Below are 144,179 nucleotides of genomic sequence, written 5' to 3'. Positions count from 1 at the left end.
TAAAAGTTTCAAGTGTTTGGGAGTGGTTTCCAAAACAGTTCTCTACCAAAATTGTTTTGGCTGATTGCTTTCTAGAGCTTGTCTTGCCTAGTTCTCTATTAGTACCTTCATACTAACCTTAAGTATTAGGGGCAGTGTTGATAGCTCAATTGCAGGCAACTCCCTCAACTCACTGTTCATGCTGTGGAACGTATCATCTGGCCACAAAGAAATGAAGACAAAGAATTATTCAAAACAAGCATTTGCCAAAATAAATACAACATTTGTTTAGAAATTAGCCATGGTACCTAATTCTGCTTTATTTATTTAAGGTTTTATTCAGAAAAATGAAAAAATTATAAAACCGTACAAAAAAAAACTCACAAAAGGAGTCCCTACACTATTACTGACTACAAGAATGGACTCCAATCCCAACCTCCTCTCAAGATCACTCAATTCCTCTAAAAATCCTATGGAACCTCTCTAACCAAATACATCATCGTTTGTGCTATGAGCCAAAACAAGCATAAACAAACTCCAGCACAGGCTCCCTAGAGACTTAAGCATACTGGAAACCCCATGGGGATAAATGGTTGATATCCTCCTTGTGTCATCCATAAAGAATGCAACACAACAGACGGGTGTCTATAAATATGATCTAAGGTCTTCGTTCTCTCATGCAAAACCTGCCCAGCAATGATTATAACTTTCTTGGGGATTTTTACCTTCCGAATAGAGGAAAAAGTATATGCCCAGCTATGAGGGAGGTCGAGAACATAAGATGTGGAAAAAAATGAATTGCACTTGAATACCTCAAATGGATTGAGGGCCCAACTCCTTAAATCCCTCCTCCAGGACAAATGAACCGATCAACATAATAGCAAGGAGGGCACCTCCATCATCTCAAAAAGAGGATGATGGAAGCCCAAAAAAAGTGAAAGTGATCGAAAGAAGGAAATAGAGAGGCCACTTGGTGCTGCCTTTTATCTGACAAAGTATATGACCCCAGAAACAAAGAACAATCAACAACCCTCCTAAAACTAAAACTTTGAACCTTCCCCAACTGAGCATTTCACAAATTAACAACAAGAAACTCAAAGCGACAGCAATCCAAGATAAATTTACTAAAATCATTAAGGAACCCGAAATCCACTCAGAAAGGGGTGGATCGCGCCTACTCACGATGATCCAATGACACTAAGCATTTACGCTCTCTGAAGAAATGCTACAATCACTTTGCCAACAGGGCTTCATTACATAATCTTAGGTTAACAATGCAAAACATTTTGAGCTCCACTGACTAACAAACCACCAGAATTCTAACAGTTCCAATGGACCACAAAGCTCCCTCATCTCCTCATGCTAAGATTTCTCATGGTAATAGTTCTCCAAGATCTCCCACTTTCATCCATGCATCAACATCCACCGAGTCTATACTGTCTAAATCCTAATAAATCAATCATGTCCCGCACTCTGCTGACTTCTATGTGATTGTGAAAGATTTACAGGCTATTCTTCTAATTACACTGCACTAAGTTAAAACAGAAGCCAGCAAAGACAAAAATAAGTAAATAATAAAAATTAATTCTGTATTAGAACAACGTTTCCCATCATATATATGTGTGTGTGTGTGTGTGTGTTAAGCAGGTGATTTGGTTGGCCTTCATTCGTGTGTTCCTTTGGTGCTTATGGGGTGAAAGGAACGGAAGACTTTTTAATGATACATGTTCTTCTAGTGCTCGGTTTTTAGAACTTGTTAGACCAGGGAAGATTAGTTTCTGGTGGAAAACAAAGCTATTGATCCAGATAAAACCAGACATGGGATAGGAAAATCAGCCTCGAGGCTAACTGCTCCTTTTTTGTCTACCACTTTTTCTTGGTGTAAACTAAATCACCCTTTCACTCACTTCAATTTATCTTTTTTGGTCAGTAATTGGTGATCTTTATTGTAATATCTTTGCTTGGGGTTCTCCCCTTATACATATCAATAAATTGTTTCTTTCATCAAAAAAAGATATATATACCTTACAACCAATATTCAACTTTTAGATTCTATTTTGATGGGGAACACTGCTCAAATTCTATATTACAAACAATATTTAAATTAATGTCAAATATTTGGTTTAGAGGTAATGGAAAGAGAAAACTACTCAACTCTTTATCCTTAATATACTCAACTATTGACAGTCATAAATTATGCAACTGTAGATGAGATCAAACCATACGCTACTGAACAGATTAAGATTTTTCAATCTCTTTAATCCTACAAAGGCCAAAGGTGATCATATTTTGAAGCCCCAGTAACTACTGCCGTTTTTGGTATAACAGAGTTTTTTGTTTCAGTTTTGGTGTCAACACCAAAATAGCCCTTTCCTGTTTCAACCTCCAACTAGGTACTAAGTTCAAAGGAAGTTTCCCACTCAAAAGCTAGAACACCTCAATTCAGTAAATGTAACCTCCACTCCACACCATGATACCAGTAAATTTACAACAGTAAGTTCCCATCATGAAATATGTAGTGCAAAGAACAAAATCAGAAACATTCAATGGAAGACCTCAAATTACTGTGTACTTACTGTTGAGAGAATTAAAATGGAGATTCCTTTGCGCATTGCAGATGTGATCCCTAAATAAGATAAGCCAAGTTTCAGCTAGTCTATCGTGGGAAAAAAAACATTAAAGGGTGCTGGTAGATATTCAATAGTTACCATATGTATGAACATCCAGTTGTCTCTTGAAAGCTAAGAGCTAACTCTGTAGAATATTCTGGATCTCTCCAAGAGATTATAGTATCTGCATATTTAAGAAGCTAACTTTTGTTAGTACTTTCAAAAGTCAATATACGTCTCCATCCAAACCAACCAGGAATTCAAAATAGTGCAGGTACACCAAAGAAGACTCGTTTTGACAATATTGTTAAAGTACATAAGAAAAGAAAGAAAAACCTTCTTGCTTTCTGTAAATGTCATCTGAACTAATACGGTGTAGAAGTAGAGTCTCATTGTCCTCTTCATCAACGACACACAACCCCAATTCCTCTGATCTCTGAGTAGAGTTAAATTTATGTTCATATCAGTGAATATGATGTTAACTAAACTTCATTGAGAGATTGCACAACCTCTTTTCTATTATTCTCTTTCTGGATAGCTCAATGTTTTTCATCCAATCCAATACAAATAAAAGGGGGGAAGTCAGTCACAAACCTCCAAATAGTCAACAGTAACATGTCCAGTTCCTTGATCATCCCATTTTCCATCATCATTCAAACGATATACTTTGACACGCTGAAATTTGAGAGTATAAACAATAAGGATGAAGTACAACATCTTACAAGAAACAAAATTGATAACATAAAAATTAAGTGAGTTTGAACTTCTCCAAGATCATTGTAAACCCATTCAATGCGTAACAAGTCAATTAATGGACAAACCGAATGCATGCAACAGTCAACTGCTAGAAACATGACCAGGGCAGTTGTTGTAAGAAACATATTGACCAGCAGGAGATGAACAACACACGGCTAGAATAGCAGGCAATAGGGGGATGGATGTCATCCTATTTCATAATGACCAAATGAGGAAACCCAAATAAAGCTGAATTCTCGGATCCAGTGGTCGAAGAAACATGTAAAAAAAGTAGAGAAACATGCCTATCTAATGGAGACATATTGTGAGTTCAACAACATGAGGGGTGGGGATTCAAACCTCGGATTTTTAGGTCAAAGATAAGTTTCTTAACCAGTTAAGCTATCTTCATGTCGGCCTAAAGAAGCCAGGTTGACCTCAATCCAAGTCATTTTCATAGAACCCCACCAAATTTTCTCTGTCTTCTCAAAAGACAACCTGATATAGTTCCCCAGACATTAGAATAAAAAATTAGAGACTTTCATTGATCAGGGGAAGGTGTTAGATGAGGAAGTTGCCTTATGAGCTGGAATATTGCCTCCGTTTAACTTCATCTTAAAGTAGCAGACGTGATCTTAATACCTTCAGGAGGAATATGAATATTTCACTAATCCCAAAATGGGTGAGATTTATAGAACCAGGAAACCTGCAGCATTCTATTGTGATGAGAGTATCCCTTGAGTACATCAAGATGTTCACTAAAATATGTTGGCTGTTTCAAAAAGCTGAAATTTTGTTGCTAGGAATGTGGAACCATGAAATTTGTGGCCTGTTTGTTTTCTTGGCAGGAGTTGTAACTAAGAAGATTTAAACCTCACCAATAAATTTAATCACGAGTTAAGTGCTAGCTCGCTATTTTGGAAAACTGATGAACAATATATACTGTGTATTAGGAGTCTTTGTTGTGAATCTGTGATAGCTGAGCATTATATTTAAGCCGTTTGAGGCAACTCCAAGCATTTAATTAATATTCCTTCAAGAAGTGTTGACACTTACATTATAAATACTTTTACGTAAAAGCATTTCTTTTACAAAATTCCTCCCCAGTTCACACTGAGGACACCAATCTCTTGGTGTAAACTTTTGATAGATTAATGACGTATTGGGTGGGAGGATTCAATACTTTAACCCCTTAGCCGAAGGAGTATGTCTTAACCAGTTGAATGTTGAGTAGGTTACCCTCTTAGTGTAAACTTTTAAAGTTATAAAATACTCGATTAAAAAATTAGGACTACTTCCAGTGTTTCTCAGAAGCTATACAGTTTCTCAGTTCCCTGTCGTGTTTAATTTTTTGCAAACTCATAAAACTCGGCAGTTAAGCTTCAAGTAGGCACATAGACAAATTTACTGAAAACGTAGTGCAGGGTAAATAATTAGAAGATAGCGTTTGATTCTTGGTCCGTACTACTGCAAGAAATAAATTCTGGGTTGCAGAGCAAGTTAAATTTCCATAGATGTCAAATCGAGCAATGCCACCACTCGAACAAGCTCTTAAACGGACGCAAATTACAGCCAAAAAAAGTACAATACTTAATCTCAACTATATGACTAAATAGAAACATTCAGAAACCAATCTCAGCCACGAAATTACAAGGCTAAACTAAATGTCAACGCATGGTAGCTTTCAGTGACAAAGCAGCGAGCAAGCTTCCCAACATAATAAAGAACTTACCTGCATAGAATTGGAGGTCGCCGGAGATCTATCTGGCGCACCCATAACAACTGCGGCAAAACTGACTCGACTTCAAAGGCAATCTTGAAGTGGAGTGAAGAACAACAGTTGAAATTGATGCATGAAGAATTAGGGTTTTCAAAGACGATGAAACAGGGAGTAGAAGAAACTACGTATAGAGGAAAGATTTCAGTAAGACTTGAAAAGAGAAACCCTAGACGCCATAGACATGGCAGTGAAAGCTTTCAATTGCGAATCTTTCGTCTTTCTTCCACTTTCCTGTTCGCTCCTCCTTCTTCTCCGGTGTGTTTCTTTCTTTCCACTTTTCGTGCTGTAAGGAAAGAAGGAAAAAAATCTATCCCGCATAATGGAAATAGAAAACCTCGATTTTCAGTTATGCCATTCATTTTTCATAAAATAACAAACAGACCCCAATCATGATTGCGTAAATTTACGCGCTTTTTTTTTTTTTCGCCCTTTTCGCCAATTTTACGCGCCCTTTTTTGCCAAAAGAGGCCCGGCTCGAGGAGAGTCCTCGAAGGTATATTGCCTTATTGGTCCATTAGTTTGGTCTTTTTCCTTTTTTTTCCTGTTTTTTTTTTATTGTCATCTTGATCCCTTGGCTTAATTTTAGTTTTTAGCTTCCGTATTTTTAATAACTTTTAAATTTAGTCTTTTGTTAGATTTTATCCACATTAATTTAATAATTTTTTTTATAGTGCAACGATGGTAGGGAATTAAACTTCTAACCTACAAAACATATGTCAATCTATTAAACTAAATTCACTTTGACAAATTAATTTAGAGGTCTTTTTAAATATTCAAAAATATAAATACTTTATAGCAAAAAGTTCCAAAAATACAAGTATTTTTTAAACTTTTTACTATAAAGTGTAGATATTTTTATGATTTTTCTATTTATAAAAATCTCCAATCAACGATTAATCTAATAATTATAATGATTTTGAAGCGAAAATCTTTCTAAAAATTATGGTTAAAATGTTCAGTAATACTATTAATTTTTAGTAGAAAAAAAAATATCGGTGTATTATAATTAAATTTAAGATTTTATTGAAAATATGAAAACTAAAATTTTATATTTGAAAGTACAGGAGTTTAACCGGCTTCAAAGTACACTATTTTAGCCGAGCTTTAATCTTTCATTTTATTTGTGAACGAAATTTGTTGTATTGGCTTGGTTTATATAGTCATTGTATTCTGGGTTGTTTACTTTTGATTGTTTAAGTTAATTTATGTACTTTTAGTAAATTTTAAAAAATGCATACACAATATGAGTATTTTTTTAAAACTATATAGATAGAATACTAATAGATATTCGTTTATTTTCTGGAAAGTCAAACACATATCGGTGGTATTGATTCGTTTTTAAATTTATCGAAAGTACGAGAAATAAGTTCGACATTCGAAGTTACATGGACTAAAATGGAAAAAAAATCTGTAATACCTCAATCAAAATTATATTTAAACCCCTAAAAAAGAGTCATTCTAATTATGTTTGTTTAGTTCGATGAATGAGCTAGTAGAGTGTTAAAGGCTGAACAAGAAAGACAATTTGTGCATTAAGCATTTGACTAACATTTTGACCTTAAAACTAAATATTTATGTTCGACAACTTATTAATGAAATCCTTAAAAAAAAAATCAAAACAAACAATGTTTGTTAATCGAGTAAAACAACTCCAAAATACAATTGTTGAAGTTTGTCATGGATTATCTCAATGATACCCAATCCTAAGGAGATCCTAAGAGATCGCATGTCTCAAGATGGGAAGACGGAGTATTGGTATCCGAGTTGGTTGAGTTGAGCTTGTTGCACCTCACGTAAGGGGAAATAGGCGAGTTGAGCTCACTATCCGTAGACCTTGTAGTATCAACAGATTCACCCAACTTGATACCATTAGCATCGTTGTTGCACACGTCCCAAGCAAGTGTTGGATAATGGATCTTACAAATATCCTTACTCCACCATTTCGCGAGATATGTGATCTTAATGGGCATTTTGGGGAATCGAGTTGGTTTATTGTAGTTAATGGTTATTATAGTTGGTGGGTTATAATAGTTAAAGGGCATTTGGACCCCCTATTTATAGTTGGGCGGGTGGAATATAATAGCCCACCCAACGTTTGGGGCTTTAACTATTAAGCGCTCGATTATTTTGGTTTGTTTCCTTATTCTCCCTCGTTTTCCTTACTCCGATTAGCGCTCGTTCTTTCCGTGGGTTTTTTTGTACGTCATAAGCATGTGATTTTACCAATTCGCCTTTGAGATGCACCCCTCGTGCCTGCCAACGCGAATTTACTTGATCCTTGATGGCTCGTCATACGTTCTTCGATGCAAGGTCACTCAATACATGTCACACCCCACCGCGAGCCCGCACTCTTGAGCTCGAGGAGAGGCGTGATATTAACTTATGCTACTTCGGTTAACCTACTAGTTTCCTCTTAATAATCTTACTTATAACAGCAGTGGAAAAATATTACATGATTTAATTAGAAACTAGTTTACAAACTCTAAGTTACTTTTACATGAAAGATATTATCTCGACAACCAATCTCATTTATACTATGTCTAGACTTGTGGCAGACCTTATCCAACACCACAACCTAGACTCGTCAGCTACCTGCAAAGCTCGGTGAGTGGTAAAAAAAATATAAGTCTTTTACAAGCATTATCATGAGGTTCCCACGCGAACTTCCACCATACCATGAAGCTTTCACAAACCCACCTACACATAAGGTAGATGGTTAACATTTCATAACTAAAAATATCAACCTATGTGCACATAGTTTTCCTTTTCATGGACTCATAAGCTAGGTCCGTCGGCCCTCTAACCATCCCACTCGAGGTTTTTTCGTCCCACAGGCTCAGGAACTAGACTTCTCGGTCCCCTGACCATCCTATAAGGATTCATGTTGGGCTTAGGCTCTAGGTCCACGGACCCCCTAACCATCCCCACGTCATACACATCTCATAACATAAACTACAGCATATTCATTCACAATATACTTAAAATAGTAGAGGAAGAAACCATTCACAGTGATCGAGAACTTCCTTCCCAGTTCACCCAGTTTCCCTTGTTCTTCTGTTGGACCCTTAAAGTTTCGCCTTGAAATTCCTTGACGAAAGTTCCGAGTCGCAAGTTTATTCCTCCTGACCCGATTGTCTCCTTACTGGTGAGCACCTCTCGGTTTTCGCGATTTGCACGAGTAGTTTGGAAAAACTTTTTGTTTGAAGTTAGCCTATGCGTCTGCCCGCACAAGCCTGCTCCCTTTGGCACCTTTGCTTGTACCTCCGATCGAGCACTACTTTCCCTTCTTCGAGTATCTCTTATTCTTTCCTTTCTCTGTGGTTTTTAAGTACTTAACTGATGTGTGGGTTGAAGTGAGGCATTCTCCCCCTTTTATAAGCATTCAACCCTTCTTCTTTGCCCGACACCTCTTTCCTTGATCACATCCAAGTGTTTTCCTTAGCTTCTGCCAACTCCCAGCCTCCTCCACCTCCTGCTTGATGTGTCTTCACCTCACACTATCAACGCAACCCTTACATCAACGCAATCTTAAGTGTCCTCCTCCTCTATAGCCAACACTTGAGGCTTAACTTTGCATGTCTGCTCGTGCATTCACCTCGTTTTCTTAAGGCCTAAGACTCCTTCCTATCAAGCCACATGTCTAGATGATGTCCTTAGATGCGTCCATCCTTCATATGCATCCATCCAACTTCATATGCGTTCAACTAGGATGATGATCAACACCCTTTCAACGCATACTACTAGCCTTGTCCTATGCGCCCATATGCCCTCAGATATCCAACGCATAGCACTTCACCAATGCATAGCAACCTTTGGGTCAACTTGGTTCTCAACTCAACACCTCAAGGCATAGCTCACCATCACCTAGGTTCTTGCTAACGCATCTCTAATGACCAACGCAACCCACCTCATGAACCTTGTTATCACAAGCCTTAACACCGCAAGGCAAATCACTATGTGTCCACCTTAGCTTGTTCCATCCCTAATTCATACTTTAGCAAGGCTGCCGCATCCATCGTATCTATCGCATCCATCGTTGCATGTCATCGCATACTACCAATGCATTCCTTCGGCCGTATACATGCATACCATAGGCTGCATCACTACATGGCCTCGTCTACACACTCTCGTGTAGCAAGGTCGCCACATGCCACAACGCATAGCATCGTCGCATGATGCCAACGCATAGTGCTGCCGTATACCATCGATGCATACCTTCGACCGCACAACGCATATCACCGTCGCATGATACCAACGCATAGTGCTGTCGTATACCATTGACGCATACCCTCGTCATCGCATGCCATCCATCACCGCATGCTACCCTCGCAATCCTTCGCCCGCAACCCATCGACCGCATACTTTCGCATAGCAACACCGCATGTCCTCGGCCGCATCGTAGTACCACCGCAGCCATCGCAACCATCGCACCACATGCGTTGTTCTGACCTCTCAAGACAGTGGCTGCCACATGCGTTGTTCTTGGTCATACTTCAGCCTCTCTCCATACCCAAATAACCTCTTAATACTTCATGGCCAACGCATGGCACTACATTAACGCATAGTCCAACACTTAGTCATTTTCTCCTAAGCTTCCACCGCATGATTATACTTGGCCAAATCTTCACTAGTTATGGCTTATTTCCAAAGTTATTAACAAATCCTTTTTATCACTTAGAAAATTTCCTACTATTTGTCTTAGGATCTAACTCATTCTTAGTTAATCTCTTTTATTTCTTGCTATAAAATGGAAAATGGAATTTCGGGTTTCACAATACGGCTGCAATCGACATATATATACTCAATCATATCAACGTCGTACTTGATGCTCAATTACTTTATACTCGATTATTTTGAATTATCCATGTCACTCGATACATGGTGAATTTCAAATCAAGTTCTTGAAATGTGAAGTAATTTTATATTCGATGACATTGACTATATAAATGGTTGATTTACATGTACTATATACTTGGTGCATGTTACACGATACTCGACAATACTCGATAAACATTGACTATATAGATGGTTGTTTACATGTATTATATACTCAATGTAATGTATAGAGTTCTGATAAATACTTGATACACAGTCACTCGATACTCGATACTCATTACACAATACTCAGCAACACTCGAAAAATATTGACTATATAGATGGTTGATTACTATATACTCGGTGCATGTTACATGATACTCGACAATACTAAAAAAATTGGTGACTATATAAATGGTATAGATTTATAAATAGTGTAAAAATTCACATGGAAATCCCTAATAAAAATAATGTCAAAATTCACGTAGATGGTATAAAAATTCACATAAACAATGTCAAAGTAATGTGAAATTTTACATAGAAAAATTGATCCGCCCTAATAAAAAAAATTGATCTGCCCATAATTCAGGGGAAAATAAAACCTTCATCACCTACTATTTTAGTTGCTATAATTCAAGATACATAAATTTTTTAAAATATTTCAATTTAGCTATCTATTTTTAGCCACCGATAACAATTTTCAAAAAAAAAAAAAAAAAGTTCTTGCTTCTTTGAACTTGGGCCCTATAATTGATAATAGAGGCATGCGGCATTTTTCGAGACTTGTCATACTTTTAGTCTTAAAAATTTTAATTTGGAGAAAATGTTATTTGTAGTTCTCCAATAATTTTTCATATAAAGATTGGATCGATAATTAATAATATATGATTAAGGAATTGTTTGAACCCTAAATCAGATAAAATACTTGATCCAAGCTAATGACTTGTTATATGTTGGAGTATATGTTATATAATTCAATATTAAATGTAATAGATTTAGCTTGTGTTATATTTAAAATAATTTTTAGTTTAGTTTATTGTATATGTTTACTCATTGGATCTTAGGTTTTCTTGTATTTAAACTAGCTTTCATTTCACTCGTAAGAGAATAGTTGAGAAACCCTAATCTAATTCTCTAAAGTGGATGTTTATCGAGTATTGTCGAGTATCGTGTAACAAGTATATCTTAACGAGTATCGAGTATCGGGTGACCGTGTATCGAGTATTTATCAAAACGTCTCTACATTACACCGAGTATATAGTACATGTCAATCAACCTTCTATATAGTCAATGTTATTGAGTATGAAATTATTGCACATTTCAAGAAATCGACTTGAAATTAACCATGTTCGATTTGAAATTCACCATGTATCAATTGATATGGATAATTCAAAACGACCGAGTATAGAGTGATCGAGCATCAAGTATAATGTTGATATGATCGAATATACACGTGTCAATTGCAGCCATATCGAGTGACCATGAAGTTGGGTATCGAGTGACCTTCAAAACGGCTTTTGGATTCAAAATAACCGAGTATAAAGTAACCGAGCATCGAGTATGACGTCGATATGATTGAGTATACATGTGTCGATTGCATCCATATCGAGAGACCATAAAGCTGGGTATCGATTGACCTTCAAACGGGTTATAAGTTCAAAATAATTGAGTATAAAGTAATCGAGCATCGAGTATGACGTTGATATGATCGAGTATATACGTGTCAATTGCAGCTGTATCGAGTGACCATGAAGCTGGTTATCGAGTAACTGTACATCTAGGAACATGTGACGAGCCATCGAGGATCGAGTAAATTTGTATTGGCAGGCACGATGGGTGATTCTCAGGGTAAATTAGTAAAATCACATGCTTATGACGTAAGTAGAAGACCACTTTCCATTTTTTTTTCTCTACGGGAGGCCATTTTTCATTTGGGCCTCCCAAATGAGGCCATTCGTGCAAAAAAATCTTCCTTCCATCTCTTATAGGGTTTGGCCATTGTTCTCGATCAACATCATTCCTTGTGGGTTTTGGAGTTTCCCCTTCTCCATTCCTACCGATTGATTGCCGATGTGGTTCTCTTTAGTCGGATTTGAAGAAATCCTTCGAATATCTAGACTATGGTATGTTTGGTAGTTTAGATCTGCATTTTTATATCTTTACATTCATTAATGTGTTGGGCAATGATTAACATCATTTGAAGATAATGAAATTGTATTTATTGCATGCTCACGGAGTTTGATACGTCGAACAAGGTTAAAATTGGTAGAATGAGGACAATGCAATGTTCAACACATTTTATATAAATTAGTGGAACAAACAATTTTATTTAGGTTTGTGAAAATATGATATTTCATTTAAAATTTTTCCTTCTATGTATGAAAAAGTAGATACAGTTGTGACATATACTAAGATAACATGCATTTAATTTACATACTGTTATAACCGACTATTATAATAATTTACAACCTAAACAAAAATTATTGTAACCCAGACTATAATAACATGCACAACAAATACAGACTATTATACCACATACTATAATAACATGCATACCAAACACATACTACTATACCACAGGCTATAATAACCTGCACTACAAACACAGACTATTATAACAAGACTAAAATAATCTGCACCCCAAACACAGACTATTATAACCACTGACTATGGTAACCCATTCAGTACCCCAAATGCCCCCTTAGTGTTTGAGGTGCATATTGTTGTAGTATGGGTTATAATAGTTTGTGTTTCGGGTTTAAACTATTTTTGTCCATGTGGGAAAGGGTAAACATTGCAACAAATAAGAAAATAAAGAACGAATGACAAATAGTAAATACTATAGCAAAAAGAAATTTGAAATAGTATAGTATTTACTATACTTAATTGCAGATTATAAATAATTGTACACATCGCTATTATATTTGGTGCTCCATACATGAAGTGAACCATAATAACCCACTCCATCAACTTATAGTTAGTGTCCCAAATGGCCCCTAAATATTTAACCAAATTGAACACTTTGTCTACTGACTTAAGCATCAAACAACTTGACTCGACATCATATTTATGTGAGTTATTTTGTAGGTTAGCTTGACCGGTACATGAATGAGTTGAGTTTCCCAAGGAGACAACAAAGTTGGTTTTTATTTTTTTTGTTTTTATTTTTTTTAAGTATTATCTAACGATAAATATCAACGGTTAAAAGGTTACTTTTACAGTACAAAAAAAAAAAAAATTGGCGAGTTTGAACAAACATGTCGACCTTGATTTTTATTTTTATTATTGGGTCAACAATTATGGGGTGATATCAAACTATTTATTTTTGAGATTGTAATTAGTGCTTTATCTACAATTAATTATGTCTAGATTGGCAGTCAATCTCAAAAAAGGTGCATATTACATGCTAGTTAAGTTATGGTCAATATTTATAAACGAAGTATTTTATATCATTCGTTACATTTTGATCTGAATGTCTATGGGGTAACTTGACACAACTTCATCAAATTATTTTCTTTTTAGTGAGGAAAAAAAAACAACCACTCGCAAGTTGAGAAAGGTACGACTGTGTTCTCTAAGCACATCAAATTGTGTTGGGAGTGAAAAAAACAATCAATTTGTATCGTGGACTAAAATTGATGTGAATGTCTATTAGATCATCTTTATGTAACAAGTATCAAATTAAAAGAAATAAAATAAACAAGGGTAACAGGGAGGCATCCATCTCCATGCTTCCCCCATTTCATTGCTCACACTAAAAAATAATTAAAAAATATATATTTTTTAAAAAAACATAAACATAATTTGTCATATGTCACATTATGATAGGACAATTTGGTGAGATACACAAAGATAAATACTCCCTAATGAACTTAGGTATTTTTCAATAAACAATCACTTTCAAATTTAAAGTGTTCATGTTTTTATCAAGCATGTCAAAGTTTTTTTTTTTTTTTTTAGTGGGAATTGGAATATACAGACTTGTTGATACAAATCAAATAATTCAACCAGTGTAGTTACATTCACATTAACATTCACATCTTTTTATATATAATGACACTCAATTGGAGCAACAAGTAGCTGTGGAGAACTCAACTATTTGAACGCTAATACAAACCAACTCAATCCCAACCTGATGAATTTTTTTTGAAAAAAAATTGCATGTGCATTTGTGCGTGTTTTTAATAGAAATCATTATTTGAATTAGGCTTCTTTTATATATATATTGAGAAAATAATTCTTCTATATAATTTTTAACGTTGAAGCAATATAAATGTGTCTAAGTTGTAGGAGTAATTTCAACTATGTGACATGTTGAAATGTTTCATTTCAACATTTAGCAACTAATATGTTTTTAAAAAATGTTTGGAATTTGAATCACACCCACAAAGATAAAGATCATATGAGATATATCCAAGATGTTAATAAAACAATGGCAACCCACCTAAGACGATGCTAAGTATGAGATAACTATATACTTTTTAAAACAAATATTCATGTTAGTGACTTCGTGGACAAGTGAGTGCATGTGTGTTTTAAAACAAACCTTTAGTATAAATAGTTCGAATGAAGTGTTTGAATTAACACAGAGCAAAATTGAAAACAACACTAAAATTATATATCCCAAAATTCCACAAATGTAAAAGTATAAATAGTTCGAGCGTTTTTTCAATAAATATAAAAATTATAGTATGAAATTTATGAGAAAGCAAATAATTTCATTTGATAATCATTTGATTTTTTAAAATTAAGTTTATAAATCCTACTTATAGAGGTTTATTTGTTATGAAATATCTATATAATTGTTTGAGAAAATCAACAGAGTTTTAAAAATGGGCGTTTTTAAATATAAAAAATATTTAAAAATATTTAAATTTTATAGCAAAAAGTTCTAAAAGTGTTTTATACTTTTGAAACTTCTTGCAATAAAGTGTAAAGATTTTTTAGATTTTTCTAGTTATAAGAATTTTCCTTTTGAAAACTTGAGGCCCTGTTTGTTAACGATTTATTTATTCATTTATTGTTGAAAATCAAGTCCATAAACACTCATTTCACATTTAGATTTACCCTCTACCACTATTTTCAAAAAACCAAGTCAAGTTTTAAAACTAAAAAAAAAAGGTGGCTTTAAAAACTTATTGTTTGCATTTGAATTTTTGTCAAGAATTCTACTATTTTGGTTGTTGAAGGAGAAATTTCGAACCAACCACAAATTATCACGTCATTCACTAAATTAATGATGAAATTCCAAAATATTCAATTATGGACCAATTAGAAGTTGACATATATCCCAAATTGAAATTGAAGATAAATTCCGTTGTCGCCACGTGTTTTCATCATGACTGTTGAATCAAGATTAATTTGTCCCAATTTGATATAACTATTTGGGTTAAAGTCCAAGTGAGCCAAAAAAAGAGCTTAATTTGACCCAAAAGCCAAAGTAGGTCCAAGTCCAACCAATTGGGCCCAGAGGCCAGACCATGGACCAACCAAGCCCAAGCCCATGAAGCCCACTAGAGAATTCTATAAATAGAGGAGCTCTCTTCATTTGTGAAGGTGAGCAATTCTGCATTATAGGGAGCCTAGAGAGAATTCACCAACAAGTAGAAGACTCATGAGACTCCTGAAGCTCCTTGAAGACACAAAGACTCTTCAAAACTTCTACTTCAAGAACATTTGGTGTTTTTTTCTTCAAGTCAAGCACATTCATTCAACTGAAAGAGAATCAAATGATCAAGTGTTAGAGATCGAACCACGTCGCATCAAATCAACATCAGCTCAAGTTCAAATCCACGAATTAAGTTTCTCCAGAACCCTTGTGCGAACGAATTGGCACGCTCAGTGGGACATCTCTCCCTCTCATCATCCAAGTCAACAAATCAGCAAATGACACCAAAGAAAGTTGCATATAAAGCTACCATCGCAAGTGACGCTTACGCGGGACCTGTCACCCACAACCATTCAAAAAAGATCATGCAGGAACAAGAATACGGTTTTGTCCTCACAAATAAAATATGGGAACAACTGACGAAATCTCCTAAAGGCGAGATCTTCATCAAAGAAAATCTTATGTTTGACAATTGTGCTCTTACTTCTGATCAATCAAAGAAAGAATCATACTTTGATGTAGTGTCTGTCATGATGGCTGATGTAATGACTGAGTCAGCCATGACAGAGATGGAAAAGAAGATAAATCTCCTAATGAAAGCAGTGGAGGAGCGAGATCATGAAATAGTTGCTTTAAGAGATCAGATACAAGCACGAGAAATTGCTGAGCCGAGTCAATCTTCAGCTGCAAAAGCTAACGACAAGGGAAATACTGTCTTACAGGAAAACCAGCCGTAATAGTCCACCTTTATTGCCTCCCTATCAGTTCAACAACTGCAGGATATGATCACAGACTCCATAAGAGCCCAGTATAGAGGATCATCACAATCTTCCTTTATGTACTCCAAGCCATACACCAAGAAAATCAACAACCTGAGAATGCCAACTGGGTATCAATCTCCAAAGTTCCAAAAGTTTGAAGGAAAGGGCAATCCAAAATAACATGTTACTCACTTGATTAAAACTTGCGAAAATGCAAGAACCAAAGGAGACCAACTAGTCAAGCAGTTCGTTCGTACCTTGAAAGGAAATGATTTCGATTGGTATACTAATCTAGAGTCAGAAGCGATTGACAACTGGGAACAGTTGGAAAGAGAGTTCCTCAACCGCTTCTACAGCATAATGTACATCGTTAGCATGATGGAGCTGACGAACACCAAACAACGAAAGGGAGAGCCAGTCATTGACTACATCAATCGATGGAGAGTTAAGAGTTTTGATTGCAAAGATAGACTCATTGAATTATCCACAATGGAGATATGCACCCAAGGCATGTACTGGAAACTTCTCTACATTCTGCAAGGGATAAAGACTCATACATTTGAGGAGTTGACAACACGCGTTCATTATATGGAGCTCAACATTGCCAACAAGGGATCTAAACATTTTCTAGTCCCTAAAGAGAGAAAGGATAAAGAAGAAATCAAGGGAATTAAAGAGAACGCGAGTAGTGCTACAAAAGAATTTATGGTTGTTCTTATGACCCTGCTAAAATTTTCCTCCAAAGAAAAACAAACAAAATTTGAAAGAAGACACAATGACGACGAGAAGCGTCGTCTAACTCTTAAAGAAAGACGGGAGAAGGTTTATCCATTCCCTGACTGATGTGGCAGACATGCTGGAGCAACTGCTAGAGAAGCAACTTATTCAGCTACCGAAATGCAAGCGACAAGAACAAGCCGAAAAAGTAGATGATCATAAATACTGCAAGTATCATTGGGTCGTTAGTCATCTAATTGAAAGGTGCTTCGTGCTGAAAGAATTGATTCTAAAGTTAGCTTATGAAAAGAAGATTGAGCTGGATCTTAATGAAGTAGCTCAAACAGATCGCGCCACATTAGTGACGACTTTAAGTGTTCCAACACCGCCCGTGTCTTATGATAAAAAAAAAAAGCATGATCCAGTTTGGAACCTTCGAGCCTATAATTGTTCGATTCCAACAAGAGTTTCAAACGACATACTCCTAGAAGAAAGATGAGTTTGTTGAAGATAATGACAAATAGTGAATCCTCATGACTCGTCGAAAGAGAAGACAACTAAATTCCACCAAAAAAAGAGTGGTGCTCTTATCGAAGCTATAAAAAAAGGAACAAGACTCATAAAAAGAAAGGTAAAAAGATCGCATGGAAGCCTAAGCCTGCTAAAGAAGAAGACAATGACTTCCCTAAACTTCTACGACTAGTAACTTTGGCAGAATTTCTCCCAAGAGACTTCCTCGATGATCATCCAAATGAACTATAAGAAGTTATTGCATGTCACATTATCAGCATAGCAGAAGTCGACAATAATCATATAACCACTAAAGAAGTCGATGATTCAAAAGAAATTGAGCAAAGAATTTTTGTCTTTGATCGTATCAAACTTTCAACTACTCGATCTTCAGTCTTCCAAAGATCGAGTATGGCCACGATAAAAGAAGAACGCCAATGTCCAACGTCTACTACAACTCAAACTTCAGCTTTCAAGAGATTAAGAATCTTCACATCAAAGAGATCAATCTTCAACATTTGCTTTTGATCTTTTTAAGATGACAAACGATTAACATAAAAGAAAGATGAAAACCTTGAAGGTAAGACCATTTCATGAAAAAAACAACAACGAGAAGATTCACACTTATGTTCCTTCACGCATGAAAAGAAACTTGTATGTTGATAAAAATACAGAAGGTTCCTTGATGGTGAAGCCGAATCCTACAAATGAAGATGATGGTCAAAGCCATGATAAAATAAGAGCTTATGAAGTTTAAATGTAGAAGCTCCTTATCGCAAGAGCCTAAACTGCATGTTGCTCCTAGCCTCATAAGTTTAAAAGGTGAAAAGTAAAATAAATAAATAAAAAGTTGAACTACATCATGACTTGATCCCTTTCATTGTAAAGGGTACGTAGGCAGCTTAAAGAAAACTTCAAATTCAATCCAATAAAAAAAAAACACTCGAACTACGTCATGATTTGATCCCTTTCTTTAAGGGTACGTAGGCAACTTAAAGAAATTTAAGTTTAGTCCATAAAAAAGGGGTACCACATCCACCTAAGTGTGACACTACAAGATTGATGTTATTCATTTCCATTATAGAAAGACACTCCAAATTGAAGATGTACATCCATACTGGGGCAACACAATAAATTAGAGATGTCCATCCCTCGTGAGGTGGCAATACAGTAGATTAAAGACACACATATGAGATGGTGTTCCACTTCCTCTTTGAAGTCAGATTCAAAAGCTTCGTCACTGTTTCTCCATCTTCAAGCTCAGAGGTTTTATCGATGCCCCTCCATATTCAAGTTTAGAGGATTCATCGGTTTTCATCCATCTTCAAGTTTAGAGGCTCTATCAATACTTTTCCATCCTCAAGTTCAGAGGCTTCATCGGTGCTCCTCCATCTTCAAGTTCAGAGATTTCATTGATGTTCAATCTTCATGCTCAAGTTTGAAGGCTTTGTAATGCCATCTTCATGCTCAAAATCATGAAGTCGAGCTTAATGTTGAAGATTCATTGATGCTTCGTCAAATCCAAGTGCGGAGGATTCGTCGATGCTTTGTTAAACTCAAGTGTGGAGGATTCACCGATACTTCAAGCTCAAGTGCAGAGGATACACCAATGCTTTTTCAAGCTCAGATGCCGAAAATTCATCAATGTTTCACTGAACTCAAATGCGGAGCATTCACCGATACTTCATCAAACTCAAGCATGGAGGTCTTGTCGACGCTTCTCCATTTTTAAGTTTGGAGGCTTCACCACTTCCATCTTTAAGTTCAAGATCAGTGTGCATGGCTCCGTTTCCATCTTCAAGTTCAAGATCGGTGTGCATGGCTCCGCTCTCATCTTCAAGTTCAAGATCGGTGTGCATGGCTCCACTTCCATCTTCAAGTTCAAGAATGGTGTGCATGGCTCCGCTCCCATCTTCAAGTTTATGGTCGGTGTGCATGGCTAAGCTCCATCAATGCTTCTCCATCTTAAGTTCAAAGGCTTCATTGATGCTCCTCCATCTTCAAGTTTAGAGGCTTCATCGATGCTCCATCTTCATGCTTAAGTTTAGAGGCTTTATAATGCCATCTTCATGCTCAAGTTACAAAGTCAAGCTTAATGCCGAAGATTCATCGATGCTTTATCGAACTCAAATGTGGAGGATTCGTCGATGCTTTGTCAAGTTCAAGTGTGAAAGTTTCATCGATGCTTCTCCATCTTTAAGTTTAGAGGCTTTGTCGGTACTCTTCCATCTTCAATTTAAGAGGCTTCGTTGATGCTCTTCCATCTTCAAGTTTAGAGGTTTCACCTTTTCGAAGTCAGGTTTGGATGCTTCACTCCCTCTTTAAAATATTGGTACAACTTCCTTCCTTCTCCAAATTGTTGGTGTAGCTTTGCTTCCTCCTAAAAAATATTGGTGCGGTTTTGCTTCTTCTCGAAAATGTTGATGCAACTTCACTCCTTCCCCAAAATGTCAGTGCAACTTTGTTCATTCTCCAAAGATGTTAGTATAGCTCCACCTCATATGCGAAATCAAGTTTGGTTTGTCAAGCTCTGCCTCGTATGCTAGAACAACCCAAGTCCATATGGCTTCCCCTCATATACGAAATCGACTCCAGTCCACCCGACTTCGCTCAAAAGCTTAATAGCATATTCTCCCCATCTTCGAAGTTTGATGGCATATCCGCCTTATCTTCAAAACTCGATAGCATATTTGCCTTGTCTTCAAAGTCTAATCAAGAAGTAACATAATAGGGAAGGCCTTTATGGGATCATCCTTATATGGATCAAATGGGGATTGTTAGACATTTCCAAGGTCATCCCTATGTTGATCAAATGGGGATTGTTAGACCTTTCCGAGGTCATCCTCACTTTGATCAAAATGTGACGATATAATAGGATAGACCTTTTTGGGGTCATCCCTATGTGGATCAAATGAGCATTGTTAGACCTTTCTGGGATCATCCCCATGTCGAGACATAATGGGGTCAGACCTTTCCAGGGTCATCCCTATGTGGATTTGATTTGATTTGATTAGAAGGCACTTGCTGTTAAAGCAACTGACAAAGGGAAAACTGTGTTGCAAGAAATCAACTACAACAATTAGCTTCGGTGGCCTCTCTGTCGGTCCAACAGTTGCAAGACATGATCATGACCTCGATAAGGGCTCAGTATGGAGGCCCAACTCAGACCTCTTTCATGTATTCCAAGCCATACTCCTAGAGAATCGGTAACCTGAGAATGCCAGTTGGGTATCAACCTCCAAAGTTCTAGTAATTCGATAGAAAGGGCAACCCCAAACAGCACATTGCCCACTTCGGGGAAACGTGCGAGAACGCGACAACCAGGGGAGGTCTGCTGGTCAAGCAGTTCATTATAACCCTCAAAGGAAACACGTTTGATTGGTACATAGACCTAGAACCTGAGGTGATTGACAACTGGGAGCAACTTGAAAGGGAATTTTGAACTGCTTCTACAACACTAAATGCACCATCAACATGATGGAGCTGACGAATGCTAAGCAATGGAAAGGAGAGTCAGTCATCGACTACATCAACTGATGGAAATGCGTTGAGCACAAGTTTTCTCAGCAGAATCCAAGTATACATTCCGCTGAGTTTCCTGGTAAGTCTAGGGTCGAACTAAAGAAAATGGTATGCGATGATAATTTTTAAGAAGACTTTGCGGTAACCAATAAATCAATAGTTGTTTTTGGGTTGTTGTCTGCGGTAATAAAATAAATGTATGCAGCGGAGTTAGGACAAGAGTTGATAATACAGAAGATGTGATGAATATGCGGGGAACAGGTTGAGAAGGGGTTCAGCTAACACTTCTTAGGATGCGTTCATGTTATGCGATCATGCAACACACATACAATAGCAAATCATCTCTCAACAAAAATGTTATGGCCTCTAGTTCTAGAACGCATGCGTTATATGCGATAAGTCTATAGGACCTACACATAAACCTCTATTCTTATTTATGCGATGACAAATGGCACACACACAAACAAGGCGACTGCGTAATATCATAACCTATCTTTAGGGTGCATGCGATGCATGTTGGCAAACAGAGCTTATCTATAAGTCCCTATCTCTTGCTTATGCATATCTAATCTTGCTCTCTCGAGTCTAGATTCTAACCTAGCTCTTTCAAGTCTTAGGTTCTTTCTTTAGACTCTCTCTCGAGTAGCTCTAATGGGGTGTTGGGTGCAACATAAGTCAAGACAAGACAATCGCATGCGATGAAGATCCTAGGTCATGTTAGCTTAGTTCTTCTCAACCCATTCAATAGATTTAGCTACTCATGCATGCTTTTAAAAGAGTGAACAGATGTAGATAACCAAGTTCCATTATATATATATAGAGTTGAAATACAAAATAACAATGCGAAATGAGAATGAAGAGTCTGGTAGTAATCTCTTGCTTCCCAAGGCTTTTTAAACTGTTATTCTCTACTCTATTCCAAAGATATTCTCGCTCTCGCGAGAGTCGGCCTTCTCTCCATTTTTCCACCCCTCTAGATTCTCTCTTGAGCTAACCAGAGTGATATTTTGGTGTCTCTTCCCTTCTCTTGCTCCGCCTTTGAAGTAAAAGAAAAACTACTTCTATCTAAGGAAAAATTATCTAACTGTTTGAACTCCTTCACTGAAGGTTACCTTCGATATTATAGAGCTTCGGGGTGAAAGGTTGCTTCTCTTTTATGATTGCACTGATGGGATGACATTAATTCTCTGTCTGATGCGCCGAATATTTGTCACCGAAAAGTTAAATGTACTTGCTACAGTAGTTCGTTAGCGACTTGTCAAAATTTGGAATCGACTGTCATCAGCTTTCTGTCCCATCGTGATTTATTATGCTTTTCACCCAAATGCGCCTACCAAGTTGTGTTGGCTCTATGTGACAATCCTTCCTGAGCAGATAATTGTGAGTGCAACTCACCGCAAAGCCTTGCAATAACGCTGTGTTCGACCGTTGATTTCTTGTGATCGCATTTTCCACCTTGCGTTAACGCATCTACACAAAAATGCTTAAGTTAACTGTTTTCATGCGATGGACGCCTGCGACAACAATGTCATTAACTTAATGTTTTTTGGACGCAATCTTATATATTTTATCAATGCAAGCTTGATTGTTTAATAACTTAGTACTGTAATAACGTGCATTTTTGCCCGTTATCAACTCATCGAACTACCTACTATAGAAATATGCACTTAAGGTATGCACTGGGGACTCTTCTATATTCTGCAGGGAATAAAGCCTCGTATCTTCGAAGAATTGGCAACTCGCGCCCACGACATAGAGCTAAGCATTGAAAATAAGAGGACAAAGGATTTCCTAATACCTGTGATGAAGAAAGAAAATGAGCATAAATTTAAAGAAGGCTTCAAAGCATCAAAACGTTATAAAGAAAAGGAAAGGGAACAAAAAAAAGGCTTCCATATAAGAGTTTTTGGCACTACAATAGACAAATCTAGCAACCAAAAGAGAATTACAAAAAACAATCTTAGGCCACTAACTACTGGTGTATATGTAACTAAGTAAGACAAACAATGTCAAGTCAGGATACCCAGTCGTAGTTCCCCAGCTCCTGCTGCATGACTTTTAACATTTGACGTAACACATCGTCTCAATCTCGTTTATTATCCTTCGCATTTATGAGGCGTCAAACTTATGTCGAGTTAAAAGGTCTTCGCTCTCGGAAATCAACTTGGATATTTCGGCTCATTTACCCTAATGGTTTCCAACTCTGCTAACAGATCCTCCTCTTTTTGTAGGGTTCGATAGTCGTGTTCGAGTAGCGCTTTTCTTTTAGCAAAAGAAATACTCTCGTCATACAGTATCTTCTCCAGATTAAACTTAGCCTCCTCAGATGTTGTTCCTTACTTGTTCGAGTCAACTGAGAGGAAAATGATAGCTGGAACTGATTATACTTTTCTACATTTCTAAAATACTCATCTACAAGTTTTTCGAGATGAGGGATGTTGGCACCATATACGTCGGAAATAACTTAGAATATCTCGTGAGTTTATTTCTCTAAACAGAGGACCTTCTAAAAAGGGGTACGCATGATCTTCTTACACAAATCTCCCACATGGTAAGACCGCGTGACTTTGAACATTGGAAACTACGTCGGCATCACAGAACTCGGATACCTTAGGAACAACCAGGGGTGCCACTTTATTCACTCATCTCGGGAGCTCACGATCACATGGACTCGCCAAGACCCTTAACGCTTCACCAGGTTGGAGGACCTTCTCTACTAAAGGCACCGTGGGGCAACCGGTTTCCTTGGTTATGGGATATGAAGCTTTGACGTTCCCACCAACTGCCATCTTCTTAGGAATGTCACCGGGGATAGCATACACTTAATAGGACTGTTGCATGGGATTTACTAGCCACACTTTAAAGGTGCCAATTCTCTCAGTGGTTGAGTCAATGACAAAAGAGCCCACTAAAGATTCTTTACTTCGCGATGCTACAAGTATTTGAAAATAGTGGTTCAAGGGTGACTACAAAAAAAAAAAAAAAAAAAAAAAAAAAAAAAAAAAAAAAAAAAAAAAAAAAAAAAAAAAGAAAGACTAAGCATAAACTGTATAGTCAAAGAAATGAAATGAGAAGACTTTATAAAAAAATAGACATACCAGTAGGTTGAGAGCGTTAGGGACCACTGGATCATCTTAATCCCTTTCAGGAAAGTCGGTATCTGACACCTTGTGTTTTTTGGAGGGTCTTTTCCAATGAAGGTCATCGGTGCTACTATGACTATCCTCTTCGATTAGGTTTGAAACATCTTTCGGTGCGATCACTATTGTCTCCTCAATCAGGCGGATCTTCTTACCTCTATGGTTGACCTTTTTACCTTTGGGTAGTTTGGGTGGCGTCGGGGGAGGGATGACACTGGTCACTAAAAGATGACAGTTCTATTCAAAGTAGTTCCCATGCTTTGTCAGCCACCAATCCCTAAATTGTGGAATAACATGGGTGCGTGGATCCAACATATGAGCCGACTAGAATACTTAATACGAGGTCTTGCATCTCGTGTACACTCTCCAGCGATATAAAATGTTCTTTAATGTAGGGGTAGACGGTAACTCCCCATATCATTCGGAATGTCCTGGTAAAAGCCAAGCTATCGACCGAAGCAAAAGGGACTATATGACTCTATAGTCCAGATATTCCCACACTAGGAGGATAAATAACCTGATCGCATGTTGGAGAAGTAACTAGACTTTAGAAATGATAAGTCTCTACCATCAGTTAGACGTTCATGCCTATTTCTGTTCTGAATATTCACGTGTCATTGAATATTGGCGCCACCATGAATAAACTCCCCTACCTTATACTCGTCAAAGTAGATCGAGCTACCTTCGCTAGAAAAGATGGCCATCTTTGGACCTCGAACAGCTACAGGGACAGGGTAATGCTTATTGAAGTAGTAGGCCAACCAGCCATGGATGTAGTACATAGGGAAGTGAAAGTCCATACGTCCAATCGGGTTTGAATCCTCTGTTATCAGCCCTAGGCCATGGTAGATATTGGCTAAGACTAGAATAGCAAGACTATAGACAGTCCCGTTAGCCATCAAGCTAGCCATTCTAAATACTCCAGGACGAAGGTAACCTTCCTTTCTAGGGAAACACAAAGAGACATAACCAACAAGATAGAAAGGCGGCCAAATATTTTTTGTCCTTCAACTCCTCTCCTATTTCTAGCTCTGCAAATAACATGTTTTCCCTGCTCAACCAATCTCGAAACGCAGTCTACGTACTGTGAGGATTTTGCTAGACCAGGAACGAGAGGCTTTTTTTTTTTTGCTTCCGTGGGGTAGGCTTGTCCTGTCTTCGAACCCCTAGGAACTAAAAAGAAATCCAGAAGCTAATAGACATTGAGGAGTCATTCTTCGAGGGCTTCATGCGATTTTCTCTCCATGAGCACACTATCGAAAAATGTGCTTGAGCTCCCATAAAGAAATTGATACTTCACCTATCGTGGTATGTAGAGTGTTGGTTGAAGGGCACCAAGCTTTGCAAAAGGCTTGAACTATGTCACCGTTGCGATCATACGTGTACAGGGAGGCCATCACTGTGCCAAATAGACTAATGTTGCAAAGGAATCATTCATTTCAGACAACTACAAATTTGAGCCATGCCCAATAACAATCAACAAAAACGAATTCTCCAGGAACTTTCATTATGGTGTTCTAGCGGACTTGACCCTCAATTATACGACGACCGAGAGTTAGCACTCGGTCGAAATTAAAGGCCTTGTCGTTAATAAAAGATCGTAAAACCTATGTGCGTTCCCCCCAGGTCAAAGGCACTTCTATTGATAATTTAGGAAGGATCATGTTGTTGTCTAGATTTGGCCTGCAATCGGCGAAAGGGCCAGTTAATGAATTTGCCATAAGAAAGCTAACTCCATCATTTATGGGTTGACCTATGTCTTTAAGAATCATGAGGTGTTTCTCTTCAGATGAAATATGCTCAGCAAAGTGAACCATCATTCTACAAAAAAAATGTCATAATAGAACGAGTCTCGACCACATGGTTCAAAGATGATTAAGAAAAAAAAAAAAAGAAGAAAAAAACAACAAAGAAAGGAAAGGTCTGGTAAGAATGGTAGAGTAAACCTTTCCGAGGTCATCCCTAGGTTGATCAAATGGGGGGGTTGTAAACCTCTCTGGGCCCCCCATGTTGATTGAGATATACAAGGGTAGATCTTTTTAGAGCCATCCTTAGGTTGATAGAATGGGGGAGTTGTAAGCCTTTCCAGCGCTCCCCCATGTTGATCGGGATATACTAGGGTAAACCTTTCCAGGGTCATCCCTAGATTGATCGAATGGGGGAGTTGTAAGTCTTTCTGCCCCTCTCCCCCATGTTGATTGAGATATACAAGGGTAGATCTTTTTAGAGCCATCCTTAGGTTGATAGAATGGGGGAGTTGTAAGCCTTTCCAGCGCTCCCCCATGTTGATCGGGATATACTAGGGTAAACCTTTCCGGGGTCATCTCTAGGTTGATCGAATGGGGGAGATGTAAGCCTTTCCGCCCCCTCCCCCTTCTCTATGTTGATCGAAATATACAAGGGTAGACTGTAATACCCTAAATTTTTATTATTTATGTAATTTCAATAATTTTTATTAATTGAAGGCATTTTTGGAATTTTTGGACATAAGTGTGATTGCGAGAGACGTTGAAATTATTCAATTTGGAAATTAATGGCAGGAATTAATTTAATTTTGGGAAGCAAAGGAAGTTAATAAAATAAAGTTGAAAAGGAAAAAGAATAAAATAAAAGGTTTATTTTATTTTCATATAAGTTATTATTATTATTATATAAAACAAATTCTTTTCTTCTTCTTCTTCCTCACGCCACCCGAGACCCCGGATCCTCTGTTTTCGTTTTCTCCAGTCGCCATCGACGCAATCTCGTGACCACGCCACTTCCAACCACCAGCGTTCCACCCGACATCGGTCTAAGCCGTCGAAGATCGTCAGTCGGAGCTTCCTTCGTCAGCCGTTAAAGGCCGTAGACCGCATAAGCGTCCAACCCAACCGCTCGATCCCTTTGTCACCCACACATCTATCCACCAACTCTAGCTACTCAGCGCCCTGATACCGCCGACCCAGCCCACTCTTATCGCGCCGCTGCAGAAGCTTAGCCCCGCCCTCTGAATTCGCGCGTTTGTTGCCCCTCATCAGTTTGAAAGTCAACCGCCACTGTTTTGCTCTTCGTCGGAATCTTGGATTAAGGGTAATTTAAATTTCTTTTTATTGGGTTTCTTGAGGATTTTGAACTGTCACTAGAGTTTGGCCTTGATTTGTTGGTATTCATCATATTTTGGATGTTAGGGTGAAATTTTAGGTTGTTGAAGTTGCGTCCAGCTGATTATAGGTGTAGTCGAGAATCTCGATGAAGGGTAAGGCTCTAAACTTATATGGGTTGCTGAGTATGTTGTATGTTTATGAATTACTCGATTTAAGTTTGATTGAACCATGGACTGCGGCCTAAAATAATTTGCCATGATGTTTGGGTGTTAGGTTTGGATCTCGAGGTTTCCTGGTGTCTTTGTGTTTGGGTGATTTAAGTTTGATTCTGTGAGTTTTCAGTAAGTTGTTGAGAAGCTTGTGGTTTAGGATTGGTGATTTTGAAACTGTGCTTAGAGATTGAAATTGCGTATTTGCTTGTTTGTTACTTTGGTTTGATTCAAGGTTTCGTTGGGCAAGAAAGAGGTTAAGCTTGCTAGTTTCTAGAGTTTGCGATCAGGTAAGTAATCTTACTATTTGAACTGTCCATGGGCCATACACTAGATATATGCTAGCATGATAGATGAATATTATGACAGAACGATAGCATGATAGACGGATAGTATAGTATGATCGATGTATGTTCTTGTATGAGGATCTGAAAGATTTATTTGTGCACGTAGATACTTACATGTTAGCATGAGATGATACTTGATTCCATGGGGTTGTATTTGATTTGAGGATATTGAGGCATATATGTATGTTGTAGAGCCATAATGTTTAGATATATATGTATGTTATAGAACAATGTTTTGATACTTGTGATGTTGAGACTGTGATAATGTCCTTACTGATTAGTTAGATACCCACTAGATATATTGTTTCCTTCGGGATTCACCAGAGATTGTGTTTCCTTTGGAATTCACCAGATGTTGTGTTTCCTTCGGGATTCACCAGATGTTGTGTTTCCTTCGGGATTCACTAGGGATTGTGTTTCCTTCGGGATTCACTAGAGATTGTATTTCCTTCGGGATTCACCAGGGTTGTGGTTCATTTAGGATTCACCGGGGATTATGTTTCCTTCGGGATTCACTAAAGGTTGTGTTTCTTTTGAGATTCACCAGAGGTTGTGTTTCCTTCGGGATTCACCAGAGGTTGTGTTTCCTCCAGGATTCACCAGAGGTTGTGTTTCCTTCAGGATTCACCAGAGGTTGTGAGTCCTACAAGACTTACTAGAGATAGTGGGTATGCTTAACTACAGTAGGATAAAAATCAGTTTTTCATGTATGTATGTATCCCATGAGGACTAGAGCAGTTTATATGTTCTACCAGAGGTAGGCATCTCTAATATAGATGCCTAGCCTGACCCTAGTAGTGGAGTTACTTACTAAGTATTTTGTACTCATCCTTTCTCATGTTGTTGTTTCAGTTAAGGGTGACAAGTAGAATTCATGATCAAGCCACTGGGACCAGTTTTATGCTTCCGCTCATGATATTTAGATTTATTTTCATGTTTTTTTTTTCAACTTTTAGTTTTGATGTTTGAAACTTACTATTAATATTTATTTTCAGACTTATTTATTATCATTTATGATTTATGGGTACCCTATTGTTTATTTTTAATATTTGAATTTAATGAAGGACTTTTGAATTTATCTTACTTATTTAGCATTTATTTCATCATAAAAGGGTGTCGTTTTAAGTTCCATGCATGCATGTATTTAGTAACGGCCTAACTTGAGTCCTAGGTAACATGACCTTAATCCTGAGTGAGTTGAGAACTCTGCCATTGAGGGCGGTCCTTTGATTTGCATGGGTGCGAGTGGCCAGGTCGCCGATTCAAACCTACCACTTTAGGAATTCGTCTGATTTGGGAGCTGGGAACTCAGCTACACAAGATAGAATTCACTAATTCCCCAGAGAAGGGGTAAGTAGATAGATAACTCCCTTAAGGTTTGATTCTAGGGCTTGAACGATGTGGCACCACACACTTTCCCTTGGCTTGAGGTGTTCACAAATGGTTGGACTATGTTGTATTGTTCATTAGAAGGATCAGTGGTACTTAAGGAGTGAGATGTAACTACAGAGGCAAAATGGTAAGTTGGCCTAACTATACTTACGAGCATCTGTGAAAGGTCATCTTACTCATGATTGATTATCTCCGATGGACAGAAATATATCTGTGTTAAGAAGAGTTCAACTGTTGGTCTTTAGTGAAATGCCTGGCAGTTGACGAATGGTGGATCTTGTGACTAAAGAGTTTAGTTAGCTATTCACGTATCGTTGGAGCTTCGAGCCATAGGTCCATAAGGTCCTCTTGGTAGCTTGGATAAAGTTGAGAATCAGTTTTTGGATTAATTTGAAATGTTCACATTGACAAGAGGGAGTTCGATTATATATGATATAATTGAACTTGTTAATTATATATGATCTAATTGACTAAATGTATGGGATACATTATTTTGGAGGAAATTGAATATAAATATGATTTATATCAAGTAGAGGATAAAACACTATAGTATATATCAAACTATAGGTTATGAATATAATATGATTATATTCGTTATTTAATTAATTAGGCAGTTATGAGATAATTGGCCGAGCATTTCTTTGGAATCGTGCGAAAGTGGGAAGATCGAATACGGTTCTTGTAACTGAAGAATAAAATAAAAATTGTTTTCATTTTGTAAGATACGCAGAAAAAAATTGCTCACGGTGTGAATCCATACGATCACTTAGCGTTGAGAGCCTATATGATAGCGTCCATCGTCCTAAATGATCGCATATCTGCGCTCTAAACGATCGCCCATGATATCTAAACGATCGCTTAGATAAACCTACATGATTGTGTACCTTTTTTTGAACGACGAGCACCCGACTATACGATAGTCTTCTACTGTTTTCCACTTGCTTGCTCGTTCAACACGATCGTCTTTTCCTCCTTCCTCTACCAATTCCATCAAAGTCCACCCTTTAGATTCTCACTCCGAGAATATCGAGGGCTTCGAGTGGTGGTGTCGTCCCCGGTTGCTGTTGGTTCGTGCGTTGTCGATCGTATAGTTGACCATAGTGCTGTTAGGTGACTGTTTGCTGGGTGATAAAGAGCGTAGAGGAGTTCGCTTTCGCTGAACTGAGTTTGATTGAAGAAAGTCTTCAACTGGTACGTTTACTCGGTCTTTTGTATTTTATTTGTTAAAGCATGCCTATAATTAGTGTTACAATACATATCTATTTGTTAGAATGTACATGTGATAATTCTGTTATAATGAAATCGGAAAGATCCGCTTCCGCTCATGGATTCTTTTGTTCAAGAGTTCCTTCAATTTCCAGGGCCTCGCATGTTGATCGAGATATACTAGGGTAGGCCTTTTGAGGTTATCCCTAGGTTAATCGAATGGGGGAGTTGTAAGCCTTTTCGGGTCCCCCCATGTTGATTGAGATATACTATGTTGGGATCGGTGTCCTAATTCTCTAGGAGTCTCGTAGTTTTTAATCTATACACATTGTTATGAATAAAATAAAAGTTATTTTATTTGGCATTTACTTATATCGCATAAACAAAGCTCCATGGTTATTATATGTAAACTTAAGCATGTATATGAGATATACAAGTAGATCATGCCTTAAGTAATAACCTAAATAGGTCTGTAGCATAAGGATTAAGGAGGGACACCTGATCCTGGTGACGCTACGGATATGGTTCGCTTTGTAGAGGTTTGCTAGTGTTGTGAACTATTAAAGATGGTAGATCCTAACCATTCATGTGGAGACATGTAAGCAGGGGTGTCCTATACAAAGAGTTTGTATAAGACTGGACCACGAGATGACTAGTCTCTGTATATAACGCCGTTGATACTGGAGACTAACATCTCACCTAAACGACCATAGGTAACATTACCTCAATTCTGAGTGTTTTGGGAACTCCTGCCTTTGAGGGCGGTCCTTTGATTAGTATGGGTGAGAATGGTGAGAATGCCAACTCAACATGCCTACCATTTTTGGGACTTGTCTGATTTGAGAGCTGGGAACTCAGTTACACAAAATGAAATTCATTCATTCCCCGAAGTAGAGGTAAGTAGATAGATTGCTCCCTTAAGAGCTGGTTTCGGGTATTGAACATAGTGGCCACAACTTCTCTTTGAAAGAGAGGACTCAGTCATAGTAGGACTATGACTTATGTTTATTAGAGGGATCAGTGGTACTTAAGGAGTTAGATGTAACTACAGGGGTATAACGGTTATTGGCCCAGCTGTACTTACGAGCGATTTGTGAAGGGTTATTGCGTTGTTGATTGGTTGATATGGACACATGATATATCTGTAGTAAGAAGAGTTCAACTATCGATTTTTAGTGGTTCCTGATAGTTAACGAATGGTGGATCCCGTGACTAAAGAGTTTAGTCAGTTATTCACCTACCGTTGGAGATTCGAGCTACAGGTCCAAAAGATCCCCTTAGTAGCTCAATGGATTCAAGTTGAGAATCAGTTCTTGATGTTGATTTGAAATGTTCAAATTGACAATAGGAAATTCGATTATATATGATATGATTGGTTTGATGTATAATATACATCAAGTGGAGGATTAATGTAAATGAGATTTACATTAAGTACCACGAAATAGAAAAAAAAAACTATAGTTTATATGTTTCATGAGATGAAATATTAAAACTATAGGTTATAAATATAATATGGTAGGTTGGTTATCATATATATTTATAATAATATTAATTATTGGATAATTATATATATTTTTCTCTAATAACCAAATTGAGTGGGAGGTTATTGGTAGTTTCATGGTAACCGTGAGATAAAAGGAAAAATGTTTTCCTAAATTTAGTATGATTCGAGATTTTCCATTATGGGAAAGAGTTCTCACAGAAAGGCTATCAAGTGGATTAGATTTACTAAACGATAGCTGAAGAGAGACTAAACGATCGTGGAGTGACATTACACGATAGTTCACTCAGCTAGCCATTTAGCTAAACGATCGCAGAGCTTTTGCTAAACGATTACATAACATTTGTTAAATGATTGGGCATCATCAATACGATAGAAATTTGTCATATCCCACCTGCCCAATCGTTTACACGATTGTTCTTCCTCCGGTCTCATCCTCCAACCAAGTCCACACAGAGCTCACACTTCTGGATTCTCACACCGAGAATACCAAGGTAGCCATTGTGGTGGTGTCGTACTCAACTCAACATAGTTTGAGGTTTTTGGAGGCCGTTCGTTGTGTTCATGATCTTGGAGATTGATGTGTTCGAGTTCGCTGTGATCCTTTTGTGTTGCAGTCGCTGTGTTCGAGCATTCATGAGTTGCAGTCTTGGAGTTTGCACGAGCGTTCGTGATCGAGGGAGTTTGAAGATGTGTCTTCAGATGTATGTATAATTCTATCCCTTTATCTTATGTTAAACATGTTGTAATCTCATTTTGTGCATAGCCTGTATGTTTCTGTTTCTTTATTGTAATCGTTAATGTTCAAATACAAATGAAATTTGGAACGATCATTCCGCTGCTCATGGAAATCCTCATGTCCGATTTCCTTTAATTGGTATCAGAGTCAGGTTGTTATGATATTCCAAACTTCACTTTTGTTTTGAACTTCTTTTATAGTCATGGTGGGTTTTTTGCATTGCATTTAAGTGTTAAATGTGTCTGTGGATGGTGTTGATGAATGTTTACGAGTTAATTGCCTCTATATAAAGCTTTCTTTAAATTACACAGTGTTAATCTGTAAGGGCCCCTGTGTTTTTGGGCATAATTAATATGCAATCGAGTCTGTAATTCAAAGTGTTTAAGTTTATCAAGTCTTTGGTGATGAAGCTTTGAAGCATGGCATTGCGGTTCTCAGCAAAGAATAAGATCAAGAGTTGGTTGCATCGTGTAGCCTCAGATAAACGATCTTGGGTATTTAACTAAACGATCTTCTAGATTTTTTTATGTGATCGTGTAGTATTTACTAAACGATCGATTAGCTAATGCTAAATGATGGGGTAAAACGTTTACTCTATCGTGTAACGTTGGTTGCCCGATCGCGTAAATGTTGGAGATAAACGATCGAGTGGGAGCATATGATGCTCATCGTTTAATAAAATACACGAGCACTAAACGATCGTGTAGTTGCATGCTCATCGCATAGTCACTACCTACACGATCACGCGGTATACGATATGAAGGCGTTCGCTCAGCGATCGTTTAGACGATAATGCTTCACTACATCGTTTTCGTTTAGACGATCGTATAAGACTTGCATTGCGAAGCACGCTGCACGATCACGTACCTCATGCTTCATCGCATAGTAAAAGGTACACGATCGTTGCTAAATGATAGTTTAGTTCTAGAAGCATAGATAAACAATTGAGTAAAGTGTTTACTCTTTCGTATAGACGATCCTGAGGAAGTTTGGTACACGATCAGTGGAGACGCGGACTTTGACCGGACAGTTCAAGACCCGGTTCGCCTGTTTGAACTGGAGACTCCTTGTTTTTATAATAGTCAGCTTGTAGTTTTAAGGATTTGAGGCAATTTTTTCCCGGTTCATCAACTTTTGTTTAATATACATGAGATGTATGTGGTTTATATGGCATAGTGTATGACATATAGATTTGAAACCCACCTTAGGTCGTGCAATTATTCATGCGTCAGTTATTATAAGTGTTATAATATGGTATGATGAAATTACAAGATAGCATGTGCATGCATCATGAAATATAAAAGTTATATTTATGCATGCAGTAAGCATATTCATACATCATCTTTATATTATAAGCGTTATAGTATAAGGGTGAATGGAAGCATGTTTTGCTTGGTTCATTGTTGTTTTGTATAAGTGTTATATAAAAAGTAGCAATGAATGAACAATGCATGAAGCATGACACTTAGGTTGTTTATAAGAGTTATGAATGCCTTGTATGTGTTTGTTTTGCGTTGTGAATGGTTTTGGTTGTTTCTATTATAATCGTTATAATAGAAATTAGAACTAAAATCGATAAGAAAGAGATGCATGTGGACTTAGGGTGAACTCATGTTTTAAAAGGGTTTATTGTATATTATACATGTATTTATTTTGTATTGTACATTACTCTCTCGAGGCATTAGGACAAGTGGGAGATTGTTGGGATTAGTTTTCTAATTCTCCTTGAGTCTCATAGCTTGTAATCTATACACATTGTTATGAATAAAATAAGAGTTATTTTATTTGACATTTACTCATATTAAATAAATAAAACTCCATGGTTATTACATGTAAACTTAAGCATGTATATGAGATATACAAGTGGATCATGCCTTAAGTGATAACCTAAATAGGTCTGTAATATAAGAATTAAGGAGGGATACCTGATCCTGGTGACACTCTGGATACGACCCGCTTTGTAAAGGTCTGCAAGTGTTGTGAACTACTACAAATGGTAGATCTTGACCATTCATGTAGAGATAGACGAATGGGGGTGTCCTATACAAAGAGTTTTATATAATACCGTGTTAGGGTTGATGCCCTAAAGTCTCGTGTCCTGTAGTTTGTAAATAGTATGTACGAACGCTTGTGTTGTTAATATATGATATTTACTTAATATTTTGTATTTTGCTCAATTGCTTGTTTTATTTGTTTTATCACAAACCAATAAACATAAAATCCTTGGTTATCTGTATGTGACTCGAGTATGTATATGGTGACATACAAGTGGATCATGTCTTGAGTGATAACCAAAATGATCTGTAGTATATGAATGTAGGAGGAAAACCTTATCTTGGTAACGCTACGGATGCGACCCACTTTGTGGAATGGTCACAAGTGTTGTGACTTCTCACAGATGATCTGATCCTGATCATTCGTTTGGGGATATGAGAGCGGGGATGTCCTATACAAAGAGTTTGTATAAGACCTGATCACAAAGTGTTAACGTCTCGTTATATAACACCATTCATGACAGAGACTTCACTTCACTAGGATGACCATAAGTAACATGACCTCAATCCTGAGTAAGTTAGGAACTCCTACCATTGAGGATGGTTCTTTGATTTATATGGGTGCGAGTGGCCAGGTCGCCGATTCAAACCTACCATTTTGGGGATTCGTCTAATTTGGGAGCTTGAAACTCAGCTACACAAGATGGAATTCACTTCTTCTTCGAGGCAGAGGTAAGTAGATAAATCGCTCCCTTAAGGGCTGATTCTGGGGCTTGAATAATGTGGTGCCACACACCTTCTCTTGGCCCGAGAGGTATTCACATTTGGATATGGATAATTAACCCAAAAATCACATTTGGATGTGGGTTAGTGGGAATGAGTCAATTATTATAACCGATGAAATAAAAATGAAATTGTTTCATTTTAAATGGTCATCCAAAAAGAAATAGAGAGAACGTGTTGGTGATAAGTGAACGATTACTTAAAAGAATCGATAGCCTATACGATAGTTGCTCTGCTTCTAAACGATCGTCTGCCTCGCACCTAAACGATCGAACACTAGTTCTTACACAATCACATAGCTTCTCTAAATGATTGTAGTGTGTGTCGAGATTGCTAAACAATCATATACCATTTCTTAAACGATCGTTCGGTAAAACTTACACGATCGTGTAGTGTCTTCTAAACGATAAGCATCGTGCTATGCGGTAGCGCCTTTTTCCCTCCCACTTGCTTATCGCCTACACAATCTGTGCTTACTCCTTCCTCTACCAAATTCACCAAACACCACGCTTTTGGTTCTCACTTCGAGAATACCCGGGGCTCTTTTCTGGTGGTGTCGTCCCCGTGGCATTCATGTTCGTGCGGTTGTTCGTGCTTCTATAGTCGACGTTGCTGTTAGGCGTTGGTTGATCGGGTGGAGGGTTTCGCTGCGTTGAGTTTCGAAGTTTGAAGACCGTCTTCAACTGGTATGGCAACTTATTCCCCTGTTATTTTCTTGTTCATAGCATGCCGTTAATTAAGATTTATTTGCATAACTATGCATTTGAATGTATATTGTTGTCTTTCGGTCACTGTGAGATCGGAGCGATTCGAACGTGCTCATAGAACTCTTTGGTAAGAGATCCTTCAATTGGTATCAAAGCCAGGTTCTAATACTCTGATTTTATGTGTTGCAACGAAATGACATTTACATTCATGGTGGGTGCACTTCTTCACTGTTTAATGGTTAAATTTGTTGTGGATGTGTGGATTAATGGATATTTTCGGGATGATTAGCCTAGGTTTGATTTAAATCCTTTTACATTTGCAATTGTTTGTAAAGGCCCCTGCATTTTTGGGCACTAATAATTGTTATCGAGTTTATATTTAAAGTTTGTTTGAAGCTTTGAGTCGTTCGAAGAAGTTCTGGGCAAGCGTTACGGTTCTTCGACGAAGGAGGCGATCTAGGGTTGATCGTATCGTGCAGAAGATGAGGTACGCAATCGCTATTGATCGCATCGTGCAAAAGATGTGGTATACGATCGTTGTTGATCGCATCGTAAAGACGATGGAGTACGCGATCGTTGTTGAACGCATCGGTTAAACGATGGGGCATGTGATCAAATGTTGATTGTATCGTTTTGACGATCGAGTACGCGGTCGCTGAGTATCGCATCGTGTAGGCGATGAGATGCTCGCGTATCATTTAAAACCCGCTAACTGGACGATCGTTTAGTTCAACAAGCTTCATCGTTTAGTAACTGACTAAACGATCGCTTAGTAATGTAAGGTAAATAGTTTACTGTCGTCGCGCTACGCGATTGCTAGATGATCAGTCTTCGCAGCCTTGTCGTCATCTACGCGATCATTTAATTATGCTCCTATCGTCTAGTGCGCGCTGAATGATCGTCTACCTGCGGCGTTTGTTACACGATGAAGACCTCCTGGCGGTTCAAAACCCGGTTCGCCTGTGAACCGGTTTGCTCGATGAAAAATGTACTAGATAGGATTTTTTTTATTCCAGTTTTTGTAAAGGCTCATCCCGGTCCATTAATCTTTTATTTATTACATGTGATGTATGTTTCTTATATGTCATATGCTATGCACATATAGTAAATCCCACCTTAGATTATGCAATGGTCATGCATCATCTCTTTATTGTAATTGTTATAATTTAGAGAAGCATGATTTAATTATGTAAGAGCATGCTCATGCATCATATAATATAGGAGTTATATTTATGCATGCATAAAAAGTATTGACATGCATAATCTTTATATTATAATTGTTATAGTATAAGGGTGAATGGTAGCATGCTTGCTTGGTTGTTACGCATTATATAAAAGTTATGTATGGTAGTGATTGGACATTGTATGAAGCATGACACATAGGTTATTTTATAAATTTTATAAACGCTTCGTTGTGTGCAATGTTTTTAGTTGTTTCTTTTTAAAAGTTAAAGATAAATTAGAACTAAAAGAAATAAGAAAGACATGCATGCTCACTTAGGTTTAATTCATGGTTTTAAATTGTTTAAAACTTGCATTACATATACCTAAAATCATAGTTCTAATACGATAGTAACCCTAAGGCTTTAATCTTTTAATCAGTTTAATAGGATTAAATTGGCTAATAAAAGGTTAAAATGTAGCAAATCTATCTATAAGGGACCTTTTGTCTAAGGCGGGTCCTGTCTAGGCTGGAGTATTTATGTTGATGGAAACGTAACACCCCTACTTGGGAACTTACCTGGAAAGGTGAATAAGATAGATATGATGCATGCATGCTAGTTAAGGACAGTCCATTAAAGTGTATAAATGTGACTACTTGAACTTGTTCATATTTCATAGACAAACGTTGTTTATGAGTAGAGTTTAAAAATACGAATTAGACTAAAATCAGTAGCCGGATTGTCTAGGTTAATGAACCCTAAGTAGAACATTCAATGAGAGGTACTTGAGGCATAAGATGCTTCACTTAAACCTTTCACATTTCTTCTAAATAGTCCACACCCTGAGATCTACTCTCGGCCTCACGACACTTTGGTGTGTCCCCCTAACGGATGGTGTTTGGATAGGTTAATATCAAAGTGGTTGGAGAGAGTGTTCATAGTAAGTGGGAGCGGGAAGTGCGACAGCATATCCCTCGGTCTCCCTCGTTAGATGGAATAAAGTTACTGCGCATCGCCTCGAGGCACCCTGGGAGTGTCCACCCTAAAGGATGGTAGTTTTGCACGTTTCTTTATTTGATCTCCTGTAAGAGGATAAGGTAACTTTGTCTCTTGTCCTAATCTGCTTATTCCCTACGGTGGGCTCATTAGGGCGGGACTCTGGCACCAAAAGCGAGGGGTTACACTTATGTGGAATAGTTAAATGTTAACGATTCTGGACCGAAAAATGGTGGCTGTTAAGTTCAGTTCCAAGAGTTGGTTCTACCTAATGGTTGAGATTATCTCATCCCAGCGAAGGGGCAACTGATCACTCCATCGGTGACGTTTGTCCTGCCTCACTAAGTCATCATTGCAAAATAGAAGCCTATAACTTAGGGTACTTGAAACTATTTTGCAAAATTGATTGGTTTGAAAGTGGTTTAGCAAAATCTAATAAAATTTTGTTCGTATTTTTCAGCAACATTTTCAAAATGGCAATAGCCACGTTGGCATTATTAAGCGTCGAAAAACTTACTGGCGATAATTTCGCAACATGAAAACACATGATCACGACGATCCTGATCATCAAGGATCTCATGTTCGCTCTCACAGTGGCTTGTCCTCCTATTCCAGCTTCGAATGCCGCTCGAAATGTTTGGGAGGCATACGAACGATGGATAAGAGCAAATGAGAAGGCCCGAGCCTACATCTTGGCAAGTCTTTCTGAAGTCTTGGCCAAGAAATATGAGCCTATGGTCTCGACGCGTGAGATCATAGAGTCCCTGTGGGGGATATTTGGACAACCGTCTGAACAGCTTATGCATGAGACTCTTAAATACATATTCAACTCCAAAATGGAAGAAGGCATCTCTGTTCGTGAACATGTACTAAACATGATAGTCCACTTTAATGTGACAGAGTTGAATGGGTCTACCATCGATGGGGGCAACTAGATTAGCATAATCCTGCATTCTTTATTAGTAATGTGATTCTTAACAAAGTGAAATATAACCTTACAACTCTCCTCAACACGTTGCAGATATACCAATCTTTACTGAAAAGTAAGGAGAGGCAGAAGGGTGAGCAAAATGTTACTTCATCATCTAGGACGTTCCATAGAGATTCGACCTCAGGAACGAAGTCTGCACCTTCTATTTCTAACTCTGCAAAGGGGAAGAAGAAGAAGGGTGGTAAGGGAAAAAGGAAGGCACCTGCTAACCCACCGTCTGTCGCCTCAAAGAGGAGTCTATAGGTTGCTAAGGAAAGTGTTTCCACTGCAACCAAGATGGACAATGGAAGAGAAACTATCCTTAGAATCTGAAAAAGAAGAAAGCAGCCAAGGCTAAGGCCAAGGATATAAAGGTAAATGTGATTTACTTGTACTTGAAACTTGTTTAGTGGAGAATGATGATTCTGCCTGGATAATTGATTCAGATGCCACTAACCATATTTGTTCTTCTTTTCAGGGGATTAGATCTTGGCATCAACTGGAGGCTGGTGAGATGACGGTGTGAATAGGCACCGGGTACGTCGTCTCAGCTGTGACAGTGGGAAGACTCTAGTTAGCTTTAAGAATAGGTTTCTTTACATGATGTAAATATTGTTCCCAAACTAAAAATGAACCTTATTTCTGTAAAGTGTTTATTGCAATGTAAATATACTATCTCGTTTAATGTAGATAAAGCGTTTATTCATAAAGATGGTGTTTTTATTTGCACAACAAATTTGGAATCGAATTTATATGTGCTAAGGCCGTAGCCATTAATTCCCTCCATAATACTTAATTGTTCAGAACTGTCGTAACTCAATCAAAACGTCGACGAATTTCTCCAAAATAAAATGCCAATCTTTGGCATCTTCGCTTAGGGCACATCAATTTCATTAGGATTGAGAGATTGATGAAGAATGGACTTCTAAGTGAGTTAGAAGAAAATTCTTTACCAGTGTGCAAATCTTGCCTTGAAGGTAGGATGATTAAACGACCATTTACTGGAAAAGGTTATAGAGCTAAGGAGCCTATTGAGTTAGTACGTTCTGACCTTTGTGATCCTATGAATGTGCGAGCCCGAGGTGGCTATGAGTATTTTATCAGTTTTACTAATGATTACTCCAGGTACGGTTATGTTTATCTTATGCAACAGAAGTCCGAATCCTTTGAAAAGTTCAAAGAGTTCAAGGCTGAAGTTAAAAACGCATTGGATAGGCGGATTAAAACACTTCGATCGGATTGAGGTGGAGAGTTTTTGGACTCAGCATTCCAGGACTATTTGATAGAACATGGAATCGTTTCCTAACTCTCAGCGTCGGGTACACCTCAGCAGAATGGTGTAAGGAAGAAGAGAAATAGGACCTTGTTAGACATGGTTCGCTCGATGATGAGTTACGTTTCCTTACCAGAGTTGTTTTGAGGTTTCGCAGTGGAGACTGCAGTATACATACTCAACTGTGTTCCCTTCAAGAGTGTTGCAAGAACAACTCTGGAGTTGTGGAATGGGCGTAAAGCAAGTTTATGTCACTTCCGCATTTGGGGTTGCCCTGCATATATGCTTGAGGCTAATCCCAAGAAGTTAGAACCACGGTCGAGGTTACGCCTCTTTGTAGGCTACCCCAAAGGTACACGATGGGGTTATTTTTTATGATCCGACGGAAAATAGGGTGTTTGTTTCAACAAGCGTTACTTTTCTTGAGGAAAATCATATAAGGGAGCACAGTCCATGAACTAAAGTCGTGTTGCGTGAGCTTTCCAATGAAACTACTGAAACTTTAACAAGAGTTGTTGAAGAGCCTGCTACATCAGTAAGAGTTGTTGATGGGAGTTCATTCAGTAGGTCGGTTCCACCTCAAGAGTTGAGGGAACCTTGACATAATGGGAGGGTTGCAACCCCACCCGTTCACTATCTGGGTTTCACAGAGATCCTTGATATGGTAGCAGATGGCGACGTTGAGGATCCATTGTCTTATAAAAAAGCAAAGAAGGATGTTGACCGGGATGAATGGGTCAAGGCCATGGATCTCGAGACGGATTCGATGTACTTCAACTCAGTATGGGATCTTGTAGATCAGCCTGATGGGGTTCGCCCTATAGGTTGTGAATGGATCTATAAGCGCAAACGGGGTACTGATGGGAAGGTACAGACCTTCAAGGCTCGACTTGTGGCAAAAGGTTATACCCAGGTAGAGGGAGTCGACTATGAGGAGACTTTCTCGCCTGTTGCCATGTTAAACACGATCCATATCCTTCTGTCCATTACAACTTATTATAATTATGAGATTTGGCGAATGGACGTCAAGACAACCTTTATGAATGGCAATCTTAAGGAGTCCATTTACATGGTGCAACCCGAGGGATTCATAGCCCAAGGTCAAGAGAAAAAGATTTGCAAACGAAATCTGTCCATTTATGGATTGAAACAGGCGTTTCGATCTTGGAACATACGGTTTGATACTGCAATCAAGTCGTATGGCTTTAACCAAAATTTTGATGAACCTTGTGTCACAAGAAGATCATCAATGCTTCAGTAGTCTTCTTAGTGTTGTATGTAGACGGCATCCTACTCATTAGGAATGATGTAGGTCTACTAGTTGCAGTTAAGAACTGGCTAGCGACCCAATTTCAAATGCAAGATTTGGAAGAGACTCAGTTTGTTCTAGGTATACAGATCTTTCAGGATCATAAGAACAAAGTGCTATCACTATCTCAAGCATCGTATATTTACAAGATGTTGCTCAAGTACTCGATGCAGGACTCCAAGAGGAGCCTACTACCGTTCAGGCATGGAGTCACTCTGTCTAAGGACATGTATCCTAAGACACTTCAAGAGGTTGAGAAAATGAGACGAATCAGTCTAACCCAGGCCATTTTTATGTTGCTGACCCATTTATGAAGACTCTCACGGCTACAGTGTTTGAGGATCACCTACGGAGCATGGGTCTACAGGATCACCCGCAGCTGGGCTAGGGCAGATGAGAGATTTTATTGTACTAGGCTTTTATTCCCTAGTTTATTGTTTTGTACTAGTTTTTTATACATCCCACTTCGCTTTAGGAAAAATGGGAGATTGTTGAGGTTGATGCCCTAAAGTCTTCTGTCATGTAGTTTGTAAACAGTATGTACGAACGTTTGTGTTGTTAATATATGATATTTACTTCACATTTTGTATTTTGCTCAGTTGCTTGTTTTATTTGCTTTACCACAAACCAATAAACATAAAATCTTTGGTTATCTGTATGTGACTCAAGCATGTATGTGGTGACATACAAGTGGATCATGTTTTGAGTGATAACCAAAATGGTCTGTAGTATATGGATATAGGAGGGAAACCTTATCCTGATAATGCTATGGATGCGACCCGCTTGACTTTTCACAGATGATCTAATCCTGATCATTCGTGTTGGGGACATGCAAGCGGAGGCGTCCTATACAAAGAGTTTGTATAAGACCTGACCACGAAGTGTTAACGCCTCGTTATATAACACCATAGGTAACATGACTTCAATCCTGAGTCAGTTGAGAACTCTTGCTTTTGAGGGCGGTCATTTGATTTGTATGGGTGCGAGTGGTCAGGTCGTCGTACTTATGATTGGTTATATTCTATGGACACAGAAATATATCTGTGGTAAGAAGAGTTCAGCTGTTGGTCTTTAATGGAATGCCTGATACTTAACGGATGGTGGATCTCGTGGCTAAAGAGTTTAATTAGTTATTCACAGACCGTTGGAGCTTCGAGCCACAGGTTCATTATGTCATCTAGGTAGCTTGGATAAAGTTGAGAACCAATGTTTGGGTTAATTTGAAATGTTCAAATTGACAAGAGGAAGTTCGATTATATATGATATAATTGGACTGGTTAATTATATATGATATAATTCACTAAATGTATGAGATACATTATTTTGGAGGAAATTAGATATAAATATGATTTATATCAAGTAGAGCAGAAAATACTATAGTAGATATGTGATATCAAACTATAGGTTAAAAATATAATATGATTATATTTATTAATATTTTAGTTGGTTAATTATATAATAATTAACCCAAAAATCATGTTTGGACGTGGGTTAGTGGGAATGAGTCGGTTATTGTAACCGATCAAATAAAAATGAAAGTGTTTCATTTTGCATGATCGTCCAAAAAGAAACAGAGAGAGCATGTTGGTGATAAGTGAACGATTGTTTAAAAGAATCGAGAGCCTATATGATAGTCGCTCTGCTTCTAAACGAACGTTTACTTCGCGTCTAAATGATTGCACACTAATTCCTACACGATCGCATAGCTTCTCTAAACGATCGTAGTGTGTACCAAGTTTACTAAATGATTGTATACTATTTCCTAAACGATCGTTCAGTAAAACCTACACGATTGTGTAGTGTCTCTTAAACCATAAGCATCACGCTATACGATAACGCCTTTTCCCTTCCCACTTGCTTATCGCCTACACGATCCGTGCTTCCTCCTTCCTCTACCAAATTCACCAAAGACCATGTTTTGGGTTCTCACTCCGAGAATACCCAAGGCTCTTTTCTGGTGGTGTTGTCCCCGCGACGTTCGTGTTTGTACGATTGTTCGTGCTGCTGTAGTCGACGCTGCTGCTAGGCGTTGGTTGATCGGGTTGAGGGTTCCACTGCGTTGAGTTCCAAAGTTTGAAGACCATATTCAACTAGTATGGCAACTCATTCCCTTGTTATTTTCTTGTTCATAGCATGCCGTTAATTAAGATTTGTTTGCATAACTGTACGTTTGAATGTATATCGTTGTATTTTAGTCACTGTGAGATCGAAGCGATCCGAACGTGCTCATGGAACTCTTCGGTAAGAGATACTTCAGACTGGACCACGAGATGACTAGTCTCTATATATAACGTCGTTGATACTGGAGACTTACATCTCACTAAACAACTATAGGTGACATGACCTCAATCCTCAGAGTTTTAGGAACTCTTGCCTTTGAGGGTGGTTGATTAGTATAGGTGAGAGTGGCCAGATTGCCAACTCAACATGCTTACCTTTTTTCGGACTTGTCTGATTTGAGAGCTGAGAACTCAGTCATACAAGATGGAATTCACTCATTCCCCGAAGTAAGGGTAACTAGATAGATTGCTCCCTTAAAGGTTGGTTCTGGGTCATGAACATAGTGGCCACAACTTCTATTTGGAAGAGAGGACTTAGTCATAGTAGGACTATGACTTATGTTCATTAGAGGGATAAGTGGTACTTAAGGAGTTAGATGTAACAACATGGGCATAAAGACTATTGGCCCAGCTGTACTTACGAGCGATCTGTGAAGGGTTATCGTACTGTTGAATATAGACACATAATATATCGATAGTAAGTAGAGTTCAACTCTTGGTCTTTAGTGGAGTGCCAGGCAGTTAACGGATGGTGGATCTCTTGACTAAAGAGTTTAGTTAGTTATTCACGTACCGTTGGAGCTTCAAGCTGCAGGTTCATAAGGTCCCCTTGGTAGCTCATGAATTCAAGTTGAGAATCAGTTTTTGGTGTTGATTTGAAATGTTCAAATTGACAAGAGGAAATTTGATTATATATGATATGATCGGTGTGATGTATAAGATACGTCAAGTGGAGGATTAATGAGATAAAATTTACATTAAATACCATGAAATATAAAAAGAACTATGGTTTACATGTTTCATGAGATGAAATATTAAAACTATAGGTTATAAATATAATATGGTAAGTTGGTTATCATATATATTTATAATAATATTAATTATTGGATAATTATATTTTTTTTCCTCTAATAACCAATTGAGTGAGAGGTTATTGGTAGTTTCATGATAACCATGAGATAAAAAAAAATGTTTCCTAAATTTAGTATGAATTGAAATTTTCCATTTTGGGAAAGAGTTCTCACGGAAAGGTTGTCAAGTGGATTAGATTCACTAAACTATAGTTGAAGAGAGACTAAATGATCGTGGAGTGACACTACACGATAGTTCACTCAGCTGGTCATTTAGCTAAACGATGGTAGAGCTTTTGCTAAACGATCGTATAACATTTGTTAAACGATTGAGCATCGTCTATATGATAAGCCTTTGTCATCTCCCACTTGCTCAATTGTTTACACGATTGTTCTTCCTCCAGTCTCATCTTCTAACCAAGTCCACACAGAGCCCATAATTCTGGATTCTTACATCGAGAATACCAAGTTAGCCATTGTGGTGGTGTCATACTCAACTGACATAATTCGAGGTTTTTGGAGGTTGTTCGCTGTGTTCGTGATCTTGGAGATTGCTATGTTTGAGTTCGTTGTGATCGTGTTGTGTTGCGGTCACTGTGTGTCAAGCGTTCGTGAGTTGCACTCTTAGAGTTTACACAAGCATTCCTGATCGAGGGAGTTTGAAGATGAGTCTTCAAAGGTATGTATAATTCTATCCCTTGATCTTATGTTAAGCATGTTGTAATTTCGCTTTATGCATAGCTTGTATGTTTCTGTTTCTTGATTGTAATTGTTAATGTTCAAATACGAATGGAATTTGGAACGATTATTCCGCTGCTCATGGAGTTCCTCATGTTCGATTTCCTTCATATTAGGGTAGACCTTTCCAGGGTCATCCATAGGTTGATCGAATGGGGGAGTCGTAAGCCTTTCCAGGGCCCCCCATGTTGATTGAGATATATAAGGATGGCCTTTCCGGGGTTATATCTAGGTTGATCGAATGGGGGAGTTGTAAGCATTTCCGAGGGCCCCATGTTGATCGAGGTATACTAGGGTAGATATTTCTAGGGTCATCCCTAGGTTGATCAAATAAGGTAGTTGTAAGCCTTTTCGGGTCCCCCCATGTTGATCGAGATATACAAGGGTAGACCTTTCTGGGGTCATCCTTATGTTAATCGAATGGGATCAAATAGGGGAGTTGTAAGCCTTTCTGAGCCCCCCATGTTGATTGAGATATACTAGAGTATACCTTTCTGAGGAAGAGAGAAAACTTAACTTTGATTTGAAGACTGCAGGGAAGGAGAGAAACTTCAGTTACTCGAGCTAAACAAATGGAGAATTCAAGCGTATAAAAATGCCAAGATCTACAAAGAACGTACAAAGGATTGGCATGACAAGCGACTGTGTGAAAAGAATCTCCAGGTTGGTCATAAGGTCTTGCTATTCAACTCTAGGCTACGACTCTTTCCAGGCAAATTAAAATCACGCTGGTCTGGACCATTCATAATTAAAGAGGTATTCTCGCACGGTGCGGTCGAATTAACAAATGAAGAAGGGACCAACACATTTAAGGTCAATAGACAAAGAGTCGAGATGTATCACGGAGGAGACTTTCATCACGAGAAAACCTCCGTGGGCCTGAGGAATCCAAAATAAAGAAGAAACGAGTAGTCCCTACGTTGATATGCGACACAAACTCATCAGGGACGATTTTTTTTTTCCGTATCCTTTTGACATTTTTCTTTCATGAATTTATCTTACTTTTTGCATAACCACTACTCTTTAGAATTTTCAACTATGTCTTTCATACTTTTTACCCTCTCGATATTTACTAATGATCGTAGTGAACGATTGCGATGGAGCTATGTGATAACCTAAAAACACGCGACCGGTTCGATCAGCCCATCGCAAGTGAAATCATCCCATCGCATGACAGGATGCGATCAAAGATGATGAGGGCAACAGAGCAAATTTGGGGGTCGTGTCTTTCCTTAACTCATTTTATTTCAATTTTGCGCTTCTCGTATCTCATTTTAATATTACTAAATTTTATTATCGCATCTTCTTTAGTTTGACTCAATCATTGAATCTTTGTTACTTTATTTAGTCACCACATTATTCCTCGTACCAATTGTGACTTCAATGATGAAATCCATGCCTTTATTTATTACTGCATGTACTAGAGTCAAATTAATTTCAGGACAGTCAATTCATGAAACATTTCTAAAATTTAGCGGGCTACCAGTTTTCCTTCAAAACGATTTTTACGAAATTTCCTATGTTCATCGCATGAGTTGTTTCATCTATCAGCAATGAGGACATTGTTGTGTATAAATTTGGGGATGATAGTATTTATTTTCAACCTTGCTACTTTTAGAAATTTCACTCTTAAAAAAAAATTATAACGTTGAGATGGGATCCTACTCGTAGTTGGATATCCGCATGACACCCATGGGGGAAAACCAAAATGAAGGTGGAAATCGTGATCAACGCATAAATCAAGTGATCACAACTCCACTGCCAAATAAAGAAATGGGCATGAGTTTAGACTGAGAAAGAGTGCCTTGCTCGTAGTTGGATGCTCGCATGACACCCGTGGGGGCAAGCCAAAACGAAGGCCAGGCACTTGGATCAGTGCAAGATCACAAAAAGAACATCTAAATCACGCAAGGGTAAAAATCACTTGGAAACACACCAGTTGGAGAAAGTTTGGAATAAATCATGCGATGTCCTGGAAATGAGTAAAGTTTTTTTTTTTAAGGTTAAACTTGCGGTCCCTAAATATTAGAAATATTTTAGGAAGAGACCATGATAGAAATTAAGAAGGCATTGGTTCATGAAATTTAATAAGGCACCTCGAGAAGTCTAGGTAGGGTAAAAGTGGTTGACTTTTTAAAGAAAATCTTTAGTTTATGCTTGAGGACAAACATTGTTTTAAATTTGAAGGTGTGATAACTGGTAGAAATACAAGTTATTACAGCTCAAATAAGTAAAACACTGAGAGAATGTGACGGTAAAATAAGCAATATCATGTCTAAAAGCGCCAAACTGAAAGGAATTGTGATCGCATGCGCCCATCGCATAAAAGTAGTTAATTTACTTATTATGTGCAGGAAAAATGCGACGACACAAGTAAAATTGTGATCCAACGGAACAAGGTGTCAGTGCGCTTGAAGATTGTGATTGCAAGTCATGCAATCGTATGCGATCGTGAAAAGCATCTTAAAAAGGTAGCCGCATAAAGACTGCGCATCGATGTGACAACATAATAAATCACGATGAGACGGAAATCTGATAACGGTTGAATCCGAATTTAGTTAACAAGCTGCTAAAGCCACACTGTAGCAAGTACACTCAACTTTCGGTGACCATTAATTGGCGCATCAGAGTAGGAGAATTAATATCGCCCATCATTGCAATCATTAGAAAGGAAGGTTGCTTCACCTTGAGCTTTATAAATACTGAAGGCCACTAGTGTTAACAAGTAACTAGTTAGAGAGTCGTTAGTCTATTCACGTACATACTCATACGTATACTTAGAGGACGAAGACGAGCAAGGAGACGAGGAAGTCGAGAGATCATTCCTGGACAGATCGAGAAACTGCCAGAAAGCGTTACAAAGGAGAGAAGGCCAACACTTGCGAGAGCAAGAATATACATCTGGAACAGAGTGGAGTGAAAAAGAACAATGTAAAAGGCCACGGGAAGCAAAACATTGCTTACCGGGCTTCTTATCTCTCAATTCCATTGTTATGTTGTATTCCGTACTTTATTTATAGAAAATGGAAATCTCATTTCAATCTATGTTCAATCTCTCCATACTTCGCATGAGTAGCTAAATTTATGAATGGGTTGAAAAGTACTTAGCTAGCATGACTTAAGATTTATATTTTATGCGACCATCTTGTCTTATGTATGCGTCCTTCACCCTTTAGAGATACTTGAGAGAGTAGTCTAAGATAGAATCTAGACTTAAGAGAGTCAGATTAGAACCGCATAAGCAAGAAATAGAAACTTAGACATAAGTTCTATTGCTATCTACACATCGCATGCACCCTAGAAATAGGTATGATTGTATGCGGTCACCTTGTTTTATGTGTGCATTATTCATCATCGCATAGACAAGAATAGAGACTTAGACATAAGTCCTATCGACTGTATCGTATACTCATCGCATGCGTCCTAGAAATAGGAGTTATGACATTATGCATTGAGAGATGACGTGCTGTTATTTGTGTGTAGCATGATCGCATAACTTGTGCATAATCTTAGGAAGTATAAGCTAAACCCTTTCTCAATCCCTTCGTCACATACTCATTGTAACTCTACGCTTTTATCAACTCTGTGTTCAACTCCGTCGCATAGGAAAAATCCTTAATCAAAACACCATCCACTTCGTTTGTTTATACTACCACAAAAGAATCAAAGTGACTGTCGCATATTTACTTAGTAGTCCCTGTATTCGACCCTGGACTTACCAGGAAACCTAATAAGGCTTATACTTGGGTTTTATTAGGGAAACTTGCATGTTCATCGCATAACACACATCACCGCAAACTCACACCATAATCACATCACAATTACACGCATCAAAAAACAAGTGGATTAGGAAAAACAAATCAAAAGGATACAATCAAGTAGCAAAGTTATGTTCTAATCAAAATTCAAAATGAGAAAAAAAATTACTTTGCTTGTTGTACTTGGAATTAACCGAGAAGATGGTTCGATCCCATTTATAGTGGGAGGATAACTCCTAATATTTAGATTTACCAAATAAAATCTTTTCAAATTAGGAAATCCAAGATTTGATTGGATTTCATTAGATTTTGTAATGGGGTTTTCATATTAAATTCCAACGGCTTTGTTTGGGCCGAGCCCCAAATTTTATTTTTAATCAAATTCAACCATATTCCAAATTTCGTTTTAAATCCAAATTTTTTTTTTTTTAAATATCCAAATCAAACTAAAATGGAGGACCAAACTAAAGTTTTTCGTAAATTAAAAATTTGGCTATATTCCAAAATTAATTTTAAATCCAAATTTTAGGTTTTTTTTTTCATAAATTAAAAATTTGGCCATATTCCAAATTTCATTTTAAATTTCAATTTTTAAGTTTTTATCTCAAAATCAAATTAAATTAGGGATAAAACTTAAAGTTTTTGGTAAATTAAAAAATTGGCAATATTCCAAATTTCATTTTAAATCCAAATTTTCAAATTTTTATCTTCAAATTAAATTAAATTGAGATAAAACTCAAAATTTTTCATAAATTAAAAATTTAGTCATTTTCCAAATTTCATGTTAGATTCAAATTTTTAAGTTTTTATTTCCAAATCAAATTAAATTGGGGACAAAGCTTGAAATCTTCTTGAATTGAAAGCTTGGCTATGAAGGAACTCTTATACAAGAGTACCTCTGAGCGAAAACGGATCTTTCCAAATACATTGTGACAGAATTACCACAATTACATTCAAACATACAGATATACATCATACTGCAAAATTACCAACATGCTTAAAACAATAAACAACAATGAGAAGAGATACATACCAGTTGAAAAACTGTTATCCATAAAAAGTCTCGTCCTCTCCAAGCGAACTGGTGCTCTTGCTCTCGTTGGAATGACCAAGCTATCGTTCACCAACACCATCAGTCGTCTACTCACGAACGGTCTCCAAATGAACAGAACAAAGATGAGGACTACACCACCACTTGGAACCCTCGGTATTCTCAATGTGAGAATCCAAAGAGTGGACTTTGTTGGAATTTGGTGGAGGGGAGGAGAATATGAAGATTATATACAATGACCAAGCAAGTGGGAGAATGGTAGAGTCTATCATATAGACAAAATGCTTGATCGTTTAGAAGGGAGTACACGATCGTATAGGAAATAGGCTGCGATCGTCTATAAAATCTTTTAATAAACACTGACGCTAGACGATCGTTTAGTAAAACGTAGGCGATCGTTTAGAAAGATGCACATGCATGTATGCGATCGTGTAGTAAATTCGAGCTATCGTATAGTCTCTCGGTTTACTACGCGATAGGCAATATACACTTTACTTGAGCGAATTACTTGATCATTTGCAAAATGAAAACGATTTTCATTTTATTCTTCAGTTAAGAAAACTGATTGGAATTTCCCACTAACACACGGTTACGGAGAAACTGAATTGTCAAATTAAAATAATAAATATAGTCATATTATATTCATTAACCTATAGTTTAATATCACATATACACCATAGTGTTTTCTCCTCCACTGGATATAAATCATATTTATATCAAATTTCCTCCAATTAATGTATCTCATACATAAAGTCAATCATATCATATATAATTAACCTGTTCAATCATATCATATATAATCGAACTCCCTCTTGTCAATTTGAACATTACAAACTGACCCAAAAACTAATTCCCAACTTGAATCCATTGAGCTATCGACAACTGACTAAACTCTTTAGTCACGAGATCCACCATCTGTTAACTGTCAGACATTCCACTAAAGACCGACAGCTAAACTCTCCTTACCATAGATATATTTCTATGTCCATCAGATATAACCAATCAACAGTACGATAACCCTTCATAGATGCTTGTAAGTACAACTGGGCCAATTTAACGTTTTGCCTCTGTAGTTACATCTAACTCCTTAAGTACCACTATTCCCTTTAATGAATAATACAACATAGTCCTATTATGTGTGGACGCCTCCCAGGCCATGAGAAGGTGTGTGGCGCCACATCGTTCAAGTCCCGAGATCAGCTCTTAAGGGAGCAATCTATCTACTTACCCCTGCTTCGGGTAAGGAGTGAATTCCATCTTGTGTAGCTGAGTTCCCAGCTCTAAAATCAAACAACCCAAAGTGATAGGTTTAAGTCAGCGACTTGGCCACTCGCACCCATGTAAATCAAAGGACCGCCCTCAAAGACAGAAGTTCTCAACTCATTCAGGATCGAGGTCATGTTACCTATGGTTATCCTAGTTCAGTGAAGTCTCTGTCATGAACGACGTTATATAACGAGAGGTTAACACTTCGTGGTCAGGTCTTATACAAACTCTTTGTATAGGACACTCCTACTCGCACGTCTCCACATGAATGATCAGGATCATACCATCTGTAGCAAGTTACAACACTTGTAACTATTTTACAAAGCGGGCCACATCCGTAGCGTTACCAAGATAAGGTTTCCCTCCTATATCCATATACTACAGACCATTTTTGTTATCACTGACATGATCAACTTGTATGTCACCACATACATGCTTAAGTTACATAATGACAACCAGAGATTTTAGTTTATTGGTTTGTGGTAAAGCAAATAAAACATCCAATGTTCAAAGACAAGTAGTGAAAAAAATATCATATATTATACATCACAAGCATTCGTATAAAACTGGGTTTACAAACTACAGTGGTTTATAAACTATGGGACACGAGAGTTTGAGGCATCATCCCCAACAGGCTATACTTGTCATAAATTCTAATTAAACTTATGTACTAAATTTATGGTTTGATTAAATTGGGAGCATCAAAGTCAAGAACAAATTGCTTGTATCTTGATTCCAGCTTTATCTTTTTCGAGATTCATCCACTCACATCTGTGTACAAATCTCGAAAAGGGGCATTTGTTGAAGAAGAAATTTTGAACCAATAAAAATTTGTCATGTCATTCATCAAATCAATGACGAAATTCCAAAATATTCAATTTATAACCAATTAGGAGTTGACATGTGTCTTGAATTGGAGTTGAAGACGAATTTTGATGACGCCACGTGTTTTCATCACGATCGTTGAATCAAGATTAATCTGACCAGTTTGATATAATTATTTGGTTAAAGTCCAGGTGAGCCCAAAAATGAGTTTAATTTGGCCCAAAAGCCAAAGTAGGTCAAAGTCCAACTAATTGGGTCCAGAGGCCAGACCATGGACCAACCAAGCTCAGACCCGTGAAGTCCATTAGAGAGCTTTATAAATAGAGAAACTCTTTCCATAGCAATTATACCTTCCAGAGAGCCCAAAGATAATTCACCAACAAGCAGAAGACATAATCGAGGGTTAGAGATCGAACCACCAACAAATCCACAAATTAAGTTTCTCCGGAAATCTCGTGCGGACATTGATTAAGAAATACGAAACCATGGAATTTGGGAATTTTGTTAATAATTTAGTTGTCAAAAGAAACAAAAATCAAATGATTACTTAAAGGATCTAAAAAAGTTATTTTAAAAATAATTGTTATGGAATTCAACTAATAATTCACATATTTGTCATGAAAACCATTACACAGGTTTAGCAAGAAGACAAACACGCATTTTAAAGTACACAACTATAAACAAAATAGTTATCAAACATGTTCAAAATCATTATAAAATAAAATCAAAAAATTATTAAACGGGATCCAAATATTATGTCTATTGCATATTTGAGTATTATTTTGGAATTTAAATCACTTATGTCTGATTCAAAATCACTAAAAAAAATATGACTTTAGTCACTCAAATTTTGATTTAATTTTTAATTGTATACTTTTAAAAGCATCAAAATTAATTTTGAATGATAACAACTAAAGGTTTGTTTGATAGAGATTTCAAAAACATAAAGTTGAAAACAAGGGATTCAATTTGTATTTCACGTTTTGAAATATCTGCATATTCAAAAACCAATTTTTGATTTAAACAAATGTTTAAAATGAGTTTAATATTATATATTTATAAATCATAAAACTTGTTGTAGTTACCTATTAATATTTAGTTGATAGTAAACTTTAAATTTATTTATGAATACGATTTATATTAAAGAGAATTATATAATTATTATTTTATAATAACATACAATTTATAGTACTTTATATAATACATTATTTTTTTTTAAATGAATCGAGTTTATAATATGACATAACGTATTTGTAAATGTTTTTTAATCCTTATTTAATATAATTATGAAATCTAGATAAAATAAAAATATACCGATATTATTTTCAAGATTTATACCGTTTAAATCACGTAAATTAAAAATAATTTGAAAAAATAGAATTCGAATGATCTATCAAACATATATTTATAAAATTTAGTTAATCTAAAAGCTTAAAATGAAATCCGCTTCCTCTACCAAACAGATAGTAAGTAATTTTAAAAACGAAAAAAAAGGTAATTATGTTGTTACGCTCCAAATTTTCACAAGCTATGGGTTCAGAAGGCGCATAGTAGTAAAAATGGTCAGGTAGGACAGCAAAATGGCTACATGTCTATCCGCCGCCCTTAGTTATATCCGCCCGCTCTCAACGGATTCTTCGAGGCTTACTTTCTCCAACTGTTCTTCCAAAACCATTTCCCACTCCCTTCTTCAGATCTCTGTTCTTCACATCATCTTCCTCAAATTCCTTCATTCCCCTTTCGATTCTTCCGCCATATCAATCTCGAAATGCAGTCCTCAATCTCCCTTTCAATCTCCTCCTCTTCATTCGCCCCTCTCAGATCAAATTCCCCCACTGATTTCGCTCCCATCAATCTCCGTTTCTGCGGCCTCCGGCGTGAGGCCCTCGGATTTTCATCCTTCAAGCGCTCTCATTCCAACAGACTTCACATCTCCGCTGGCTCTAGCTCCAGGGGGAAAGTCTCTGCTGCTCTCTCCGGCAATGGAAGTCCCTCCAAATTCGACTACGATTTGCTCATTATTGGAGCTGGTGTTGGTGGTCATGGAGCAGCGCTTCATGCTGTTGAGAAGGTCAGTAAAGTAGCTTTGGTTGCTCGTTTCTTTCATTTCTTAAGGAAGCTCTAGTTTAGTTGGTTGTATCAATTCTCGTGCGTATGTTACGTTAACCCAGATCGTTGTTATTCAATTACATTTATCCCTCGTTTGATTGAAAAGGGTTTCCAACCGTAGCTCGACTCTGTTTTTTGTTGCCAGCTCAAACCGTTTCTGCTTGTATCTTCTACTTATGTTTTTGTCGCTTTAATACAGCCCTTGTCATTTTATCACTGTTTAATGACAATATGGTAAATGAATTTTGCCGAAAATTTAAATATTTTGGTAATATTCGTGATATATGACTTCAATCCAGTCTGTCCATTTGATTGGCACTAGTAATGATCGTACATACGAAATGGGTGTAATTCTGTAGAATACTATTCTTGCAGGGTCTGAAAACTGCCATTGTGGAGGGAGATGTGGTGGGTGGAACTTGCGTAAACAGAGGATGTGTTCCTTCTAAAGCTCTTCTGGCTGTAAGTGGTAGGATGCGTGAACTTCAGAATGAACATCACTTGAAGGCTTTGGGTTTGCAGGTACTGAGTTTACCGAATCAGAGATCTTGAACTTGAAGAAGTACATATTAGTTATCTTTTTGAAGGATCATTGCTATTCATATGTGCCTATTTAACAACTGCATTTTCTATCCTTACCGTTGGTCGATTGGAGTCGTTTAACTACTATTAATCTTCTGACTTCTTCCCATTCTTTTTAACTTGTCTATAGGTATCAGCTGCTGGATATGATAGACAAGGAGTGGCTGATCATGCCAATAACCTTGCCTCAAAAATTCGTAATAACTTGACCAACTCAATGAAAGCCCTTGGAGTGGATATATTGACAGGCGTTGGTACAATTTTGGTAAGTTTACTTGTGTGTTCAAGAAGAGAGTTTATTTCCTGGATACCTTTAGATGAATTTGTGGCAATTATTGTTTCTCATGTCATCAGTCAAATTGTAATGTATTGAGACATTAACCCCCTGATCTATTTGATAAAATTGTTGGTTCTTGTCTTCTTGATTCTTGAACTTGATCACTTGATCCATTCCTTGGAATTTTTCATCTTGAATTTTAAACATACTTCCTGAAAATTTTTAGCCATCAAGATTACACCTTCCAATTGATTCCCCCATATAATATAAAGCGATTGATTTTTCCACGGATGTCCATTTCACTAATTTATCTCATGGCATTGGTTGAATTTTTTAGGGCCCTCAAAAGGTGCAGATTGGTTCTTCTGACAAAATAGTTACTGCAAAAGACATAATCATTGCCACTGGTTCTGTCCCTTTTGTTCCCAAGGGCATTGAAGTCGATGGTAAACATTAATCTTCCTCCTTTTCTCGTCCATGATTAGTTTGAAGTGTATCAGTTATTTGAGTTCTTGAAATCTTGGGTACAAAGTCATGGGAAAGACTCAAATTTGAATGAAGTTGTTGACTCTTAACTTTTCAGTCATTGGATCATAATCACACGACTACTTAAAATTACACCAGATAAGGTCAGAGATTTCCAAAAACATTTATGGAAGTGGTAAATATTAATTTCATATCATCATTGGATCTATAATATAAATGTCCATGAAACAAAGTTTTAAATTCAGGGGTATGAAACTGTAGCAAAATGCTAGATTTGTTTTTAAAATTAATAGCGTTGAACTATATTGCAGTCTGACTCAAGTGAGATGATGGAATGTACTCCTTTCTTTCTTTTGTTGAGAAAATAATTTTCTTAATAGTTCTTCTCAGAATTTGGTGGAGTTAGGTAACCCACTTTGCTTTTGAGTTGGCACTCTACCCAGAATTTGGAGAAAGTAGGTGCATTTAGATATAACTTAGAATTGTTGACTTTAACTAATTGTATGAGCACTTTTAAAGATGATTGAAGTATTATATATGTTTGACTTGGATATCAATGCTGTTTGCTGACAGTATTATCCTGCAAGTTAAGATGTTAGAATTTACTACTCATTGAACATAATTCCTCTACAACAAAAGTGAGTAGTGATTAGTGAATAACTCATAAAAAGAAAAAAGAATACCGTAATTAGTGAATGAAAAACCGTAGATGCAGTGGGGATGCATACAACTTTATTCTCATGAGTGAAGTGGATAGTTGTACTTGAAAAATTCATTTTATATTCACCATTACAGCACATGACAAACTTCACATTCTTTGAGTGCCGAGTCATCTCTTTGGACACATGCTTGTAGTGATTAATTTTCAGATAGTCTTCAAATGGGTTTTTATTTTATTTTATTATTTTATTTATTTATTTTTTAAAAAATGTGCAGCTAACTTCCTCTTGTTGAAGTAATATTCACTTAACTACAACCTTTAAACAACTAGAAAGCTTTCTTTTAGGTTTTTTTTTTGGGGTGGGGGTTCTCTCTACTTAGGCTATCCTCTTTCTCTTTTGATTAAATATCTTGTCGTTTCTAAGAAAAGGGATTAATCATTTTTTTTTTAAAAAAAAAAAAAATATTTTGGTTTAATTTTATTTTTCTTAAAGTTTAATTATTTGTAGGGATTGATGCTCAATTAATTGATGGTTTTATACAGGGAAGACTGTTATTACCAGCGACCATGCACTAAAACTGGAATTTGTTCCTGAGTGGATCGCCATTGTTGGAAGTGGCTATATTGGTCTTGAGTTCAGCGATGTGTACACTGCCCTTGGAAGTGAGGTTGGTCTTCCTCTCTACAGATTAAAATGCCTACCCTTAATGTTGTCCAGTATCTTAACTTATTTGTATTTGTTTCTTGATTACATGAGACATGCACAAATCAATAAGAAATGTGAAAACATTGGTTGAAGCCCTTCTAAATCTGTCAGGCTGTTACTATAAGTTTTTGGTTGAATATTTGTTGCTCTATCTTAATTCCCCTACTGTGCTGCGGAAAATATGTCAGTTGAGTTCTTGGATATAAACAATTAATTGGCAACTTAAAATAGTTTCAGGACATTTCTTAAATATTCTAGACGGCAATACACTCCTATTTCAGGTTTGATATATATATATTCTTTGGGGGCGGGGGGGAGGGAGAGGGATCACAAGTATGTTTGGAACTTTTTGATTAGCATTCTGATGAGGCTGTCCTTTTTGTGGTTTATAACTCTATAACATGAGTTTGGACCAAACAATGTTGGATTAAATTTGCTGCATGCATCTTTACCCAACGCTTGTAGAGAAAATGAAGTTTAGAAGTACCCAACGCTTGTAGGGAAAATGAAGTTTAGAAGATAGGAATACGGTTTCTTCAATAAAGATGCTTTAACAAGGCCTAGTGGGCACAGTGGAATTGTTATCTGTAATCTCCATGGCTTCCTCAGCCCTTCTGTAGTTCCATACCAATAATGAAATGCTATTTCATTGATTCTCATTATATTTTAAAGAAAGGCGTAGTGGGCATGAAGAAAGGATCTTTTGGATGTCAAACAAAAATAGAAGGGACTAAAAATTAACAAACTTTTTCTATCAAAGGACAGCCAGGTATTTAAACAAACTTTTTCTGTCAAAGGACAGCCAGGTATTTAAAACAAACTTTTTCTGTCAATGGACAGCCAGGTATTCAAAACAAAACTGATGCAGGGATTTTCTTCAATCTATTATAACCGATAGTGAACCATGTAGGCACGTAACTCTTCATTTATTTTTAAAAGGAATAAGCAGTGACTAGTATGTCTTGTACTACGTAGTTCATCATAATGTTCCTCTTTGCAGGTTACCTTTATTGAAGCACTTGATCAGCTTATGCCTGGATTTGATCCCGAGATTGGAAAATTGGCCCAGAGGGTTCTAATAAATCCACGAAAAATTGATTACCATACTGGAGTATTTGCATCTAAGGTTATGCATAGTTTTGTACTTCAGCAGCTAAAACCTTTTCCCCTCATCTTTTGCATTTTTTTAAATTGGCTTGTGTTTTCTTTGGTATTCTTATATAGATTACTCCAGCAAAGGATGGGAAGCCTGTCACCATAGAGCTTATAGATGCAAAGACTAAGGAACTTAAAGATACTCTAGAGGTAACTCATATTTTTGGTAACTGTCTTTACCGGAAAACTGATGATGCTCAAGTGGGAAAACTGCTTTATATAGTTTTCCCAAATACTCATAGGATCTGGGGATAATCAAGGGTAGATGAGAAAACTAACGTCAACTCTTCAATGCCATCTACATTGCAAGAATAAATGCTGTTATCTGTTGTAAAGGCATTGGTTGCATTGCTGATACTATCTTCAAATATTGAGCCTTTCTTTTGCTTGCAACAGGTAGATGCAGCATTGATTGCAACTGGAAGGGCCCCATTCACCAACGGTCTTGGATTAGAGAATGTATGCCTCCTCAAGCACTAATTTAACATAGACCTTCTTTAGTTGTTCATATATATTTAACAATTTCAAAATCTTTTTTTAAATTTATTTGTAGATCAATGTGGTCACACAACGTGGTTTCGTTCCTGTTGATGAGCGCATGAGAGTGGTAGATGCAAATGGAAAACTGGTATGTAGTACATAGAATTTATTTTGGCTAGCCTTTTATTTTTACCATCATAATCATAGTTTCCATATCCAGATATGCAAACTATAATTATCCTTAGATATTTCATTTATTCAATTTTTTTTAAAAAATCATAGTTTGTACGTAATTTACATGGTAGGTTCCTCACGTGTACTGCATTGGTGATGCGAATGGGAAGATGATGCTTGCTCATGCAGCCAGTGCACAAGGCATTTCGGGTAAGTAGTTGCCAGTCAATTATTATCTGTGCCATAAACCCCAACTAAACAATTAACCATTGAAGCACCAACCTTTTGACAGTGGTTGAACAAGTTACTGGAAGGGATCATGTGCTCAATCATTTAAGCGTCCCTGCAGCTTGTTTCACTCATCCCGAAATTAGTATGGTTGGACTAACTGAGGTAAAAACACATTCAGCATGGGAACTTTTTTTTGTCGATCCGCATTATTGATCGATATTGATTACATTATATTATGTTTGTTCACATCATTAGGTTAACAGTGAGCACTGCATTCTTGCATTTACATCTTATCAAGGCTTTTCCCTATTTGATCATGTGTACTTTCAAGTTTCAATGTCTAATGATCAACTAAATGCATAATTTAATTATTTCAGCCTCAAGCCAGGGAGAAAGCTCAGAAGGAGGGATTTGAAGTAAGTGTTGCCAAGACGAGTTTTAAGGCAAACACAAAGGCCCTTGCAGAAAATGAAGGAGAGGGTCTAGCCAAGGTTATATTTCTGAATCCTACAGACCTTTCTTCAGTAGTATATTGACGATGGTTTCAGTTGGTGATAATTTCATTATTTTCGCCTCATCCAGCTAATATATAGACCCGATAATGGAGAGATACTTGGAGTTCATATTTTTGGATTGCACGCTGCAGATCTTATCCATGAAGCATCGAATGCAATAGCACTAGGAACGCGTATTCAGGTAAATTGCCCCCCTCCCCCACAGCAGAAGAATATATAATCATGGCGGAAGTGGAATGCCTGATGAGGTTAACAGATGCGATTCAATCATATTGATTAAAAAAATGTCATTGCAAAAGTAACCCCTAGAGTATGATGATAGTTGCAATTACACCTCAACTTTCAACTTTAAATTGAGCCATCGAACGTATAAAAATGTTAAAACTGGACTTTCAAAACTTTTACATAATTGTAGCAATTGTATAAGTTTGAGGGTTCAATTTTTATCATATGGGGGTTTAATTTCAACACTTGTAGAAGTTTGAAGCCAAATTTTTATAATGGAAAGTTTGAGGGTGTAATTGCAACTTCCATCAAACTTCAGCAATTCCCCCTGCAATCCCCCACAAAAAAAAAAAAAAGACTAGAGCGACCATTTGAGTTGCATAATCTTCTCCAATCCTGTCTCATATTTGACATCTAATATATTGGTGCAGGACATTAAATTAGCGGTTCACGCACATCCAACCCTGTCTGAGGTGCTTGATGAACTATTTAAATCAGCTAAGGTCAGTTTAATATTTTTGTAGATCAGGCTTGACCTCCAAGACTAGTTGCCATGTCAATGGAATCCAACTCAAAAATACAACAATTTTGTTCATTTCTTGTGTTGGTGCGCTGAAAGTCCATGAATTATACAAGCCCCCTTCACTGAATGAGATTTAATTTCAAACATCAACTAGCTTCTCCTCCCCTAGTTTTTTGGCTAAACATTATTTTATACAAAAAGACATTTTCAACAGGTCGAAGCTCATGTTCCGAGCGCAGTAAGTGAACCGATCGCAGTATAAGCTTCTCCACGCTCAAAGCCTTCTTTTTTGAAGATTTTTGCTTTTGTTAGGGAGTTCCGAGAAACGACATGATTTCTAGATGGAGTGATCAGCAGGAACATCACAATACTGGAAGAAACAACACAGTCTTGAGAGAATTAGCAGATATCGTGCGGTTGGTTTGGTCCAAAATATTTTAGTATTTTTGTCATTCTTATATTATTGATTTAATCCATGCCTTGCAAATGGAACATAAATCTGCAGTTGCTTCCTCTTTTAGATGCTTTTTTGCCTTTAGTTTTGGACAAGTAATTTAAAAATACAAAGCCATATAAGTTATAATTGTAGCTGACAGACATATTTTAGACTTCTGTTTGCCTTTTTTTTTTTTTTTTTTTTTGGGGGGGGGGGGGGGGGGGGGGGGGGGGGTTGTGGGATGGAAAATTAAATCTTATAATAGGCAATGAATATCTTGTTAACTAAACTATGCTTGTTGTGGTGTAATTTTCCATTTTATCCAATCTTCTCTAGGCAAGTTCATGGCTAGAGAAAAATATCTGTTGGATGAGTGTTCAAATTACCTTCCCTTATCATGTAATGCTATCTTCATATCATCCATCGCTAAAAAAATCCATATCATCAAAATTAGTATTTGAAGGATTGAAAACATAATTTATAGTTATTTTAAAAATGACAAAAGTAATTTTAATGATTTAAATCTCACACCAAAAAGCTCGAACTACCAAGTATCAACCATGTAAATTATCATAGGGTTTGAATCACATACCGAAATCCATCACTGGAAATGCCCACAACATTGCTATATGCACCAATAATAAATGTATATGTACTTGAGCACAAAAGCCTCAAGACATATTTCTGGTTAAATTACGACACTGAGTTTAGTCCAACTTTTTTTAAAAAAAATAATTAATAATAAACTTTCAATCTCGTTGATCAATGAATTTTGGAAAAAAATGAAACTAGTATAAATAACTATTTATAATACGTGTATTTGAGGATGTTAGAATCAGCGTGGGAACCAAAATATATAATTTTTAACAAATGTGGATCTAATATTATGACAAGTGTGTGAGCTCATCAAACAAAAAAAAAAGTTGATTCTTATTTATTAATTTAAATATACTTTTATTGTTGTTTAAAATCTATCAATCTAGCTCCATAGTTTATCAATATTTCGACCTACATTTAGAAGCGCAGTTCAGACCAACATGTGATGACATACAGATCACGTTCAACAAGAAAACCAGGCAAGCAGTTGATCCTATAATATGGACTTCTAAAAAATATTATTTGTTTAGCTAACCAACTTTATAAGTTGATATTAAATAACTCAACTTAGTAAACAATACACACTATTTAAATTTACACATTCATGAAAAACTCCATCTCCTCTTTCTCTATTTTGCATATTTAGAAAGAAACTTCATTTTATCAATTTACATCCTAAACACATCCTCCTCACTCAAACATACTAATTTCATACTTCATAACTCAACCATAACCATCTTCAAACACAGAGCATGATCAGATAAAATTTGAAACCAAAAAATTCAAACTTTATTTGATAATCTTTTTTTTACACTACTTCTATCTCCAAATTTTGTTTAAAAATTTGAGCCAAATTTTGATAACTAAAAAAAATAATTTTAAAAAAGATGATTTTATTTCTGAAATTTGACTAAAAATTCAACTATTGTACTTAAGAAAGATGTAGATCATTTGTAAGAAATGTAGATGAAATAGACTTAATTTTCAAAAGCAAAAACAAAAAATCAAATGATTACCAAACGAAAACTTAACAATTAAGCTCTTGAGCACATTATCTCAAAGCTTCTTTCCCTCTTTTCGGGTACAAAAGGCATAAAGAAAAAACTTGATAGCGCAGCCTAACATTGTAATCAAAGAAGCCCAGAAACATTCAATCAAAGTAAATGAATGATACCCCCCAAAAAAAAAAAACAGAAAAAAAAACTTTTGGAGCAAACTTACTATGGAAAAAACATTCCATTACCAAAGTCAGCAAGAATGGTCCTAAAAACCCATTAGAAAGGGGATTCCAAGGAAATTATATAATTCTCTAATAGCCAAAATCCGGGCTACACATCTCTGAAAATATCTTAACAGACAGCTCTAATAGTTCCGTCCAAATGGCAAAATCGAGTCTAACTTAATTGACATAGGAGTGTGCTAGAAACAACTAGCAAGGCTGTGATTCGAATCCTAGCCTAATAATACTTCAAAAAAAGTTCCTTCCAAAACATCTACAAATCAAATTTGCAAAGCTTGTTGCCCAGTAAATCAAGCTCTCATCCCATCATACCATAGAAATCTAATCTAAAGCTACAAGTCAAACGCTTTGCAGCAAAGATGGGCACCATTGCAACCATTGGATCAAATTTTGAGTGTAGTCCGATAACTTGTGTCTATCCGATCCTAAACTTATGTAAAAGATATATTAGACAAAATTAAAAGTTCAATCAACCCAAATAAGCACAAACAACAAACATCAATAACGTGAAGGACTAAAAATTGTAATTAAACCCACCATTTAAACATGCATTTACTGAGTGAAGAGAGCATCAACAGCACAAATTGATTGTGTGTAAAGATGTAACCAATAATTCAAGCCTTAAAAATGCAAATCAGACAATGTATTGTCGTAAAACAGGCCTCAGAAGCAACAGATTCCACATTGAGTCAAAATAGCAATACTACTGAACAAAAATTAGGGCGATAACAAAAGATTCAACATAAGAAAAACTTATAATATAAAAACCCTAGACTTGGCGACTACATAGCGTTCTAGTTTACTCTTCCTCAGAAGCATTTTCCCCACTTTTGTTATTGTGTTTCTTGGCGTACCTCTGGTTCCTAAGGAACTTCGGATCCATCTATACACAAATCGAAAAGTCGAATTAAAACTATTTCAAAAACAAAAACAATGAATTGAACAAGAGCAGAAGTGATTGTAGGAGTAAATCACATACCCCTTTAGTGGAAGTGTGGCGGTGCTTCCTTGGTTTCTTGATACCGTTCTTATGTGCTTTGCGTGACTGATTGTGCGCTGTGTGATTCTTCGACTTCGCCATCTCTGAACGTGAAAGCACAAAAGATAGAGTGAAATCCGATCTCTGTCGTAGAAGAAATCGATAGGAAGACGAAGAGAGGGATTTGAAGGAAGCTAGGGTTTCTGATGACCTAATTTAATGTAATGGGCAGCTCAATTTGGGCTTTCATTTTGATTTTAATGGGCTTTGTTTTTTGGGCCCATAATTCATTCCAGAGAATTTTAATGGGGAATATGGAATAATTAACCATAATTACACTATCATTTGGAAAAACAACAAAATGCAAGATCCTTTTAGAAAAATACATGAATATCATATGGATCCAATTTTCTGAAATTCTAAAACGTCCTTATCGTCCTTTTTAATTGTCGTGTAATTAATTCAACATCTTTATTAATGAGAATATAATTAATTGCTCAATTATATATTCCGATAGACTTTCAAGTCAACTAAGATCATTATTTAAATTGGATAATTTGTCATAAACCTCGTGATTTAGTATTTTTTTAAAAAATTTTTAAATAAGATTTAATAGTTGTTTTAAATTTTTGAATCTTGTAAATCAACTCATTTTCAAATCTTGTTTTGAAATTTAAAATATTATATTATATTAATTATTCTAACCGAGATTTGTTATTTTTATATACTCTCTATTAATCTTAATCAAGATTCATGGGGTTTTAAATTATTTTGAATGTTATATTTATCATCCATTTGTTTCAATCATCAAATATTAAAATACAACACGTAACCCTAGCTTTCTTCATTGCTTTCTTGGTATGGCTGTTCAACGACTAAGAGTTTTGTTCAATGGTAAATGGGATAAAAATAACCATTCATGACTTCCGATTCATTGAAGTTTCGGTTGTTTCAAACACCTTTTTCAATTTTCATCCTTTTTTTTACTGATTTTATTTTTTGTTCTCAATAAAGGACAAATCTATTTTGGAGGCTTGACTTAATCGACCAAATCCACTGGTGCATATGAAAGACTCGAGTTAATCAACCATCGTCCAATAGTTCAAGTAGCAAAGTCTTCTTTCTAAGGTGATTCCTATTGAACCACTATGAAAAGGTAGGTCAAGCATATAGACGGTGTCGGTATTAACCAGTTTGAAATATTGTTAGTTTCTCGTTCATGACATCAACATCACATCATAATTGGTTAGTAATTTCAGTCGACAATTTCTAATTGGGATTTTCATACTCCAACGTAACTCAATTTCTTTCTTCATGAATACAATTATTTAGATAAAGTTTTTATTAGTCCAACTCTCACTTTCTCAAAGGATATTTTGGGTCTGGAATATTGTTACACAATTTTGGGTAAGTTCAAAAGCGACTTAGATTGTCTGGTTAATCGATTTTCAATTGTAGTGTTATTTGTTTTTAAGTTTAGTATATTTGTTGAGCGTATTTTGGAGACTAATTACAGGGTATTTGTATTTGTAGCTCATGTAAATATCTCATCGAAGTATCCCAAAAAACTTTCAAAAGACCTTTTATAATTATAAAACCCTCATATGTATTAGTGTAACTAATTTTTTTCTTCTTTTATCACACATCTTTATTTTTTTCTAAAATATTTCTCCTGTTTTAAATCATCAAATCATTTTTTTTTTTCAAATATCAAACCTGAACCAATTTGTTTTCAAGTATCATTTTATTTATTTGTTTTGATTTTTTAAAATATTTTTTCAACTTATTTTATGTTTTTGCATTTTGATTGTTTAATTAATTTGAATATTTTATACAATCAAATATCAAATTTTTGAATTGGTTTGAAAAATTTAGAGCGAAGAGTGAAGACAAACTTATCGCATTTGAAGTAGTAGGCGGAGGAAATTTGGTTGCGATGATATATTCAAAGAAAATTATTCTATTCACGACACCATTACTATGAATTGAGGTTGGCGATGGAGCTTGTGTTGGAGGAGTTGAGATAAAAGAAGATGGAACTGAAGTGATCACTAGTGGCTCCAAAGGAGCAATATATAAAATTGGTGGAGAAGGAGCACAAGTCGAAGTTGATGGTGAAGTATTGGTGGAAGGAGAGGGAGCCACACTTGACGGAGTAAGAGATGAAGACAAAATTCAAGTCGGAGGTGTTGCCATTATTGTTGGAGAAGTCGATTTCGAAGAGAAAAATGACGACAACTTGATTGGAGAAGAGGTCAGTGTGGTGTTCAGAACATGACAAACTGATAATCTCTAGATATTTGGTTTAATTATAGTGTAATTATGAATATTTCTTAATAAGTCAATTGCAATCTCGCTTGTATGGCTCGAGTAGTTTAGACTTTTATAAATTTGTTTATTTCTTATTTTTTATTCATTTTGTCATTTTTACAAATGAAATGTTGATTTGTTGTTTTTATAAATGAAAAGTTAAAATCTGTCATTCATCCCTTATCCTAAGGGATGACTATCTTATCCACACCCTATTTCTCAAAAATAGTCAAATGAAAACAACAACAATAATATATAATAATTTTGATTCACCATCCTTCGACCCCGCCCATTTTCTTCATTATTATTTTCTTTACAAAATTATAAACACATATACACGCACGACATATGTAAATGTTCCGATCATTTTTAAACTCTTATGAGTGAATAATTAAATAACCTAAAACGAAATTTGATTTAATTTGAGAGTTTTAATTACGCTTTATATTAAGGGTGAGGCTCGAAGAAGCCAAAATCCCTCCGAGAATCCTCCAAGATCCTTCTTTATGAGATCCTTTCAAGTAGCGACTATTATCTTGCTCCTCTTGTATAATCTCTTCCAGAAAAATGGAATCAGATGACTTAATAAAAGATTGGAAGAAACTAAAACTCACAGAAATCGAAGAAAATTGAATGAAGTACATTCCGATTATCTATCACAAAATATAATGAACAAGTCGGACTTCTGCCTAATTGGAAAAATTCTATCTAAAAGACAAACTATGTGCTAAGAAATGCCACGGCAAGCGCCTGAAAGACAAAAATAACCTTCCCAATTCAAAGAAAGTGGCTGAATTTTAGTCCTGCCTTTCAATAAGAAGTTACTTTGTTGGAATGCTCAAGGATTGGGCAATCCTAAAACATTCCGACGATCGAGAGAATTCACTCGCTCTCATGCCCCTAACATTCTATTCTTATATGAGACTAAATGTGGTAAAGATATTACCAATAAAATTCGAATTCAAAATGAATTTCCTTGCTTCACAGTAAACAGTGAATGATTCAAAGGAGGACTATGTTTATTATGGAAACAAGAAGTAGTTTCCAACATCATATCATATTCGCTACACCATATTGACTCTAATCTATGTTGGAAAGGAAAAAAATTGGAGATTCATTGGATTATGTGGATTCTCAGAAACAAAAAAAAAAAAGAAAAAAAGAAAAAAGAAAAAATTCACATGGGAATTAATTAGAAGACTACATGACAACGATGAATCACCCTGGTTAGTTGGAGATGACCTAAATGAAATTTTATAGAATTACAAAAAAGAGGGTGGACCTCATAGGCTTGAAAATTTTGGGACTTGTATTGATGATTGTAGCCTTAGAGATATGAATTTCTCAGGAAATATATTTACTTGGACTAGTGTAAGAAGAACAACGAGAATTTGGGAGAGATTAGACAGATATCTACTTAATGAATCTTTTGATGAATTATTCCCAAATTCAAAGATTTATAACTTGGATGGGGCAGACTCTGATCATAAGCCCATATTATGTGATACACTGGATAGTCAATCTAAAAGAAAATGTTTCCACCAAAGACCTTTCACATTTGAAGAGTATTGGAACTCACATGAGAAATGCAAGAAGATCATAGAATCCTCTTGTATTGGAACTCCTCGAAATAACCAACTCACTCAAAATTTAAACATCTGCTCAAAATCTCTATCTCACTAGGGAAAGAAATTACTCAATCAAAGGGGAAATAAAGATAATATTTGCAAAAATAATCTGAGAATTGAATATGGAAAATATCCTCAATTGATTTTAAAAAAATCATGGCATTGAATTTGAATTAGATCACCTATTAGAGCAAGAAGAAATATACCGAAAACAGAGATCAAGAGAGGAATGACTAAAATAGAGAGACCAAAATAAATCCTCCATAGAAAAGCCTTCATAAAGGGGGAAAAAAAGAACGAGATTTTGAGTGTCAAAGACAGAAATGGGAATTGGATTGAAGACCAAACAAAAATTGAAGAAACATTTATTTTATATTTTCATGATATTTTCACTTTAATAAATCCTTATGATGAAGTTATGAATGTTGTTTTGGATTTAATTCCTACCAAAACTATTAATGAAATTAACTCATCTCTTCTTACTCCTTTTACGCAATCTGAAATCAAGGAATAAAATAAACAGATGTTCCCTACAAAAGCTTCCTGATGGCTATACTACTATTTTCTTTCAAAACTATTGGGGCATAATTGGCAAAAGCACAATACTTAAATGTCTTGAATGTTGGGGTTGATACCTTAAATCTCGTAAGTCATGTAGTTTGTAATTGTAATATACAAATAATTTTATTTATTTAATAAAATATGAGATATTTTATTCGATATTTAGTAGCATTAGCCCAAAAACCAATAAACTAACATAAAAGGTTATCATATGTAGCTTTAACATGTATGAAGAAAAGTTTTTCAAGGGTACGCTTTCTTGAAACCTAACCCTATTTTTTTCCTTCTCAAGCATGTTGTAAATTTTATGAATTAATGCATCATTATATTTTGGTTCTATAAAATTCTTGATTACGTGAAACATAAAAAATTGGCCCGATCCCCGCTTCCGCTTCGAAACTTCATAATTTCTTTATTGAAGTCTTGAATGATGGTACGAGAGTTTACTCAATTAATTCTACTCATATTATTTTAGTTCCTAAAATTTCTAACCCTTATACTGTTGGAAACTATAGACCAATCAGTTTTTGTAATGTCATCTATAAAATAATCACAAAAACAATTTCTAATAGATTCAAACCTCTACTAAACTCTCTTAATCTTTTTTACACAGGTTGCATCTGTACCAGGAAGAGAAATAACCGACAACATTATTCTTGGCCCCGAATGTTTACGCTTCTTAAATAAAAGGGAGAAAAGAGTAAATGGTCTTGTTGCAATCAAACTGGACCTAAGTAAAGTATATGACAGGGTTGAATGAAATTTTTTTCCAAGGAGACCCACTATCTCCCTACTTATTCTTATTTATTACTGAAGGTCTCTCACATCTCATCCACAATGCGATTTCAAGAAATATTCTTTTTGGAATTCAACTCTCACAATCTTGCCCCACCATCTCACATATTCTTTTCACGGACGACGACATTATTTTTTGTAGAGCAGCTGAGGAATATCTACTAATCAAACAAATCCTAATCACTTTTGAATTAGCTTATGGAGAAAAAAGTTAACTATGATAAATCAATATATTATTCTCAACAAACATAAAAAAGGACAGAGCTAAAATCCTATAAGATATCATTGGGATCTCCAATGTAGATGACTTGGGTCCTTACCTAGGCATTCCTTCATCACTCTCAAGAAGCAGATCTAGAGACTTCATTTATATTCAAGAGAAAGTGTGGAAAACAGTACAGGGTTGGAAAAGTTCTTTTTTCTCAGGGGCGGGAAAGAAAATCTTAATGAAAAGCATAGACCAAGCCATGAGCTTATTTAGACTCCCAAAGGAATTTTGTAAAAATATCACAAGACCTTTTTTGAGATTCTGGTGGAATTCTCAAGTTAACAAAAAGAAAATACATTGGATGAGCTGGAAAATAATGTGTCTACCAAAAATTCTAGGTTGTCTGAATTTCAAAGATCTAGAAGGTCTTAATCAAGCCCTACTTGCTAAACAAGTATGGAAAAATTTGATGAATCTAGATAATCAAGTTTCAATAACCCTGGAGAGTCTCTATTTTCCAAACTCTTTAATTACCAAGGCTCTTCCTAGTAAAGAATCCTCATAAATTTTGGAAAAGCCTTTGTTGGGGAGAAAACTTATTATTAAAAGGTCTACGATACAGAGTTAATAATGGATCAACTATCAATATTTTTGTTGATTATTGGATTCCATGTCCAAGCACTTTCAAACCTATTTGCTTTAACCACATACTTACAAACTACAGAGTTTCTGATTTTATCCATCCAAATGGAACATGAAATGTTGACCTATTAGATGAGTTCTTATGCGAAAATATCAAATGCATAAAAAATATTCTGATAAACAACAAAATCCAAGACAGAATTGTTGGGGTTGATGCCCTAAAGTCTCGTGTCCTGTAGTTTGTAAACAGTATATACAAACACCTGTGATTGTTAATATATGATATTTACTTCACTTCTTGTTGTTTTGCTCGGTTATTTGTTTTATTTGCTTTACCACAAACTAATAAACATAAAATCCCTGATTATCTGTATGTGACTCAAGCATGTATGTGGTGACATACAAGTAGATCATGTCTTGAGTGATAACCAAAATGGTCTGTAGTATATGGATATAGGAGGGAAACCTTATCCTGGTAATGCTATGATGCGACCTGCTCTGTGGAATGGTCACAAGTGTTGTGACTTGCCACATATGGTCTGATCCTGATCATTTGTGTTGGGGACATGCAAGCGGGGGCGTTCTATACAAGAGTTTGTATAAGACCTGACCACGAAGTGTAAATATCTCGTTATATAATACCGTTCATGACAAAGGCTTCACTTCACTAGGATGACCATAGGTAACATGACCTAAATCCTGAGTGAGTTGGAAACTCTGCCATTGAGGGCAGTCTTTTAATTTGTATGAGTGCGAGTAGCCAGGTCACCGATTCAAACATATGATTTTGGGGATTCGTCTGATTTGGGAGTGGGAACTCAGCTACACAAGATGGAATTCACTCTTTCCGCGAGGCAGAGATAAGTAGATAGATGACTCCCTTAAGGGCTGATTCCGGGGCCTGAACGATGTGGCGCCAACACATTCTCTCTGGCCCGAAGATGTTCACACATAGTTGGACTATGTTGTATTGTTCATTAGAGGAATCAGTGGTACTTAAGAAGCAAGATGTTACTACAGGGGTAAAACGGTAAATTGGCCAAGCTGTACTTACGAGCATCTGTGAAGGGTCATCGTACTCATGATTGGTTATATCCGATGAACACAGAAATATATCTATGGTAAGAAGAGTTCAGCTGTTAGTCTTTAATGGAATCACTGTCAGTTAACGGATGGTGGATCTCGTGGCTAAAGAGTTTAGTCAACTATTCACGTACCATTGGAGCTTCGAGCCACAGGTCCATTAGGTCACCTGGGTAGCTTGGATAAAGTCGAGAACTAGTGTTTGGGTTAATTTGAAATGTTCAAATTGACAAGATGAAGTTTAATTATATATGATATAATTAGACTAGTTAATTATATATGATATAATTGGCTAAATGTATGAGATACATTTTTTTGGAGAATTAGATATAAATATGATTATATATCAAGAAGAGGAGAAAATACTATAGTAGATATATGTATTATTAGGATTAAATATAATATGATTATATTTATTAATTAAATTAATTGATTAATTATTTGATAATTAACCGATTGATCCACGTTCGGACGTGGGAAGTGGGGTTGCAAAGGTTATGGTAACCAGTGGGTTAAAGTAATGAAAATCATTTTTATTATTATTCAATCGTGCATTCATCGCCCACGCCCAAAAAGAATATGTGAAAGAGAGATCGCGAAAGCCTATACGATAGAAGCTCGTTCGTCTAAACGATCATCTAATTCACGCGTTCTCTAAACGATCGTATGCATCTTTCTTAAACGATCATTTAGTTTTTCCTAAATGATCGTGTAACTCTACTATATGATAAGCATTTCCGCTATACGATAGTAGAGTTCATCTGCCACTTGCTTATCGTCTACATGACGTATTCTCCTCCATCCTCTACCAAACTCACCAGAGTCCACTCTTTGGGTTTTTTATGTCGAGGATACTCGAGTTTCTCTTATGTTGGTGTTGTCCTCGTGACATTGTTCGTGTACGCTCGGATTGTGTTGTTGCAGTCGACTTACTTGTCGAGTGCTGGTAGATCGGTGGGAGGTTTTCCGCTGCTTTGGTTCAGTCGTTCGAAGAGTATCTTCATCTGGTATGAACCCTTTCCTTGTGTTTTATTGTATTCAGAGCATGCCGATAATAAGTTTTATATGTATAAGTGTTTGTAAGGAATGTATATCGTTTATGTTTTGGTCACTTTGAAATCGGACCGATCTAAGCCCACTCATGGAACTCTTGGTATGAGATCCTTCAATTGGTATTAGAGCTAGGTTACTGATACTCCGATTTCATTTGTTGTAACGAAATAACGAAATAACGTATACATTTATGGTGGGTGCATTTCTACGCTGTTTTAAGTATTAATACTGTTGTGGATGTTCCGGATTAATGGATGTTATATTTGGTTAAAAGCATGAAGTAAATTGAAAAAAAAAAAAAAAGAAGTCGTAGCTCGGGATAAGATGCCTCGGTTTGTTTAATTCCTTTTACATTTGTGGTTGTTTATAAAGGCCCCTGCATTTTTGGGCATAAATAATCGTAATCGAGTCTGTATTCAAAGTGTTTGGAGTCTTGAGTCATTCATCGAAGTTCTGGGCAAAGGTTGCGGCTCTTCGAGGAAGGAGATGATCTAGGGTTGATCGCATCGTGCAGAAAAGGTTCTATGCGATCGCTGTCCATCGCATCGTGAAGATGAAGGACTATACGATCGTGGTTGAACGCATTGGTTGAACGATGGAGTATGGGATCAAGAGTTGGTCGTATCGGGTTGACAATAAGGCATGCGATCGCTGAGTATCGTTTAATGTGCTCGCGAGCTAGATGATCGTTTAGGTCAGCAAGCTTCATCGCTTAGTAACTGACTAAACGATCGCTTAGCATCGCAAGGTAAATCGTTTACCAAGTTGCATGCATCAGTTAAACGATTAGACGCTCGCGTATCGTTTAAAGTGCACTAGATAATCGTTTAGGTCAGCAAGCTTCATCGCTTAATACTTGATTAAACGATCGCTTAGTAACTAAAGGTAAATCGTTTACCTGTCGTCACGCTACACGATCAGTCATCGTCTACGCGATCGTTTGCTAAAGTTCCTATCGTCTAGTGTGCGATGAACGATCATCTACCTACAGAAGTTTCCTACACGATGAAGACCTCCTAGCTGTTCAAGACCTGGTTCTCCTGTGAACCGGTTTGCTCGATGAAAAATGTAATAGATAGGGTTTTTCATTCCGATTTTTTGGTTTAAAGGCTCATCCCGGTCCATTAATCTATTTGTTTAATACATGTGATGTATGTTTTATATGTCATATGGTATACACATATAGTAAATCCCACCTTAGGTTATGCATTGATCATGCTTCATCTCTTTATTGTAATTGTTATAATTTAGAGAAGCATGATTTTAATTATATAAGAGCATGCTCATGCATCATATAATATAAAAGTTATATTAATGCATACATAAAAAGCATTGACATGCATCATCTTTATATTATAATTGTTATAGTATAAGGGTGAATGATAGCATGTTTGCTTGGTTATTACGCGTTATATAAAAGTTATATAGTAATGACCGGACTTTGCATGAAGCATGACACATAGGTTATTCTATAATTGTTATAAACACCTCGTTATGCGCAATATTTTTTAGTTGTTTCTTTTTAAGAGTTAAAGAGAAATTAAAACTAAAAGAAATAAGAAAGGCATGCATGCTAACTTAGGTTTAATTCATGTTTTAAAATGTTTAAAACTTGGATCACATAGATCTAAGATCACGGTTCTAAGATGATTAGCAACCCTAAGGCTTTAATCTTTTAATCAGTTTAATAGGATTAAATTGGCTAATAAAAGGTTAAAGTGTAGCAAATTTATCTATAAGGGACCTTTTGTCTAAGGCGGGTTCTGTCTAGGCTGGGATATTTAAGTTGACGGAAACGTAACACCCCTACCTGGGAACTTACCTGGAAAGGTGAATTAGATAGATTTGATGCATGCATGCAAGTTAAGGACAGTCCATTAAAGTGTTTAAATGTGACTACTTGAACTTGTTTATATTTCATAAACAAACGTTGTTTATGAGTAGGCTTTAAAAAGACCACTTAGACTAAAATCAGTAGCCGGATTGTCTAGGTTAATGAATCCCTAGGTAGAACATTCAGTGGGAGGTACTTGGGGCATAAGATGTTTCACTTAAACCTTTCATTTTTCTCCTAAAGTCCACACCATGATATCTATCCTCGGCCTCGCGGCACCTTTGGCGTGTCCCCCCAACGGATGGTGTTTAGGTAGGTCAATATCAAGGTGGATAGAGAGAATGTTCATATTAAGTGGGAGCGGGAAGTTCGACATCATATCCATCGATCTCCCTCATTAGGTTGAATAAAGTTACTGCGCATCGCCTCGAGGCACCCTGGGAGTGTCCCCCTAAAGGATGGTAGTTTTGCACATTTCTTTATTTGATCTCCTGTAAGAGGATAAGGTAATTTAGTCTCTTGTCTTAATCTGTCTTTTCCCTACGGTAAGCGCATTAGGGCGGGATTCTGGCACCGAAAACGAGGGGTTACACTTACACGGAATAGTTAAAGGTTAACGATTCTGGACCAAAAAATGGTGGTTGTTAGGTTCAATTCCAAGAGTTGGTTCTACCTAATGGTTGAAAATGTCTCATCCCAGTGAAGAGGCAACTGATCACAACACTGGTGGTGTTTGTCCTGACTCACTGGGCATCATTGCAAAATTGAAGTCAATAACTTAGGGTACTTGAAACTGTTTTGTAAAACTAATTGGTTTAAAAGTGGTTTAGCAAAAACTAATCAAGATTTGTTTGTATTTTTAGCAACTTCTCAAATGTCTACAGCCACCTTACCGTTGTTAAGCGCCGAAATATTAACTGGCGACAATTTTTCAACATGGAAACATATTATCACGACGATCCTAATCATCGAGGATCTCATGTTCACTCTCACGGAGGCTTGTCCTCCTATTCCAGCTTTAAATGCCGCTCGAAATGTTCAGGAGGCATACGAGTGATGGACAAGGGTGAATGAGAAGGTCCGAGCCTATATCGTGGCAAGTCTTTTTGACGTCTTGGTCAAGAAGAATAAGCTTATGGTCTCAGCCCGTGAGATTATGGAGTCCCTGCGGGGGATGTTTAGACAACCATATTAACAGCTTATGCATGAGGCTCTTAAATACATTTTCACCTCCAAAATGCAAGAAGGCACCTCTGTTCGTGAACATGTGCTAAACATGATGGTCCACTTCAATGGGCGGAGTTGAATGGGTCTACCATCGATGATTGCAGCCAGGTTAACATAATCCTGCATTCTTTGCCGGAGAGCTTCCTGCACTTTGTTAGCAATGTGATTCTTAATAAAGTGAAATATAACTTTACAACTCCCCTCAACGAGTTGCAGACATACTAATATTTACTGAAAAGTAAGAAGAGGCAGAAGGGTAAGGCAAATGTTGCTTCATCCTCAACTATGTTCCATATAGATTTGACCTCAGGTCTTCATCTTATACTTCTAACTCTGTAAAGGGGAAGAAGAAGAAGGGTGGTAAGGAAAAAGGGAAGGCACCTGCTAACCCACTGCCTGTTGCCCCGAGGAGGCATCCACCAATTACTAAGGGAAAGTGTTTCCATTGCAACCAAGATGGACATTGGAAGAGGAACTGTCCTCGGTATCTGAAGGAGAAGAAAGCATCCAAGGCGGATAAAGGTAAATGTGCTTTACTTGTGCTCGAAACTTGTTTAGTGGAGAATGATGATTCAGCCTGAATAATTGATTTAGGCGCCATTAATCATGTTTGTTCTTCTTTTCAGGGGATTAGATCTTGGCAACAGCTGGAGGCTGGTGAGATGACAATGCGAGTAGGCACCAGGCATGTCGTCTCAGCTATGGTAGTGGAGGACTCCAGTTGACTTTACAGAATAGGTTTCTAATTTTAAATGATGTTTATATTATTCCTGAACTAAAAAAGAACCTTATTTCTGTAAAGTGCTTATTGCAATGAAAATACACTGTTTCTTTTAATTTGAGTAAAGTGTTTATTCATAAAGATGGTGTTTTTATTTGCACAAAAAATCTAGAATCGAATTTATATATGCTAAGGTCGTTAGCCATTAATTCCCTCCATAATACTGAACTGTTCAGAACTGTCGTAACTCAATCAAAACGTCAACGAATTTCTCCAAAAGAAAATATCCAACTTTGGCATCTACGTTTAGGGCACATCAATCTCAACAGGATCGAGAGATTGGTGAAGAATGGACTTCTAAGTGAGTTAGAAGAAAATTCTTTACCTGTGTGCGAATCTTGCCTTGAGGATAAGATGACGACCTTTTATTGGAAAAGGTTTTAGAGCCAAGGAGCCTCTTGAGTTAGTACATTTTGACCTTTGTGGTCCTATGAATGTGCGAGTCCGAGGTGGCTATGAGTATTTTATCAGTTTTACTGATGATTACTCTAGGTACGGATATGTTTATCTTTTGCAAAGGAAGTCTGAATCCTTTGAAAAGTTCAAAGAGTTCAAGGCTGAAATTGAAAATGCATTGGATTGACGGATTAAAACACTTCGATCAGATCGAGGTGGAGAGTTTTGGGACTCCGCATTCCAAGACTATTTGACAGAACATGGAATTGTTTCCCAACTCTCAACGCTAGGTACACTTCAGCATAATGGTGTAGCGGAGAGGAGAAATAGGACCTTGTTAGACATAGTTCGTTCAATGATGAGTTACGTTTCTTTACCGGACTCGTTTTGGGGTTTCGCAGTGGAGACTGCGGTGTACATACTCAACTGTGTTCCCTCCAAAAGTGTTGCAAGAACACCTCTGGAGTTGTGGAACGGGCATAAAGCTAGTTTACGTCATTTTCGCATTTGGGGTTACCCTGCACATGTGCTTGAGGCTAATCCCAAGAAGTTGGAACTACGGTCGAGGTTATGCTTCTTTGTAGGCTACCCCAAAGGCACCCGAAGGGGTTATTTTTATGATCCAAAGAAAAATAGGGTCTTTGTTTCAACAAACGCTACTTTCTTAGAGGAGGATCATATAAGAGAGCACAGTCCATGGAGCAAAGTCGTGTTGCGTGAGCTTTCCAATGAAACTACTGAAACTTCAACAAGAGTTGTTGAAGAGCCTGCTACATCAACAAGAGTTGTTGATGGGAGTTCATCCAGTAGGTCGGTTCCACCTCAAGCGTTGAGGGAACCTCGACGTACTGGGAGGGTTGCGAACCCACCCGTTCACATCTGGGTTTCACGGAAATCCTTGATATGGTAGCAGGTGGGACATTGAGGATCCATTGTCTTATAAGAAGGCAATGGAGGATGTTGACCAGGATGAATGGGTTAAGGCCATGGATCTCGCGATGGGGAGTCGATGTACTTCAACTCAGTATGGGATCTTGTAGATCAACCTGATGGGGTTCACCCTATAGCTTGTAAATGGATCTACAAGCGCAAACGGGGTGCTGATGGGAAGGTACAGATATTCAAGGCTCGACTTGTGGCAATGGGTTATACCAAGTAGAGGGAGTCGACTATGAGGAGATTTTCTCACCTGTTGCCATGTTAAAGTCGATCTGCATCTTCTTATCCATTGCAGCTTATTATAATTATGAGATCTGGTAAATGGACGTCAAGACGGCCTTTTTAAATGGCAATCGTGAGGAGACCATTTATATAGTGCAGCTCGAGGGATTCATAGCCCAAGATCAAGAGCAAAAGGTTTGCAAACTGAATCGGTCCATTTATGGACTGAAACAGGCGTCTCGATCTTGGAACATACGATTTGATGCTGCGATCAAGTCATATGGCTTTGACCAAAATGTTGATGAACCTTATGTCTACAAGAAGATCATCAACGTTTCAGTAGTCTTCTTAGTGTTGTATGTAGACGATATCTTACTCATTGGGAATAATGTAGGTCTATTGACTGCAGTTACGAACTGGCTAGCGACCCACTCCAAATAAAAGATTTGGGAGAGGCTCAGTTTATTCTAGGTATCCAGATCTTTCGGGATCGTAAGAACAAAGTGCTAGCACTGTCTCAGGCATCGTACATTGACAAGATGTTGCTCAAGTACTCGATGCAAGACTCCAAGATGGGCCTATTACCATTCAAGCATGGAGTCATTTTGTCTAAGGAAATGTGTACTAAGACACCTCAAGAGGTTGAGGAGATGAGACAAGTCCCATGTGTCTGCCGTTGGCAGTTTGATGTACGTGATGCTCTGTACTCATCCAGACATCTGCTAAGCTGTGGGCGTAGTCAGTAGGTATCAGTCTAACCCAGGCCAAGGTCACTAGATCGCAGTGAAGAATATCCTCAAGTATCTTCGGAGAACGAGGAGTACATACTCGTGTCGGGATTTGATCCTTACAGGATACACGGATTCTGACTTTCAGACTGATAAGAACTCTCGCAAGTCCACATCAGAATCAGTCTTTACTCTTAACGAAAGAGCTATAGTGTGGTGAAGCACTAAGCAGGGGTGTATCGCTGACTCCACTATGGAGGCGGATGACTCCACTCAGGAAGTTCTGGACAAATCTAAAAGTTGTTCCAGATATGTCTAGGCCCATTACTCTCTATTGTGATAATAGTGGGGCAGTGGCAAACTCCAAGGATCCAAGGAGTCACTGGCGCAGAAAACACATAGAGCGGAAGTATCATCTGATCTGCGAGATAGTGCATCGAGGGGACGTGATCATCAAGCAGATCACTTCGAAGCACAATGTAGCTGACCTATTTACAAAGGCTCTCACGGCTACAGTGTTTGAGGGTCACCTACGAAGCATGGGTCTATAGGATCGTCCATGGCTGAACAAGGACAAATGGGAGATTTTATTGTACTACGCTTTTATGCCCTAGTTTATTGTTTTGTACTAAGTTTTTTGTACACCCCACTTCACTTTAGGAAAAGTGGGAGATTGTTGGGGTTGATGCCCTAAAGTCTCGTGTCCTGTAGTTTGTAACAGTATATACAAATATCTGTGATTGTTAATATATGATATTTACTTCACATCTTGTTGTTTTGCTCGGTTATTTGTTTTATTTGCTTTACCACAAACCAATAAACATAAAATCCCTGGTTATCTGTATATGACTCAAGCATATGGTGAATTACAAGTGGATCATGTCTTGAGTGATAACCAAAATGGTCTGTAGTATATGGATATAGGAGGGAAACCTTATCCTGGTAAAGCTACAGACACGGCCCGCTTTGTAGAATGGTCACAAGTGTTGTGACTTGCCACATATGGTCTAGACCTGATCATTCGTGTTGGGGACATGCGAGCGGGGGCGTCCTATACAAAGAGTTTGTATAAGACCTGACCACGAAGTGTAAATGTTTCGTTATATAACACCGTTCATTACAGAGACTTCACTTCACTAGGATGACCATTGGTAACATGACTTCAATCCTGAGTGAGTTGGGAACTCTTGCCATTGAGGGCGGTCCTTTGATTTGTATGGGTGCGAGTAGCCAGGTCGTCGATTCAAACTTGCCATTTTGGGGATTCGTCTGATTTAGGAGTTGGGAACTCAGCTACACAAGATGGAATTCACTCCTTCCCCGAGGCAGGGGTAAGTAGATAGATGACTCCCTTAAGGGTTGATTCCGGGGCCTAAACGATGTAGCGCCACACACCTTCTCTTGGCCCAAGAGGTGTTCACACATAGTTGGACTTTGTTGTATTGTTCATTAGAGGAATCAGTGGTACTTAAGAAACAAGATGTTACTACAGGGACAAAATGGTAAATTGACCCAGTTGTACTTACGAGCATCTGTGAAGGGTCATCGTACTCATGATTGGTTATATCCGATGGACACAGAAATATATTTGTGGTAAGAAGAGTTCAGCTGTTAGTCTTTAGTGGAATCACTGACAGTTAACGGATGGTGGATCTGATGGCTAAAGAGTTTAGTCAGCTATTCACGTATCGTTAGAGCTTCGAGCCACAGGTCCATTAGGTCACCTGGGTAGCTTGGATAAAGTCGAGAGCCAGTGTCTGGATTTGAAATATTTTAATTGACAAGAGGCAGTTCAATTATATATGATATAATTGAACTGGTTAATTATATATGATATAATTAGCTAAATGTATGAGATATATTATTTTGGAGGAAATTAGATATAAATATGATTTATATCAAGAAGAGGAGAAAATACTATAGTAGATATATGATATCAAACTATAGGATATAAATATAATATGATTATATTTATTAATTAAATTAATTGATTAATTATTTGATAATTAACCGATTGATCCACGTTCGGACGTGGGAAGTGGGGCTGCGAAGGTTATGATAATCGGTGGGTTAAAGTAATGAAAATCGTTTTCATTATTATTCAATCGTACATTCATTGCTCGCACCCAAAAAGAATCCGTGAAAGAGCGATCGCAAGAGTCTATACGATAGAAGCTCGTTCGTCTAAACGATCGTCTAGTTCACGCGTTCTCTAAATGATCGTATACATCTTTCCTAAACGATCATTCAGTTTTTCCTAAACAATAAACATTTCCGCTATACGATAGCAGAGTTCACCTCCCACTTACTTATCATCTACACGACGTCTTCTCCTCCGTCCTCTACTAAACTCACAAAAGCCCACTCTTTGGGTTATTGACGTCGAGGATACCCGGGTTTCTCTTGTAGTGGTTGTGTCCCTACGACATTGTTCGTGTACGCTCGGATCGTGTTGTTATAGTTGACTTACTTGTCGGGTGCTAGTAGATCGGTGGGAGGTTTACCGCTGCTTTGGGTTCAGTCGTTTGAAGAGTGTCTTCATCTGGTATGAACCCTTTCCTTGTGTTTTATTGTTTTCAGAGCATGCTGATAATGAGTTTTATATGTATAACTGTTTGTAAGGAATGTATATCGTTTATATTTCGGTCACTGCGAAATCAGAGCGATCTAAGCCTACCCATGGAACTCTCAGTATGAGATCCTTCAAGAATTATATGACACAATGATAAATCGGGAAAATAAATGGTTATAGACTTTATATGAAGATCATCATCGATGAAGAATCTTCTAGTGAAAACAGAATGGCTGGTATTCAAAACAACTTATGGAAATTAAAAATTCATAAAAAAATCAAACACCTTTTATGAAGAGCTTTACACAACATATTGCCAACAAGGACAAAAATTAGAAAGAAAATCCTTGATGTCTCACCTCTTTGTCCAATTTGCAACGCAAAATAAGGAAATGTTGATCATATCCTGTTTAAATGCCCAAAAGCCAACACCATATGGAGAAGATTCTTAGATTGCCCTTCCTTATTTGAATACTTTAACTCTAGCCATATACAGTCTTCTTCATCCAACCAAGTTTTATCCCAAACAATTATTGCATGTTGGGCTATCTGGTCAGATCAAAATAGTTCTATTCACAGAAACGCCACAACAAATATTGATAATCGTGTTCGATGGATTCAAAAATATACCGATGAAACAACAAGAAGAGGAATATTACCCAACATGAATCGAAATCAACCAAAATCTGACTTGAAATGGATGAAGCCCTACCCTGGTATCATCAAAATAAATGTAGACGCTGCATGGAATGAAAATCTGTTGGGAATGTCCTAGAACTCGCAGTTCATGTTAAACATTCTATTTATCAATAAAATATTATTGGGTAATTTATTCAATAAAGTTGTTGATTTTACATTCTATTATGAAAATCCAATAAACATATCCATGGCTGTAGTATGAACACTTTAACTTTAGGTGGTGACATAAATAGGATCAAGTTAATAGTATATAGCCTAAATGATCTTATAAGTATACAGATGAAATTGGCATACGAATGAAATTGGGTATCTCATCCTGGTAACACAATAGGATGCAACCCATTTTGTAGGTAATACAAATGATGTGATCCACAGATCATTCATGTAGAGACATGTGAGTGGTGGCATCCTATGCAATGAGTTTGCATATAGACTGGACCATGAGATAGTCACTTTTCTTTATAACGATGGTTTACTGCTAAAACTGACTATTTCATTTTAAGTGACCTAGGATAACTCGATCTTAATCCTGGGCTAGCTATGAACTCCTGTTTATTCAGGATTATCCTTTGATCTGCATGGATGAGAGTAGTCCAACAACACTGCTCAATAAGCCTTCCATTTTAGGGATAAGACCGGATGAATAGCTGGGGACATAGCCCTACAAGATGGACTTCACTTCTACCCAATTTAGGGTTAGCAGATAGGTTGTTCTCTTAAATATCGATTCCAGGTCTTGAACAATCGAAGCTCTGCCTTCTCATGATAGAGAAATGACTTGATTTATAAGTATTATGAATCAAATTGTTCATTAGAGGGTCAGTGGGAACTTAAGGAACGAGATGTATTCATAGGAGTAAAACAATGATCTCAACCCAACTGTGATTACGAACGACCTGTGAAGGATTGACTTACTGATCATGGTTATATCGAGTGGACATAATATATCTACAGTGAGGGGAGTTCAACTATGGGCTTTAGTGGAGTGGCCTATTAGTTAACAAATGGGAGTTGATTCGATGTAATGAGTTTAGCCAATTAATCTCGGATCGTTGGAGCCCATGATCTGTAGGTCCGCGAGGTCCCTCTACTAGCTCGTTAATGGATTAGCTTTAGTGTAGTGTGATAAGTTAATTTGAAACTTTCAAATTAGAATTAAAGGAATTAGTAATTATATAAGATATAATTACATGTTTAATTTTAAAAAATTAAATGGAATATAATAATTAATATTTAAATATGATTTAAATATATGAAGGTGAATTTGTGTAAAATTAATTTAATATTTGATATTAAATTAATTATAATTAATTAAATTATTTAAATAATTAATTTTGCAAAATTCATATTATTTTCAATTTTTTAAATCATTTGGTAAAAATTGAAAAGTTGGAAAAACAACACAAAATGAAAATATGGTTTTTTCCATTTACACCTTCAACTAGCTTGCACCAAACCCACTTATATTTGGTTTCAATAACTCCAAGCAACCATCTTCTTTGCATGAAAGGCCTGCAATAAATAAAGAAGTTTGGAGTGGAATTGAGGCATGCATCTATAGAGTTTTCGGGTTGAAGAAGTATTTCTTCAAGTGGGTTGTAGCAGTGAGTTTTTATCCTAGTTCCCTTCATTCAAGCTGATTTTGAGCCCCACAACTCAATCTAAAGCTACAAGAGAATAGTGGGGAATATCTTGAGGTGGTTCACAGTAAGATTCAGAGAAGTATAAAGTTGAGAATCAAGATTTCAAGAAGTTCTACAAAGGTATGACTTCAAATCCTCTTGCGATTGATGAGCATGCTTTAGTTATTGCCAAAATTAATGAATTAAAGTGTTTATTGATCCTTGTTGCTTCCGCTGCTTGCTGATATACTCTAACAAAATCAACCAACGATGGGTATTGAAAATGGAATTCTGATAGTTGTTGGCTCAAATTAACTTGGATTACATCTTCGAACCTTGATCTTTTGAATTAAAAGCCATTTTGGAAAGAGTGCTCTTAGAATAAAAACCAAATTTCTAGAAAATCATGGTTGAATCAGATTGCTTACCTGACATAAATCTAGTGAACAAGAAGACTTTTACTTCAAATGAAGCTCAATTTATTCTTGAAGAAATTTTGGAGTACTCCAATAATTTCCAAGATTTCTTTTTAAAAAAATTGTTTTAATTTAAAAAGAGACGTAAATAAAATAGCAAATGAATTTTCTATTAGATCAAAATCATCTTTAGCCTAAAAAACATGGTATAATTGTTGGGATGACCAGATAAATAGCAAAATTTAAGTTTCCATTTGGACAAATAGCAAAACTTTTTAAAATTGTAAAAATAGCAAACTGAATATAAAATTTTTAAAAAATAAAGATTAACAATTTTCAAAACTACCCCCAATGGAATTCTAAAGGTTTGAGTATTTCAAAATCATTTGAAAATAACAAATACAGTCTACCTACTCCTATCATACACTACACACTCCATTCTGACAAGAGGTCTAATCCACCATCACACCTCACACGATAATCAATGAAGTTTAACCAAAACCCTAACCAAACATTTATTATGTAAAAATCGTTCAGCGGTAAGAATACCCTAACCAAACATTTGCAGACGCTTGACTTTCTTTGTCGACAGCTTTCTCTTTCTTTCTCGAGAGCTTCTTACCGGGCAGACACTTGACCTCCTTTCTCGGCTTTCTCTTTCTTTCTCGACAGCTTCACTGCAGACGCTTGACCGTCTACATTAAAGCTCTTTCAAAACAGCTTCAAGCGGCAGGTACAACGAACATTGTTGCACGACATCGAGTATTTTTCCACGACTTCATTACAGACGCTTGACCTTCGACATTGTTGCACGGCATCGAGAATTTTTTCACAGTTTTCTCCACGGTATTGTAGTTTCTTGGCCATTTTTTCGTCCTTTTAAGCACCTACTGATTGCAAAGTGCTTAAATTTTATTGGATACAATCTACTTAGGTCTAGCATTTGCTTAAATTTCCTAATTTCAGACAACATTTTGATTCCCAAATTTCTTCTAATCCATGCATTGCAATCTACTCTACCTCTTGTTTCCGCATTGAAGAGATGAAACCAGTGTTGGTCATAATTCTTTATATTCCATTATTTTCCAAAAATAAAAAAATATTTAATATTGGTTTTATGTTAAACTCCAATGACTATGACTTTACAATGGGTTAAACTCCAATCATATGTGATTGAGGTAGTTCAAGTCACAGAGTCTCTTCTTTCCAGAGTGATTCCTATCTATCGAGCCATTGTGAAAAGGTAGGCCAAGCATATAGATATTGGCATATACACCTAATTTCTTACTAATATGATAAAAATAATATAGAGATTTGAATAAAATATATGGATAAAAGAAGTTTTTAATAATATATAGATATTTCAAATATAAATTTGGTAGAAAAATATGGATATTTTATTAAAGTGAGATAAATTCGAAAAGTGGTTAAACATAATTTAAAATAACAATAAATATAGAGATAATGTTGAAAGGAAGGCCGTCCTTGACAAATATCAACAATTACTCTATATATATACCTCAACCATGTTTTCTATTTTTGAATTACGTGATATTTGTAGTTTCATCAACAACATCTACAAACAAGGCAAGGACAAATCGAAAATTTAGAAATTTGTTTTATGTGCATGTCACATGAGTTGCTATAATCCCAAGCGGTTTTGCCATTTTTTAGAATTAAACCTGAAATTCTATCATACAATCTAATTTCCCTCTGAAAAATAAATTTTATTTTTCATATTAAATTAGAGGAGGATTCGTAAATAATTAACTACTTAAATGAAGATTCGCGGTGGAAAACCAACCGTTTAATTGAAAAAATTTCTTTAAAAAACAATTTTCTTGATTTTATCTAAAAATATTAGATACGGAATGATCATTGCATGGAATCAGACCCTGCGAGTGCGAATTCCCCATCTTGGCCCTTGCAAAAATTGTCGTAACTTTTAAGGATTTTCATAATTTTGTATGCTTCTTATTTCTTACTTGTTTTCCCTTATTTGTTTCATCATATATAACACAAACGATTGTATTACTTTTTAAAGATGATGGAGGTGTGAGAAATTAGTATCATGACTTCAAAATCACTGGAAGTAATTGTCATAGTGAGTTTAACCCTACAATATTTTGCCCGCTTAAACTTGACACAATTGTCCATATTTTTCCACCCGTTTTTTAAATATGACCTTTCTTTGTGATTTGTGTATATTCAACCCGATATTTCGTTGTGCAATTGTTCTCTCTAGTCTCCTAATTTTAACTTCATGCCCTTCTTAAGTTTCATCGTTTTCTTTAGTTTCGAATTTTCTTTTTCCAATCTATTTATCCCATATTTCCACCTCGCAAATTTTTTAAATGTGACCACGTCACGCTTGCATACAGATAATATTTATACACTTGATAAGTTCTTGTTCAAATCATACTATCAAACTATAAATTATATTGTGTATATTTGATCCCTAAAGCTCCAATTATCACATCAACTAGCAGATAACATAAAGATCACATAGAACAAGAAAACAAGACATGGGCTTGACAATCAAGCTTTTGAGCACATTATCTCAAAGCTTCTTAACATCTTTTCAGATACAAAGCCTTAAACGAATTGATAACGTATAGTTCCGAATGATAATCAAAGAAGACAAGAAGTATAAGACCTAAGTAATGAAGCGTGCAATAGTGAGCGAAAAAGCCCATTTCGCGTGTGCAAAGTTTTTTTAAAAATAATTTCACTCAAATTTGAAGTCAAATCACATGACCAATCCCCCAAATCTGGGAAGTTCCATCAAATATCTCAAAAGACAGCTCAATTAGTTACATCCAAACACCTACAAGCCAAATTTGTGAAGCTACAGTCCGGTAAATCAGGCCCTCGTTCCATTATACCGTAGAAATCTAATCTAAATCTACAAGTCAAATGCTTTGCAGAAAGATTGACACCATTAACTTAAATATTAAGCATAGTCTCTGAAACTTGGAAGTTTGTACCTATTCGATCCATGAATTTATATCTATCAGTAACTTGTCCAGTACTTATTAGACACAACAGAAAATGAATGACCAAATAGACCCAAACTAATTGAGGAAACTAAGATAAAAACGAAGATAATGTCTTCACTGAGTGAATAGAATATCAATAGCACAAATTGATTATGTATGAAGATGTAACCGATAGTTCAAGCCTTAGAAATGCAAATCAGATAATGTATCGTCATAAACCAGGCCTCAGAAGAAGCGGTTTCCACATTGAGTCAAAATAGAAACTACTGAACAAAAAGAAGAGCGATAGCAAAAGATTCAATATATGAAAAACTTATAAAAACCCTAAACTTGCCAGCGGAGTTCTAGTTTACTCTTCCTCAGAAGCAGTTTCCCCACTCTTGTTATTGTGCTTCTTGGCGTACCTCTGGTTCCTAAGGAACTTCGGATCCATCTATACACAAATCGACAAATCGAATTAAAACGATTTAGAAAGAAAACAATGGATTGAACAAGAACAGAAGTATAACATACCCCTTTGGTGGAAGTGTGGCGGTGCTTCCTCGGTTTCTTGATGCCGTTCTTATGTGCTTTGCGTGACTGATTGTGCGCTGTGTGATTCTTCGACTTCGCCATTTCTGAACGGAAAAGCACAAAAGAGAGAGTGAATACAGAGGGATTTGAAGAAATTGATAGGAAGAGAGGGATTTGAAGAAAATTTAGGGTTTGCTACCTTATTTTGTGTTGTGGGCATTTTGGACTTCCCTACAAATCCTATTGGGCTAGCTCATTTTGGGCTTGTTTTTGAATCTAATGGGCCTAGTCTTTGGGCCCATAACTCTAAAGAGATTGGATGGAAAATTGTAGGTGACAATAATAATAATATGGCTGAAAATCAAATAATTTAGTCCCTATAATTTAATCTCTATATCTTTAATATTATAACAATTTAGTCATTACTATATAACAATTTGGTCTTTGTACTTTCAAATTTATAACAATTTAATCCCTAACGTAAAAAAAAAAATATCAAAATCAAATGTCAAACTTTATTATTTTATGATGTAGTCTTTATATTATATAAAAATTTTGAGTCTCTAATTTGTTTATTAGCTTATTTACGAAAAAAAATCATTAAATCTTAACACTAATTTCTAGATAGGACTAAATCATTACAATTTTTAAAGTACGTAGACTAAATTGTTACATACTAAAGTTCAATGACTAATTATTACAAAATTGAAAGTATATAGACTAAATCATTACAAACCAAAGTCTAGAGACTAAATTGTTACTTGTACGAAAGTTTAGGGTCTAAAAATAATTTTTAACCATTCATTTGGATTTAGATTCTAGGTCTAGAAACACTTATTTCTAAACTTTCACAATTTAATCTTCAAACTTTAGTTTGTAATTATCTAGTCTCTATATTTTAAAACCTGTAATGATATGGTCATTGTACTTTACAATTTTGTCATGATTCAATCTCCATCGTAAAAAAAATATTAGTATGAACCAATGAAATTTCTTATACGTATAGGATAAAATATCAAAAATTAAATTTAGTTATAAACTATAAAGACCGAATCATAACATAATAAAGATCTATACTTAATTTTGATTAACATAGTTTAAAATATTTTTAAATTTTGGTATTTAAAAAAATAATTACATATAAAGAAATTCAATTATATTTCCCTTTTTAATTTACATTTATCTACATGTAGTTTTTTTTTTTTTTTTTTTTTTTGTCTTGATATTAAAGATATCACACCTACTAGTTTATTATAACTTTAGAATTAATAATGATTTGAATATGACACCTCTGAAATTACATTTATATGACATCTCAGTGGTGGATCTTCTAGTGTCTAGGTATGTAGCCTAATCAACGTCTAAAAAATCTTTACTGAAGAAAATATTGCAAGAAAAATTCCTTTGACATAGTGATTTTTTCAAGTAGCACAAGATGATATGCGAGTGATATGTCATCGATTGAGCCAAAAACTTAATTTGATAAGTGAAAATAAATTTAATATTGAAAATCTAACACTCCACACTTGTGGACTAAAAATACATAGAAGACTAATAAGTGAAAATTAAATTACATAGATTTGAACACATGATCTTCCAAATCATGTGCAACAGTATTAAATAAATAGTAAGTTATTTCCTTCTACGACATTATTACAAAAAAATAGGATAATTGTTTTAAATAATAAAATTTCTAAAAATATTTTTAAATATAGTAACATGTCACCGTCTATAAGCAATAAATACTGATAGTTCAATAGAGGTGACATTTTAGAATGTCGGAAAATAAGTTGACTCCTTTTTATATATTTAACACAATCTAAATTCACTATTATTATTATTATTTGAATATAACTGAAAGTATACTTTTTTAAGAACAAAAATTGAAACTAATTTATTGTGAGGTTTTTCAAGATACATATTATATATAATTTAGATCATACTATCACAGAATAGAAATGATAAAAAAAAATGGAAAAAGGAAATAGACGAAACATGCAAGCAACGAGAAAACCCGAACACAACAGTTGTAACGCCAAATCCTTTTTATTTTTATTTTCACTATTAAAAAAAAAACAATTTGTGAAATGACGTCTTCAGATCTCCATCTTTCTTCCTTTGAATCTCCATTCGTTTTCATAGTTCATTCCACTCTCCGGTGATTTTTCCGGCTTCATTCTCACAGATTAGCAGCAATCGGCGATTATGTTTCTCGTCGATTGGTTCTACGGCGTCTTAGCATCGCTCGGCCTCTGGCAAAAAGAGGCCAAAATTCTCTTCCTTGGCCTCGACAATGCCGGCAAAACCACTCTCCTTCACATGTTGAAGGACGAGGTGAGTTCCATTTCTTTATCTCTTCCTCTCTACTTCAATTTATTACGCTTCACTTTTTTGGAATTTCTAAAGGAATTTGTTAATTGCATGTAGAGATTAGTGCAGCACCAGCCGACTCAACACCCGACCTCAGAGGAGTTGAGTATTGGGAAAATCAAATTCAAGGCGTTTGATCTTGGAGGCCACCAGATCGCTCGAAGAGTCTGGAAAGATTATTATGCTAAGGTGATTTTATTATTATTACTTTCTGTTGGGCGATCTTTTATTGCATTTCATCGATATTTTGATCTTTTCAATTATGCGGTCCTCTTTGATTTGTCTCAAATCAATAAGATTTTCCTCAAGATGGCTGTTATTGTTAATCTGTTGTTTCTTATGGTATGGATTCTGTTTGTCATTGATTTGAATTTGATGGTTGTTGGAGTTTTCTTCTTTTCAAGCCCACCGGATGTTTTTGCTGTGATTCATTTTAGGACTTAGGCTTTGGTTTCGATCTCATCGAGCAGTTGTTGACTTTTTAAGCTGAAACTTTTTTGAAGAAGGAAAACGTCCCTTCATTTTCTGAATCTGGATGGAATGATTCTTACAACCTGAAGTTACAATGAATTTAGAAGCTGTTAGGATCTATGGAAATTTCCTTTTTCATGCTTCAATAACTAACCCCCACGCTGGCAACCTTCTCTGATTAAGAAAGAAAAACCTAAGTTGCAAATGTATCCTATCCTCTACCATCAAATGAAGTTGTGGGTATACTTGCCACTGAAGATGTATATGAGACTTGGAAAACCTAAGTTGCAAATGCATCCTATCTTCTACCATCCATAGCTTTCGTCAAATTAAACATGTGTTTTCTTCTTTTCCTGATATGGCACTTTTGAAGGGTGCTCCTAGTTTTAGAGTGAATTTGGAATGCATTTTCAAGTGTTTAAAAAAGTGAACCGAGAAAGGGAAGACACCGACAGCTACACAATCTAAATCTTTTAGTCTAAAGAAAAAAAGTGTTTGTAAGTCACAGAAATTGTTTTTAAGCAGTTTGTCATTCCAAACAAATCGATAAAATTACACTACTGGAACATTATCTGTACATACTAGGATCAGGAAACTGTCTGAGATACAAATTCATTGACATAGATGTAAATCGTGCATTTGGAACCGTGCTGTCATGATCGATTAAATCCTTCAAGTATTTGACCATCGAAAGTTGAAGTCCATTCAGATTCTCCTGGCGTGATGAAAACCTGAAATCATTTCCGAATCTTATCTTGTTGAATCTCGTGATCTTCCTCTTACTTGGTTCTTATAATATTCTCCTGTAACTATTGGAATTTGAATAATCTTCTAATCCTGCGTTATCATAGTTTATTATAGCTTTTGAATTCCCTGTTTGCTAGATGTCCCTCCTCTACTTGTTATAATATGAGGATGTCTACACGAAATAACATGTCACGTATTTCCATGATTAGGTGGATGCAGTAGTTTACCTGGTTGATGCCTATGACAAAGAGCGGTTTATCGAATCGAAAAAGGAGCTCGATGCTCTCCTTTCAGACGAAGCGCTGGCTGATGTTCCATTCCTTGTGCTCGGAAACAAGATTGACATCCCATATGCCGCTTCCGAGGATGAACTAAGATATCACTTGGGTTTGACCAATTTCACAACTGGCAAGGGAAAAGTTAATCTTACACAGACAAATGTTCGACCGCTCGAAGTTTATATGTGTAGCATCGTCCGTAAGATGGGTTATGGGGATGGGTTCAAATGGCTCTCACAATATATCAAATAGTATCAACAATTGGGTAATTAGCATCCATTGTTCCAATATAGGTAATCGTTTGTGCCTGACTGAACTTAGTTTGAGGGAGAAAATTTGTTTACAAGTTTGGCAACTTGAGATTTGTTCTGTTGGATTGGAACTAGGATTTGTTGTCATTATTTTCTCCGATTATTCTTTTGACTCGTTTTGTGACATTATTATTGCTTTTAAACACTCAATAAAGTCCACAGATCAACGACCTCTACAGAATTAAATTGAAGTCTGAATCTCTTTATTATGGGAAGATATGTCTTCTGACGTAATAATTGCATTTTGTAATGCAAATTCAGTTTTAGGACGACAATAACTTTTTTTTTTGGCGGGCTGTATTTTTTTTTTTTTTTTGGTGGTTAAGTCAGAAAGCTCAAAACTTATGGGTTGTGTTTCTCCCGTTCTTGGAACTTTTAAAGTTACAAATTTAGTTTCTAAGAGGCCTTTTAGTCTTACAACTTTAAATTTGAATATTTATTGAACTTCATCTTTCCTTCCCTCTATTTTTCACATTTATCAAGTAATTTCATCTTCTTTTTCTCTACTCTTTATAGTTATCGAGAAACTCCATCTTACAACTCTACATTCCAAACACAGACTTATTAACTTCAAATGTCTAAATTTGATAAGTTTTACAAGTTTAAAAGTTTAAGATTTTGTTAGACATAAATGAATCTATGTATAATAGATCAATTAATTTTTAAAAATTTTAAATTTGTTAAGTATCAATTAGATACAAATTGCAATATTGAAAATTCGAACTTAGATTTAAAGATGAAAGTCTATGAACACCAATAAACACTTTGAAAAGTGCAAGGACTGAATAGACAAACTTAAGGTACTAAATTTGAATATATCTATTATTTTTTAATGTCAAACTGCTGAGAAATAATGGAATCCTTCCAGTCTAATTTTTCGATAGGACCAAAAACATGAAAAATTACTTGTTCAACAAATCATGTGGGCAATAGAATGTCCACCAAATTCTTTAAAACAGATCGAGGTGGTAAAAAGTAGAAAATAAACTGACTTATTTGTAACCATACAACACAAAGGCAGCAAGATAATCATCTCCTACCAAAAACACTTGAATTGATTCAAAGGGCATTAATTCTTACCAATTCATCAGTCTTTAAACTCATTGCCACAGAATAAGCAGCCAATCTCAAAAGCTCCCATCTTCAACTTACAAGTATCAATATCAGTCATTTGATGTCGGTTTGAGCTCGAAGAAACTCGTGTCTCATGTCTTTTAAACCATTCATAATATAGACCATTGATCACTACCTCAATCATAGGAATCTCTAAAATTCATATAAAGCTCGTCTAACTCCAGCTGCAATATCCCCCAAAACATGACCAAATCAGATCTTCACAATAGAATTTACACAATAACTTCAATGGGAGGCCCTTTTAACTCACCATTGCTGCATCAAAGGTCTTGTTTGTTGTTAATGTCTAACTACTGAAAAATAAAAGGTTCCTCCGAATCTTTTTTTTTTAAATATCTCTGAGTGTTCAGGCTAGCTAGCCTATACGTACCTCGAGTAATCTTACGAGACAACTCATCTGTCCTATAACATTTGAGTGTCAAGAAAACTCGTAAGATATTAAATCCTAGGCAGGTGGCTACAATGGATTGAGCTCATAACCTTTTAGCCCTTTATTAAGTGGATGTTCCCTTATTTACCACAAGGCCAATCTATGATGATTCCTCCAAATCAAGTTTGTAGTAAAACAAAATCATAAAAATTACATATTCTACTAATTCTGTGGACAATAGAATGTTTACCAAATTCCATGAAACAGTTCTAGGGTAGTAAAAACTAAAAAGTACAAATCAGACTGAACTATTCATCATATATAATTACAACATGTACAGGCTACAAGCATCTCCTACCAAAAACAATTTCTATGACACAAAGGGCAATAGTTCTTCCCCTACCTCAAACGTTCATTGGTCTCTAAACTCATTGCCACGATAAAGAGCCAACCTCGAAAGCTCCCAGCTTTGACTACCAAGTATTGGTACCAGTCATTCGTCATGTTAGCCCGAACTAAGGGAACTTGTGTTTTAACCATTCATAGTGTAGTGTAGACCATTAATCACTACCAGTTTCTCTGGACAGACAGGTGCTTTCAGAGATGCAATTCATATCAGTATGTGAAAGTTCTTCATATTCCAACTGCAATATCTCAAAAAGATAACACAATCAAAATTTTGAACTGTTTTTAACTTACACAGGAAACTTTGATAAGAGGCTTTAACTCACCGCTGCTTCATCATAGGCTAATCTCATCCTACGATACTCCTCTTGTGCTTTTTTTGATCGAAACATAGCCTGAACCCGAACAACAGCTCTCTCAACTCGCTCTTCTGCTTGTTTTTGAGATACACGGTAGAAGTCCTCTTCAATGCCAGTTTCCTGCTTTACCTCTTCAGCAGGTGCAACTTGAAGCCCACGAAAACCTTTTCTCTTAAGACGCCAGCGCAGTATAGCTTTCTCGAGTACTCCTACCGACCAAACAATCTTGTGATACTGCTTCCGCACTTGGAAGCCTCTAAATGCAGCCTAAGAGGAAAGAAACAAATTGGAAGTCATCTTCCTGAGCTGCTCATTCTTAACATAACAACGCTAGTACGCATGTCAGTTCAAAATAGTTGCATGAAATTTTTTTAACACAACTATTACATGAAATTTCACTCCAGTAAACGCAGCAAACCGAAAATTCAAATGCAGGATAATGTTTTTATGTTTTGACATATACTTCAGTTCCATCAAAATTTCTGTATGTCCAAAAACACATGAAATTAAAACCAAAATGGGTGCTTCAGTTAATGTGCAGTAATTAAAAGTTCATATCCTGTGTTTATAATCTGGCAGGGACCTTCAGTTCTATCAAAGATTTTCTACGTCCAAATGTAAATGAAATTAAAACCAAACTGGGTGCTTCCTTAAATGTAAGACACTCTTTTAGGCAATGATCTAGAACATTGAATTAGTATGAAACGAATAGCGTAAGACACTTGTTTAGGCAATGATCTAAAACATTGAATTAGTATGAAAAGAATAATGTAAGAAACTCTTTTAGGCAATGATCGCAAAAATAGCACTCCAATTAGCATTAAGAAAATTTGAGAGGGGGAGCAGAGTTATAAAAGAAACTTTAGTAAAAACTTTATCTGGAACAGTGAACTAAACAAACCAAATGTACATAAAGGCTCTTCAATATTTTCTTTAAAATGGTTTGTTTCAAGTCAAATCATACAACAGAGGGCCAGTAAGAAAGAAATAATGTAAGAAACTCTTTTAGGCAATGATCGCAAAAATAGCACTCCAATTAGCATTAAGAAAATTTGAGAGGGGAGCAGAGTTATAAAAACTTTTAGTAAAAACTTTATCTGGAACAGTGAACTAAACAAACCAAATGTACATAAAGGCTCTTCAATATTTTCTTTTAAAATGGTTTGTTTCAAGTCAAATCATACAACAGAGGGCCATAACCCATTAGAATGGTCTGAATACATCAATACTTAGTCTCCTTAAGTATTCATAATTATTAAAAATGATATACATGTACATTTGACATGCCTTTTTAAAGTGCTTATGGATGACCAAAAACGCTTTTATTAAAACTGTAGTGTTAGACTAAAATTTTAGGGATTTATTTTGGCAATTGAAAGTGCTTGGTAATATTGTTAGCAAGGTTTGTTGGATTTACTTGTGCAAACAATGCCAGTATAAAGAGGCGACTTTCAAGACTTAAAGACTTAAAGACGGCTTAGGCCTATCTCTTTCCCCTCCGTGGTTAATATTCAGTTCTCAAATTAATTGAAGGTAATGGCAATAACTAAGAGTATAGACTTACTTGAATTCTAATAGTTTGACGACGCATATTAAGGAAGTCTTTGCGGATCTTCCAAGTACGGAATCTGTATTGGATACGAGCAGCAGCTGCCATTTTTTTTCGTGTCTCAAAATTGCGATAGGCATGTTGAATTTTCATGGCTGCAATAATACCGCGTGCTTCATCTTCAGGAGTGGAGAATTCAATCGCTTCAGTTTTTTGCTTTAAAGAATGCTCACGAAATGCAGCTTGTATGCGTGCAGCTGCATCAGCTGCTGTTCGGTAAGCTGCTAATGTTTCTTTCATATACATCTGCTCCTCATTGATGCAATCAGAGGCATCAGTTATAGTACTACTAGTATCCAACGAGCCACTAACATTTCCAGCCAAGCTCATATCTTCAAAGTGTGATACCAAAGCCTTTTCAGAAAGATACGCAGCTAATCCATCATAACCGTTCATAGATGCAAGATCTGCAGCTGTACATCCACTAGGGTTCTTTGATGAGGGATCGGTAACCATGTTTGGCTTCGCCCCCACTGATAAAAGAACAGCAACCATCCTCTCCCTATACCAAAAAACTTTTTGTGGTCAAATAGGTGAGAAGTGTCGTCCAGTAGAAGTAAACTTTTTATATCTATTTTTTATGAAATACCAATATACTGGAAATTCCCAATCAACAATACAGAATCAACCTCTATTTGGTTCAACGTATTGTAAAATAACTATAATTAAGATAGGTGATGATTGAAGATAGATGAATATGTTGATATGCATAAAAAGATTGACCACGCTGAAATTTTGAATCAATGGGAGGCATGTAAATCAGGCAATACAATAGGCAAGTGTCTATAAAAACTAAAAAGTTCCAAAAGCAATAAAAAAAATATACACAAATAAACCATACTCATATTATAAACTAAGGTATGAAGAAGTTGAAAAATAAAAGGAATAAGTCTGAAAAGGTATGCAAAAATCCCATGGAGATCGACTATAATTAAGCTAGAAATTGAAAATAAATATGTTTTCATTTTGAGAAAGGGGGAAAAAGAAGCAAACATTGTTTTGGGAATCTAGAACCCCAATACGGGTGTGTTTGTGGATAACTATAAAGTATTTGATGTTATCCCATGACCGTGAACAATCAAGCATATTAAACGAATAGTTATTTGCATGATGGGAACTCCAATTAAAAGGTCCTCAATTGTTCAGGGGGATTGGATGAAACTGAAAGACTTAACCACTTTTTCCATCAATTTGACAAATAATATTGTACCTTCCATAATAAGCTGCCCAGTGAAGAGCTGTCCATCCAAATTTATCTCGGAAGTTTATTGATAAACCAGACCAGACAAATGGATGTACAGCCCAGGTATATCCCAATATGGCACACAAATGGATTACTCCTTGACCATTTATATCAAACTCAGTGCTTTTCTTTGAGCCTTCAGCAACTCTTTCTATCAGCCATTCCCTTAACCTGCTTCTCAATATGATCTCAAGAACACCTTCCCTTGCTTGTTGAAATGGAGTTCTATTTTCTGTAATTGACTTTAACAAATAAATCCAACTATCAGAAATGTCAGAAGTTTTGACAGCAAGTTTCTTGGCCTCGTGCACGGCAGCAGGCGACAATCTAGTTGACATGATGCTCAGGATCTTGGATGTATTGAACAACAGATGAGCAAGCCGCATCTGAATTTGAAACTCCTCCCACTTTTGGATCTGTTCTGAAGCAACTACAGGTACTTGTAAATTTGGTGCACGATACTCAAAATTCAGAACTTGACTAATAGGTTTATGGCCATCTAAGCTCACATATAAATGTACTAGTCCCGGTGAATGTGGTGGTACCAGACAGCGATAAACTCCAGGTTGAACAAAATCAACATTAACACTAGTATCACCACATACAACCGATATATTGGACTTTGCTAGATGTACGTAGTCATTGTGAAAATATCCAATAATTAGAATCTGCAATAAGTACAAAAGATGCCATTAGAATATTTGCAATTTGTCAGCAGATTAGCAGCAAAATGGTGTATTCCACAATTTTGACTGTAATACACTGAAAAAAAACTTGTCAAATCAAAAAGAGGAAAAAATAAGCAAGCCAAGCTATTCTTGGAATTCCATTTCAATCATAAAATGAAAAGATTGTATTGTGAATCTTTGAAAGCTCATACAACAAATAGATGGGTTGACCATATTTATTAAAATAAATTCACATAAAGAAAACATTTGCACTTCGCGTTTATAATGAGTTTGATCAGCCATGTTCACAATACTGATCGCGGGAGGAATAGATACCCGACAAACCAGAGGACAATAGTTAAGATTTTAATGTTAACATTCCAATAAAATTCAAAAACCCATTGTACCAAGTTAGAAATGAATATTGTCCAAGTATTCAACAGGATAAATGGGAAATGGTCGAACCAACCTAGCCTACATTCAGGGAAGAGCAATATCGCATGTACCAAATTAATTACTCAGAGGATGTCTTTTTTATTTAGAAAAGAGGAAACAAATTCAAAAACCTGTTCTCAAAACAGTAAATTGCTTGACAAAATCAACCTTACAGATAAAAAATAAATAAAAAAAACCAAGGACGTCTCCATTAATAAATTCACTGTCTACTTCAATGATTTTAAGAAAAAATTAATGGGACTTATTAGGAGTAGCTCCGCAAAACAGATCAATCATAGACTTTCTGTTTACAAGAGATTATAGACTAAAGAAAAAAGTGTGCTTTTAGAAATTGCAATAGCTAGCAAAAAGTAGTATTGACAAGACCAGTAAAAAAGTGGCTAATGGCAGTAACATGTTATATAATTAGATAACAGAACTAGTTTGGCACTCCAATAAACTCATCAATAATAACATTTTTTCCTTGTTGCAGCAAATACTAGGCCCATCCATCCATTATCTACGTAGATTTCTGGAAATAAACTTATAACTTCACAGTTCAAAGCTTTTTGATTTTTCACCTCTCATAAAAGGGAACGTGTTAGGGAGATGTCAAATAGTTTATTAGAATTAATGGCAAAGATTGAAACAGACTCTATACAAAGTCTATTTAAATATTAAAGCAGAATGCTTAAAAGTTTACCAAACAAAATAAAGCAAGGACCAAATAGGATTTAAACCTAACAACAATGATAATAAAGTAACATAAAAGGGAATGTGTTCCTTGCCTGCACAAGAAGATATAGAAAAAAGCCTAATAAACACTCAAAATATGACGAAGATATAATGTCAGATAAGTATAGGAATTGTGAAGAGTCGGTACTAGTAGACGAGAAGACCTTTGTTTTTTCTGTTGAAAAGGCCCAAGCAGGTGAGACATCAGTTATGTTGAAAATTTGCTCCATAGCCGAAGTTTGATGGTGATCTAATGTTGAGCCACAATAGGAATTTTGAACAGATGAAATGGACGGCTCTATAGCAGGATCAATGATTGAATCAGAAGAGTCTCCGATAACTTCATTTATCCATCGTCCAAAGCTGTCCTGACTTTGCAATCCCACATTTAACAAATTGTCCAAAGAATTAACTGGAACGGATTCACTCTTCTCTACATTCAAATTTGATTGACCACCTAACAACAGATTGGCACTTCCTGTGAAACTGACATTGCCATTGGCCCTCCCAGTTGACACAACTGGATTACTAAATGAAGACATCTCCCCCAATAAATTGTTGGTCACCTGCAAAGATGGACCATAAGAGTCCATGTATAAGGCAATAACTACTAGAGAAGAAGAAAATTTAAACATTTGTATCGAATTGTGTAGAAATAAAGATGTTCAACATAAGTGGCTAATTGTCTGATAAAAGATATTGTCAGAATAATGAAGCAAAACAAACTTAACCATTATCCGCTATCAACCATCACTTACAGGAAGAGAAAAGTGAAGCAAGTTCTAATCCCCACCTACTTGATCTTGGAATCAAACCCAGCCGTGAAGAGTAACATGCTTCAATAAATAGAATAAAAAAAGGTGGAAGGCAAACAAACAGAAATCGAAATTTCAAATAGTAAATTGTTCTACTCACATTTATTGGGACTTGGTACTGTTGGTCAAAGCATGAAAGTTTGTCTGGTGAATGAGATGAAAAGAGTTAATAAAATTAGTAATATAGCCATGCAGTTGTTTCTGCCTCATTTAGAACTTTTTCTTTGTTACCTCCATTAGGGATGGCAGGTTTGAAAGGCTCGTCCCTCACAAGAAGGTCATCCCACTCAAGTGTGTTGATCTCATGAAGCCGCTGTTCATGAGTCATGACTGTTGTAGTGTCACTAGGCTCTGTTCATTATCAATGCAATAAAACAAAATAAAACTTTTAGCTTCGTCTGGAAGGACAAGCAAACCAAAAGTTTCTTAAAGTAACTTCACCAAAGTTAGTTCTATTACAGGTACTTTGAAGCATATACTTGATAATCAATCACTTTCTTGTTTGGTTCTAATATTTCAAAGATGATTTTATCTCGTTAGAAGTGCTCTTTTGAATAAGTATTTGTTAAAACTTATCAATACAGAAAAAAAAAATACAAATAAGCAAGGGAGACTGTGTGCATAGAGAGATTAGCCTGAGAGGGCATATGAGTAGAAAGAGAGTACTAAGAGCAACTGCATGTGAAGTGAGACATTACATAGAAAGTCTGTGTGTAGGAAACAAGCAAATGAGAAAACCACATGGAAATCAGTGAGAGAGAATGGGCAATGAGAAGTTAATGGGAGAGTGGATTTGGGAAATCAGTGAGATAAAGCGTGTAAAGGAAAGCTAGTTAGAGCAATGGCGTAGAGAGGAATTAGTAAAAGAAAGTGGGTCCGGAGTAATTAGTGAAATAGAGTGCTTGTGAGAAATTGAAATGAAGCTTCAAGCCAACAGCATTTGATAAAACACCAATCAAATGCTTCTATGGAAAGCAATTCCATTTGAAAATTATTTCTCATTTGTAATTCAAACAATTAGAAAATGCTTTTGGTCATCAATCAGATAGGGTCAATCTGGATTCTATTTCTTGTTTTCAGCTTTCACTAAAATATATGTTTGGTGAATTAGATTTTAAACCAAGTTTTGGATTTCATGATCTAAACTAAACAATAGAAATTCTAAAAACACCAATGATGTTTTCAGTAATTTAAACCTTAGATTTGAAATTTGATGATGCAAAAGCAACACTACAATAAACAGGAAAAACTACAAGAAATATACTACATACTATGAACTCATTTTAGTCTTTCAAAGATTAAAACATGTATAATAGAATACATTACAATTGTGTAATATTGTACAACAACAAATGTAAAAAAAATAAATAAATAATGCAACATAAATATTTAAATAAATTAATTAATAATAATTTAGATTGAATTAAATATTTAGTTGGTAACTACTACTACTACTATAATATTGTTTATGAATATATTGCTATACAGACTTTGAACCATATACTAAAGTTGACATTCAATTTCTAAATCTACTATCAAATACGTACTTTTTCTTTGAATCCCTTGTTTTCAAATTACTAACTAAATGCACCCTTTCAAATTTAAAGCACAGTTAAAAGGACTACCAAATATACTATAAATGAAGCAGAAACACAAATAAAGTATGAGGAAGAAACATTAGAAAGGGAATGATCAAACAAACTACTACCCATTTATCTTTGACAGTTTCAGCCAGTATACCTGACAATTCATTTTCACCAACAGAACAAACATGAGTAGCCCTGGAGTCAAGTTCTTCCGGTAAAAGCCAAGGAGTTGCTGGGTTAAAGACAGAACCAGAATTTGAATTCATTGATGTGGATGGAGAACTCTGCAACTAGCAGCAATAGGAAGGCAAGACAGTGTTGAAAGAGTAAATTATTTTCAATACAGAAAGACGAATTGGAAGAAGTTGTTCATGAAGTGTTCAAATGCATGCTAGTGATAACGAGGGCACAATGTTCGGAAGTTTTATCCATATCCTATGAAGCGCCATAGAGTTGAAACATATGAAACCAGAGTTTATCTGACACAAATAGTGTCGTGATCATTGCCTTTTCCATTCCATAAATTTATGCATAACAGAAGAAAGAAAACCCTAATCACTTGAATCACCATATAGTACTCTACATCCAGGTGGTGCCTTGATTTTTGAGAATATAGTTAGAGGAGTAATAAAATTGGTACAGAAATTACAATGCATTTCTAGATATTCAATGGCATTAAGAGAAACTTAAAAGGCAATAATCATCAAGAAATTTGGTATCTTAAAAAGTAGAAAGGGTAGTGGTAAACATATGTATTCTATGGTTGACTTTATCCTTAATAAATGTTGGATTAATTCATCGAAATAAAACACAAACATGTACTCCAGTTTCTTAATGGAGGATAGAGAGAAAGACGTGCATGCGCGACTGCTAGTGCTTATATGGTGCCAGACTACCTAAAAATACAAATACACATATGACAACATTATTTTGAATGAAAATGATAATCGCTCAACCATGGAGGAAAAAGCAGCAGGTCTTAAATAGATGTAGCAGTCCAAATGATAAAAGCTTATCTCAAGATAATATTTCAGTAACTGCAGATGCATTGTGCTGAAACTAACCTCTTGTGTTTCACGGTAATGAACGAGGACAATGTGTTCGAGAGTCCTGACCAAAAAGCATCAGCAAGTCATAAATTATACAAATATGACATAATATACTGCCACTTCTAATTTTATTTTTCTTTCCTCGTGGCATGATGAGGATAGACCCCACTGAAACAACTGGTAGCGACCAATATAACAATGTAAGTTCAACCATAACATACTTATCAAGGAGCCAATAACATCGACGAACAAAGGTTGGGTTATCTAGGCCATGGGCGTAGTATACATGTATCCTTTCTACATTACCAACCTGCCAAAGAAAAAGAAGAGATTATCAAAGCGATGTTTTTTCTTGGTGATTAATGCTATAACAGAATGACAGTCACCATATATCTAAACACAGTTAATACTAGAGCAATTGAACAACCAATATACTCAAAAGAATATACTGGTGAATCATTTAAAATGAGCTCCAATAACTTGCTTCACGTTTGGACTTGTATGGTAATTTGATAATGGGACACAGTTAGTAGACAAGATATATGAAATGAAGATGGTATCGGAGAAAATTGAAAGGATCGACATAATAAAATTACAGGGATTTGAATTTATATCTCTTTTATCTAGTGTAAACACTAGACTCAAATGCTTAAGCTGATTAACTGTGTTCGATCTAACTCTTTAATATATTCTGGATCTGAACAGACATTATATAACTACATTTTGAATAAGCTTTGAAGAATATCGACAGAAACAATAGAAATTACTTCAAATTTGTAGAGAAAAAGAACATATAAATTATATTCTAGAAAAAGAGCATCTGAATTATATTCTACAGAAATACATGAACCCATAGCACGTCTATTAAGTAGTAATGAGAATGTTAAAGGGAATGGTAAGTAACCAAACAAATAAACTCCTTCCTCGCATCTAACCAAATTATTTCACAATATGCAAAAGCATCAAGATATTAAGACAAATTCCAATAGTGCATTTAGAACTAATTGATTGACTTCGACGTTAAAGGGTCAGCTAATATTTAGGGCACAACTTACTTTCTCACCTGACACCACTAAGCCTAGAGCAACATATTTTTATCGGATATTCACCTAATATTGAGGGTGTTATGTTCCTTATTTAAACATTTCAAAGGGGAGAGATTGAATTAACCAGATGCCTTAAATGCAACCATCTGAGTCAGAAAAATGTATGTGTAAAGAATGAAAACAAATCTGAGGTCTCCACCAGCTTTTTTTAACTATGAAGCAGTGCTCGATAAAACAAGACACTCACTTTTAGGTGTTCATGAGCTTCTTTTACTGTCTTTCCATCCTTCTTTTTCTTCCAATTATGTCCATCTTTGCGAAAATTTCTAAGCATCTTGCGGTCAAATAATACAATGGTTCCACCTGTTGTGCATTTCCGACGTTAGAATGTCTGAGTCACTGCCTACACTCGTTTCCTATATTACTCGATGTGGAAAGATAAATGTGATAGTCATGCAAAATGCAAGGAAGACTTAAAATTGTATTTGATATCAGTTGCAGCAGACATTAAACCATAAAATTCTTCGAGTACAATTTATAACTAGTAAACTAGAGTTGGGAAGAGTCGCAGAGCACAATCTTGCAACAATTACTTTTGGGCAAGTTCACTGGCTTGACATGGATGGTGAAATACTTGTAGTTACACAGTATTGCATGTATTTCATTTGGGCGAAGCCATCTTGCACTTGCTTCCTCCCTGATGTTTTTAACATCCAAATCTGCCCACAGAAGAGCAAACAACTGGTGAAATTGTAAACTAGCGTTTTAAAAAGCAGATAACATATATTAAATGAGAACCATTAAAGATAATTAGAATAATCGTTCAAACTAGTTCATTGATTGGTCTATAAAACTTCAAGAACCACCGAATAATGGTTATTAGGACCCCCCCTAGTTGTTGGGAGGTGATGATTCTACCAACATCCGGCATTAACTAGGCCATTATGTTCTTTACTTCTCTAGTCACAAGGCATGGTTAACCTAAAACTCTAGTTTTTACTAACCCTGATATAGTTTAACAGTTATTCCTATGATTTCTCTCAGGTCCTCCGCCAAAATATGTCAGCACTCAGAAATCAGAACTCAAATGTTTTTCAGAGTTGACTTCAGAAATTTCAAGTGCTTTCTTCTTATCAATGCTTCGCCCTCTTTCCTATTCTTCTCGTTGGTGATTATTATGCTATGTTTGCACGTATTTTCCTTCGAAATCATACAATTAAGCTCTAAGACGCTGCAAACAAATACACACTCGCCCATTTCTACTGAACTCCTATATGACTAAAATTTTAAACCAAATTGAAACAATTGTTCAAAATCTACCAATTCCATAAACTCCGGCATGAGGCCATTGAGCACAGCAGTTAGCAGAACTTTGATTTTGCTTTTGTCAATCAACCTACTAAAAACTACGAAACTAGAAAAAGTCTTCCTAAGTACAGCCTAGCTAACAAACATAAGTTCTCGAAAACACCATTGCAGTTCAAGAGCAGAAAACCTCAACAGCCATCCAAAATAACAGACTATGATCATTGACAGACGACGGTACCTTGCAATGTATGGAAGCCATGAATCTCCGAGCCAACAAGGCTTCCTTGAACGTCAGCTTTCATGGGGAGAGACATCGATGATTCCTAAAAGAAGCTGAACCTAACTAAAAATGCATCGAATTTTTTGAAACCGAACCTGCGAGCAAACAGGAGTGAAGAAAAGGATAGAAAATAGCAAAATCAAAGGAAGACGATGATGGAAAATTACCTGATTACGGACAAAATTTGATTTGGTAACGAAATAGAGGGAGGAAATAATTCGCAGCTCAAGAATTATAATCTTCTTTTTGACTCCTTTTTTTTGTTCTATCTCTGTCTCTCTCTCTCTCCCTATTTTTCTCCGTACTGAAACTTTGCGATGGACGGTGGCTGCCGTCAGCCTGGGTCGGGCTGGCGGGGCCTTCATCTTGTTTCGTTTTTGTTTAATTTTCTTTAAACGTCTTTTTTAAAATAAATAAATAAATAATTTTAAAGGGCTTAAAGTATGTTTATTTTTATTTAATTTTTTATTATTATTTTCTCTTTATTAACTTTAATTTCGATTTTATCGAGATCTCTTTTGCACACTTTTGATTTTTAATTTTTGAAATTAAGGTTAGAAATACTACACTCTTTTTGTAAGAAAGAATACTACTTTTTAACTTTTAAGTTTCTTAATATGTATATATATGTATATATGTGTGCACGTGTGTATATATAGTATTAAATTTTTTTATTTTTTTTTAGAATTTGACGGATAACATAAATGTGTCTTCGAGAGATGTAAAATATTTATATAAAATTTATGACAAAACAAACATAAATGTCCAAACACATAGAAATTGACTAAACAAAACTTGAAGAATTAAAAATTGTCTTCTTCTATATAATGAAGTATCAGTTATCATTTTTATTTTATTTTATATATTGGGATGGATTAAAGTTATGATTGGATAAGTAACATTTTAAAAGTTGAGGATCAATTTTCATTTTTGTGATGGTTGGATTGAAATATATATATACAGTAAAAATTCTAGTCAACCACAATTTTTGTTCATTTTAATTCATTTTTTATCTAAAAGTGTAGTTATTTTTTTCGATGGATGTGTTTAATTTTAAATTCTATATTTAAAATATTGAGATCCCATATTTATTTATGGATTAGAGGTTATCAATTTAACATAATTGAGTGAATAATGGTTAATAATTTGAAAATATACAATATCCTTAAAAATATCATTTTTGTTAATAATATATAATTCTATATTTTTTTTTAATGGTTTGTTTATGGATTTCATATTTCATTTTTGTGATATTGACTGGAGTAGCTGAACTAGAAAATGGTTAAAAATATCCTTAAATTATAGTTAGAACACACAACATCTAAGAGATGTAATAGCTATAAAATTGAACTAGTTTGGCCCTCATTATACCTCTAATTTTTGTTCACACTATAATAGTCTTTGTACTTTTTAAAAACCAAACATTTTGAACCTTGTTTTTATATTTCTAAAAAAAAATCTAAAAACTAAACAAAATGGTGTGTTTTGAGAAATTTATTAACGATATTTAGGGGTTTTTTTTTTGTGATTAAAAGAATGGACTAAAACTTTCATTCCTTCAGAATTATCCAGACAAACATTTCAAATAGTACAATGACGACTAAGATAATCAAAAGTCAAATGTATGAAGATTAAAACATGCGTTTTAAAAATACTTGTACTGCAATAAACTAATTTCAAAATACATGCATATTAAAAAATGGTCAAGAAAGACAAAGGATTTAATATCTACCATACCATAGTACTGAAAACTCTTCCAAAACTAAATGAAATTGATTGCACCATATCTAGTGTTGATATCTCATTTGCGTATGTATTGTCGCATGTCATGATATCAATATTGTCATTGTATTGAAATCTATCGAAAATTATATAAGTAAATATTGAAATTTTCATTTGCCATTAAATCGTCACTTTTAATTATGATTTTAAACAAAACTTGGAGTGATACGAGTTTAAAAATTCAAAGATATGAAATAATTTGTTTTTGAGAAAAATTATAATGTAAAGTTATTGCAAATTTATAGAGTCCAACAAACGATCTTCCATTACGTGAATTCATTTTAATATAACAAGTATATGGTTGAGAAATTTAAACTTACAATCGAAAGAAAACGAGTACGTGTTAATTATTATCTAATAAATAAAGTGTTAACGGAAATTCATTGTATCAATTTATTTGGGGTGTATATAGGTTGGGTTAGGTTGAGGGTGTTTTATGGACAAACCAAAAAATTCTGATTTGTTAGGTTGGCAACCCAAATAAATAAAGTCTCCAACCTAACCCTTTAAATTAAGGTTGGGTTGGATTGAGTTATCAGGTTATAATTTTTTTTTTCTTTTTAATTAAAAATATGTAAATTGATTTACAATACATGTCCAATAACTAAAATCTCCTAAAAATTAAAATGTTAAATATCAAATTATCATTTTAAACAAAAACAAATATCATAACAAAGATAAATTATATATAATTAGGGTTGAATTAGGTCAATCCAATTTTTTCTTTAGACCAACCTGCAACCCAACTCAACTCAAAACAGAAAAAGTTTAACCAAACTCATCCGTTATATTTTGGATTAGGTAGATTTAAATTGTCAAGTTATTTGAACACATCAAATTATATCGTACGACATCAGCAGTAGACACGTATCTATCGTTTGATGTTCGTGGGCCAAGAGATTTGACTACCCGTCAGTCGTCACTTTTACCTCTTCTTTCAGACTAATCACATTTATTTCTTTTTCAAAAAGAAAAAATACGACTTTTGTTTCTTTATTTTCTTTTTAATTTTCCACAAATGCATTAATTAAATTTAAACAGATAATTCTGGTGGAGTTTCCTTCTCAAAAGTCCACGTCAATTAAAGAATATATTCACAAATTTTAATTAAAAACAATTAATATATGAACTGTTATTTTATTTTTATTAGATTTTAAATTAATTTACGGTTTTAAAAGATATCATTTAAATCACCCTCATAAATACATACATACCATTCGACTTCATAATCAATCTAATAAAAAAAAAAAAAAATTGACTATCATAGGAAGATATTTCAAATGTCCATAGAAATATCGAGATTCAAATTTTATTAAAATGTTGTTAAAAAATTGTTAAAGTGTTGAAGTCGATGGATTTTACTGATAAAAATATAGATATAAAAATTTCATTAAGATATTTAAATAAAAGATAAACATTTAGGACATGTAGCCTATTCCTCTTTTATATTATCCGATTTGAAGGGAATATGAGTTTGGTTGGCCGTCAGGATTCTATTTTCAAACACGATTTTCAAATTTTGTGATTTAAATAGTACAAATTGTGAGAACACATTTTTATGTTTTATGTTTTATGTGTATCCATATTTTGAATTCAAAATTTTAAAATGAATAATTATATTAAAAAATATAAGAACAATAAAAAAAATCTAGTATTTCATGTTACAAAACCAATTATTTCCGTAATATTAAAATATGTATGATATGATGTGTATATATTACATGATACCACAAAATAATTATTATTACATGAAAATTTTAACATAAAACAAGTTTATAAATTAATTTAGTAATGGTTTATATCCAACCTAATATTTAGTAACTTAATTAATTGTATGGTTTATAAATATATTATTAGACACGTTTAAAATTTTATTTAAATTATAATTTAATTTATAAATCTACTATCAAACACGTATCTGAAAACATAAAATACAACTAATCTATTATTTTTAAAATTATGTTTTTAGATTATCTACCAAATAAATCTTTAACATCTTGTAACTAATTTTAAGTTTTTTTAAAATCATTAATATTAGGAATATTTTGTTATTATTTTAGTTATTATTTATTTATTTTTATTCTATAATAGAAATGTTGATTCATCCAAGTCTATATCAAATATAAAGGCATATAAAAATGTTGGTCTGTGGACACAAATTTTAATATGTAAATCAACCCAACAAACTTATTTTACAATATATATATATGTTTTTTAGTTCTTTGATTCTAGCCTTTTTGTCACCAATCATGTCCCAAAAACATAAAGACCACTAGTCATAAGGATAAATCTACCATGTCAACAGTAATTGGTGTTTTATCCCGTGGTATCATCTATCATCCTTTATCTATATACAGAGAGAGTTAAATTAGTTGAGTTCATGAACTTTCAATTTCGTATCTAACGGGTTGTTAAACTTGAATAAAAATGTATAATAGATTCATGAACTTTCAATTTTATGTATAATGCAATCAATTATAAAAATGTTAAATAGGTCAATGACCCATTAAACACCTTTTAAAGTTTAGAGACCTACTATACAAAAAATTAAAAAGTTGAAAATGTATCAATTAACAACTTCTTGAAGTTCTTCGGATACTAAATTGACACGAATTTGAAAGTTGAGCTATTATAACTTTTATAGACCCACTCATACGTACATATGTTAAATATATATACCAATACTAACTAGTCTAGAAGATTCTTAAAGAATCTGTTAAATGACATACATGTGTAAATTAGATTTTTCTAGAATTATGTTGTGGTATGTTAAATAAATATCTCAAAAGAAGAATCTATAAGTATTTTAGAACAACATTAGGTTTAAGGAACTTTAGAGAATTCCTTTAAATAACAATAAACCAAGAAATATAAAGATATTTAGAATCCAAGAATAATCTAGAGAGATCATTTTACTTTGGCTCCATGGATCTCTTGCTTATAAATAAGAGATGTGGCGCCATATGTGAGCCAAGAAAAGTTAGAGAGTTAGCAAAGAAGTGAGTGAATGTAGAAGAGTAAAAGAGTATTCTCTAAAAAATGTCCATCTTTGTTCCTTCTTAAATAAAAGTTTGTTTTCTCCAAGATTGCCTCTCTTCCTTTTGTTTAAATTTCTTCAACAAGTGGTATCAGAGCCAAGCTAACATAGCTTGCTATAGTGGAGCTTCTGAAGATCGAGTACAGTTTGAGACTGTAAAGTGTGAAGTTTGTTGTCTGGGACACAGCTACTCGCAGAGTGCATTCATCACTACTAGATGATGAGAGGTCTTTAGGTTGTTGGAGAAATCAAGAAGCTCAACACTCATAACTACAAAACATGGGCCACATGCATGAAGTCATATCTCTAATGCCAAGACTTATGGGATGTTGTAGGAGGCACTGAAGTCAATCCACCTGAGGATGCTACCACTTTGAAGAAATGAAATATCAAGGCAGATAAGGTCATGTTTGCAATTAAAACTATGATAGATGAAGAAATGTTGGAGTATATCAATACAACGGAGACACCAAGAAAGTATGGGACACGTTCGCCTCACTTTTCTCAAAGAAAAACTATGCAATATTGTAATTTCTAGAGAACGAGCTCTTGTCAATTGCTCAAAGGGAGATGACCATCAACCAATACTTCATCGAGGTAAAAACTCTATGTCGTAGAATCTCTGAATAGATTATACTTTCGCTATTTCAGAATCAAGAATGAGGATAATTATTATCCATTTTCTTAAACCTGAATATAAAAGTTTTATTGCTGCTATTCATGGTTGGGTAGTCCAACCTTCTTTGATTGACTTAGAAAATTTGCTTGTCAATCAATAAGCATTGACTAAGAAAATGTCAGAGGTCACATTAAATAACAATAAGGAAAAAATGCTCTTTAGTGACCAAAGAAAAGGTCATTCAAAATATCAAAAGAAATTAAGGTAAAAAAAAGATGAAAAAAATCCAAAACCCTCTTAAGTAAGATGAGCTAGTAAAACTAATCAAAATCACAGGCATATAAAAAAAGGGTGAATGTTATAACTTAGAAAGATAGTCTACTACTCCGGAGATTGTCATCAAAAGAAAAAGGCAGGAGAAAGCAACGCAATCACCTCCTAAGCTGAGAGCATCAGTGAAGAAGAATGGGATGCATATGCATGTTTTACAGTAGTGGATTCCAAAGCCCAGTCGACATTCAATGCAGTGAAGAACTGTAACAATTCGACCCCCTAGGACTTAAGTTAGGCCGTTGCATGCATGAAACTCAAAACGACACTCGGTTATGACGAAATAAATGCTAATTAAATAAGGTAAGTTCAAAAGACTTTCATAAAATTCAAATACTAAAACAACAGTAGGGTACCCATAAATCAGAAATGACAATAAATAAGTCTGAAAACAATTCTTAAAAGTAAGTTTTAAGCATCAAAACTAAAAGTTAATAGGAATATGAAAAGAACTTTAAATCTCATGAGCGAAAGCATAAAACTGGTCCCTAGTGGCTCGTTCAATGATTCCTCTTGTCATTCACCAGTGTGCCCTTGCCCTTACCTGAAACATAAACATGAGAAAAGGTGAGTATAAAATACTCAGTAAGTAACCCCACTACCGGGGTCAGGCTAGGCATCTATGTCCTCTAGATGCCTACCTCTGGTGAAACATATAAACTACTCTAGTCCTCATGGGACACAATACATACATGAAAAGCTGATTTCTATCCTACTATAGTTAAGTATGTCCACTACCTCTAGTAAGTCCCGTGGGACCCACAACCTCTGGTGAATCCCGAAGGAAACACAATCTCTTACGTATGCATGGTTATGCATACACCTCTTTCGTATACACATAACCCACTAAATGTGTACCTCTTTCGTACACATGGTTAAGTATACACCTAACCTACTGAGTATGTACCTCTTTCGTACATCTAGTTATGTATACACCTCTTTCGTATACACATAACCCACTGAGTATGTACCTCTTTCGTACACCCCAGATCCTCTCTATAAATGTAGGGATGCGTACCTCTTTCGTACATATGGTTAGGCATATACCTCTTTCGTATACACATAACCCACTAAATGTGTACCTCTTTCGTACACCTGGTTAAGTATACACCTAACCTACTGAGTATGTACCTCTTTCGTACATCTAGTTATGTATACACCTCTTTCGTATATACCTGACCTACTGATTATGTACCTCTTTCGTACATCTAGTTATGTATACACCTCTTTTGTATACACATAACCCACTGAGTATGTACCTCTTTCGTACACCCCAGATCCTCTCTATAAATGTAGGGATGCGTACCTCTTTCGTACATATGGTTAGGCATATACCTCTTTCGTATACACATAACCCACTGAGTATGTACCTCTTTTGTACACCCCAGTACTCTCTAGGTATGTATCACTTTCATACACACCAGCCCTAGTATATCTCTTTTATGTACTAGCGCCCTTGGACGTGCATCACTTTCCTGCAGTCACATAGTCTGGAAAGGAAAAGAGATTGCATCTAACTTCATATTACACATAACATTCACCTAATCATGAATCCTCTAAAATCTCCTGATCAAGGTCAGGTTAGTTAACCTCAACATACGTAATTAATCTAGTATTAATGGATCCACTCTAGTACACCACTTTCATGCACTAACTCATGTAACAATCAAACATTTGAAATTTCATAATACATCATGTAACTTACACACTTTCATAATAAATCACATCAATAAGCACATCAACAAAATGCTCCAACTTTCACCTAACTTTAAGACATTTCCGTAGTAGTGTCGCTTAACTCATAATTTAGGGTCATGCCCAATCGTCCTTTTAATATATCTTATAAAATTCTAAATCATTCTTATACATTAACATGCTTCAGTCATATTATCACATGCTCATATATCTTTTCTAAACAGTCCATTAAATCTCAGAACAGTCAAAATTATCCTTGTAATTAGTCTTACAATCCTCAACATCAATCATAAATTTATCGGCACAAAGGTGGTTCTAGTAGTAAGATTACTTACCTCTAATCACAAACTCTAGAAACTAGAAGCTCAACCTCTTCCTTGTCCAATGGAACCTTGAATCAAACAAACATGCAAAAACAACTTTAATCCTTGTTGGTTATTGTTCGAAATTTCGAGCCATTAAGAAGTGGGTAACTCAAATCTAAGTCGCAAGCATTGTGGCCGTTGAAGTTGTATGCCGCGGCATCAGAGGACATTAGTTGGAGATCGTGGGCATTGTCGTTGTTCATTGGAAGGAGAAAACGAACAGATGGGAGGTGGGGCTTGACTTTTTATTAAAAAAAAAACAATAATAATAATAAAACAAAAAAAATATATATATAATTACATTTAATTCCTTCTCATTTAATTCCTTTTCGTTTCAAAAGAAAATTAATTCCTGCCATTAATTTTCAAACTGAATAATTTCACGCCAACAATTAAATTTCCATACTCACACTTGAAGTCCAAAATTCCAAAAAAAACCCTCCAACTAATAACAATTACTAGAATTCTAAATAATAAAGTTACTGAAATTACATTATTACTAAAAAAATGTGCGGGGTGTTACAAGAACGAAGTGTTGGCTCTCCAGGTATAAGAGGTAAATTATGAAAATAGTTGGACTATCGACTCAGGTCATTATAACTACATTACATGTGATAAGAGGAAGTTGCAAAACACATCATAGTACAAAGGAAGTTGAGTTGTCGTCACTGCAAACAGCTGGAAGTTGCCAATAGCCCATGCTAGCAAAACTTTAATAATGTCTCGTTCGAGTTTCAATCAAGTGGAGTCAGAAAATGTATTTTATATGTCTGGAATGAAGAAAAATTTGATATCAATATCTCAATTGACATGAGTAAATAACTTTGTCGTATTTGGACTTGACGATGTCAAGGTGTATCATGATCTTGAAGTCAGCGGTACGCCATTGATGGAAGGGCAAAGGATGGACCCCATTTACGTCATGTCAGCAGAGGTCGCCTATGTGAATACACACGGAAGAATGAAACAACATATTTGTGGCATGCAAGACTTGGTCATGTTAGCTACATAAAATTGAAGACAATGATAAAAAATTTTGTGCTTAAGGGGCTGCCTCGACCTGATATTAGAGAAGACATGATCCATGCTAGTTGCCAGTATAGGAAGGCACATGAACTACCATTCAAATAGTCCAAATTCATGACTTATCCATGCATGTTTGGGTGTTCTTTATGAAAGAGAAGTTTAAAAAAATTCTAAAATTTAAAAAATTCAAAGAACAAGTTGAAGGATAATTTGGAAAGAGAATCCAATGCCTATATTGATGGAAAAACCAACATGCGCAGCGGAAGTATAATCAATTTTACTTTAATTGCCCAAAATAAACATGCAACCCTAAAAGAATTAATTAGGGTTATTTTGAAATAATACCTTTGAAGCTTCCGAAACTCGTCTATCTGCACCGAACACGAACGGACCACCACTAGAGCTAACCTACTATTCTTTAGATTCAAAATCGGATTGTGGGACCCGATGGAAGAAGAACCCGAGAGAGAGAAAATATGGAAATAGAAGAAGGGATTTTTGGTTGGGTTTGGGTTTTTCTTTTTAGCCCAATTTTAGAAAACTATTTTGGCTAAGATTCAAAAGTCTTTAATTCAAAAACACAAGCCCATATTTATAGAAAAAAGCCATGCAAAATTGCATGAAATAATTTCATAAAATCCCAACACCTATAATCCACTATCTTAGTGGGTATAATGTCTCTACTATAAGCCAATACCTAGCCCACTATTTTGTTAGTGGAATTATCCAACAAAAGTTTGAATTTTCCCACTAACTTTAGTCAAAGGGCAAAATAGTCATTTGGTAAAAGTCAAACTTTGACCAAAAAGTCAACATTTTGACTTTTTATTATTTTGTCTATGTTGACTAATTTTGACCTCCCAAGCATGAATCCGCATTCATTTTCTCGAAATTCAAATCACATTTGAATATAAGGTCGGTCAAAGTTTGACTTTTCAAAGTCAAAAGTCAACTATTTGACTTTTTACATCTTTGACCATTTCTATTATTTTCGAGCTTCTGAATATGAACATGTTCATATTATTGATATTTAAATCACATTTAAATATTAAAGCTTTATCTTTAAATTGAAAAATCGACCACTATATCACATATACTTGTCGGTTTCTCTCTCTTCACCTAATTCGAACAATTCAAATTATTCTATCATTTTGTTCTAAGTTTATTCCATATGTGTTAGTAGGGAAACCTAATGGACTTATAGATTATGGGCTCCAACGATCTGAGATTAGTTGGCTGAACTCTTTAAACGGAGCTAATCAACATTCGTTAACTAACGGGTCATTCCACTATAGTCCCGTAGTTGCATTCCCCTCACTATAGATATATTTATGTCCATTTGATATAAACATGATTAGTAAGCTAATCCTTCAAGAGTTTTTTGTAATCTCGGCTGGGTCATAAAAACCGTTTTACCCCTGAGACTACATCTTATTCCTTAAGTTTCACTTATCCTCTAATGAACAATTGGTTTAAGGTCCAACCTATAAACCGAACTCCCCTCGGGTCAATGAGAGGGTGGGGCCTCTTGTTCAAGACATGGATTCAGTACTAAAGGGAACAACCTATCTACTATCTCTATAACGGGTAGGAGTGAATTCCATCTTGCACCTATGTTTCTAACTATCCACCTGATAATACCCCTGAAATGGGAGGCTTATTGAGTCAGCGATAATGAGCTACCCACACCTATGCAGATCTAAGGATAATTCCGAGTGAACAGGAATTCATAGTTAGCTCAAGATTAAGATTAAGTTACCTAGGTCATTAATTAACGAAATAGTCAGTTTTATACATTAAACGACATTTAGAACGTAAAAGTGACTATTTCATGGTTCAATCTTATGTAAACTCTTTACATAGGATGCCTCCATTTTTCATGTCTCCACATAAACGGTTTAAGATCACATCGTTTGTACAAACTACAAAATGGGCCGCATCCATAGTGTTCCTAGAATAAGGCGCCCAACCTTATTCATATATTATAGACTATTTTGGCTATACATATTTGAACTTGATCCACATTTATGTCACTACATAAAGTTCAAACTTAAACTTAATAGCTTCGAAACCTTAATTTATTGGATTCATGAATATAGAATTTAAATTTACTAAAGATTTTCAATAACTGCTTTATTGAACAAGAATATGATATTACAAACTACAAGTTTTAGGACATAAAATCCAACAAACTCTCACTTGGACTAAAACTCTTAGTAGGATCAAACGATGCTGGATTTAACCGTGAGAAATTAATATTACATATAAGTACAATAAACATATGAATATAATAAACTAGGGCATTCACACCCAACATAATCTCCCACTTGTTCTAGTTTAGAAAGACCGTAGACCTAAACTTTGTAGGTGACCCTAAAAAACTTTAGCCGTGAGGGTTTTTGTAAAAGGATAAACAATGTTTTGCTCAGAAGATATCTGGGTCACTACAACGTCACCACGGCGTACGATTTCCTGAATAAGGTGGTACTTGCGTTCGATGTACTTTCCCCGTTTATGGCTTCAAGGTTCTTTTGAATTTGCAACTGCACCGTTGTTGTCACAATACAAGATGATAGGTAGATGTATATTTGGAACAACTTCCAAATCTGTCAAGAATTTCCTCAGCCATACTGCTTCTTTTTCTATTTCGCAAGCAGCTACGTATTCAGCTTCCATTGTGGAGTCAGCTATACAGGTATGTTTTATGCTTCTCCACACTAGTGCTCCTCCGTTAAGAGTGAACACTGATCCAAATGTAGACTTTCTAGCATCTTTATCAATTTGGAAATTAGAGTCAGTGTATCCAGTAAGGATCAAATCCTTAGCACTATACACGAGCATGTAGTCCTTAGTTCTCCTAAGATACTTTAAGATGTTCTTAACGGCAGTCCAATGATCACATCCAGGATTAGACTGGTATCTACTGACAATCCCTACTGAGTAGCATATATCAGGTCTAGTACATAACATTACATACATCAAGCTTCTTTCTGCGGAGGCATAGGGAATATTTCTCATATCCTCAACTTCTTGAGGTGTCTTAGGACATTGTCCTTTTGACAGATGAATTCCATGTCTGAAAGGCAACAGACCCTTTTTGGAATTTTGCATTTTATATCTAGACAACATTTTGTCTATATAAGATGCTTGAGACATGGTTAGTGTCCTATTCTTGCGATTTCAAACAATTTGGATCCCAAAAATATACTGTGCATTTCCTAAATCTTTCATTTGGAATTGTGTATCTAGCCATTGTTTGACGTCAGTAAGATAACCTACATCATTCTCAATGAATAGAATATCATCGACATATAAAACTAAGGACGCTATAGTAGAATTGACGATCTTTTTGTAAACACAAGGCTCGTCAACATTATGTTCAAAGCCATAAGATTTGATCGCAGTATCAAACCTTATATTCCAGGATCTATAAGCTTGTTTCAACCCATAAATGGATTTTTGAAGTTTACAAACCTTTTGTTCTTGACCCTGTGCAATAAAGCCCTCTGGTTGAGCCATATAGATATTCTCTTCAAGATCGCCATTTAGAAAGGCTGTCTTGACATCCATCTGCCAAATTTCATAGTCATAAAAAGGTGGCAATGGATAAGAGTGTTCTAATCGACTTAAGCATGGCAACGGGAGAGAAAGTTTCTTCATAATCCACTCCCCCTCTCTAGGTATAACCCTTTGCCACAAGTCAAGCCTTAAAAGTCTGTACTTTACCGGCTTGGTCTCGTTTTCTCTTGTGAATCCACTTACAACCAATTGGTTTTGCATCATTTGGTTGATCTATAAGTTTTCAGACAGAATTGAAGTACATAGACTCCATTTTGAGGTCCATGGCTTTGACCCATTGATCACGGTCTACATCTTTCATCGCCTATTTATAGGTCGATTGATCCTCTATGCCGTCATCAGGTATGACGGCTTGTATTTCTGTTAAACCCAAGTAACGGTTAGGCTGATGAATAACCCTCCCACTACGTCGAGGCATTCTCAACTCTTGAGAATGATGTGACTGACCAGATGTACTAGTTTTATCTACTACTTTAGTAGATGAACTAGCTCTATCTGTAACGTCTCTTGAAATTTCTTTTGACACTATTTTACTGCTTGGTTGATGATTTCTAATGTAGTATTTCTCTAGGAATGTGGCATTTGTTGATACAAATACCTTGTTTTCTTGAGGATGATAAAACAGACCACCCCTTGTTTCCTTTGGATAATCTACAAATAGGCATAACTTTGAACGATGTTCCAATTTCGTGGGAATTTATACCAACATATGTGTTGGGCAACCCCAAAAAGTGACATAAACTACTTTTACGCCCTTTCCATAGCTCATAAGGTGTTTCTGAAACACTTTTAGAGGGAACGTTATTCAAAATATGGACAACAGATTCAAGTGCATATCCCCAAAAGGAATAAGGCAATTGAGCATAGCCCATCATAGAGCGAACCATATCTAATAAGGTTCGATTTCTTCTTTCTGATACACCATTCTGCTGAGGCGTACTAGGTGCAAAGAGTTATAACTGGATCCCATTTTCTATCAAATAGTCTTGCAATCGTATGTCTATATACTCTCCACCTCGACCTGATCGAAGTGTATTTATTGTTTTACCTAATTCATTCTCAACTTCAGCCTTATATTCTTTGAATTTTTCAAGAGAATCAATCTTGTGATGAAGCAAGTAAACATGACCATACCTTGAATAATCATCAATAAAATTGATGAAATATTCATACCCACCTCGAGCCTTGACATTCATTGGTCCACAAAGGTCCGAATGTACGAGCTCTAAGGGTACTTCGGCTTTGAGACCTTTTCCAGTAAAAAATCTCTTGGTCATCTTTCCTTCAAGATAAGATTCACATGGAGGTAAATAGTTATCTTCTAACTGACTTAAAGTCCACTCTTGACCAATCTCCCAATCCTATTGAGATTTATGTAACCAAGTCTTAGGTTTCATGGATAGGCGTTGGAAGAATCCTTTTGTTTTTTATTTTGAGTTTCTAATGTTCTAAACATTTTAGTATTTAAAACAAAATTTGCTCTAGTTGGTCTTAACTTATATAAGTTCTCTTCAAGTGTAGCAGAACAAATTTAAATACCTTTACAAAAAATGAACGCTTCATTTATATTAAAAGATATTGTATATAATTTTTCTATAATACAAGTGATAGATATCAAATTCCTCTTCATAAGAGGTGTATACAAAATATTTTTAAGTACTAGATATCTATCTTCAAAAAACAACTTCAGATCTCCCACTGTTTTAGTTGAGACAACCTCTCATATTCTAACTCGAAGGGCTATCTCATCTTATTCAAGCTTTTTCCAAGAACTAGTTTCATGAAACGAGAAACAAATATGATTAGTGGCTCCTGAATCTAGTATCCAGGTTAAAGTATCATATTCCACTAAACATGTTTCAATGACTAGTAAATCATATTTACCTTGTGCCGTTTTCTTAGCTTTCTTCTCTGCAAGGTACTTCGGACAATTTCTCTTCTAATGCCCGTTTTGGTTACAGTGGAAACATTTTCCTTTATATGTATCCTTCTTTCCCTTTTTTTATCTTGGGAGCTTGCCTTTTTCCTTTTTTTTTTTATTTTTTTTATTTAAGCTTTAGAGGGTCCGGTTTTATTTTTAGTGGACGATCCTCTGATAAATTTTTCTTAGTGGTAACAACATTTGCTTCCACTTCCTTCCCCTTACCTAAAGTAAGGTTTTGGAATTGCTGAAGCTCGTTAAGAAGAATAGTGAGGTTAAATTCTATCTTATTTAAAGACGCATTTATCTCGAAAGGTATAAAACTCTTCGGAAGAGATTGTAAAATAAAGCTAACCCGGTTAGCCTCATCAATGGGTCCCCCATTTACTTCAGCGATATTGAAGTACATCATCATGTCCAGGACATGTTCTCTAACAGAGGTCCCCTCCTTCATCCGCTTTGTGTAAATGTGCTTAATTGCCTTGTGTCCAGGGGACCATGATGGTTGCCCAAACATTTCTCTTAATGAATCTATTATCTTTTTAGCCGTAGCTAAGGATTCATGTTTCTTTGCCAAAACATCAGACATGCTGGAAAGAATGTAAACACGGGCCTTTTCATTGGCTTTGACCCATCGATGGTATGCTTCCCGAATAGTTCGGTTAGCATTTGAGGCTGGGGCTTGAGGACATTCCTCAGTTAAGACAAATCTTAAATCGTCAACTACCAGTATTGTGTTTAGATTTGATTTTCATGCCGAATAATTATCCCCGTTTAGTTTCTCGGAAGCTAAGAGTTGAATTATTGAGCTATTCATGCTGAAAAAGATAAACATATTCTTTTAGAAAAAACTATAATCGCAAAGAAACCAATTTAATTTAGCAAAAACTAATAATGTACCTTTCATTACACGATATTTCAAAAGTTTAGAGTAACCACCACCGAAGGGCAATCGATTATTCCTCCTTTGAACCAAGACAATCTTGACTAGATGCTAACCCCAGAATAACTCTTTATTCCTATAACACTTTAGTTATCGCTACTTTGGTCGAGAACATACTGACATTTTAGTAATTATTGTAAGTGTAACCTTTCATTTTTGGATTTCAGATACCAGAATCAACATGCTTCCGAAAGTAGAAAGTCAATATGAAAACTGATCTAAAAGAGCCTATCCAGATTTGGAGTTCGCGGTGTTCCGAATCCTATAATACAACCCTCTGAAGGGAAAGGTCGCTCTAAGGCAGACATGCAGGCGCATTATAAGAATCTCACGGTGCGACCTAATGGAAGGACCGTGGGATATGTTGTTACATACCCTCACCCACTTACTATGAACTACTTCCCCTATCCACCTTGATATTGATCCATGCAAACACTCTCCGAAGGGAGTCTGCTCCTAAGCACAACCCAAAGCCCTGCATAGACCTCACGATGTGAACTCTTAGGGACGCTAGAGCTAAAAGTACGTTACTTCTCTCTAACTGAAGTGTTCTATAACAGTTTAGGGTATAAATAAAATACTTAAAGATATATTTTGGCTAAATTAAACATATCCTAAGTCTAGGTGATAGATCCATGTATAACTCTTATACTGGATTTTAACCTTTGATGTCTAGGTGATAAACAAATTTTATTACCTCACATCTCTCACGCATGCTCATTAAAACTAGGATTATTTGACTTAAACGCCAGTTTGATCTCCAGGTAGAAGGTGTTTCGTAAACCATCATCTTAAGAACCCCCAACCTTAGACAAGATCTCCCCGAGTAAGTAAATAACTCTTTGTTTAACAAGTAATCGACCTATTCTAACTCTTTAGAAAAGTCGATTGAAATTGCACCATTTTAATCCTAGGTGAGCATGCAACTTTTGCCTTTGTTGTAGATTTTAAAGTCTAGGTTATTTTATAACAATTATAAAATAAAATTATAACCACTATAACCCTAGAATCATACATCTATAATATATATTCATACTTAATGATCATGCTTTAATATAACACTTTATATTAAAAAAAACTTAACATGCATACTATATACATTATAACAATTATAACATATATTAAATGCATATACATGTTTACCTATGGTGGGATTTTAAATCTATATGGCATACTATATGCACAACAAGATTCAAAATTTAATTATAACATACATCAACATGTATAATTAATTAAACACCCTAAAATGGATTGGTTTTGGCTCTTAAATTAAGCTAACAACTAAATTATAACAATAATAATTTGGTGTAGTACAAAAAACCGCTCTCGAACCAGCTTCAAACACTCGAACCGGCTAAAAGAACTCCAAAAACCAGGTTGAACCGGTCAAACCGGCTCAACTGGACCGGTCCAGACTGTCTGGACTGGCTGGTCAACGGACGCTGGCGCAGTCAACGGAAGCGGACACGGGGCGGGTAGACGGAAGCGGAACGGGCACAAACCGGGTCAGCAGACGATGCACGGGTTCGCTAGTCGGATCTGGACGAGGCAGCGTGCGAGTAATCCGGGTCGGAGCCTTCTTTCGGGTCAGGTCTGGTGGCCAAAACCGGGTCTGTGAGCTTTTTTTCTTCATTTTGAAGTTGTCCTTTATCTTGGAACTGAGCAATTACATCCTAATTTCAACTCTAACAACTCTAGCAAATTTACAGACCATTTTTCACACGTTAATGCTCATAAACATGTGAGCAATTACAAATTAATACTATAAAAAAAACTTAATTTAATTGCCAAAACCTAAAAAACATTTTAGTTTTCAATCTCAATTTTATCTAATAAATTGATACCCACCACATGCAATTGAGTAAAATTATAACACGCTCTGATACCACATGATGGAAAAAACGACATGCTCAGCGGAAATAAGAATCAATTTTACTCCTAATTGCCCAAAATAAACATGCAACCCTAAAAGAATTAATTTGGGTTATTTTGAAATAATACCTTTGAAGCTCTCGAAACTCGTCTATCTGCACCGAACACGAATGGACCACCACTAAAGCTGACATACTATTCTCTGGATTCAAAACCGGGTTGTGGGACCCGATGGAAGAAGAATCGGAGAGAGATAAAATATGGAAATAGAAGAAGGGTTTTTTGTTGTGTTTGGGTTTTTATTTTTAGCCCAATTTTAGAAAACTATTTTGGCAAAAATCCAAAAGTCTTTAATCCAAAAACACAAGCTCATATTTATAGAAAAGGGCCATGCAAAATTGCATGAAATAATTTCATAAAATCCCAACACCTAGAATTCACTATCTTAGTGGGCTTAATGTCTCCACTATAAGCCAACACATAGCCCACTATTTTGTTAGTGAAATTATCCAACAAAAGTTTTGATTTTCTCACTAACTTTAGTCAAGGGGCAAAATAGTCATTTGGTCAAAGACAAACTTTGACCAAAAAGTCAACATTTTGATTTTTTATGATTTTTTTCGTGTTGACTAACTTTGACCTCCCGAGCATGAATCTGCATTCATTTTCTCGAAATTCAAATCACATTTGAATATAAGGTCGGTCAAAGTTTGACTTTTCAAAGTCAAAAGTCAACTTTTTGACTTTTTACATCTTTGACCATTTCTATTATTTACGAGCTTCCGAATATGAATGCGTGCATATTCTTGATATTTAAATTACATTTAAATATTAAATCTGTATCTCTAAATTGAAAAACCAACCACTATATCACATATACTTGTCGGTTTTTCTCTCTTCACCTAATTCGAACAATTCAAATTATTCTATCATTCTGTTCTAAGTTTATTCCATATGAGCTAGTAGGGGAACCTAGTGGACCTATAGATCATGGGCTTCAACGATCCGAGATTAGCTGGCTAAACTTTTTAGACGGAGCTAATCAACATTCGTTAACTAACGGGTCATTCCACTATAGTCTCGTAGTTGCATTCCCTTAACTATAGATATATTTGTGTCCATTTGATATAACCATGATTAGTAAGCTAATCCTTCACAAGTTGTTCGTAATCTCGGCTAGGTCATAAAAATCGTTTTACCCCCAAGACTATATCTTATTCCTTAAGTTCCACTGATCTTCTAATGAACAATTGGTTTAAGGTTCAACCTATAAACCGAACTCCTCTCGGGCCATTGAGAGGGTGGGGCCCTTTGTTCAAGACTTGAATTCAGTACTAAAGGGAACAACCTATCTACTATACCTATAACGGTAGGAGTGAATTCCATTTTGCACCCTATATTCCCAGCTATCCACCTGATCTTACCCTTGAAATGGGAAGCTTATTGGGTCAGCGATAATGAGCCGCCCTCACCTATGCAGATCTAAGGATAATTCGGAGTGAACAGAAGTTCATAGTTAGCTCAGGATTAAGATTAAGTTACCTAGGTCATCAATTAACGAAATAGTTAGTTTTATACATTAAACGACATTTAAAACGTAAAAGTGACTATTTCATGGTTCAGTCTTATGTAAACTTTTTACATAGGGTACCCCCATTTTTATGTCTCCACATGAACGGTTTAGCACATCGTTTGTACTAACTACAAAATGGGTCGCATCCATAGTGTCCCCAGAATAAGGCGCCCAACCTTATTAATATACTATAGATCATTTTAGCTATATATATTTGAACTTGATCTACATTTATGTCACTACATAAAGTTCAAACTTAAACTTAATAGCCTTGGAACCTTAGTTTATTGGATTCATGAATATAGAATTTAAATTTACTAAAGATTTTCAATAACTACTTTATTAAACAAGAATATGATATTACAAACTACGAGTTTTAGGACATAAAATCCAACATATATTCAGATAATGTGGGAGAATATATGTCTAATGAATTCTCTCAATACTTGCAAAAGCATAAGATACGTCATCAATTGATGTGTCCAAACACCCTACAATAAAATGGAATGGCGGAAAAAAATAAACAACTTGTAGAAGTATGTCGTAGCATGTTACATGCAAGTAATGTCCCAAGAAGATTTTGGGCTTAATGCATGAGAACAGTAGCCCATGTGGTAAACAGACTTCCCCAATAGAGGCTTGGATTCAAGTCACCCTATGAGAAGTTGTTGAACATCAAGCCAATAGTTGGACACTTTTGAGTCTTTGGTTGTGTGTGTTGTGTATTCATACCATATCATATGAGATGTAAGTTTGACAAAAAAAAAAAAAAAAAATCAGATGCATCTTTATTGGATATGAAAACCAAAGAAAATGGTGGAGATGCGTTGATCCTATCAGTGGATGATGTTATACATCAAGGAATATGATATTTGATGAAGCATCATCATGGTGGGCATCCGAATCAGAAAAGGCACCCGAAGATGAGAAGTCTTTAAAAAAGTACCAAAAGAAGAAATAAGTCAATTACAACAAGCTCCAATAGACAGAGAAGAAGAAAACGATTAAGACGAATACAAGCAATTAAAGACACAAAGTCATTGACAAAGTGGAGTACATAATCAAGAGTCACAATTATGGAGATCGACAAACCTAAGAAAACTAATTCCAGGTACGTGAACGCAACGTTAGCAACATTTGAGAAGCCAACAACATACGAATAAGCATAAAAGAATATCCAATGGAGAACAACCATGGAAGAAGAAATTGACGCACTAATAAATAATCAAGCGTGGGACTTGGTGTTGAAGCTTAAAGATGTTAAATCCATATTTTGTAAATTGGTTCACAAAATTAAAAGTCGGGTAGATGGGACAGTAGATAAATACAAAGCTTGACTAGTAGCTTGAGGGTTTTCTCAACAGTATAACTTGGACTATGATGAGATGTTCAGTCCTATAGTAAAGCTCACCACTGTTCGAATCTTATTAGCATTTACTGCTAGTAAGGGATGGAATTTGTTATAGATGGATGTTAAAAACGCTTTCTTAAATGGAGAGCTAGATTGAGAAATATATATGGAGTAACTAAAGGGATTTAAGGATGAAGATCATTATGACTACATCTACAAGTTAAGAAATGCTTTATATGGTTCGATGCAAGCACCAAGAGTCCTATACAAAAAAGTTACAGAGTTTCTAATTGAAAGTGACTCTACAGTAGCTCTAGTAGATTCCATCTTATTTGTAAAAGTCAATGCTCAAAGGTCACAATCATATTAGTTTATATGGATGATCTAATCATAATAGGAGATCACATATAATAAGTTCGACAAATAAAGTAGAATCTACTAGTCCGATTCGAAAAAAAGAGCATGAAGAACTTAAGCATTTCCTCGGATTAGATATAAAGTGCTTAGAGAAAGGATTGTTCCTTGGACAACAAAAATATGCAAAGGTTCTTCTGTAAAAGTGTGGCATGAGTTACTGCAAATCAATACCTACATTGATGGAAGTTAATAAAAAGTTATGCATGCATCAAGGCAAAGATCTTGTAGACTCGACAATGTCAATTGATAGGTAGTTTAATCTACATTACCTTAACAATACCTGATATCTCATATTCCGTCATAATCGTGAGTCATTACATGCAGAATCCGAAGAAACTTTATCTTGAAACAGTTCGAAGAATTTCAAGATGTCTAAAAAGAATAAACGAATATGGCTTTTTATATAAGAAAATGGGATGATTGTAAGTTAGAAGGCTCATGTGATGCTGATTATACTGAAGATCACGATACACGATGATCAACCACTGGTTACATGTTCAAACTTAGTAATGGAGCAGTTTCTTGTTGTAGCAAGAGACAACCTACAGTTGCATTATCTACCACATAAACCGAGTATAGAGCAGCAACCATGGTAGCTCAAAAGAATATGTGTATAAAGCAACTAATGAATGATTTGCACAAATAAGTTAATCATGTTGTGACTTTATACTACTACTACGACAACCAATCTGTAGTTCGCTTAGCTGAGAATCTAATATTCCATGCAATAACTAAGCATGTGAAGGTATATTAACACTTCAATAGAGAAAAGGTGCTTCAAGAAGAAATTGAGATGAAGCCAATAAAGACGAAAGATCAAATTGCAGATATACTCACAAAATGGCTACCAGCAAACAAACATGCGAAGTTTCGACAGCAGCCCAAGATGATTGAACGACTCAAAACAGTTAGAGCATTTGGGGCAAGTGATTATTATAGTCCTAGATTATTACAGTTGGGTTATAGTAGTTTGTGTTTGGGATGTAGATTATTTTAGTTTGGGCTATAATAACATGTGTTTAAGATTAATTTGAGAATGAAATAGTTAACACTATAGCAAAGAATTTAAAAACGATGAATGTAAAATAGTAAAAATCGTAGCCAATAGTAAATATTGTAGCAAATTGAGGTTTTAACATAGTGTTGATTGTAGCTAATTGGGGAATACAAGATAGTATTTACTATAGCAATAGATGGTTATTATAGTTTTAGAATAGTCCTTGCCCCAAACACTCATTTAGTGTTCATGGGGAGTGCTAAATATATATAGTAACACTAACTAGTCCAAAATATTTTTGAAGTATCTATTATATGACATAAATATATAAACTAGATTTTTCTAGAACTATGTAGTATGTTAACTGAATATCTCGAAAGAAAAAATCTATAAGTATTATAGAACAACCTTAGGTTTAAGGAATTCTAGAATTCCTTTAGATAAGAATAAACCGAATAATATCTAAATATTTAGAATCCAAGAATAATCTAGAGAGACCCATTTCCTCTGGCTCTAAGGATCTCATGCATATAAATAGGAGAAGTGGCTCACATGTGAGCCAAGAAAAATTAGAGAGTTAGCCAAAAAAAAAAAAGTGTAAGAGATTAAAAGAGTATTCTCTCAAAAGTGTCCATATTTAAATGTTTATTTCCTCAAAGATTATCTCTCTTCCTTTTGTGTGAATTTCTTCAACAACATATTAAATTATAACAATAATTAACTTAATTAAAATCTCATTTGACTCATCATCAATTACAAATAATTTGTGCTGACACCAATTTTAAAAACGTCAAACCATTGTCAAAACAAACATAGCTCAACTAACATAATATTTGTATTATCAATCTTAAAGTCGGATGTTCAATTCTCCCACCCCACATATTAAAAAAAAAAAAGTCAAACCATTTACAACTAAATCAACCCACATGTTAGTTAAGGTAAAAAAATGAAAACGAAAAAGAAAAACAATTTTGGCCTAACCATGTCAAGGTATAATTTCCAACCCTAAATTCTCAAATTCATCAAATTACACTAAAACTTAGATAAGTGTTACAATCTTAACCTTAAACTTTTAGAAGCGTTGCAATTGTACCTATCTAATAACTCAATAGATCCAAATATTGTTAAAAATGTTTTATCTTATGTATTCAATGTATTATATAACATATATACAATATAAAGATGATAACATTTTAGAGAAAAATGACATTAGAGCCTTTTGTGGTTGAAATTTATGATTTTTGGCAAAACTATTCAAGGGTTAATTTGTAAATGAAAGAGAATTGTTCCTGCAGAGTTTTATTTAAAGAAAAAAAAAATCACGAGTTAAGGAAGATCTTTACATTTTTCTACAATGGCACAACCATACGAGCTTGTAGTCTGAATTAAACTTTTTTAAAGTAATAATAATGATGAAAGGCAAAAAAAGAGGACAAAAGGAATTTGTGAAAAGTCGCATTCAATTTAGGCCATTTGTGTAAATGTTTCATGGGTTGAATGCAAATATGGTCTAAAATTGAAATTTTATACGATGTTTTTTTTTTTTTTTTTTTAATTCTTCTTTATATAATTGAGAATAGAGATATTCAAATTATAGATATCGTAATCATTAGTACATTCATATGTATAGTACTCACTTTGTTTTTTTTTAGAACAAAACATGTAACTCTTTGTCCAAATAATTATCAAAAAGTACAAAAAATGTGCTACACATTTATCATAATTTTATAATAAATTCACTTGCTGCTTATTTATCATGTGATATACTGTCATCCATACACTTTATTGACGAAACAAATGAAGATATTGATGTTTATATTAGTCCTAATCATTTAAATTTATGAATATATCGACATATATTTTGATAATTCCAACGTAATCATTATAATTGAATTTTCACTTTTATAAAAATTCAAATGCTAAATAAAATTCCGTACAATCTATATTAAAAAGATTTATCTCTAGGATTATTCATGTTAAATTATCAATAATAAATAACATACTGGATTTCATATCAAGATTGATGGTAACTACAAGATAGTTATTGTCTTCCTCAACCAAAACTTCATATGTCTTAAGTGGAATTTCTCGTTATAGAGAGACTAAGTGCGTATTATTTTGGTATATTGATGAACATAGCATTAAAGTCTTTTTACATACTAGTTCAATTAAGAATTGGTATCTATCCATCGAGTTCATACTCAATTAATAATTTATTATCTTAATTAAATAAATCACATAATAGAGTCCAAACTAATAAAATAAACCAATGTGATAAAATACTAACTCATATACATAGTTCATACTTTAATATTTTGGCCACCAAAGTATTATTTTAACCATAATATTATTAGGTAGATTTTGTTATTTTTGTAAATTGCTATCAGTTTTAAATAGTCGTAAAATAATATTTTTACGAAAATTAATTATTCAGATTGTTTTGGAGTTAAGGGCCCAGTTAACTTCAGGCCCATTTTTTTATCTATTACTTCCCACGAAGGGCCGAAAAACATTGGATCCGGGCCCAAATAGTATCGTACTGATTTTAGGGAAACACGGAAATTTTCATGGGCATCCCGTTGCCCTAGCAAACAAACGCGTGCATTGCACGTGGTTTTTAAGATATATATAAATATATATATATCATTTTTTTATAAATTATATAAATATAGATTTGCTATATATAAGTTGTCTACGCTGATAATGTTAGTAATTTGTTTGTAATAAATAAATAAATAATAAAGAGATGAAAAGGGCACCTACTTATATTAAATACGTTGTTTAAATAATACAAATTAAAAAAAACCAAAAATAGAAAAATAAGAAAAATTATTTACACAAAATAACAAAATTTAATCTTCTTTGATAGATACTGATAGAAGTCTATCAGTGTCAGTGACAGAAACTGAAGTCTATCATTGATATTATGTGATGGACGTTGATAAAAATTCATCCGTGTTTATCGTGTTTTTTTTTTTTTACTATTTTTGTAAATAGTTTGACATTTTTTTTCAATATGTGAAAACTTTTTTTAAAAAAAAAAAAAAAAAAAAAAACAAGAGAAAAAAAATCAAATGAAATCTAAAGTTATATTTCCAAGTACCCATTTTTTAAACTGAAATATTAATAATCAATTATTAAATTGGAAAGCAGGATAGGTCGATGATAAATTTTAGATCTACCATAAATTGTCACGTCATTTATCGGATTGATGACGAAATTACAAATAATCAAATGTGGGACTAATTAAAAGTTGACAATTGTAACAAATTGAAATTGAAGACATGAGTTGGAAAACCCTGATGATGCCACGTGCTTTTGTCGTGGCCGTTGGATTAAATAAAATAGTTTGGTCTTATTTAGTATTAATACTTGGGCTAAAGTCCAGTTGAGCTAAAAAAATAAACTTAATGTAACGACCCGACCTTTCATGTACTTTGACAAGGGTCGTTACAACTAAATACATATTTAAAACCCATATATTTCGACCACAAAAATTCATTAAAACAATAAGGATAGTTTTCCCAAAATAAACTAGAAAATAAATAATAAATAAATAAATAAAACTTTTATTAGGGGTCCCCTAAAAATAATATTCATAAAAAAAAAACATTCAAAACATTAAATTTTGTTGCCTCGCATTAAATTATAGTTTTAAAACATTCAAATGACAAAAACATAGACTGGGCGGAAGCAATTTCTCTTGTCCCCATGTGGCTCTGTCACAGGTCCCGTCTGTCACTCGTCAATCTATTCTCGTCATTCCCTGAAAAACATAAAGGAAAAAATGATGAGTATAACAGTACCGAGTAAGTGACCCGCTACTGGGCCCTCTAGGTTACCTGTTAGCTAGTTTATCTATGCATCAGTATACACCTATCATATTGGTCGTAATGATCTCAAAGGGATCACATATTAGTCATAAATGTGATCCAAAGGAACACATATCGGTCATATTGTGTAACCCGAAGGTCTACAAAAGGAACATGAATCAATCATAATGTGTAACCTGAAGATTCACAAATCAGTCATAGACATGAACCTGAAGAAACATGGATCAGTCATAGTGTGTAATCCGAAGGTCCACAAATCAGTCACAATGTGCACATACATAGTCATACGTGTACATCTGCCAAAATAAAATAATTTACAGGAACTCGATAACTTAACATGCATCAGTTTTCATATAACTACTGTGTTATATTTTACAGTCGTTTATCTTAGGGGTAAATTTTCATATATATTATCAGTCAATAGTATAATCATCGTAGAAAAAATAATCCAATCTAGTCAGTTAATGCCATTAAGTCATGCAGTTAAATCAATCATAAATTATCAGTTCCAACAGTCTAGAGTAATCAGTCAAATTCGTCTTAGCGTTCTCAAGAAACAGTTCATGTAATCTTAAATAACCAGTCCATGTATTCTTAAGTAAACAGTTCAAGTAATCTTAAATGAGCAGTTCAAGTAATAGGGACGACTGGTTCGAAGGTGAACCAATAGAAAGACACTTACCTCAACTTTTTTTTGTCCAAAATGTCACAAGTCTAAGTGATAAATAAAAAATTAGGATTTCCAAAATAAGGCAAAAATTCCCAATCACCCAATTTACATTATCCATTAAGGCAAAATATTTACCGTTCCAAGGTCCAACTACTTACCTAAATTGTCTCGAAATTGATCTCAAATTTGGTGAACAACACCTCAAAATCCTTCGATTATTGAATCAAACCCGATACCAAAAATCAAAATTAATTCCATCATTTAGGACATAATTCCAATCACAACTTAACTCGAATGTTTCAAAACAATTACCCAACACGTGACTTGATCCCGAAACTACTTCAAAGCTTCAAAATCAACACGATCCAACAACTATATCACCAAAATCAACATTTAACTTTAATGGACAACAACTTTAAACCTTTTAATCAACCTCCAAAAATCGCAATTAAAACAAAAGTTAAGCTGACAATCATGGGTATAAAAAAATTATTTAATAAAGACGACTATCAATTTTAATCTTATTGGAAAGCATTTTGAGTGTCTGTAAAACCCAATTTGAACATCAAAACAATATGGGTGAGCCAAAACTTAAACTAAAATTTGATGGATATTCAAGATCTTCCAAGAAAACCAAACCCATAAAACACCAATTCTGGTGACAATGGCGCCAGCGGTAGTGGCAACCATAAACAGTCGGTGTGTGTTGCTGTCGGACGACATAAACGGTTTAGGCTAGTGGCTTGCAGTGAGAATCTTGCATGAGGAGGGTCTGCGAGGGTGAGAGAGAAGAAAATTTCCAATTTTACAGATTTTATTCAGCAACGATTATGGACAAACCAGAACTTCAAAAAACGATCCAACTGTTTAAAATGAAACCCTATATGTCCCGAACAGACTAGCCAAATTTCAGCAGGACCCAACGGTTCAAACTCTGGCAGTCGATAATTTTATGGAAGCTGTTGCTGAAAAATCGGATTGCTTTCTATCCGATTTTCCGCCTCTTTTCACTCTCCTTTAATTTCAAAAAATCTCAATTCTAAATTTTAAAAGATAAATAAAATATTTTATCACAATATCTCCAAAATCTCCAAAGATTCTATTAACAAATTAGTTAATTTCTCAAATTACCTTAATTTAGACTTAAAAAACAAAATTAAATGGCATAAAATTCATCAGTTAGATACAAATTAAATTCTTTCAAATATTTAAATCAATTTAAAACCACATAAAATTAATGATCTTTTTAATTTTTTTTAAGTTGTCTTTAAAATCTAAAATCAAAGGAAGACAAAATTCAATATTTTCAAGATAATTAGTTAGAATATCTAATCAATTAAATTCAGTTATTTGAATTTAATCCCAATTTTCAAAAATGAAAAGGAAAGTAAAACTACAAAATTTTAGATAACTAACTTGAATTTTTCTAAAATTCTGAATGTTACACTTAATTTGACCCAAGGGCCAATGAAACTCCAAATCCAATTAATTGGAGTCAAGTCCATGGACCAACTAAGCCCAAGCCAAACTCATCAAGCCCACGTGAAAACTTAATAAATGGAGAAACCTTTCTTCATTTGTAAGGTTCATAAATTGTACAATTTAAAGAGCTTAGAGATAATTCTTCCAATAATAAAAAAACTCCCGAATTCAACCTCAAGAACATCCACCTATTACGCTTCCTCAGATTAAGCGTGTGTATTTGACATCGATAACCAACTGTATAGTGCTCGAGACATTAATATTGAGAACAAGATGCAAAACTCTCGAGAAAAAATCCACGTTAGAGAACGAGCTGCAAAGTCCTTGAGGTAAATCAAAATCGAGAACAATATGCAAAACCCTCAAGATAAATCTACATTGGAGAACAAGTGACAAAACCCTTGAGACTAATTAATTAACATCGAGAACAAGCCTGTAATGCCCAGGCACCAGAATTCGAAATACAGAATCTGGATGGCCTCGACATACCCCTGTGTCCTATATATGTCGTTCTTACATGTCTTTAATGCTTCTAGAAGTAAAAGTAGTTATCCCCACAAACCAACACGAGTCCTTTCAGCATGCTTTGTCGTCACTCACATGAATCTTAAGAAAATTTCCAAGAGGTCACCTGATATAGGATTGCTCAAAGTTAAGCACGCTTAATTTTGGGATTTATACGATTGAGCCACCGAAAAGGAAAGTGCACCTTGTTGATATAGGTACTTTCAATTTTTTTAAGCCTATCTTGATCATACTTTCGTGTTCTCGAGATCTCTCTCATTTAGATGTGATATCGATTCATTCATGTACCCTCGTGAACTTGAATCACTACAAAGTTGCAGAACCTTCATGACAAACTTACTTTTCGAGAGAAAGCATAAAATAATTAAATATTAAAGGTTGTACTCATAATATTGAAGTTTATTTTCAACAAACCAAATCTATTTAGAAATCTCGTCGAACATAGGTACATATTAAAAAAATTGAAGGATAAGTTGTGTGTTAATTTGATTTATCAACTTTGATGTATTTGTGATGATTTAATCTGCACCCTTTCAATTGTGCAATAATTTAGTCATTGATTACATAAGGTTGTAGCCATTATACTTATAAGTTTGTAACAATTTAGACAGTGTATTTTCCAACTTATAATCATTTCAATCCCTATAGTAAAATATTTCATCAAGATTAAATGTCAATTCTTGTTATTCAACGATTTAGACTTTGTAGCTTATAAACATATTAGACCAGAAACAAGAATTTCAAAATAAGGACTAAATCATTAAAAATTTTAAAGTATGTCAACTACTTGTTTTTTAAAATTAAATCTATGGACACTACTTTCACTTCAAAATGTCTTATTTTATTATCTACTTTTCGTCACAAGTAGCTTTTAAAAAGTTGGTTTTGTGTTTGAAATTTGGCTAAAAATTCAACCACTGTACTTAATAAATATACGAATCATTGTAAAAAATGTGAATGAAATATGTTTAGTTTTAAAAAATAAAAATAAAAAAATACAATAATTATCAAGTGTGGTCTAAATAATTATAAATCAAAGTTGAGAGAACAATACAAATCAAAGTTAAAGAGCTTAAATTGATACTTCCTATAGACAAAATAATAATAATAAATAAATAAAATAAATAAATCACACTTATCAAATATGGTTGAATTTGATGTAATAGAAAATATAGAGTAAAAAAATCTTACATTAAGCAAAGTTTAAAGGGTAAAAATAGATATTTTTCCCAAAAATATAGTAACGGTAGAACTCATTTATATGCTTTAAAACGAAGCTAAAACGCAGGGTTAGGGGGCTCCTTTATTCGCTGGTGGATTACTTATTTCAGGAGATAACTAATTCAATCAGTTTTGACTAAAAAAAGGTACACCCTAAAATATGAATCATGTTCGTTGTTTAATTATCATTGACATATATTTTCTCTTCTAAGATTCAGAGTTCGATCCTCAACCTCAATTATTGATGTACTCAAAGAATTAAATTTTTATCACGTTCGACATCAACATGATAGGTCAACCTTTTCTTAGATTTGATATTAACGAAATAATATCACTAGTGTAAATATAATATAAATAACAAATATTTTAATTTGTACAAAAATAGTAGAATTTTTATTCGCTAATTTCATTATGATAGGTTGTTTTTATAATTTCACTCGAGAAATCAATAATTTGTTTTTCGAGTATATAAGTAATTTAATTAGATTATGGTCTTACATGGTTGGATAAGCATCCGACTTTGGTTTCCAATTTCATTGCTTCACCCGACCACCTATGGCCACTCCCCTTTATTTCCGTCTAAAATCTATATTTCCTTTTCTCCTAGAAATTCGTGTCGATATATATATATATATATATATATATATTATATATATAATATATATATATATATTATATATATATATAATATATATAATTGAGGGCATGATTAATAAAAATAAGTTGTATTAAATTTATAAATTTAATTATTATAATTTGAAGAAAGATATAATTTTTTTATTCTATATACACATATGAATGATTACATTATAGATATTATTTATGAAGAACTACAAAAATTAAATTCTAATTTTTTAATATCAATATAAATATATTTTATTTTTATTTTTAATTATAAGAACTAATTTTATGATTTAACTGATAAAGGGGAGAAGAAAAATAGAGACGTTGGTTGCAAAAGTAATTTGTAGTGGAGTTCGATTGGAAAGGGGAAAAAAAAGGTCAAACAAGTCAATCAAAACCATTTTGATCAATTAAACTGAAAGGACCTCTTCGGTGAAATAATCATATTTTAGCATGTTTGGTAGGTTGGTTGTTAATATGAGTTTTCTTTATTTTGTTTTCCTTTAAAAAATAGCTCAATATATAAAATACTAATTATCATTTTAAAATTATACGATTTGGCCAAAGTGAACTTAATTTAGTGGTGTTGATATGACCTTCGAATATTTTAGATTCGAGGTTCAATCGCCTATCCCATAATTGTACTAAAAAATTGTATGGCTTTGTTCTTTACCACAAAATTAAAAACTTAGTATAACATACTTTTCCAAGTTTAAGCTGAATTTACCAAACACTAATTTACTTCATTTTACAACTGATCTTTCTAGAAGCACAGTCATCAGTAATTATTTTAAAAGATACAACAACTCCAAACTAAGCCTTATTTACATTGTTATCTGTTTCAAAAATCCAAGTCAAGTTTTGAAAAAAAAAAGAGTAGTTTTTTACGACCTTTTTTTATTGTTTGAATTTACCTAAGACTTCATTATTTTACTTAGAATGAAGATGGTAGAGAAATTGAGAGAAAAAAAAAACATAATTTTTAAAACAAAAAATTGATAGTTCTTTTTGGCATAAATGACAAAAATTACTCAACTGACTTAAGGATGTATCAGCGACCAAAAGATTTGTGGTTAAATCCCTTTTGAGTTGTTTGGGACGCTGAGATGATATGGGATGTGAGAAGTTTTGATGTTTGTAGAGTTATGATATTTTGGGAATTTTGATCGAGTATGTTCAAGCACTAAGATGATATACGATACAAGGAAGGAAAATGACAGTGAAATTCGAAACACGTTCCGAAAATGGGCCTACAAACAGAGATAGGATAATGGACTTCTAAACACTGAGATAATATAGGATGTGAGAATATACCATCTCATGTTGACCCAAACAACCCATTTGTTTTAAGAAAAACAACCTACAAAATGTAGACACTCTTCCTTCCAAAAGAAGCCAGCCAAAAAGGAATAAGATATGATGGACCGATCTTATATTCAACAAAAAGGCCGAACCAACCATTTTCCCACATTATTACGGTGGCCCAGTAACAGTTCCGATATTTAAAGGAAAATAAAATCATATTTTTCCAAAATAAATTGTTAACATATTCCCAAAAAATTAATTAAATAAATGGAAAATGAAAATTTGTGGTTAATGAAAAAGAATCATTTAAAGTGAGCGAAAGGGATGGGTTCAAATGAGGGATAAGAATGTTAGCCTCTAAAACTTATCGTCTTTCTTTAGGCATTTATCACTGTTTTGATTATATATATATATATATATGTTATAAAGTTTTTCTTTTTTAATTTTTTAATTTATGCATAATTTGTTCATTCTCATCCGAAAAAACTCTCAATTTCTTCAAATGGATAGGGTTGGTGGGCCCTTCGTTTACAGCTAATAGGCCCTGGCCCACTTCACTTCTAAGCCCATTTCCCTCCCTCTAACTTCCATTGTCCATTCATCGTCTGAAGATCTAAATTAAAAGGTTGTTTGATTTTTGTTCAATTTCAGTGTATATATATATATATATTGATTTATAGGAGTTAAAAGTTTACGCATAAATTTAGTTTTTTCGAAACTTAAAACAAAAGTGATATCAAATCAAATTTGTCGACTCAGTCATAGTTTAGTAGATAAAATATTAATTATTACATCAAATATGGATGATTTGATTCTCTATCATTATAATTATCGAACAATCATTTTTTAGAAAACTTTTTTTAGACTTATATTTAATATAACAAACAACTACATAACTTAATTCAATCAATTTCGTCATACTTTATTGATATCAACATCGGCCTCAATTGAATCTCCTTTAATTTTATTGTTAACGTTATCCATTTTTTAATGAGATGTTTTGGCATACTTGACCCTTCGACGACCACATCTTGAAATTAACTCATTATGCACAAAACGGTATGAGAACCTTTCTAGTACTAAACGAGTATTAGATTTATTTTTTTTTTTAACAATATGTGGGAGACTCAAATCTCTTATCTCAAGGTTGATTGTATAAACTTTATGCCAATTGTGCTATTTTTATTTTAGCTCATACTCTTTTTGTTCACACATAATTTTGTCTTTGTATGTAAATATTTTTATATTCGTGAACTCGACATCATTTCTAAAACGATGTAGATGTGGCAAACAAATAAATTGTGATGGCAATTAAAACTATGCATCGGTTTGGTTGGAACGTTGTCTCCTTATGTCAACCTCTAACACCATGATGCATTTCATGCCAACTTGGAAAATATATGGACCACTTATGCCATATCTATCAATGGCCATACTAAAATATTTCACATTAATATTCTTTTAATGAATGACTGTTTAAGAAGTGTTACACATGTTTGAACTAAAATAACACTCTTAGTCACAATTAACAAAACTTAAAATTTGAATCCCTTTTTGTCAAACGTTGATTTGTCTAGTCAAACTTTTTTTTTTTTTTGTTGTCGATTACCACGTGTTAGTCAGGTAAGTTCATATTTTCAATGTGATTGTATCTAGATTACGAACAATGGTACATAATAAAATAATAATCGGAACTCGACACTTGTTTATTTCAACTAATTAATAGAACTTGTAGGAAAAAGAATTGATTACACAAAAAATATGTAGTGTACACCGAATAAATATTTGAAAAATCATGATATTATCATAAATCATAATATTGCCAAGATCATTTTTCTTATCATAACAACCAAATAATATCTGCAAGTAGTTCTTGACCTAAAGTATTATTATTATTATTGAGATAAGACCTAAAGTATTATTGTAATCTATTTATATAAATAATTAACCATATTCAATAATTGTAGAAGGTGTGGGGAGCTAATGGCAATTTTGGATTTTATTATTATTAATTCACTTGTTTTTGGCTTTAGAAAAGTACACTAGTTATTGGTTATGGGTCTGTGGAGTGCATGTGCCATCCTATTCTTTTGGGACCTTTCTTATTTTTCAAATAATTTACATAGGAAAAGACCATTCTACTTTTAGTTTTAGTCCACATGCATAATTAAAACTCTATAAAATTATTCCTAGACTATTTAAAATTTATTTATTTATCTAATTTAATATCTTAAGCATATGAGTGAAGCGAGATTCAAAAACTCCAACCTCTTATAATTAAGAATATGTGTTTTGTGAATTAATTTCAATGTGACAATAAGTTATCTAATTTACACTCAACGCAATAGTTCGATTATACAATATTAAAAGTTTAGAATTTTTCTAACATATCTTAAGTAAGTTATTTGAATTTCTAAATTCATAGGTACTTTACTCTGTCTAATTTTTTGTTATAAAATGTAGATATTTTTTAAATTTTTTTATTTATAAAAATTTCTTGAGTTTATTTTGATTGTTTGTCATAATAAGCATAAATGATTTGGTACAACAACCAATCATTTCATTCTTGATATGATGGTTTATGTTAGAACTTTAATTTTATATTCATCATCTTTAGACTTATCCAAAAATAAATAAATAAAAATAGAGAAGAGAAGTGAAGAGAGAGAAAGATAGACATTTTGTTTTAATTTGTAAATGTGTGGTTTTCTTGTTTCCAATAATGATATAGAACTTTAATTTGCATCTAAACAAGGCATATCAAGTTACATATATGTCAAAGATATAAGTATTTTTTCAATTTTGAAAATTTATGGAGGGTAGGAAGGTAATTAAGAAGGAAACAATGAAATATTAATAACATAATTTAGGCCGTTTGGTAATGATTTCTTTTTTAGTTTTTTGTCTTTAAAATTTATCCTAGTCAAATTCTAAGATCATAAAAACAAGTTTACTCTTATAAAACAAAGTTTGAATTTTTAAAATATTAGTACAAAGTAGTAAAAATTTATACGTGAAAATAGTGTTTATATACTTACTTTTCAAATACTAAAAACCAAATCGTTATAAACAAAGAAATCTTAAAACTTTGAACTTAAGACAAGTTAGTTGTTCTTACTTCACTCATTCCGATCGCTCTAACTCTTTGTTCACATTAATGAAATATCGAACTTTTTGTTTACTTTATCTCATTTAAGATCTTTTATATATTTTATAAATTCAAGACTATGTGGGTTTGCATCCATCACAATGATCAAATTGCATTGAAAAGTTGAGACCACATAGATATGAAAATGAATGGATATTTATGTTTATCAAAGAAGTTATTGGTGAGAAGAGGAGAGAGTGGATGTAGTACGATAAATTATTCGTCGAAGTCACCACGATGGTACTTAAGTTTTGTACCGTTGAATCTATGAAGAAAGACAAAGTTAATTCCAATAATTAATGGAGATGATGCAAATTTTTGTTGAATAATAAAATTGAATAGAATGAAAGTCGAGAGGTAACTTATAACCTATTTAGAATTGATTCCAAAATGAATTATGCTTTTTAATCATTCCAAATCAATTTTAATTGTGTGAAAATAAATTAAATTGATTTCGAATGATTAAATGTGTGTTTTAGAGCGATTTTAAATACGAAAAAAAGGAAGAAGAATTTAATCCCTTCAAACTTACTCCAAACCTTAAGCACTCTCAAGTTGGGAATAATTTTGAACAAATTAAAATTGTTCGAAAACATATTTTAAAAATTTAAAATTAATTCCGGTTTAATTTCACACTTTTAAACTCACTTTTTCATCCATTAAATCTGATTTTAAATTATAAACAAGAAATTTATGAATGATTTGACTAATAACAATGATGAATTTAGTAATTTTACCATTATTTCCACGTCATTATTTATCTGAGTGGACAGTGTTTCAGTAGTTTTAAGTTAGTCGTTTAGTGAAGATTGGAATCAGATCATCAGGAGAAGGCTTTTAAAAATGTCTCTCACTTTTCAATGTTTCAAATTTCAAAACCAAAAATGGCTTTTCTGACCTTCCACTTCATTCATAGGTCGTCTTGTCTCACATGATTTTACAGCCCACTACTCTCCCTCTCTTTCTCTTTGGTCCTTGTGTTCCTGTTCTTTTTTCATTCTACCCCTTTTACTTTTAAATATTTAAATTTAGGTCCCTAACAATGAAAAATTAAGAAGAGGATAAAACGTTGGACCCATCTCGAATTTGAAGATTACATGTCGATTAAAGAGATTTTATGCAATCAATCAAATTTTCATTCCATATTTATATTACAACATTTGTCATTTCGGTCTTCTTTAATCTTTCTCAAACTTATTTTTACTTTTATTATTTTGTTTCTATATTTATCTCATTTCTTCAAACCTTACTTCTATCATTTTGAATTTCGAAGGCTCTCTCAAATTGTTATATTTCCATATTGAAAATAATGAAGAAAACTTTGGATTAGAGTTATTACCATGAGCCTCTTACCATTTTAGTAACATTATTGTTGGCACCAAAAACCTCTGAAGACCAGAGACATGGTAATCATTTATTTTCATTTGAAATTCAGATTTGTTGGTGAAAATTTGAGTTTTTTAAAAAAGAAAAGAAAAATAAAGGAAAGAAAAAAACTTGTTGAGAATCTCACATTACTTAGGTTTGAAAGAGGAGTCTCCTTCATATACTCCTACCTCAAGTTGTGGGTTTGAGTTTCAAGGGCTACATGTGTTTTAGAGGGAGTGAGGAGATAGGCTAATGTGGGTATGATGGACATCCCACACGTGCGCCACCGTCTGATCGAGGCGAGGAGCATGTGTGTGGGATTATTTTTTTTAAAACTCTTTTTGCTTATTTTGTTATTTTATCATTATTTTTACTCCAACACGTGTCACGAGCTGGTCAATCTTCCGCTTCGTCGTTCGTTCCAGTCTTCCCACCCGCGCCTTACGTGCACACACATTCTATGGCTGGGTACGACTTTCTCCCCTGTAGTTTTGCACTGCAGTGGCCTTTGAGGTCTATAAAAAGCGCAAGCCTTCAATAATTTCAACATAACACATTTTCACAGTTCTCTCTCGATTTTTTCTATTCCCCTCACTTACGTTATCTATTTTTCGAATATTGAAGAGTGTGATTTTTTCGATTGGGTACTGTGCAGTTCTAATCAATATAGTTTTTATATTATGGGTTGTTTTATCTTGGGGATGACGTGATGGCACACTTGGACAGAACCGCGAAATGTCTTAAAGAGAGCGAGATCTGCGACTCAGCTTGTAACAAGTTTCTTTCTTGTAGGTTCCATTTTTTCTAATGATTGTCGTTCGTGGTTCGTGATTGTTTGTTGCTGCCAAATCTTGATCGTTGGGAGGTTACTGAATCAAAAAATTTTAAGACGTCTCATCTGTTAATTCTGTAATGGCCCTTTCAAGTTAGAACGACATAGTGACCTCTGCCCTAATCGTCTGTTCCGGTTCAAAGGAGCGAACTTTAGACGATGGAAGCAAAATATACTATTTTTTCTTACAATCAAGAAGGTGGCCGATGTTTGTACCACGAAGAAGCCAACCGTCTCGAAAGAAGATTTGACTGAAGAACAAATAAAAGAATGCTGATTGGGAAGAAAAATGTTTTATGTGTAAAATTTTAATATTAAATGGTTTGACTGATGGTCTATATGATTACTACAGTACAATGAAAACAACTAAGAAAGTTTGGGACGTTCTGCAGAAGAAGTATGATACCAAGGAGGCCAGATCCAAAACATATGTCGTCAGTCGTTACCTTAAGTTTTATATGACAGATGAAAAATCTGTGGAGGTTTAGTCCCATGAACTGCAGAAGATAGCCCATGAAATAATAACTGAAGGTATGTCCCTAGACGAACAATTCCAAGTTGCCGTTATGATTGACAAACTACCCCTTGTAGAAGGATTTCAAGAACACCTTAGGCATAAGGCCAAGGAGTTTTCTTTGGAGAATCTTATCACCCGACTAATGATTGAGGGGAAAGCCTGGAAGCAGGACTAGAGAGAGGAGGTGAACATCATTCCTGGGAGATCCATCGCTTTAAAATTTATACTGAAACTAAGGATAATAATATTATGTTGGGGGATCACTACTAAATAAAAGTTGCTGGAACCGACAAGCTGGAGCTTAAGTTTGCCTTCGGGAAGACCCTCATATTGAAGGATATCCTGCACACTCTAGAGATAAGAAAGAACTTGGTCTCAGGCTATCTCCTCAATAAGGCCGGATTTGCTCAAACCATAGGGGTAGGTTTATATACCCTTACTAAAAATAATGTATTAGGGAATGGTTATGCAAATGGGGGCTTGTTCAGATTAAATTTAAACAGAAATAAAATGAAACCTTCAGTGTATATGTTGTGTTCTTTGAATGTTTGGCATGCTAGGGTTTTATGTCATAAAACTCATGGTTTGTAAACAATAAACTTATCCTGTTAATTAATATAGATTTTATTGAAGTTTGATTCAATAAAGTTGTTATTGAATATTTGAATTGTTCATTTCGTTTTATAAATAACCTAAATCCAATAAACTAAGACCCATGACTATTACATGTGTACTTGAACTTTATGTGGAGACATAAGAGTGGATCAAGTTCAAGTAAATAGCCAAAATGGTCTATAGTATACGGATAAGATTGGGTACCTTAATCTGGGGACACTATTGGATGCGGCTCACTTTATAAATGTTACAATTGTTGTAAAATACTGCAAACGAAGTGATCCTGATTCGTTCATATGGAGACACACGAGTGCGGACGTTCTATGCAAAGAGTTTGTATAAGATCGTACTAAGAAATAAGTCACTCTTACTTTATAACGTTGTTTACTATTTAAGACTGACTATTTTAAAGTGATGACCTAGGTAACTTGACCTTAATTATGAGCTAACTATGAACTCTTGTTTATTCGGGATTATTCTTAGATTTGCATGGGTGAGGGCTAACTCAACAGTGCTAGCTTAATAAGCCTCCTATTTCACGGGTAAGACCGGATAGATAGCTGGGACATAGGGTGCAAGATGGAATTCCTTCCTACCCATTTTTAGGGGATAATAGAGAGGTTGTTCCCTTAAATGCTGTCTCCGAGTCTTAAACAAGGGGCCCTACCCTCTCATTGGCCCAAGAGGGACTTGATTTAGTGATTGGATCACAAACCAATCGTTCATTGGAGGATCAGTGGGACTTAAGGAACAAGATGTAATATCGAGGGTAGAACAACTTTTGACCCAACCGTTATTACGAATAACCTGTAAAGAGTTAACTTACTGATTATGTTATATCGAGTGGACACAATTATATCTACAATGAGGAGAGTGCAACTACTGGGCTTTAATGGAGTGACCCAGTAGTTAACGAATGTTGGTTAATTCGGGTAAAAGAGTTTAGCCAGTTAATCTCGTATCGTTGGTGCCCATGATCTGTAGGTCCATTAGGTCCCCCTACTATCTCACAAACGAATTAAACCTTTGAATAACATGATGAGATAATTTGAAACATTCAAATTAAAATTGACGGAACTATTAATTATATATGATATAATTAAACGTTTAATTATCAAATTAAATGAAATCGGAGAATTGGATAATATTTAAATTTGAATATGGATTCATGTTTGTGGAATTAGTATTTTAATAATTTAATATAGGATATTAAATTATTTTAATTAATTAAATTGTTTAATTAATTTAATTAATTGTATTTAAAAATTGAAATTAATTTTACTTAAAAATTGAGAATTTGAAGTTTATCAAAATTAAAATTCAGAAAATAAAATATTGTTTTAATTTAGTTTTTTGGAAAATTAAATAAATTTGAATTATAATTGATTTTAAATCAATTTTAAGATAAAATTGATTTTCTTTTTTAAATTGAAAAGGGGGAAAAGGAGGGGAGGGGGGAAGGGGAGGAGGGGGGATGGGTTTTTCCAACCCTTTCCACTCATAATTCCACTTCCAATTTCCAAGTAAGTGGTGTCGAACCTTCCGTTGTTGAAGTGTGATGGCATGCTGACAGATAATAAAACTCAACTCTTTGAGCTGAGATTTATGAGCCATGCATCTAGAATTTCAGAGCTGAAGTTGTGGAAGTAGATATTCTTCACCTTCTAACTGAAAACCAGAAAAATCTCTTCTCAAAATTCCCTAAATTCTAGCTCATTTTGGATCCAAAATCTAATTTAAGGTCCTAGATAATAGTAGGAAGATCAAATGGTGGTCTACAAGTGATTGTTGAGAAGATTGAAGTTGAATTTCGTGGATTGAAGAAGGTCCTCAAAGGTAATTTCTTAAAGAACTATTTTCTGTTATGATCACGGTTTCTTAATTGCTAAAAATTGATGAATTAGAGTGCTTAATGATTCTGTTTGCTTCCACTAAGTGCATGCTAACTCCAACAATTGGTATCTGAGCATGATTTAAGCACTAAATTCTTGTTAATTTTATCTTTGTGGGTGATTTTCATAGATTTTATGAAAATGGTTGCTAATATGGATAATTTCAATTTTGGCATTAAAATTCTTTTCAATTAAGTGTTA

The 144,179-nt window shown here is 35.0% G+C and overlaps 6 protein-coding genes across 9 annotated transcripts in view; 2 read left to right on the top strand and 4 right to left on the bottom strand.

Annotated features, from left to right (window-relative positions):
* Positions 1-5,426, bottom strand: part of LOC120092984 (serine/threonine-protein phosphatase 4 regulatory subunit 3) — a 13,417-nt gene extending 7,991 nt beyond the window's left edge. Inside the window, exons 1-6 of one of the 3 annotated variants that reach the window (XM_039051266.1) lie at positions 5,056-5,426; positions 3,183-3,263; positions 2,925-3,024; positions 2,688-2,772; positions 2,556-2,605; positions 118-197 (exon numbers count right to left, since the gene is read on the bottom strand). In XM_039051266.1, the coding sequence (XP_038907194.1) occupies positions 118-197; positions 2,556-2,605; positions 2,688-2,772; positions 2,925-3,024; positions 3,183-3,263; positions 5,056-5,100 (441 nt within the window). In that variant the 5' untranslated portion in view covers positions 5,101-5,426. The remainder of the gene's footprint in view (positions 1-117; positions 198-2,555; positions 2,606-2,687; positions 2,773-2,924; positions 3,025-3,182; positions 3,264-5,055) is intronic. The other 2 variants (XM_039051264.1, XM_039051265.1) reach the window with 2 other exon arrangements.
* A 48,760-nt stretch (positions 5,427-54,186) lies between these two features.
* Positions 54,187-61,352, top strand: LOC120068470 (dihydrolipoyl dehydrogenase 2, chloroplastic-like). Its single transcript, XM_039020256.1, has 15 exons — positions 54,187-54,687; positions 55,101-55,247; positions 55,438-55,572; positions 55,922-56,030; positions 57,275-57,399; positions 58,438-58,563; positions 58,662-58,742; positions 58,989-59,051; positions 59,146-59,220; positions 59,378-59,456; positions 59,539-59,639; positions 59,855-59,968; positions 60,060-60,173; positions 60,649-60,720; positions 60,955-61,352. Exons 1-15 carry the CDS (start codon positions 54,385-54,387, stop codon positions 61,000-61,002), a joined length of 1,692 nt encoding a protein of 563 aa, XP_038876184.1. The 5' UTR covers positions 54,187-54,384; the 3' UTR covers positions 61,003-61,352.
* A 2,221-nt stretch (positions 61,353-63,573) lies between these two features.
* Positions 63,574-64,188, bottom strand: LOC120067766 (60S ribosomal protein L29-1). The gene is made up of 2 exons (XM_039019342.1): positions 63,993-64,188; positions 63,574-63,896 (listed from the first exon to the last, which is right to left on the bottom strand). Exons 1-2 carry the CDS (start codon positions 64,092-64,094, stop codon positions 63,813-63,815), a joined length of 186 nt encoding a protein of 61 aa, XP_038875270.1. The 5' UTR covers positions 64,095-64,188; the 3' UTR covers positions 63,574-63,812.
* A 22,637-nt stretch (positions 64,189-86,825) lies between these two features.
* LOC120067806 (60S ribosomal protein L29-1-like) lies at positions 86,826-87,407 on the bottom strand. The gene is made up of 2 exons (XM_039019397.1): positions 87,221-87,407; positions 86,826-87,140 (listed from the first exon to the last, which is right to left on the bottom strand). Exons 1-2 carry the CDS (start codon positions 87,320-87,322, stop codon positions 87,057-87,059), a joined length of 186 nt encoding a protein of 61 aa, XP_038875325.1. The 5' UTR covers positions 87,323-87,407; the 3' UTR covers positions 86,826-87,056.
* A 1,853-nt stretch (positions 87,408-89,260) lies between these two features.
* On the top strand, positions 89,261-91,583 carry LOC120092819 (GTP-binding protein SAR1A-like). The gene is made up of 3 exons (XM_039051023.1): positions 89,261-89,554; positions 89,648-89,779; positions 91,018-91,583. The coding sequence occupies exons 1-3, from the start codon at positions 89,426-89,428 to the stop codon at positions 91,336-91,338; spliced, it is 582 nt and encodes a 193-aa protein (XP_038906951.1). The 5' UTR covers positions 89,261-89,425; the 3' UTR covers positions 91,339-91,583.
* Positions 91,584-93,070: 1,487 nt separating this feature from the next.
* Positions 93,071-104,784, bottom strand: LOC120067040 (calmodulin-binding transcription activator 5). Of its 2 annotated transcripts, none has more exons than XM_039018414.1 (14): positions 104,607-104,784; positions 104,398-104,534; positions 103,445-103,570; positions 103,099-103,214; positions 102,027-102,115; positions 101,821-101,866; positions 100,911-101,040; positions 99,402-99,521; positions 99,271-99,314; positions 98,520-98,921; positions 96,485-97,185; positions 95,230-95,776; positions 93,633-93,932; positions 93,071-93,545 (listed from the first exon to the last, which is right to left on the bottom strand). In XM_039018414.1, the coding sequence occupies exons 2-14, from the start codon at positions 104,471-104,473 to the stop codon at positions 93,462-93,464; spliced, it is 2,781 nt and encodes a 926-aa protein (XP_038874342.1). In that variant the 5' UTR covers positions 104,474-104,534; positions 104,607-104,784; the 3' UTR covers positions 93,071-93,461. The 2 variants fall into 2 exon arrangements, with proteins under 2 accessions (XP_038874342.1, XP_038874341.1); XM_039018413.1 differs by having other exon boundaries at positions 100,911-101,046; positions 104,607-104,783.
* Positions 104,785-144,179: the final 39,395 nt, after the last annotated feature.

This window comes from Benincasa hispida, chromosome 12 (assembly GCF_009727055.1).
Source record: "Benincasa hispida cultivar B227 chromosome 12, ASM972705v1, whole genome shotgun sequence".
NCBI classification, from domain to species: Eukaryota; Viridiplantae; Streptophyta; class Magnoliopsida; order Cucurbitales; family Cucurbitaceae; genus Benincasa; species Benincasa hispida.
This window is presented reverse-complemented; position numbering and strand designations above follow the sequence as displayed.

What these genes read in the sequence shown, in the direction of transcription:
- LOC120068470 (XM_039020256.1), top strand. Translation starts at nt 54,385, where the DNA reads ATGCAGTCCTCAATCTCCCTTTCAATCTCCTCCTCTTCATTCGCCCCT. An exon ending in CAAGGGCATTGAAGTCGATG is followed by an intron (nt 56,031 to 57,274) that starts GTAAACATTAAT and finishes GGTTTTATACAG; the next exon opens with GGAAGACTGTTATTACCAGC. An exon ending in TAGATGCAAATGGAAAACTG is followed by an intron (nt 59,221 to 59,377) that starts GTATGTAGTACA and finishes TTTACATGGTAG; the next exon opens with GTTCCTCACGTGTACTGCAT.
- LOC120067766 (XM_039019342.1), bottom strand. Translation starts at nt 64,094, where the DNA reads ATGGCGAAGTCGAAGAATCACACAGCGCACAATCAGTCACGCAAAGCA. An exon ending in GCCACACTTCCACTAAAGGG is followed by an intron (nt 63,897 to 63,992) that starts GTATGTGATTTA and finishes ATTTGTGTATAG; the next exon opens with ATGGATCCGAAGTTCCTTAG.
- LOC120067806 (XM_039019397.1), bottom strand. Translation starts at nt 87,322, where the DNA reads ATGGCGAAGTCGAAGAATCACACAGCGCACAATCAGTCACGCAAAGCA. An exon ending in GCCACACTTCCACCAAAGGG is followed by an intron (nt 87,141 to 87,220) that starts GTATGTTATACT and finishes ATTTGTGTATAG; the next exon opens with ATGGATCCGAAGTTCCTTAG.
- LOC120092819 (XM_039051023.1), top strand. Translation starts at nt 89,426, where the DNA reads ATGTTTCTCGTCGATTGGTTCTACGGCGTCTTAGCATCGCTCGGCCTC. An exon ending in TTCACATGTTGAAGGACGAG is followed by an intron (nt 89,555 to 89,647) that starts GTGAGTTCCATT and finishes AATTGCATGTAG; the next exon opens with AGATTAGTGCAGCACCAGCC. An exon ending in GGAAAGATTATTATGCTAAG is followed by an intron (nt 89,780 to 91,017) that starts GTGATTTTATTA and finishes TTCCATGATTAG; the next exon opens with GTGGATGCAGTAGTTTACCT.
- LOC120067040 (XM_039018413.1), bottom strand. Translation starts at nt 104,473, where the DNA reads ATGTCTCTCCCCATGAAAGCTGACGTTCAAGGAAGCCTTGTTGGCTCG. An exon ending in TGGCTTCCATACATTGCAAG is followed by an intron (nt 103,571 to 104,397) that starts GTACCGTCGTCT and finishes TTCTGTGGGCAG; the next exon opens with ATTTGGATGTTAAAAACATC. An exon ending in TGGGCAGCTTATTATGGAAG is followed by an intron (nt 95,777 to 96,484) that starts GTACAATATTAT and finishes TTTTTGGTATAG; the next exon opens with GGAGAGGATGGTTGCTGTTC.